Source organism: Anolis carolinensis, chromosome 5 (genome assembly GCF_035594765.1).
Source record: "Anolis carolinensis isolate JA03-04 chromosome 5, rAnoCar3.1.pri, whole genome shotgun sequence".
NCBI classification, from domain to species: Eukaryota; Metazoa; Chordata; class Lepidosauria; order Squamata; family Dactyloidae; genus Anolis; species Anolis carolinensis.
Window position 1 is genome coordinate 77408998 of NC_085845.1, and position 144179 is coordinate 77553176.

The window sequence follows — 144179 nt, forward strand, 5'->3', positions numbered from 1 at the left end:
TTCACTGAGAGGTCCAGGAGAACTAGCAGGGACACACTCCCCCTGTCTTGTTCTCTACGTATTGGGTCCGTCCCTCTCCAAGGCCCATCCCAGCTAGGTGACCCAGAAGGATACCATGGTTGATGGTATCAAAGTTCACTGACAGGTCCAGGAGAACTAGCAGGGACACACTCCCCCTGTCTAGTTCTCTGCATATTGGGTCCGTACCTGCAGGAAAGACTGGCTACTGTAGAACAGTGTCTCCAAGGCCCATCCCAGCTAGGTGACCCAGAAGGATACCATGGTTGATGGTATCAAAGTTCACTGAGAGGTCCTGGAGAACTAGCAGGGACACACTCCCCCCGTCTAGTTCTCTGCGTAGATCATCTCCCAAGGTGACCAAAGTATCCACGAAAATAATGTTATGGCTGGGGGGGGGGGGGGGTCACCGCAGCATGAGGAACTGAATGAAGGGGTTCGGGAGGTGGAGAACCACTGATTTAAGATGTATCCTAGCAGCCATAAAATACAAGTGGGTTAGCCAGCGTTGCAATGGGTGAAAGTGTCCTAGGAAAGAGTTTGCTAAGCGAAGCCCAGGAGGGTTGGTCCTGTCTGGCAATCAGAGAGAGAAAGTCAATATATAGCGATATTATATTTAAAAATAAAGGGGAGGGAGGGAGGGAGCCAAATCCTTTTCTGGAAGGAGAAGGAGGGAGGGAAGAGGCAGAAGAGGGAGAGGAGGAGGGCTTTGGGAAGAAGGGACCTGTGCTGAGTGAGGAAAGGGACGACTTGGGAGGCGAGGAAGGGACGAAGATGTAGGCTTGGTCCTTCCTTTCCGCCCTCCCTCCCTCCCTCCCTCTCTCCTCCATAGGCGCAGCAGGCGTGTGCGTGGCGGCGGGGGAGCGCGGGTGGGCGCCGGTGGCGGGGTCGCCTCCTTCTTTCCTCCCTTCCCTCTTTCCCTCCTCCCTCCTTTCCTGTCTCTTTCTCTCTCTCTTTCTTTCCCTCCCTCCTCGGGCGGCTGTCTGCTCCTGGCCCTGGACACAGCGGCGGGCGAGGGGCGAACGTGCGGCTCCCAGGCTTGAAGTATGGCAAGCAAAGATGGTCTCTGCCAAGGAGCCCGCGGTCGCGATGTCTTCGGGGCTGTCCCTTTCCTTGGTGCACTTCCTCAGCCTGGCGACCTGGTGAGTCCGGGAGGCGAGGGCGACCTCTTTCCCTCTCTACACCCCTCTCCTCCTCCTCCTCCTCCTCTTCTTCCTCTTTCCCTGCTTCTCATGCTTTGCGGGCTGTGTCTCCCCTTCTTTTCCCAGCCTGACTGTCCTCCCAGGGCAGCTCAAAAAGGAGGAGAAACTGCGCCCGGAGAATTTCACGCGCATCTTGGACCGACTCCTGGATGGTTATGACAACAGGCTCCGTCCTGGATTTGGGGGTATGCTTTACTGTCATGAGTCTGTCTTGTCTGTGAGGGGAGAGAGAAAAAACAAAAGCCGCCCCTAGGTATGCTTCTGTGCTTTTCCAAACCCCTCCAAACTCACCCTCGATGGTTGAGGATTCTTTTGGAGATGGGATACAAATCGCAGGCGGGCTGGGTCCAAAACCTCTCCCCAGCCTGCCCTGATGCTCCAGCTTGCCTAGCAAACATCTTCCAGACAGGGAGAGGGGAAAGAAGCCGAAGGAGAAGGAGCAGACAGGGATCCTGCTGTTGCTGCTTTTTCAGATCTCTCCCAAATCCCTTTCCCAGACAAGCCAGGTTTAAACGCATCCGTTGACGCAGGCATGGGCAAACTTCGGCCCTCCAGGTGTTTTGGACTCCAACTCCCACAATTCCTAACAGCCGGTAGGCTGTTAGGAATTGTGGGAGTTGGAGTCCAAAACACCTGGAGGGCCAAAGTTTGTCCATGGCTGGGTTAAATCCTGGGTTCAGCAGCAGCCATCCATCCAAATTCCGACACATGGAGGAAGTTTTGCTACCTTCTCTGGCTAGTCCAACTCTGTCAGCCACAGATGCAGGGGAAAGGTCAGGAGCAAATGCTGCTAGAACATGGCCACACAGCCTAGAAATCACACAACACTCTACAAACTCCACTCCACCACTTGACACACAGATCTCCCATGACCAACCTGATACGCCCAAATTTGAATATTGGTGGGGTTGGTGGTGGAATTGATTTTGTCATTTGGGAGTTATAGTTGCTGGGATGTATAGTTCGCCTACAATGAAAGAGCATTCGGAACTCCACCAAGGATGGAATTGAACCAAACTTGGCACACAGAACTCCAATGACCAACAGGAAATACTGAAAGGGTTTGGTGGGCTTTGGGAGTTGTAGTTCACCTACATCCCAAGAACACTGTGGACTCAAACAGTGATGGATCTGGACCAAATTTGGCACAAATATTCAACATGCCCAAATGTGAACACTGGTGGAGTTTGGGGAAAATAGACCTTGACATTTGGGAGTTATAGTTGCTATGTACTTGCTGCTAGAATACGGCCACACAGCCTAGAAACCACACAACACTCCACAAACTATCTCTCATTCTATCTTGCATACACACACTAATCATAGAATCATAGAATCATAGAGTTGGAAGAGACCTCGTGTGCCATCCAGTCCAACCTTCTGCCAACAAGCAGGAAATCGCATTCTAAGCACCCCCGACAGATGGCCATCCAGTCTCTGCTTTTTTATCATGTCAGAAGTGAATTGAATTTGCTTCTGGTGTGAGAGAAACAGCTATCTATAGAGGTGTTGCCCAGGGGACGCCCGGTTGCGATATTCATCCTGTTGGGAGGCTTCTCTCATGTCCCCGCATGGGAAACTAGGGTTGACAGACAGGTGCTCACCCTGTTTTGTGGATTTGAACTGGCAATCTTCAGGTCAGCAGTTCAGCTGGCACAAGGGTTTAACCCATTGCGCCACTGCAGCCCACAACACAGAAATAAAATAGTGTTTCCTGCATTGCTACCCAAATAGTGAATCAAGGCTTCCTGTCACAGAAAAAGTTCTTTGAGAGGGTTCTTTCCAAACCCATCCTTTTAAAATATATAAAGCCTCTGCTTAAAAGCCCTCAAAGAAGGAGCCTTCACCACACTCTGAGGCAGAGAGTTCCACAGCTGAACAGCTCTCACAGTTAGGAACATCTTCCTCATGTTCATCTCCTTTCCTGTAGTTTGAAGCCATTGTTCCACATCCTAGTCTCCAGAGCAAAACAAGCTTGCTCCCTCCTCCCTATGACTTTCCCTCACATATTTATACATGGCTATCATGTCTCCTCTCAGCCTTCTCTTCTGCAGGCTAAACATGCCCAGCTCTTTAAGCCACTCCTCATAGAGCTTGTTCTCCAGACCCTTGATCATTTTAGTCACCTTCCTCTGGACACATTCCAGCTTGTCAACTTCTCCCTTCAATTGCGGTGCCCAGAATGGGACACAGTATTCCAGGTGTGGTCTGACCAAGGCAGAACAGAGGGGTAGCATGACTTCCCTGGATCTAGACACTATACTTCTATTTATGCAGGCCAAAATCCCATTGGCTTTTTTCGCTGCTGCATGACATTGTTGGCTCATGTTTAGCTTGTTGTCCACGAGGACTCCAAGATCTTTTTCACACATACTGCTGTCGAGCCAGGCATCGCCCATTCTGTATCTTTGCCTTTCATTTTTTTTGCCTAAGTGAAGTATCTTGCATCTCTGTTGAACTTCATTTTGCTAGTTTCGGCTCAACTCTCTAATCTGTAAAAATGGTTTTGAATTGTTCTCCTGTCTTTTGGAGTATTAGCTATACTTCCCAATTTGGTGTTATAGTCTGTAAACTTTTCCTGCCCATCGAGGTAGGAAATACCGGACAGATTTCTCAGCCACTTTGTGGTCCCTTTTCCCTCTGTCACCTTTCTTTCACTAGGAGAAAATGCTGCTAGAACAGGGCCACATAGTGTAGAAACCACACAACACCCCACAAACTCTATCTCGCATACACACACTTTCCAAGCCATCAAGGTAGGAACTACCGGACAGATTTCCCTGCCACTTTGTGGTCACTTTTCTCTCTGCCGTCTTCCTTTCACCAGGAGAAAATGCTGCTAGAACAGGGCCACATAGCGTAGAAACCACACAACACCCCACAAACTCTCTATTTCGCATACACACACATCAAGGTAGGAACTACCAGACAGATTTCCCTGCCACTTTGTGGTCCCTTTTCTCTCTGCCACCTTCCTTCCACCAGGAGAAAATGCTGCTAGAACAGGGCCACACAGCATAGAAACCACACAAACTCTATGACTCTCGGTCTTTCTCTCATACACACACTTTCAAACCTATCAAAGTAGGAACTGCCGGACGAATTTCCCTGCCACTTTGTGGTCCGTTTTCCCTTTGCCACCTTCACCAAAGGAGAGGGGGAGAAGAAGGATTTTGCATCTGCCTCCTCCTCCTCCTCCTCCTCCTCCTCCTCCTCCTCCTCCTCTTGCTTCATCTGTGGATCTTGTACAACACCATGAGATAGGAGAAGTTGGGAGTCGGTTGCTTAGATCCTACGACTTTGGGGGCTGCTGCGAAGCACTTGGCATTCTGTCAAAGGAGAGCGAGTGCAGCTGCTGCTTCTTGATTAAACACACACCCGCACACTCTGACGTTGGAGCAACGAGGATGGGGAGAAAATAAATTGTGTGTGTGTGCGCGTATATATATATATATATATATATATATATATATATATATATATATTTGTGTGTGTGTAAAAATGCAACAAACACAGAGGCTTTCAGTTTTGTACTTGCATGTGCCTTGATCTTGGTTACAATGTTCGTGGTCCAAAATCCCATACAGAGTGGCAGAGAAGGCTAAATGATGTTCTTTAATAACCCTTCTTTAATAACATTCATGTGTCCCAAATCTCTTAGAGCTATGTGTATGTATGTAGTGGAAGTATTCTCTCTAATGTGCTAATATCAGTTTCTCCGAGTTTTAATGCATCCATTCATCAGCTCACTTGTCTCATTTGGTTCTTGTGGTTTAGCAGGTTGAGTGCCTGAAATCTGAGTAATCTCAAAGTCCAGATGTATATGTAGAGGTTTGGCTTGTGAGAAAAGTCTAGACTGGGCTTAAAAGTGCACAGTGATACTCTGGTGTCTCTCCCCCGTATGATAAAGTATTAAGCGTTAGCTGAGATGAGTGTATGTCGAACGGTAGGATGCGATGATGGAAAGATAATTGTGGGGCTACTATGCCATCCCAATATTGAGGAAGATTTTTGCCTAGGCTTGCTCTGCAAAAACATTGTGCGTCTTTCTTAAGTGCTTAGTATAGACATGTGATACACCTACGCTGGCATCTATGCCCATCATTTCCATATATGCCTTTCTCCAATGCAGGCATCAAACTTCAGGGAAAAGCAACTTGACGCTATATCCGTTTATGCTTATTTTAGACATCGTTTCTAGGAGGGGCTGGGCTTTCTTGGAGGACCAGGAAGTGTAAACAAAGCTAAATTCCTCAAAGTATTGGAGGCAATCCGTTACATAAATCCAGTAGTTTGAATTTCTTAGTTATTGCCATTGCATGTGTCTTTCCTTGAGTTGAATCTTTGAAGTCCGTCCACACAAATATGTTATGTTTGTCTTAAATCAGTGTGGTCCAACCTTTGGCCCAATTCATTTTTGTTGTCCTTTGCCCTTCGTACTTAAAAAATATTTTAATTAAGTAATTAAATATTAATATTTTAATTATGTAGTTCAATATTAATTATGTAATTCGTTTTCTTTCTGGAATGTCTCTGGCCCTCACATTCCTATACTAAAGTTTGATTGGCCCTCGGGTAACTAAAGGTTGGACTACATTGTCCTAGATAGTTGCAGGTTCATTAGTGAGGTGATATCATTTTACTTGGATAACTTCTGTTAGGGTAAAGTGATGAAAGCTTTGGAGTTGCAAGAAACACATTCCAAGAAGAATGAAAAAGTAGCCAGTTTCCTATATCCAGGACCTGAAGAATTGGGTTACCCATTATACATCCATACATACCTTTGGGATTGTGGGTCTTTAAAAGTGGTTCTGTTTGTCATGTGGCAAATTGCTTTTGAAGATGTTTTAAAGCATTTGATAGGGCATTGAAGGCTACTTGGAAGTCGCTCTCTGTGTTTACTCTCAAATAAGATTGGGATTGGACTCCCAAAGCAGTTCTTTTGGTCCTATCCCAGATTTCCCCAACCTGATGCCTGTGCTGGGTGCAATTCTATTGTGAACCCTCACGAGAATCCTAACCAAATGGAAATGTGATAAACCAAGACTGGCACAAACTTCACTTGTTCAGTGGCTCTAGTCTGGTTGGCACTAACAATTGAATTTTGCTCAGCAGTGGGAATTGAACAGCCTTCTAGATGTTATTGAACTGAAGTGTACCACATTCCTCACCATTAACTATGCTGGCTAAAGCTGCTGTGAGTTGCAGTTCAAAAACATCTGGAGGGCAGCAGGATTATTACGATATATCTGATTTAGCCTGCGGACTGCAACTTGCATTATCCAGAGTTATTCGAGTTCTATTTCAACATAGCTTGTCCTCCAGCACAGAAAAAGCAGGGCACCATGTTGAAAAAGAATGTCTTTGACTGTATATGCGAAAAACAGATATGTCTGCAAACTGTTTAAAGAATTATTCCAGACAAAAGGTATTGTAATCTCATTTTTTGAAAATCATTTCAAGTATATACGTTTGCTTACTGAGCAACAGTTGTGCCATGCCCAAAGGTCTTGCAACTATAGAGTCTCTTCTACTGACCTAAGATCATAAATATATTGCCTTTTGCTGCTCTTATTTTTCTTCTTCTCACATATTTTATGTTATGGGGGCTGAAAAAGTAGAATGCAAATTTAAAAATAAAACTGTGACTGCATGTGTTTGAAGTGCATTTTTATTAGGAGGTAGTTGTGGTTTTTAATGGTTGGGAATGTGGTATCAAGATGTTGAACAAATAGGTGTTTTAACTCCTGACACAGTGCAATTGGAAGCTTCCATGGTAGTGGAACAGTGTATCTGCTCCATATTTCAGTCTGAATTATGCATGGACCTGTAATGGTCAGGGCCCTCCCGGTATGAAAACCCACCCGCAACAAAAGCAAGCAGGAGCCGATCTCGGTTCCTCCTCCTCTATTGGTCATCACAGTTTAATCTTTTTGATTTTCCTTTATTTTTTATTCTTTTTATTTAGTGGGACTGAGTGGGAGTTGGGGACCTTAGAAATGGTGGGTGGCATGCACATGTGCATGTTTGGAGGCTTGGGGAGTCACCATTTAACTTTAACTTCTTTTTCTACTTCCCTTCCTCTCCTTCAGAAAATACTTCTAAAAGCTAATAATTATTAATAGTAATAGTAATCCCAACAAACAAAAAGAGAATCCTACCTCTCCTCTAGAGTAGAAAGAAAACAAAACCCCATACAGAAAGGAGATTGCAGGCAAGAGAGGGAATTTTTAAGGTAGTCCAGGAAGGATAGCTTCAGGTCTTCGCTCTTCCTTCCCTGGGCCTCCTTAAAATGTCTTGGAAAGCTGCGTGGCATGTTGCTGGTGCTGGGAGATAAAGTGTGTGTGTCTGCTTCTCCTCTAGAGTAGAACAGCTTTAAGAAGCATTAAACCTGGTCTACTCCTCTACAAACAGAAGGGAAAGGATCCAGAAAGAGTGGTAACTCTGATGCTTTCCAGGTTTTAATGAAGGATATGGAAGGAAGCCTGTGGGAAGCCCCCCCCCCCATAATGGGTTGTATAGGGTGCTTTCTTAACCCTGTTGCTGACACCCAGGCTCCCTTGAAGGGGAAAGGGGAGCCACCTAAGTTCCCTATTGCTGGCAATGGGCTGAAAAGAACCGTTTTTTTCAGATGTGGAACAAAAATGCCCATTTGGCAGTGCACCTGTTTTTGAGAGGTGCTGGAAAACAGATATGGGGGACTTCTGGTATCTGGCAAGCATTAACAGATAGTGATTCACCCAAAATGCACAAGCCTACATTCTAAGGGGTGTTGTCATCAGGTTGGGTTTGACTCATAGTGACCCTTTGAATGAAAAGCCTCGAAGGGCCTCAACTATCAACAGTGTAGGTCAGGTCTTGCACTTTATTGAACCAATCTATCTATAATCTATTCTCCCTCTTTTCCAACTGCCTTCCATTTTACCAAGCATTATTACTTTTCCTGGTGAGTCATATCATTTCATGATACAGTTGAAGTACGATAGCCTCAGTTTAGTCATGTTTGCCATCTAGTGAGAATTCAACCTGGAGTATTGAGCCTCGATTGCCTAAATTCAGATCCACCCTTTTGCTCACCACACCACAATAGCTCTAGTTCAGTAGAATTATTATTACAAAGTTCTAATTGACATAGGTCTAGAATCTGGGTCCTGGATGTGAGAGATATAGTAAAAGTAAAGGTCTCCCCTTGACATTAAGTCTAGTTGAGCCTGACTCTGAGGGGTGGTGCCTACCTCCATTTCTAAGCTGAAGAGCTGACATTGTCTGTAGACAACTCCTAGGTCATGTGGCAGGGATGACTGCATGGAGCACTGTTACCTTCCAGCCGAAGCGGTGCCTATTGATCTACTCCAATTTGCATGTTTTTGAACTGCTAGGTTGGCAGAAGCTGGGGCTAACGATGGGAGCTCATCCCGTCCTGCGTATTTGAACCACCAACCTTCTGGTCAGCAAGTTCTGTAGCTTAGTCGTTTAACCCACTGCACCAACACAGCAATATAAGATATAGTAAATACATTACATGTTTATAGCTCTTCACATATTACCAATTCATATATGCATCTGTAATGTGTGAAGAGCTATAAACATGTATCTGAAAACATTGTATTGTAAAACATATGTTCATCTGGGAGGTAGGAGTGAACAAGGGATATATGTTAGTTAATCTGTATTCGTTTACTATATAGCATCATCCATGTACAGAGCTGCCCTAGCGTATATGTCAGACATAGTTGTCCTTATTGACACTCCCCATCCCCTATTGACCTGGTTCTCTCACAATACATGATACTTGACAAAAGATAGATTGAACTGGTTTCCAAGTGCTTATAATCTTTGCAAAAGTTGACTTAAGGGAAATGGCAGATGGAGAGAAGAGAAAAGGGACATATGGACTAGGAGAAGAATATATTATTATTTCAACAGATATACATATTATATGTAAATGATATCTACTAGGGTTCCAGGAACCTCTGTGGATACCAAAATCTGTGGATGCTGAGGTCCCAATGTTTCATTACACAAAATTGTGTTTCTTACATAAAATGGGAAAACCCAGATTTGCCTTTTGGAATTTTATTATTTTTGAAAACATTTTCAAGCTGTGAATGGTTGGCTCCACAAATGCAGAATCCATGGATACAGAGAGCTGGTTGAACATGACTTTATCACCATAGGCTATTGAGTAAGAAAAGTTTTAATAAAAAAAAGAAAAAGGTGTATTTTGAGAAGTGGTTAGAAGGCAGTAAACTGGATCCATCTCATGGAGGTTTCAGAGAGCTGGTATCAAGATGAAGAATAGCAAAAAAAAAAAAAAAAATCAGGGAACATTTCAACTTTTGATGATGTCCAAGAGTAGGAATACATTTGTATGCAAAAGCAGTGATGTAAGTGTGGCAAGGGCATAGAAGTATGAAAAAATGGTACAGGATTAGGTAATGGAAAGGAAGTCAGCCTTAAGAATTTGGGAGGGTTGCCACATTGTCAAAGTCAGTAATTTTGGCAAGATTGGGCATGAACAGACCAGAGGAAGTGGAAGACTATTTTATGTGTGGAATAGGCTTGTGACTTCTTGCTGAGTGCGGACTTAGTGGCAAAACTGGTATTTTTATCTCATAATGTGCGATCCATCTGGATCCCAGCAGGCAGACTAAATCATATGGCCTGCCTCATGACCCCTACATTAATTTGCTGCTGTCAGCGTAACATTGTGCCACTGCCTTTGACAAAATAAGATCTACCTGTGAATCTAGTCAGCTTTTCTGACATGGGATGTAGTAGAATACCATGTTTTCCATTGCTTTGGAAGACTAAGGTTCATGTAATGCAATCTACATTTTGTTCCTATCTGGAACTGTTCAACTGAACTAAGAAAGCTTTGGAATTTTTTTTTAAACCAAGGCTGGGTGTTAAGCACTTTATTATTGCCCCCCATTTTACAGTGTTCCCTCACTACTTCATGGTTCACTTTTTGTGGATTCGCTGTTTTGCAGTTTTTCAATAAGTCAAAGAGCCAGCATGTGGCTGGCATGACTGTATGGAATACTGTTACCTTCCCGTTAGAGCGGTACCTATTGATCTACTCACATTTGCATGTTTTCGAACTGCTAGGTTGGCATTAGCTGGGGCTAACAGTGGGAGCTCATCCTGCTCCCTGGATTTGAACCGCCGACCTTTCAGTCAGCAAGTTCAGCAGCTCAGCGGTTTTTAACCCGCTGTGCCACTGGAGGCTCTGAATAATATACTAAGAGGGATTTACCCATGCTGCTTTTTTGGTAACAAATGTACCTTTCAGCTAGAACAGAAAGAACTCATTGTATGATTGAATTATTCAGCTGTGAGTTGAGATTTGTTTCTTTAACATCATTTATTTTATTTACAACATCTATACCCCGCCCTTCTCACCCAAGGGGACTTAGGGGGAAAGAAATAATAGCAACTGGTTAATCATTAAAGTTATTACTATTCAGATGAAGTATTACTTTCCACCTATTTTTACATATTTTCTTTGGATACTAAATTTTTATAATAAAAGATTTTTCCTTTTTTTAAAGTGGGTCATTCACCAGTGAACAGATAGTAAATACATGTCACAGAGAATGGCAGGATGCACCAAGAAAAGAGAAGTTAATGTTAAAGTTGTGTTGTGTGTTGACAAGGAGTGGAATATTTAATGTGGAGCTGATTCCTTAACTTAATGCATTCAAGCACCAGAGACGTTTTCTTCAGGTTGCAGAGATTGGGATGACATTCAGATATTGCAGAAGTAGCTTTGCATTGTGTGTAGATATTTCCATGCCTGTCAGTTTAGAATTTGATTTTCTGTTTGTATTCCATTAAATATTCTACTTTTGTTCCTTACCAACAGGGGCCTCAAGTGGCTAAGAGTTTTAAAAAAACATAGTAATATTTATTTGTTTATTTATTGACATTATATCCTGTCTCTCTGCTGCCAAGGGATTCTTGGTGGATTGCAAAATTTAAAATATAAGTTTCAGTAAAAATGTACTATTACAAAAGCTAAAAACAAATAAGCTTCAGTTCTCTTTATCAGTATATAGTTAAAAGTTTATAACATCTTTTAAAATATTTTACACATAATTTAAACATTCAAAGTAAAAACAGAATGCATCATTTTGAATGTTTTTCTGTCATATGATTAGAAGTCAGAATCCTACCAAAATACCATGAGTACCTTAAAATAGAGTCATAGAATCATCGAGTTGGAAAAGACCTCATGGGCTATCCAGTCCAACCACCTGCCAAGAAGCAGGAAATCGCATTCAAAGCACCCCCCGACAGATAGCCATCCAGCCTCTGCTTAAAAGCCTCCAAAAAAGGAGCCTCCACCACAGTCCGGGGTAGAGAGTTCAACTGCCAAACAGCTTTCACAGTTAAGAAGTTCTTCCTAATGTTCAGGTGGAATCTTCTTTCCTGTAGTTTAAAGCCATTGTTCCACATCCTAGCCTCCAGGGCAGCAGAAAACAAGCTTGCTCCCTCTTCCCTATGACTTCCCCTCACATATTTATACATAGTCATCATGTCTCCTCTCAGCTTTCTCTTCTGCAGGCTAAACATTCCCAGCTCTTTAAGCCGCTCCTCAGAGGTCTTGTTCTCCAGACCTTGATCATTTTAGTCACCCTCCTCTGGACACTTTCCAGCTTGTTGACATATCCCTTCTGTGGTGCCCAGAATTGGACACATTATTCCAGGTGAGGTCTGACCAAGGCAGAATAGAGGGGTAGCATGACTTCCCTGGATCTAGACACTATACTCCTATTGATGCAGACCAAAATCCCACTGTTTTTTTTCGCTGACGCGTCAAATTGTTGGCTCATATTTAACTTGTTGTCCATGAGGACTCCAAGATCTTTTTCGCACATACTGTTGTTGAGCCAGGCGTCCCCCGTCCTGTATCTTTGCATTCAATTTTTCTGCCGAAGTGGAGCATCTTGCATTTGTCCCTGTTGAACATCATTTTGTTAGTTTCGGCCCATCTCTCTAGTCTGTTAAGAGCCTTTTGAATTCTGCAAGACCATTTTGAATTTTGCATGACATTGTCAAGCCAGCTATATCCATTAAGGTGAAAGGAGTGTATTTCTGAATGGAAGGGAACATCTTCATGTCTTTTCAGAAGTAAGTCCCACTGTTTTCAGTAGAACTGAGTGGGAATAGAAATGCAATTCAGATATTTTCAGTGATGAAAACTTACTCCTATATAAGTAGTAGTATTCTAAATATCCCAAAGGCAACATATTTTGAAAGCTAAAATGAGTCAGCACTGGAAAGTACTTCCTGTTAGGATTTTCTGTTAGTAGAAAATTACCCAAAAATATCAGAGCATCCAAAATATGCAAAAGCAGGATACTTATAGTTGAGCATTCAGCTCACAGCAAGCAGAGCATGAAGTGTCATGTGGCTGTAAATAATTTAGATCTTAGGAGGCAAACATGCAGAGTTCTGTCTTTAAAATCACAAAAGGTTTATTTACAAAAAATAAATACATTTCTTAATAGTAAAGAACTGGGTCCTAGCTACTCTAACTAACCCCATCAATTTAGACTCAATCAAGTAAATTACTTGCACCATGGTCGTGTTGTAAACATTGGAATAAAATAAGTGCCAGAGAGGGCATGGGATAAAGTGCAGGCTATATGATTACTACATAGGACAACTAGGGGCTAAATATTATCAAAAGCTTGATTGAAGATTGATCTAAACCTGACTAACTCTTCCTCATTGAGGACTGCAGACATGGGCAATGTGGGGTTGAACTCCAACACTTCCATGGGAGACTACCAATGAATACTATGTGCTGTAGGCTATAATTCAGAAGAAGGAACTGATCTAAGTATTCTTTGCTTAAGAAAACCCCATGAAATTCATGGGGTATAAGTTGAGAACTGAAGGCATGTGCACACATTCTAAAAGTTTTGGTAGCCAATATTTCAGATCTTTAACAATACTACTGGTAGAGCATCACCAGAAGATTTTATAATGGGATATGACATTTTAGCTGATTATGTATTGTGTGTGGATGTATTTGTATGAGTTTTATATTTTGTACGCCGCTTTGAGTCCCACCCATGGGAGAAAAGCGGGATAGAAATGAAATAATAATAATAATAATAATAATAATAATAATAATAATAATAATAATAATAATGAGGCATTAAAGAAAGGCAGTGATAGAGATGGGCCTTTAGCTAGTCAAAAAGTGATTTGCTCAAAGGTCCAACCAAATGTTAGTCAGGTCCTCTTCAAGGAGTGGTCAAGTGAATTACAGTAGAGTCTCACTTAACCAAGCCTCGCTTATCCAAGTTTCTGGATTATCCAAGCCATTTTTGTAGTCAATGTTTTCAATATATTGTGATATTTTGGTGCTAAATTCATAAATACAGTAAGTACAACATAACATTACTGCGTATTGAACTGCTTTTTCTGTCAAATTTGTTGTATAACATGATGTTTTGGTGCTTAATTTGTAAAATCATAACTTAATTTGATATTTAATAGGCTTTTCCTTAATCCCCCCTTATTATCCAAGATATTCACTTATCCAAGCTCCTGCCGTCTCGTTTAGCTTGGATAAGTGAGACTCTACTGTAATTACTTTGTTACAACAATATAAAATATATATTGCTCATATCCTCTGTGATCCACCCCTGTCCTTATCTATCTTCAAACTTTTGAAACTTCTTTGATTCTTACTAAATTCCTCCAAGAATGGTTATTTTGTGCAAAATAAAGAAAAACTGCTATTGTGCAAAATCAAATTCCTGCAGACATTTTTTTTTTTAAAAGAACCCAAAATGTGAAAAATGTCATATCAATGTTTAATTTTCTTAGTGCGATGTCTTGATATATTGATACATAATTCCTAGTAAAAAAACAAGAAAAATTACAGGTGTTCTTTGCATCTGTCTGTTCCTACATTAAATGTTATTGTCCATATATTCAGAACTGGGTTTGAACTATATCTCAGAGGAGAAGATCTCTCTCACACACACAAATCTTCAGGAGAAAGAGGGACCTTTTCAACCAGCATTATTGGAGAGAGACTGTTAGTTGTTCATGACTTAAGAAGATTTAATTTTTTCCAGATTGCAAGACTGTTTATTGTGTTTAAAGACCCAGAAGTATACTTCAAAAGTTAAAAGGGAACAAACAGCAAGAAAAAAATTGCCATTTATACAATTTATACAAGTTTAATACAATTATTATTATTATTGTTCTTATTATATTTATTTATACCCTGATTTATCTCCCAAAGTGGGACTCAAACGTTAGCAGGCTTTGCTTTTCCCATTCCTAACCCTTGTTGAATTTTTTTAAAAGCCCTGACCAGTCTTTCAGAAATAAATAATCTCATAGCCAATAGAAAATTATATTTGCAGACTTGTTTCCAGAAAAGGTTGTTAACTGACAAGAGATTGACTGTTCTCTCCAATCTTTATATAGAGCACAGTGCAAAAGAACACTAGTTTTGGTCATAAATATGGTTTCTAGCTTGAAATATATGTTGCATGAACATAATGCTTTATGCAAAAAAACTATATGCCTGCATAAAAGTTTTGCAAACATTCCAAAATGTAAAACCATATTTTAAAATGCACAAAAACACAATTTTGACCAGCAGGAAGAATGTTGAATGTTTTCACTTTCTGGCCATCTGTACTTTGATTGAGCATTTCCTGTATGGCAGGGGGTTGGACTAGGCGACCTGTGTGGTCTCTTCCAACGCTATTATTCTATGATTCTTGGATGAGCATGAAATAAATGGACACATACCGTACTAATTCTCACAATGGTTAAAGCCTATCCCCCCCCCCCCCAAGGATGTCTTTGGAGAAAGAATTTTGCTTTGGGCATCGTGGTCATTTGGGCCTAAATCAGCCCTAAATAGGGTTTTGCCATTACTTACAGATTTGTGACCATTGAGTGTAGCAGTTAGCATTGAAGTCGGTCCTTTCCAATATATTGTAAAGAGTCAAATGAGACGGGAAAAGATCAACTGTTTCCCAGGATGTCCATACTCTTTGCCATCCACACTTAACTGTAAATTTATTCATCTGTCAGGAAGTGTTTGCAATTTAACCAAAGGGGTAATGGTCATATCAGAGTATTCTTAAAACACAATTGTGTTCTAGAATGTGACCTGTGTTTTCCAAAGGATATCTTGGAGACAGCTTTTAATTTATAAATAGCAAAGATCTCAAAACGGAAGCAAACATGGAGTTGCCCATGGAAGAAAGAGGGATGAATTTTCCTATCATTTTTACAGCTGAGCGGGGGGAGTAGGAAAAGTAATGTTGATGGACTGCAAGTGAGAGGAATTTTCATATTGTGGAGCAATCACAATTCCACTATTGTTAGTAGGCTTGTCCATTTCGGCTGAACCTCGATCCATTTCTGCTGGATAAATTCTGGGAGACCCATGGATCTGTTTTTGCAACCTCCCAAAAACGGGTGCATTGACGAATTGCTGTTTCTGGTCCACAACCAAAGGATCAGGGAAGGCCAGGCACATTGGCAGGAATGGAGAACTTACGAGACTCCCCTTTCCGTTCCTAGGATCCTTTCCTTTCTTCCTTTCAAGGAAGTCTGGGTTTGAAGAACGGGGTTAAGGAAGCAGCCCACCTGGGACCCTTTCCTTAGCTTGTGTAAGAATGTCACAGCATTCTTGTATTCTGATTGGCCCAACATGCAGGGCTCACAGGAACATCCTGTGCGAGGAGCACGTGGCAGCCTCTCTGTGCCACGTGGTGCTAAATAGGGAAGGAGGAGCCATGATTGGTTGCCACGTAGTCCTGCAATGGATGAAAAACCGTGATGGCTGAGCCCTTACCATTACGCCCATCTGGCCAAGCTGAACAAGCCAGATTGGTTGAAGGGAACCGACCACTCCAAATCCATTACCAAGCCTTATTGTTAGTGAGTACCTGGGTTAGTGGGGTCAATAATATGGCTATTCAAGAATTTGCATTCTGAGGTATGCATTTTGGCATAACTTTATTTGACAAAGAAAACACATGTGTTTGATTTGCAGCAAGTGCTGTTATTAAAACAGTGGGATTTGAACCTGCCAATTTCTTGGTGAAGAGTACTTAGGTCTGTGTCTCCATATCTGCTGTTGACTTAGGGCAACCTCATGAATTCTTTAGGATTTTCTCAAGAATACTCAGAGGTGGTTTGCAACAGCAGTAAAAGAAAAGAAGACTGAGCCAGGACAGCCTGGTTTACAAAAACTACTATTATAGTTCAGGGGAAAAAGTTGGATCAACAGATTGTTGGAATAAATATTTGATAATATTGCCAATGCCAATCTTTCTTTAATTCGATGTGCTTACCTATGTGCAGAGATAAGTTTCAAGCAGCATTTGAGCTTGCGTTGACTTAGAAGAGGAAACCATGGAGAACTGTAAATTTTTTGTCATGTGTGGTTTACTTATCTCCATCTGACTGCAGTTTGCTGACAAGCATCAGATCTATAAGGAGAAGGAGGTATCTCAAGATGCCTTATAGCTTTCCACTGACTTTCCATAGTCTTCCCCATCTCTCCCTGCTTTTGCCTTTTCTCAGACTACATGTGAACATGTGTTTTAGGGTTGTGCGTGGATTTCACTTCCCCCATTTCATCCGTTTCCTTCAGTATCTTCAGTACTTCGGGAGCATGTAATGGGAAGGGTCCTCCCGGTATGAAAACTTGTCTAACACAAAAGCAAGCAGGAGCTGATCTCAGCTCCTTCTTCCCTATTTGGTGGGTGGAGTGCACGTGCCTGTGTTAGGATGCTTGGAGAGTCACTGTTTTATCTTCTTTTTTTCTTTCCTTTCTCCTTCAGAAAATATTTCTAAAAGATAATAGTTAATAATAATAGTAATCCCATCAAACAAAAAGTGAAGCCTACCTCTCTTCTAGAGTAGATGTAGAAACAACTTTAAGGAAGTAAAACCAGCAAGCTCTACTGAGATACCTTCTTAAAATGCCTCTTGGAAAGCTGCTTGGTGTGCTGGTGCTGTTGAGAGAAAGCACATGTGCCTTCTCTCCTGCAACCAAGCACCTCTCCTTTAGAGTAGAAAAAAAGCTTCAAGAACAAGAAGCATCCTTAAAGCACATGCCTGGCTGCAGCTGAGCACCTCTCCTCTAGAGTTGAAACAGGTAAGAAGCCACCTTAAAGTGTATGCCTGCCTGCCTGCCTGCAGCCAAGCTCCTGTCCTCTAGAGCTGAAACAAACATTTTAAATGCCTAAAATGACAGGAAGGGGAGCCTGGAAAGCCCCCCACCATAATGAGATGATAGAAAATGGGTCTTTTGACACCCCCAGAACGGAAACCGATATCTGCCCTCTCGTATTTGGGAGGCTCCCATAAACAGATGGGGGGGCCACCGAAAGCCGGGAAATGAAATGGCTCGCAATTTACCCGGATTACACAACTCTAATGTATGTACATGTATGTGTGCATTTTTATACATGAACATACAAACATGCATGTATTAGCCCTATTCCTGAGTTGAAGTGGGGTGGTCTCTCCCAACCACTAACTCCTTTTGAGCCTGCAACCAAGGGGCCATGCTAGGTTATCCCTAACAAAGGATGATTGCTCACTTATAACCTTGGGAAGCCTCAGAAAACATAGGTGTATTATTTTAATAAAAGGCACCAAGCAATTCAAATAATGAATGAGTACTGACACAATAGATATGAGGAATTAATTGGGAGCATTATATAACCTGTTGGCTGCAGCAATATAAAATTCTCACCTTGTTTTTTAAAGAATTATTGTTTATTTAAAGTTTTTTTTAAAGTATCTCAGTGTGTAAGTATATATACAATATATCCTACTTTTTAAGCTCATGTGTTTTTAATTTAAGTATCAACATTATTATTGTACTGGGATATGAGTTGTTAGCATCCTTTTTTGCTACTATACTGCAATAGTGAAATTCCGGCATTATTGTTGTTGTTATTTGCTTTCCAGTCATTTATGTATTATTGTGACCCTAAGACAAACCTATCATATGAGTTTCTTGGCAAGATTTGTTTGGAGGGGGGTTTACCTTTGCTTTTTTAGAGGGGTGAGGTTGAGAGAGTATGACATGCTGAAAATCAACCAATGGCTTTCCTATGACTGCATGAGGATTTGAACCCTGGTCCAATGCTCAAACCACCACATCCTTATAATCACCATATAAATCCTAGTGAATTATCCTGAACAAAACGTCCAGATTCAAATTTCTCATCAGAAACCAAATCACTAGGCAACGACTGTTCTTTCAGTTACAATCTTTGTTCTGTGATATGAAGATAGTAACATAGGCCAGCCTTCTGGGCTTGTTGTGAGAAAGAATGAAATATAGTAACTGCATGTTAAGCACTACTCTGACCACTTGATATTAGATATTCAAATACTCAATGTTCCTAGCTTGGATCTGTGAGCTGTTCTTCACTGATAGTGCTTAAAGAATGTAGTCCTGACATGACTTACAAGTTTGCTTTCTTTTCAATGAGATTTGCAAGCTTGGAAGTATTACCCAGATGGTTGCCTTAATCTTTAACATGCCATTTTAATTGTTACTAATTTAATGCAACAGCATAGCATATCCACTCCCACTTATTGCTGGAGTTTGCTGTTCTTTCAGTCTGTAAAAGAAAATAATCCGTGGGACTGCAAGAATGCACGCACACACAATCCTCTGTAATTTCTGAGTGAAGAACTTGGGCCCAAAAAATGCGGGGTGGAGTTGACTCATTAAAACCAACTTTACAGAAAACTCATTTTTTATTCTTAGGTCCTGGGTTGTATCTGGCAGGCAGTGTAATCACATGGCTGCAGAGACATTAAGACAAAAACATAGGCTTTGTTTGACATTTGACTGCTTGAAGCAGCAGTATCATTAAGGACCATATCACACCAGAGCAGGCATGGGCAAACTGCGGCCCCCTGGGTGCTTACCTTAGGCCCTCCCCATTTTTCCTGTCCTTTTGGCATCAGGATGCAGTGGTCCTCTGTATCCTTATGCAGAAAGGACAGGGGAGGAAGACACGTAGCAGCAGAGAGCCCTCTGGAGCGTTCTCAGACACTGTGTGTCTCATCGTCCTCCCGGCATAAGGATGGTACAAGCACCCATCCTTATGCCGGGAGGATGGCTTGAAGAAGGCATGTGGTGGGTGAGAGCCCTCCGGAGCACATTCAGCTGCCATCTGCCTCGCCCTTCTCTCAACACAATGCCAAGAGGTCAGCCTGAGAATTGGTGGAGCAGGATGGGAAGGAGAATTGGGGCAGTTGCTGCCTGTCCCACCTTCCTCCCAGCATATGGATGAGATGAGCAGCCCTGTCCACATGCTGGGAGGACAACCTGAGGATGGCCCGGGCCCTGCTTTGCCCCCTTCTGTCCCAGTACTTTTCCGAGCCCACCCCACCCAATGTTTTCCTGGCCCTCCTCCCTCCTGACCTGGTCCTACAATATGGTCCCAAGGCATACCTGGGCTTTAAATCTACTTTAGGGAGGGGGCTTTAAACAGCTCAGCCAGACAGGTCCTGGGCCTCACCAAACTACAAACCCCAGAATTCAGCAGGAGGCAGAAACCAGATTTAAAGTGGATCTAGATCCAGGGAAGTCATGCTCCCCCTCTATTCTGCCTTGGTCAGGCCACACCTGGAATACTGTGTCCAGTTTTGGGCACCACAATTGAAGGGAGATGTTGACAAGCTGGAATGTGTCCAGAGGAGGGCAACTAAAATGATAAAAGGTCTGGAGAACAAGCCCTATGAGGAGAGGCTTAAAGAACTGGGCATGTTTAGCCTGCAGAAGAGAAGGCTGAGAGGAGACATGATAGCCATGTACAAATATGTGAGGGGAAGTCATAGGGAGGAGGGAGCAAGCTTGTTTTCTGCTGCCCTGCAGACTAGGACACGGAACAATGGCTTCAAACTACAGGAAAGGAGATTCCACCTGAACATCAGGAAGAACTTCCTCACTGTGAGAGCTGTTGGACAGTGGAACTATCTCCCCCGCACTCTGGTGGAGGCTCCTTCTTTGGAAGCTTTAAACAGAGGCTGGATGGCCATCTGTCAGGGGTGCTTTGAATGCGATTTCCTGCTTCTTGGCAGGGGGTTGGACTGGATGGCCCATGAGGTCTCTTCCAACTCTACTATTCTGGTGGCTAGTGGTGAAATGACCCTGGCCTCTGGGAAATCAATCCCACTCACCCCGTGAATCCCAACCATCAGCCTGCTACCTTCTTTCCCCCAGAGCAGTCCCACTATGAGTCGTGTATTGCACGATTAGGAGGAAAAACTAAGAACTTGTCCCAGAAGGAAGTCCTCTTCCTCACTCACTGTTATCACAGTGCTCCTCTCCCCACCATCCCAGCTTATGGTCTTTATCTGAAAAAAAAACCACAGCATTGGACCAGAGCCTGGTTCAGCTCCAGGGGCATTGGGAGGAAAGGAGATCACAGCTGAGAGAGTCTTGGCTTATTATGGGGAGGGAAGATAGGGGAGAGGAAGAGATGCCACCACCATCAACTCTTGTCATCTGGAGCCAGTGGAGATCTAAAGAGAGCATGCTTTCTGGATGTGATAGTCATTTTGTTGCTACCCCCCAAACTAGGGGGACAGTATGCATCCCCTGCAACCCCCGTGATAGCATTGGCTTGAGGCAAAAGCCAACCAGACCGTGCTTGTTTCCCTGTGAAGGCATAAAACAATTACTAGATTGGCTGTTGAATCATGCCTCAGTGCTACTGGTGGCATCATGTTATTATACCACAGGCTATTTTGGGGGGCGGGGGGGGGGAGGCAGAGAAGTGGTCGATTTTATAATGTACACAAGTTGGCAAGAATAGTAGGGGAATATAGGAGAAATAGCCCGAAGCTGTCTGTTAACCTAGTATTTGTGCCCTTAGGCAGTCATCTCATTCGGTTTAGTGCTATGGTTGCTCTTGATTCAGCCTGCTTACCTGCTTACCTCCAGTCACAAAATCTTTAAAACAAATGAAAAATAAAGCTGGTCTCACTGTATTTGGTGGGAAGTGTACATGTAGTGTGCCATAATCCTAGTTGTGCTTGTGTGTATGTTCCTTCAAGTCACTTGATTTATGGTGAACCCATGAATTTCATAGGTTTTCTTGAGGTAAGGAATAGTCAGAGATGGTTTCCTCTGATCTGTAGCCTATAGTACTTGGTGTTCCTTGATAGCCCCTCATCTAAGTACTAATCAGGCCTGATCCTGTTTAGCTTCCAAGATCAGACGGAATTGCTGCTGAGGCTATTTAGGCTTTCTGGCATATACTTGAAGTAATCCCATTTAACTCAGTGGCACTTACATCTGAATAGATATGTTTAGGATTGTACTTTGTGCTTCCAAATGTCTCATCACAACTATGGTTGTCTCATACCTAGAGCCAGAATTTTTTATGTGTGTAAAGGGTATCATAATATGGCTTGAAACAATAAAATAAATGTCAAACCTCCTCCATTTGTTTGATGGAGACAATAACTAAGGCGATAGGAATGCAATATAAAAATATAATTCATTATATTAAATAAATGTTACTTTTTAACTCATGCCCACACTTTTCAGGGCTTTTATTCTGTTTGACTAGATTTGCTGCAGCTATGATGTTTTTATTTATTACTGAACATTTGAGAAGAACTCTGCCTTTATATCCCCCAACATTTCATAGGTGAAAACCAAGGTGTGGCTACAATGGCAATAGTTATTAATAAGGAAGTCCATACAAACTAGGGGAGGGTGCACCAGTTTGTCTTTGCCTGGACCCACTGGAAAGGGCAAGATTTTGCTCCCCAATCTTCTCCCTCTTCTTGAGTTAACTGATTAAAATTGCTTTTGCACTTTGAACTCACTTTGCAGCAATTGAAATAATTTGAGGACAAAGGGAAACCTGGTAGGAGGATTGAGACATTTTAAAAGCAGGTGCAAACTGGGACAACTGAGAATTAATTGGGATTGTCAAATTGGGGCAGTTGGAGGGATATGTGCCTCCATGTTTCCTCATGCCTATAGTTAAAGAAGAAGTAGACAACCACTTCTAAAACCCCCAGATTTTTACACACGCCTGGAGTATCCTCAAGGGGACCAATCATACCCCATTAGGACACTCAATCCTTAATGTTTATATTCTTCAAGGAAATGAAGCAGAATTGTGTCCTTTCTGCTTCTGTAAAGCAGAAATGCCTTTATCAGAATCTCAATTTAAGTATAAACTCTAGGCGTTGCCTTGGGCAAGATTATATCTCAGGAGAACAGCCTACTTGTTACACAGAAATGTATGTAAGGCCCCTTCTACACTGCCATATAATCCAGACTATTAAATCAGATAATCCACATTACCTGCTTTGAACTGGATTATATGAGTCTGCAATCTCATATAATCCAGTTCAAAGCAGATGATCCAGATTTTATATGGCAGTGTAGAAGGGACCTAAGGCCCTTTCCACACAGCTGTATAAAATCCACATTGAACTTTGATTATATGGCAGTGTGGACTCAAATAATCCAGTTCAAAGCTGATATTGTGGATTATCTTCCTTTATATTCTGGGTTATATGGCTGTGTGGAAGGGCCTAAGAAAGCTGCAGTGAACTTTGATTATCCAAGGGGAAACAGTTCAAGAAGAATGCAAGTTTGAATGGAGTGGATATGTGTGTGATTCCCCACCTGGACTAATTGCCTTTCTGTACTAATTATGCCACTCATGGCTTTTCCACACAGCCCTATATCCCAGAATTTCAAGGCAGAAAATCCCACATTATCTGAGTGTGGACTCAGATAACCCAGTTCAAAGCAGATATTGTGGGATTTTCTGCCTTGATATTCTGGGATATAGGGCTGTGTGGAAGGGCCTTTACAGGCACCACTTTTCTTTTCTAGATAAAGCTGTATCCTTGCAAAGAAAACAGACTCCTATAACATATTTGTGTGTGAAAGAGAATGTGTGGAAAAACTTAAAATGAGATATGATGTTCAATAGGAAAAGGGGTTAATCACATTTTGTAAACTTTCTGTGCCTATGCTAAAAATAGCCATTTCTAATATTTCTTTTTTATTTCTTCCATTAAAAAAACAAAACTATTATACTTTCCCATGTGTAAATAGAAGGCTTGGCCTTCAGGTCACTGTGGTGTATATTAGGCTTGCTCAAATAATTCGATTTCCCCGTTACCCGTTATTAATTTGTTATTTTCGTTTGTTTTGAAGCAATATACGGCCTTTATTGTCCACACGTCTGGATATCGCGGTTTCGAATCGCGAGAGGCCGTTTTTTCTTATTTCTTCGTTTTTTTCGTTAGGAAAAAAAAGCTTTTGCAAATCACCCAAACTCCCACCATTCAGGCCCTTTTCTTTTGCCCCTCAGCAAAAGGGGCGTCACGGGCTCAGCCAATGGGAGGGGGCGAGGGGGAAGGAGGCCGAGGAGGAGGAGGAAGACGGAGGGGGGAAATGGCCGCCGCCGCCGCCTCGCCTCAGCTCAGGCCTGGAGAGACCGAGAGAGACAGAGAGGGGCCTGGCGGTGAGGAGGAAGAGGCCCGGGATGCGAGGGGGTGTGGGCCAGGCCCGTCCTCGGCTGCTCCCGGGGAGGGAGGGAGGGAGGACTACGATTCCCAGGGGCCCAGATTCGCACCCTCCCTCCCCCCAATACAGGTCTCTCCATACCATGCTACATGAACTTGAATGGATACTGTGGTTGTGTTGTCGAAAGCTTTCATGGCCGGGATCACACTGTTGTGGTATGTATTCCGGGCTCTATGGCCATGTGCCAGAAGCATTCTCTCCTGACGTTTCACCCACATCTGTGGCAGACATAGAGGTTTTGACGTCTGTGCGAAGCTAGGCAAGTGGGGTTTATATATCTGTGGAAGGTCCAGGGTGGGAGAAAGAACTCTTGTCTGTGGGAGGCAAGTGTGAATGTTGCAATTGGTCACCTTGATTAGCATTGAATAGCCTTGCAGCTTCAAAGCCTGGCTGCTTCCTACCTGGGGGAATCCTTTGTTGGGAGGTATTAGCTGGCCCTGATTGTTTCCTGTCTGGAATTCCCATTTTCTGGGTGTTTCTGGGAAGGTAATGGCACTCCATGTAGTCATTTTGGTGAGCTATCAGTGTTAAATGTGTTCTACCACTGTACCAAGTTTGAAGAAGATCACTCAAAAAATGAGGGTGGGAGAGTCCTGTAAAGTCCTCTCCCTCTGTGCTGTTTTTGGGAATTGCGCATGCGCGTCCGCCATTAACAAATTAATTTTGAAAATAACGAATTTTCGTTAATTTCGAATTTTTTGGGGGGCAAAATTCGGAAATACCTTCAGAAACGAAACGCTGCCCCCCTCTAGTTTTGAAACGAGTTTAGAATCAAATTTTTCGTGGATCGATCAAGCCTAGTGTATATATGTTGACCTTCCTATCAGGCTTATTTTGACAATGACCAAAATAATCCACTTTGTGCTGTGACTCCTTTTGGAAAAACACTACATTATGTCTGTGTCTTTCTATATTGCACGGGGTAGTGGCTGACGTAGCATAATGGCTTGAGTGTTGGACAAGGACTCTGGAAGACCAGGGTCTAAATCCCTTTTCAGCTGCCAAAAGCTTCTGAACTCTGGACAAGTTATGCTCTCTCAGCCTTAGAGGAAGGTAAATTTCCTCGGAACAAATCTTGCTATGAAAGCCTTGTCATAAATCAGCAGGAGTCAGAAGTGACTTGAAGACACACAATAATAGCAAGAATGCTTGCATCATCCTCCCCTTCCCCTTCCCCTTCCTCTCCTCCTTAACATTATGAGAATTTCTTTCTTTAAAAACTCTAAATCATAAGTCTTTTCTCTTCCAAGTGGTCTAACCAATTATGTTTTATACAGTTGTACGTTTCTTTGCTGATACACAAAGAAAGGGCATGTCGTGTGTATGTGTGTACAAGTATGATAATAGCTATCTTCAGATGTAATAATTGGTCAAGCTTTAGTGCAGGGTCTTAGCTGTGGTCCATAGATTCAAGGAGCTCAATGGATCTGTAAACAGAGGCAGAAATTGACTTTTTTCTTTTGCTTTCCTTCTCGATATTTTCAAAATAGTATTTAAGCTCAGTGTTCTGGGAAGGGGATCTATAGTTTTCAGCAGATTATCAAAGGAGTGCAGAACTCCCAAAGTTTAAGAACCCTGACAGTACCATTATGAAACCAATTTTTATGAAAACTGACACACCTTTTCCTAATTTCCAGCAAAATTGGGAGAAAAATCACAATCCCTTGCTTCTGGTCTTTGATTAATCATAGTTTAGCATGCTATTGAAACCCAAAACTATGGTTAGCCTTAACTGAAACAATCCACGATCTTAAACCATGCTTACTTCAAATGACCAGTATCCACTGTTTACCTGCATTCCACCTAAAACACTCCTTCTTAAACTGTGGGTCCTGACCTCAAATGGGGTTCCCTTAGATCACAAAAAATGGCAACAATAAAAGCTTTTTGAATGCCACCTATTTACACAAATATATTAGCAACAAAATGTAGTGTTTACAGTGGATTCTGCAGACAATGCTTCAGCTTTACTCCACCAAAAGGAAAATCAACCTTTATTTTCAGTAAATGTTTTATTTTTAACCTATTTTATATACTTACATACCAGGGGTCGCATAAAAACTTCTTGGGCTGATAAGGGTCTCAAATGGAAACAATTTAAGCAACTATGATCTAAAACACAAGCAAACAATTCTGGAACCTTCTTCATGGCTGTACTCCCAAGAAGGACACAGCATGGAAGGCAGGAGCTATTTGTGGATCATCCTTACAGTTCTAAATTATTCTTTGGCATCATATTTGATCTAGCCAACTAAATCCACCAGGAAGCTAATACCTCCCAGCCCTTTTCTATCTACAATTCAGTCATAATAATGCTGGTGTGTTTTATAAGACTGCTGCTGGAGTTAATGGTAGAATATGTCATTGTCACAAGGTTGGTCACTCTCTGTCAGGCTGACCTAATTTGCATAGTTGTTGTGAGAATAAAATAGAAAGAGGAGTGAACCTCACGTGGTGCCAAGTTGTATGCCTCAAAAGATAGGCAACACCTAATGAAAACAAACACATGTGAAGGGCTTTGGACACTCAAAAAGACCCCATTCAGATGTTAATTTCAGCTGTATGAATGGAAGAGCAGCTTCTGTTATATTCCAAAAAGCTCATCTCCAATCGTGGTATATAAATGAGTTATTCAGAAGGTCATCCTGCCCCACTGTCCTTGAATGCCAGCTTAGCATAATATTCTGCTTCTTTATAATGAGTTCATGGATCTTACAATGTTTGCTCATACATGCACAGAGATGTTACTTCTGAAAATACACACATGGACAACTTTTGGTTCTTCTGAGGCAAGTGAGGAAATATCACATAGCTTTTCTTTGATGCCTTCATAAAAACAGAAGAAGAAATTTACGAAGTCACTACCCAAGGCTATCTAGTCCAGCATATCTCTGAGAATTCCCCAGGCAGGATGGACAATGATGCAATAGCTTTGGATCAGAACACTAGAAAAATGGGAAATGCGAAGAATATGATGATCTCTTCTTCTGATGGATCAGTCCAATAGTCCAGCTATTACACCAGACTGGTTATAAATAGTTTATCTGTACCATCACTTTTGTACTTTTATAATTATTAGATTTGTATTGAAAAACAAAATTATGAGCAGTATGTGGGCCATGAAGTGAGGCTGATCATTTTCCCAGGCAAGTGTCCAGACAGCCAAAAGGAATGACTCAGGGGACTGCTAAGAGGATATGGGACTGTGTTTACCTGCAAGTTGTCTTTCTTGATTCCATTCCCAGGTTGGTGGTGACTGAAGTTATTACCATCTGTCTACTGTTCAGTGACCTTGGCCAAATTAGATAGTATTCTTAGCACTGTCCCCAGTGGACAGGTGTCCTGATCACGAAATTGGCCCCAGCTATCAACCTTGTTGGCATCCTCAGCTAGAAGCTTGGATGCTAAATGAAAGTGAAAAACAAATTACCTCATCATTTCTACAAATGACCTTTCTGAATGCAGGGTGTTGAAGATGTCAGCGATACGGTTGTTTTCAAACTTTTTTGTCAGAGGATATTTTGCATTTTATATAGATTATGTTTCTTTACTGATCTGTCACTGAGACCCCTGTATGTGATAGACAATTCTGGATGGCTTCAATGGCACAGCTGGTGTGCATAGATGGTGGTGATGGCTGGGAATGAAAGACATCTAAAGGTCTCGATATGTCATCTGACATAATACTTAGAGACAGCATCTAGTTTGGGGGTTCTGGACATGATTTGTGCCACTCACTGATCTGTCTTTCAAAAGATGCTAGGTCTAGAGAAGTTCAATAAGATCTATACTTCTGTGCCTGGGATAAAATTATATCTCTAGGAATTCACTAGATCATCCAAGTGATTCTATGGTATACTTCCCCTGGAGGTTACTATAGAATTGTGCTGGAGGATTTAGCAAATTCCTAGAGAGAATAACTCTTAAGGTCCTTCAGTGCAACTCTATGATATGCTGGACTTAGAAGTTGGGTAAATTAATGGTGTTTGGTTATATGCACAGGTAACTGTGGTCTGGATGGGAATGTATCCCCTGTGAATATGGTAAGGGGGTCTTATAGTAATCACTATGGAGCTGACAGTGCTATTCCTATAATCTGCTAACTTCAGCGATTTACTGATTCTCCCTAATGGCATTCATTTTGTAGAGCTAGTAGTGTGAAGATCTGGAGAAAAACAATTTTTAAAAACATGCATAGTTTTTCTCAAAAGACTTTTTTCCCCTAGAGAAATTGAAAAAAAAAGACAAATTAATTATGTAATATTTTATTAAATGTTGAAAATAAGGGGTTCATATATTCACTGCCTTAAAATCATTTGTGCAAACTGTATAAGAGGAATACTTTTATTTTAAGATTATGTGCAATATCAGAACATTGCAATTTTTGGATTTGTTTTCTTAGTTCTTTTTGCGGGAATGAATGTTTTATGTTTGTTTGACATTATGGAGTACTGGAGGAAGTAAAACATTTCTCACCCTCTTCAGTTAATATGATTTTCTTTTCTGTTTTGATTGTATTGCTTCTGTTCTTAGTAAACTGGTTTCTCAGAGTTCAGGTATTCCTTAAAGTTTAAACTCTTATAGCTCCTTTTGTCAAAAATAAACAAAAATCTGTATAATTTTTTCTCAATAAGCTGTATGATTAATATACCCAGCATGATACTCTTATGCCAAGCAGAATCATACATATTTTATATAGCTAAAGTAATAAAGTGACTTTCAATATATAAAAGAGGTTACTATTATTTGTTTCAATTTCTTTTTTAAAAGCCTGGTTTTCTCATTTAAAAACAAATCCAGAAAACCTTCTCCCGGCTTCAATATAGTTTTAAAAAGTTACAGCTGTACGTAGAGTGTGTTTTTTGGCTCATTGGTTTTGTTTTTAAATTGATAATGGTGGAGATTTTTCTTACAAAACTCCAGAATATCTTTGGGGGGGGGGGGCTGCTACAGCTACTCCACCATAACTTCCTAGTGCAGCCATGGTACAATGGCATGAAAATGCAGCCTACAGATTGCATCCATTGCCTGGATCCTACATGAAACCACTAAAGCCCACCCCTAATCTCCCCAGGTTTTAAAAAATAGTATGATTTTAAACATATTTTCTCAAAAGGTGAAAATATGTTAAAATACCCAATCCCACAAGCACTACAGAATTCATATTAACCCAAACAATCTCTGTTTTTTTCTGTAGTCCATGTCTAAATGACAACAGTAAGTGATGTAATGTCATTGAATCCCCACCGTGAAAAAAAGAGACCAGACAAAAAGATATTTTGGGGGACCTCTTAAGCCCCCAAACCTATAGATGTTGACCCAAAAGTCCCCCTTCACCCCAAAAGGGAGGGGTGCCAAGGTGCACCTTGATCCATGTTCTTCCCCCACTTCCTGCCAGTGACACCTAGTTATGACAGCCCCGCCCATCAAGTTTCTTACTCCCAGCAGTTACAATATGGGGTAAGCAAAAAAAAAAAAAAAATCCTTATAAGGAGGGAAGAAAATTCCTACCTGGCCCTAATGCGACCAGTATTGACTCATATTGAATGTGGCGGGGTGGGGATAACACCTAAAAAGGCTTCCTCAAGCCTCTCCCCTCCATAGACTGGTGGCAACGCCAATCTCAAGAGACCACTGGGATCCCCTTTGGCCATATGGCAGGCCTTTCTGTCCAGCGGTGAGTGTTGAATCCCCATTGCGAAATAAGGAGACCTGACACAAAGATATGGAGAAATAATGGGCCATTTATTGACCTATTTTAAAACAGGTAAATATATCTAAGTAACTAGTTGTGGGGGGAGCCCTGTGGCATGGGCAATAGCGTGAGGCCAGGTATCATTCTCTGACTACCTGCCAAGCCAACCTCTGAGCACTGGACCCCCGGGGAACTCCACAGTGATGGTTTGCTCTCCTGGCCGGTCATTATTGGAAGGCCATCCCTAGGGTCCTCTCTCCCAAGCTCCAGAACCCAATAAGAGAGAGATAAGCCCCCCAGGTAAGCCCCAAAGGAGATATTTTGGGGGACACCTTAATGCGATGGGGAGGGGCTAATACTCAAGGAGGCTTCCTCAAGCCCCTCCTGGCTGCAGACTGGCGGAGATGCCAGTCTCAAGAGACCACTTGAGACCATTTATGGGGGCATGCAAAGGCTCCCGTCCAGCCATTCGGCAGACCTTTTTGGCCAGAAATGAGTTTCCAGTAGTAATTTTGAGAAGGACTGTGGAATAAAATGGAGACATTTGAATTTGTGTTCATGGTGTTTAGTGGGTGGGGGCATATTTCTTAGAAGTGGCTGGTTGTACTAAACAATATTGTACTGATCAAATAATGTAATCAAATCTTTTCTTTAATCAGACAGGCTGAAAACTCATTTTTTTTTCTACGAGGAGTCTGAGTCTGATTTCTTGGAGCCAGCAAGTATATTTACACTGTGCTTTCTGTATGATTTGCTTCTCTCATGACTTTTTCTCCCATGGCTTGAAGGAGCTGAATCCATTATGAAAGTATTTGCCTATTCATTAAGTATGTGCTTATTTAAATCAGTCGTTTCCACATGAGAGAACAAATAATTTAATCAATTTTTCTTCCCATTGTGAAGTAGCTTTGAAAACCCAGCTCACCTTGTTTGGAAAGGTACAAAGCTGACTTCAATAAATATATATTTCACTAGTTGCAAACAGCCCTTCCAGAGAAAAGGGATATCCATATCCTAACACAGAGAAGGTCTTATTCTATATCAGTCAAACAGACGACAATGATGGCTCAAAACACCCCAGGAACAGTATGGACTAACATTTTTTTTAAAACAGTGGTTTTAAAAAAATTGGTTTCTTAATGTTTAATAGTGCATGGATCTATAGGAGCCCTAAATATTGCCAATGAGGTAGTGTAAATGAAGGCTGAGAGTGACAAATCTCTCTGTGGTTTATTGTAATCTAGCTTGTTCTGAAATGAAATATGCCTTTGCTAACAAAGCATGGTATTTGTTAACTCATGGCAAACTATGGTTGTTTTTAGCTTATGGATGCTAGCTTGTTTAAAACATGGTTTCTTGTGTTGCACAAACCTAACCTGCAAACATGACTTGATTCTTCAGTTGAGTATCCTGAAATTGAAGTTAACAAAAGTGGTTGAAGAGACTCTGACTTATCCCTGGGAAAGCAAATTCTGATTGTTTAATTATCTGTTGAAGAATTCACTGTTTAAGCAACAAACCATAGCCTTATATAAATTGTTGCTTATCATGGTGTAGAATGTGCCCAATAACTCTCTTTAGTTTAGTAGGCTAACACTTGTCAAAATGAAGACACCCTTATTGTATCTCACCCATTACTTCATCACTATGCAAGAATGGAAAGAACAAGAAGAATTGGAAAAAGTGTAAGGCATGCAGGTTTTCAATACACTGATAACCACGAGTGACACTTTATTGGGCCTATAAATTAATAGGGCTCTAAAACTGAGGGAAAAATTGGACTACTACTTAGAGTGCCTAACCCTATGGTTAGGATATCCAGATAGAAGAGACAAGTGCAGCTACTCTTAAGTTAGCTCATATGTTGCCATGCTGAACAGTATCTTTGGCTGATGTGAAACTGACTAATTATTGCATTTTTGCTGGTCTGCTTTTCTTTCTTGGGAATATTTATTCCTGTATGTTGTGATTCATACTTGACAGTGCCCACTGCAGTGTGCAAAGCTCCCCTACTATTTAGCTGACATTAAGAATGATCACAGAATCTATAAATAGGTCCAAGAACATTGAATGTAAACTAGGAATTTTCGAAGGAACAGTTGTTAATTTTATTAAAATGAACTTTGACTGATCCTATCAAACAACTCTGTCCTAAGTATAACTTAACATCCTGTGTTTCTGCAGTAGCATTTAAAAAAAGAATGCAACAACAAACATGTTGTAATTCATTAGCAGATCGCAGCATTTGCACTGGATATGCCAAGTTACAAGCCAGGGTAATACAGAAGAGTAGGTTCTGACTGGCATTTTATGTTTGTGTCTTCTCACACCTGAACATGTACGTTAACACCCAAGGATGTCTGAGCTCATTGCCTGAAATGGTGTTAAAGAGGCATTTTAAAGCTTTAAAATGTCTTCACTACTTATATTATCACACTCCAGAGAATGCATGTGTTATACTAGATAGATTTTTAGATAATAGCTCATATTATGGTTGTTTCCCACTACTGACCATGTTGTGTAATTATGGCATCTATAGATTGCGTGTTATTTTACTTTGCCCACATAGTCCATGAAGTTTCTGAGACTAAAGCCCCTTCCACGCTGCTGAATAAAATCCCACACTTTCTGCTTTGAACTGGAATATATGGCAGTGTGGATTCAGATATCCCATCTCAAAGCTGATATTGCGGGATTTTCTGCCTTGAAATTCTTGGTTATATGACTGTGTGGAAGGGCCCTCAGTTAAAAGCCAAACAGGTGGTTAGTACTAGGTTGGGAAGTTCCAAAAGATATATAAAATGAGGTTCCTACTTTCCAGAATATGGTCAACTCTGCCTAAGAAATAATGCCCTGGGTTAGCTGTGACCATTTACATAACTGAATCTTACACATTTTACTCAAGGCCCATCCAGACAGCCCCTTTAACATGGGATTTCCCACAATTAAAAGGACACCATCCAGATGATGTCCCAGAGAAACATGAATTAATTTGTGTTTGTGGTGAATTAATTTGTTAGTGGATTTATTCTGTGCCTTCTTGGTAGGCGCGGGATAAACCCACTACTGCTGGGCTTTTGAGTGGGGCAGTCCAGACAGTAGTCCCATGGTTTTCCAGGCTAAATTAGCCTGGAAAACCATGAGGACACCTCCAACCCCCCCTTTAAAAGTAAAAAAAAAACATACCTGGCCTCCATTAGAGTTGTGCTGGAGCTCTCCTGGCATGTAGGAATGACATGCCAGGAAAGCGTGTCATTCCTCCTCCCCCCTTTCTCCTGCCGTGCCATTCCTACATGCCAGGAGAGCTCTGGCATCACTCTAATGGAGGCTGGGTAAGTTCTTTTATTTTTAATAGGCTGTTTGGGGGATTTTGGGGAGAGGTTTAGAGTGTCTGGGTGTTCTTCCAGAAAGTTTCGGGAGCACATCAGGACACCTACCCCAGAAAGAATGCACTTTTTGTGGCATGTGTGGATGAGGATCCGGGAACATTCACATTTTAAAAATGTGAATGTTCCCAGCTTAAAAGGCTATCTAGAGGTTCCCTCAGAACCATAGAATCTTAGGGCCCTTCCACACAACCATATAACCCAGAATATCAAGGCAGAAAATCCCACAATATCTGCTTTGAAGTGGGCTATCAGAGTCCTTTCTTCTTCTTCATTTGCACCCACAGTTCCTTCAAGTTCATGCCAGTCACTTCAAGGAGACCGTCCATCCATTTTGTCCTTGGTTGGCCTCTCTTCCTTTTTCCTTCCATTTTCCCCAGCATCATGATCTTTTCCAAGCTTTCTTGTCTTCTCATGATGTGGTCAAAATACTTCATCTTTGCCTCTAGTATCCTTCCCTCCAGTGAGCATCCTGGAGGATGGACTGGCTGGATCTTCTTGCAGTCCAAGGCACTCTCAGGATTTTCCTCCAGCACCAGAGTTCAAAAGTGTCTATCTTCCTTCGCTCAGCCTTCCTTATGGTCCAGCTCTCGCATCCATAGGTTACTATGGGGAATACCATTGCTTTGACTATGCGGACTTTCGTTGCCAGTGTGATGTCTCTGCTCTTCACTATTTTATCGAGATTGGCCATTGCTCTCCTCCCAAGAAGTAAACGTCTTCTGATTTCCTGGCTGCAGTCTGCATCTGCAGTAATCTTCGCGCCTAGAAATATAAAGTCTGTCACTGCCTCCACGTTTTCTCCCTCTATTTGCCAGTTGTCTATCAGAGTCCACACTGCCATATATCCCAGTTCAAAGCAGAAAATGTGGAATTTTATTCAGTTGTGTGGAAGGGGCCTTAGAGTGGGAAAAGACATCAAATATCATGTAGTTCTGCTGTTAATACCAGTAAATATGTTACAGCCACTCCCCAATAGATGGGCCCTCCAACCTTTACTCCGAAATGTCTCACAAGGGCAAATACACCATCTCTGAAGATAGCTCCTTCCAACATGAATGGATCATATCATCAGGAAGTTTTTCCTAATGTTTAGCTGAAATCCCACTTCTTGTCATTTAGATGCATTGGTTGGGGGTCCTCCTGGACTCAGCATTGAACCTGGAGGTATCTGCAGTGGCCAAGAGGGCCTTTGCACAGTTAAAACTTTGTGCCAACTGAGCCCATTCCTTGAGAAGCCAGATCTAGTCATAGTTGTACATGCCTTAGTTACATCCCATCTGGAGTACTGTAATGCACTCTATGTGGATCTGTCTTTTAGTAGTGCTTAGAAACTTCAGCTGGCCCAAAGAGTTGCTGCCAGGTTGCTAACTGGGGATGGCTACAGGGAGTGGACAACCCCCTGTTGAAGCAGCTCCATTGGCTGCCAGTTTGTTTGTGGGCACAATTCAAAGTTCTAATTATGACCTTTAAAGCCCTAGATGGCTCAGGTCCAGGATATTTGGCTGACTGCATCTTCTTATATGAACCTCCCTGGACCCTAAGATCTTCAAGAGAAACCTTTCTCTCCATCCCACCTCCATCTCAAGCTCAGTTGGTGGGAATGAGAGAGAGGGCCTTCTTTCTCAGTGGCTGCCCCTCAACTCTGAAATTCCCTGCCCAGAGAAGCCAGAATGGTCCTCTTCCTGCTGTCTTTTCTGCAGCAGGCTAAAACCTTTTTATTTTTAGAGAAGAAGGTTGTTGAGATCAAGTCAGGGTTGCTATGATTTGTAGTTCTGAATATGTTTTTATGGATTTTAACTGAATTTTTTAGTGGCAATGATATTTAATTTTGTTTTATTTTTTTGTTTATATGTAGATTTTAAATTGTGTAGAAATGCTTTTAAAGTAAGTCACTTTGAGTCTCCTTGTGGAGAGAAAAAGGTATAAGCATAATAATAATAATAATAATAATAATAATAATAATAATAATAATGAATTATCTGAAACAAAAGAAAACAAATATGTTCTATTATCTATGTGACAGTAATGAAGTTAGTTGACGATGTAAATCTTGTCACCTTGTAATCAAGTCATCTAAACATCCAACTCCTTTAAGCTTTACTAAATAGAATTTGGCCCAGGTCTGACAAAAATATCACTAAATTATGAAAATTAGGATTTTATTGAATGAAAACTCTATCCTATAGCATTTGCAACATCAGAGACAGCATCAGGTATGGAGGGTGACCATAGCTATCACATTCATTGTGTAACTCTCCATTCATCATGCAGTTATGACACTTTGGTAATATATGGTCCTGGGACCTTATCCCTGGTTAGAGCTATGACTTTGCTCTCCCACAGTTCCAGATATTTCTTTAAAAAATAATGTTGTCAAATAACTTTGCAATTCTGGTGAAGTTTAGGTTTACAAAATTAAAAACCTTTACATTCTGAACTAGTGCAAGGGTGAGTGGGGAAAAGTGGGAGAACAAGACAATCCTGCCCCCTGACTTCATTTCTTAGAATCCTAGCCCAACATTCAAACCATTAGAAGAGGATCCCTTTTACACAGCCATATAACTCAGAATATCAAGGCAGATAATCCACAATATCTTTTTTGAACTGGGTTATCTGAGTCCACACTGCCATATAATCCAGTTCAATATAGATTTTATACAGTTGCATGCAGAGAACCTAGGAGTAGGGTGGGCAGGCACCTGCAGTGGAGCTGGGAGTCACAAAGGTCATACTTTAAAAAAACAATATAATCATCTATTATATTTTCAAAAAAAGAACTGGAATTGCGTAGAGGTACTGACAAGATTTCTGTCAAAGCAGGTTGAACAAAGAATATTTAAAACAGGGATTCAAGCAAGAGGTGATGGAAAAGGTGGTGGGAGTATTTTGAAGTGATCATCAGGATTTTTGCTGAAGAGGACTGAGCAATGAGAATTCTAAGCAGGGAGTTGAAGCAGTTTGAATAAAGAGGATTTAAAGCAAGTTGGAAGTTGGAGTGAAAATATTTGGAGGGGTCACCAACATTGCAGACAGTGAGGAAGTTCATTAGGAACTATAGTGAGGGGTGGGAAGGTGTGGGAGCATCTTGCTTGTCATAGGAATTGTTTCTTATCAGGCACAGCATGCAATGCTAGCTGTTTCAAGAAGCAGGGTTTCTCAGTTTATGCAATGGGGCTACAGAGGCTTGGAAGGAGGGACACTTTTGCATCTTGATGGGCTGAGTGAGCCCCATAGGCTTCACTTTACCCACTCGTGTACTGACTGTGCTGACTCTGTGTGACTCAAAAGCACTGTAAAACCCCACACAAATAATATCCTTAAGTTAACATAGCATTGTTTGGGAAAATCTTTACTTTAGCAGGAAAATGTGAGCTTTTTCAGTGTTGTACCATTACGAGGACTGATTAATCTAAATGGAAGAGAAAGTAGAGGTGGGAGTGATCTGAAGTGAACCTGCATATTTCTGTTGTGTTGGGAAAAAGTGATAGTGATTACTGCATTCATTTTCTTCCTTGGTTGATCTTTTAACCATAATTGATAAGCTGGATCAGAGCAATTTTTCAAGCCTTTACTTTGTGTTCTGTTAGCAGCTTGAAACCTGCATATTGGGCTGATGAGAAATAATAATTCCACTTTGCTTTCTGCCTTTTGACACTGGGCAAACGTGCCTTATCTTTTGAGTCTTGTTGCACTCCCTGCTAGGAATCAATAATTGTTTTCAAAAAGTCCACTAAAGTCAGCAACAGGGAACTTTGAAGCTCTTTTGGGACAGAGGTGGGGGTAATGGATTTCCTTCATTATTTTGTAGCCTAGTGTAATAGCAATCCTATTATTGTCATATAAACATTTGTAGGGAATATGAGGGGTGTTGTAGTAAGCCCATGTTGTTATCCCATGATTATGCTTCAGGGGTTGTCGCACCTCAGTGTTGGTTCACTTTGCTCCAACACACAAACTCCACCACAGCAGGCTTGAGATTTTTCAGTTTATTGAAGAAAGATAGCAAAACTTACCAAAAAGCAGAAAAATAAGTAAAAACCAATTGCAAGTGCAATCCTTAAACACAGTTCAATAATTTCCTAGATATTAGTCCAAAATCCAAAAATAGCACAGTAAATCCAAGGTAACAAGAATACATGAGCTTCAAAAGTAATCCAAAAACAGATTCAAGGCTTGAACAAGGCAAGAGTTGATTCTCCAAAAGCGAGGTTGCTCTGACTAAAATCTCTCCCCAGAAACATCTACTTTAAAACCTCTCTGCAACTGAAAAACATATTCCTTTGAGCTCTAGCTCCCCCACGTTTGCCTCCGATTCTCACAGAGCGTCTGAGTCCTGGTTTTAATTTCAACCTGGAATACCTATCTAACACAAACTCATCCTCTTCGTTCCCATCTGCATTATGTTGACAATTCTCATATTCAAGTGAAAGGTCATCCTTATCACAAACTTTGGCAGCATCTCTGCTAGACTCAGAGGCATCTACACTTTCCGAATCCACCTGCACTTCAGAAACAACAACGTTCCCAGGGACAGACTGCTGTTCAAACTGTATTTCAGAAACGTCCACATTCCCAGGGACAAACTGCTGTTCCCCAAATCCCCTTTCTTCATCATCAGGCTGAACCACAACAGGGGTGTTCACTATCCAAATTTTGATAGATAGCAACCAGAGGCAAGGCTTTTTTTTTTTTTTTTAGCAACAGTGCCCACACTGGAATCTAAAGCTATATTTCAGATCAGAATAATGTAGATGAGCCATGCTGGATGGATCAGACCCAAAAACTATTGAATCTAGCATCCTGTTCTCCTCAGTAGCCAATCAAATTTCTGACTTTACCCGTGTGCTCATGTTTCCTGGGACCTCTTCACACTAACCTTCATTTTGATCTATTTTGCCTCACGGCGCCCCATGCACCCTCCCTTCTTACTCCATCACATCTGGGAAATGGGACAAGGTGCATTGGCACTCTGTCCCCATAAGATGAGGAAAAGGGCAGCAACATGCATTGCCTTGGGGGAAAATGGGGAAGAGGGGAGAAAAGGGATGAAAAACACAGGTAGCTCCATTGTAGCTATCCAAAACAAAACTTACATTGTGATGCTTCCTTGCCACTTCGGGGATCAATGTGGCAGGTCCAAGCCAATGTCATCTAATGGTGCTCGGCAGGCCTCATCCCTGAAGAGGAGAAGGGGGCCAAAAGTCACAAATGTGATAAGGTCCCTAGTAATGGTATTGAGAAGAATTCTGATACTAGCAGTAACATATGGCTCTCATGACTATAGCAACCTGTGAAATTGTTGTCCTTTTTATGATTATGTGTATTCCAGCTGACTTTGATTTAAGGCAGGGGTATTCAAATGTTTTAAGCAGATTGCCAGTTCATGATCCTTCAGACTGTTGGGGGGCTGGATTATATGTGTAGATTGGAAAAAAAAACCCATGAGCAAATTCTTTTTTTAAAAAAATATTTTTATTGAAAATTTTATATTTGAGGTTAGAAAGAAAATATAGGTTAGCAAGTAGTAAAATTTTCACATAGACAGTGGGAGAACACGATTGTTTATAGGAAAGTAGGAAATAAGATATAAAGAAAGAAGAGAAAATAAAATAAAATAAAATAGATAAGAAAAAATAAAATAAAAATTTGTTGCCTTCCATCTAACTTTAACTGGTTCATCATAGAAAATTTATTTTTATATATATATATATATATATATATATATATATATATATATATATATATATATATTTTCATAAAAATTGGTAAATTACCACATCCCCTTCGTCCTCAACAGTCTTTAAGATTGTATCTGACTCAGCAGATAGGGTCCATTTTCATTTATTTTAAATAGTCCTTTACCAGGTCCCAGTTGGTTTCTTTCTTTGGTAAACCTTGATTTGGAGATAGCCAATATGTAAGTTTATCCATATTCATCACCTCCATGACTTTATTTAACCATTCCTCCTTATTTGGAATCTCCTTTCGTCTCCAGAGCCTGGCATATGTTATTCTCCCTGTGGCCGTGAGAACCATGAGCAAATTCTTATGCACACTGTACATATCTTATTTGTAGTGGAATAAAACCATGAAAGAACAATACAATATTTCAAATGGAAAATAATTTTAACAAACCTACACTTACCAGTATTTCAGTGGAAAGTGTGAGCCTGCTTTTAGATGTTTAGATAGTGAAGTTAATTATGATTGTTGTTGTTGTGTGCCTTCAAGTGATTTCAGACATAGGGTGACCCTAAGTGTAACGTTTTGAGTGGGGGTTCAGGTAGATGAACTTGGAGAACTGCATCTGACCCCTAATTTAAGGCAATCTGCTTTAGGATTTAATTGGCAAAATATATTCAGAAGAGTTGATGTAGTCAGAATAGAAGCCCTCATGTAAGAGAGCAATCTGTCCAGGATCACCAAGTGGATTTCCATGAGTGAGTGGGGATTTATACCTTGCTTTCCCAGAGTCCTAGTCCAATATTCAAACCACTGTACCAGGCCAGCTCTTTATCTCATTCATGAATTTGTCCAACTTTCCTTTTTAAAGACAACTAGATTTCGAGCAGATCCTTTAGTTTAACTCTAAAAACTGAATGAAGAAATATTTTTATCACTTCTGTATCTCCCATCATTCGTCTGCAGTGAATGGCTCTGGATTTTCCTACCAGGCTATGACTCTGGAGGCTAAAGTTTGATTCTCCGATAAACAATGGAAGTCCACTTGGGTGAGTCACACATTCTCAGCTCCAGAAAACTCTGTGACTTGAAGGCACATAACATCTTTTCTAGATACTCTGAGCCTAATGGGAGGTTTACTGGAGATACGGTGGTAAAATCCAGAGTGTATTTGCCATCCATGCGGTGGGCATCTATTTGTACAACATGTATAATTTTATATCCCTCTACAGGCCCGTAGCCAGGATTTTGATGGGGGGGAGGGCAGTCTGAGTGAGAGAGGATCTATCCTAGCAAACCTTTTGTATCGTGCATCTTTTCCATGAAATTCTTTTTAAGTGGAGCAACCAGACCATACACAGTATCCCAAGCATTTGGAACACCAATTTCTATAAAGGCATTGTGATAATATTTTTGGAAACTTTGTTCATTATGTAACCATTTTTTGCTGGGTGGATGCCCTTTTCTTCTTATGAAATCAATTTTAAATTATTTCATTTTACTTGGTCAAGCATTTTTTTTTACTTGGTCAAGCATTTGAGCTGCAAGGAACACAAAGACTTGTTGGTCACCTCTTTGTTGCTGCTTTAATCAAACAATTTCACTTGATATGTTAATCATTTAATCATGCCATTATATATTGTAATTATTTGGAGTTATTTCTATTAGCTAGCTTAGACAATTATAGTAAAAAGTTAAGGTATAATTTTTTTTTAAAAAAGTTTATATATATTATTAATTTGGTTCCATATGAATCAAAGCAAATAAGAAATATAATGTACATTTTAAAATAGATTTTATAAAGAAAAACAATAAAACCCTTAGAAATAGCTTCCCTTACAAAATTTAATAGCTTAATTCAGGTATATATGGCCTTCCATATATTGTTGCACGATCTAGTTTTTCTCAGCCCTAGCCATCAGGATAGTTAATGGTGAAGAATAATTGGAATTGCAACCCAATAATGTCAGGATTCCAAGTTCCTGATTTCTGTGTTTGAGAGCGATCCTTATTGAAAAAGATGACCCAGAAGTGACTGAGCCAGTACTAGGCTACCGTAAATTGTATCATTTATTTATTGGATTTATATGCTGCTTTTCTCACCCCTGGGGGGGATTCAAGCCGTTCACATCAAAAATGGCAAAAATTCAATGCCTCACATACAATAAAAACAGTATATCACACATCTAAAACAATAACATATAACTATAAATTAAACCAATAAAAACTATAAACCATCAAACATAAACATATAATATTTTAACATTTCACTGATCCATCTGATACATTATTGTTGTCACTCGCCGCATGCTTGTTTGCATAACAAGTTTTCAGTTGTTTTCTAAACATCAGGAGGGAGGGGGCTGATTTAATCTTGCTGGGAAGGGAGTTCCACAGCTGAGGGGCCACCACTGAGATGGCCCTGTCTCTCGTCCCCACCAAGCGCACCTGTGCTGGCGGTGGGATCAAGAGCAGGACCTCCCCAGCTGATCTTAATGCTCTAACTGGCTCATAAACGGAGGTGCATTTGGATAGGTAAGCTGGACCAGAAATGTTTAGGGATTTATAGGCTAAAGCCAGCACTTTGAATTGTGCTCAATAGCAGACTGGCAGCCAGTGGGGCTGACACAACAGGGGGGTTGTGTGCTACCTGTATGCTGCTGCAGTGAGCAAGGTATGGGTGCAACTGGTGCACAAATTTTAATTGTCTGAATGTTTCCCTGGGTACTGCCAAAACCTGGGGTTCCAGGCTCAGCGATGAGTCCAAGAGAACTTCCAAGCTGCAAACCTGTGTCTTCAGAGAGTGTAACTCCGTCCAACACAGGCTGTAACCCTATACCCTATTCGGCTTTACAATGGACCAGGAGTACCTCTGACTTATCTGGATTCAGTTTCAATTTGTTCACCCTCATCCTGTCACAATGCTGGTACGCAGACAGAGGTGAACTCAAGCAAACACCCAGCTTGTGTTAAACTGTTTAATTAAAGCAGCACTTACTCTGGCTGTTTTCGTAGTCCAAATGTAAAACATAAAGAGAACACTCAGTCACAGAAAATAAAACAAAACTGATAGTAAATGCTGGTGCAGGTTTGAAAAAAACCCCCACTGTATTCAAAAAGGTCCAATCCAATAGTCAAACACCAAGAGTACAATGAGTAAAGTCCAAAGATCAAGAGTTTTTACCGTAGTCAATAGCCAGTTCAGAGATTCAAGGTTCCAGAATTCCAAGATTCAGGAAACAGATCAAGATACCGAAAATCCACAAACCTGGGGGGAAACCATCTCTTATTACATTTTTGCCAACAGAACAGTTCTGTCAGCAGAGCTCTATGATCAGCAGACAGAAATGAGATAGGAAAAGGGCATTTCTGTTAGCAAAAGAAACTAGTACAATAATCCAAACTTCTTGTACAGTGAGCACATCTTTTACTTAGAATTGTACTGTCTACTTCTGAGTATTAGATCATTGACTTCCATAGCAATTGGGCAATTAATTTGCTGTGCTTTTTAGTCTAAACTTTAAAGGAAAAAGGTACTGAACCCTTTTCTCACAGAAGTTTAAGCACCTTGGATAGCTCCTTCAAAAGTTAGAGCAAATTATATAATGACTTCACTGCATCTCTAAAAAGGAAGCCACCAGCTGGTTTAGACCCAGGTGCTTCTGGTATATGCTCCATTCATCTAATTAAAGAGCTTCTTCCAAGTTCAGATGGCTAAAAGCAATTATGAGTACATGCAAGAAAGGTTGATGCATACGATTTGTCAATTTGTTCAAATGTCAATAAGATTGTATACTTAAGATTCAATGTATCCTACTTTCATTTTCAAATCTACCTGTTGAAGCCAAAAAAAACGTTTGAAGTCTGCAAAAGCCATTAGTATTATTTTTTAAAAAAAACAATATAAGGATGTTACTATGTAGAAATAGCATGGGAATAGAATGAGAAAGAGAGGTGTTAAGAGTGGGATTAAAATGCTCACCAGTGTCTTTCCAAGTCCATATATTAGATCAGGGGTCCCCAAACTAAGGCCCGGGGGCCGGATGCGGCGCTCCAAGGTCATTTACCTGGCCCCTGTCCTAAACTTCAGTCTACCTGGTCTTTTGGGGTCTCTTTGCTTACTTATGGCCTTATGAGATTGTCTAGATGGTCTTTGAAGATCTCTTTGCTTAGCTACGGCCTTATGAGACCATCTAGATGGCTTTTGGAGATCACTTTCCTTACTTATGGTCATATGAGACCATCTAGATGACCTTTGAGGGTACCTTTCCTTACCTATGGTTTTATGAGATCATCTAGATGGCCTTTGAGGGTCCCTTTCCTTACCTATGGTTTTATGCGATTGTCTAGATGGCCTGTGGGGACTCCTTTCCTTACCTATGGTCTTATGAAACCATCTGCATGGTCTTTGAGGGTCTCTTTTCTTATCTATGGTCTTCTGATGGCCTGATGAGATCATCTAGATGGCCTTTGAGGGTCCCTTTCCTTACCGATGATCTAATGAGACCATCTAGATGGTCTTTGGAGGTCTCTTTGCTTACCTATGCTCTTATGAGATCGTCCAGATCAGAGGTCACCAAACTAAGGCCCGTGGGCCGGATGTGGCCCTCCAAGGCCACTTACCTGGCCTCTGTCCTAAACTTTAGACTTAGGGTTGACCTAAGTCTGAAATGACTTGAAGGCACACAAAAACAATCCTAATTTTGGACTATTTCATCATAGTCCGGCCCCACAACAGTCTGTGGGACTGTGAATCGGCCCTCCACTTAAAAGTTTGAGGACCCCTGTATTAGATTTTCAAAGTAATAACCCAGCCATTTAAACAGGCTACACTGATCAGAATTTGCCCAATTAAAAGTAACATCCTTGCAGTGAATTGTGTAATATTTGCTGTCATTAAATCAGCTTAACTAAAATTTGCACAGCCAATTCCCACAAATCTAAAGAAAAGAACTGAGATTGTAATTCATTGACTGTGTTCTTGCCATCAGCAATATGGTAGACATAGCTTTCTGGTGAAATGGGCCATCCTGGTTTGTACAGAACCATTTAGTGAAGGGATGAGGGAAAATGTGAATATTTTCTAGATTCCTTCAGATTTGTTTTTCTAACCTTGAACCCATGAACCTGGAAAAAACACTGTTATCATAAAGTGCATTGGACAGAGAGGGGTTGTTTAAGGGCTAATGTGTTAGGAGAAACAGTAGTAACTCAATGAGCTAAATTATAGTTTGGTACTTTTATGAAGTGAACCCTAGAAGATACTCAGATTCTGCATTTCAAAGTGCAGTGTGATTTTTGACAATTAATAATTCATAGTCTACATTTCTTTAATGGAGAGAAATGTAAAGTGGCTTGCAATTAAACAAAAAGATATGCTGGAACTAAGCAGGTTTTGCTGAGTAAAATCCTTGGATGAGAAATATGTGAAAGCTGTTGCAGGAATGGGAAGAATATTTGTCATTATTTGTTTTCACTGAAAAACAAGTGACCTAAAGAAACACAGTTGGGATGAAAATATACAGTAGAGGGAATCTTGTGATGTTTTTGCCAAGTATTTATATATCTTAAAGTGTTTTAGAAAATTATTCTGCAGAGCAGTATGGGTATTTTTTTTTATAAAAAAAATGAGAACTGTAGGCTTTTGCACACAAAACACTTGCTGAAGTCTTCGATTGGTTTCTGGTTGCATAGAAGAGAAGGTTGAGAGGAGACGATAGCTGTGTTTATATATGTACAAGAATATCACAAGGAAAGGGGAGCAGGCTTGTTTTCTGCTGGCCTGGACATTAGGACGTGGAGGAATGGGTTCAAATAACAGGGAAGGAGATTCCCACCAAAAATTAGGAAGAACTTCCTGACCAGAAGAGCTGTTCAACAGTGGAACTCTCTGCCTTGGAGTGTGGTGGAGGCTCAATCTATGGAAGCTTTTTAACAAAGGCTGGGCAGCCATCTGTTGGGAGTCCTTTGATTGCGCTTTTCCTGCTTCTTGGCAGGGGGTTGGACTGGATGGCCCATGTGGTCTCTTCCAACTCTATGATTCTATTATTCTAACTTAATAACATCTCCTGATCCAACTGTCCCCACTTCCAGCACCACTGCCCAGCTTAAGAGCCAGTCACCAGATCAGACAAAGGAAGTCCACGAAGATTCTGATTGGGGCGCAGTGAAGATGACAAACCCTGCCAATGAGTGAACCTGAAATGAAGATTTGAGACAGGAGTCCTGGTTCTGATTGTCACAGACTTACTTATTGGAGGAAAGGAGGGTAGAAATGTTATCCTCAATGAGACAAATGTACCCTGACACTCTTCTAAAAAATTAAAAAGCAATCTTGAACAAAAAATAGCCACATGGTTTTTGTTGTACATGATTGCTGCTTTCTGCTGAAGATGTTGTTGTCCAAAATTGCTGGCTTTTGTAAAGAAAACACGTTCTGTACAAAAGCACCTGGCTGTTTGAAAATTCTCTGGCCAAAAGAAAAGTATTTTTCTGTACAAAATACTTTCCAGAACACCTTGGTGTATGTGAATATCAAGTGATATTTCCTAGAGTTGTGCACGAAATTAGTTCCTGCAATTTCTAGTTTCTTCTGTGCATTCCATTTCCTCGGGAGAATGAAATGGGAAGCCTCCTCCCCACATGAAAATCTTCACAACACAAATGCAGCTGAATTTGCCTTCTTGCCTTGGAAAGAGTGTGTATGTGGTGGGGCATGCAGGCAGGACTAGAGCACACCTGCAGCGGAGCTCTGGGCCTATCTGCACACCCCTCCACAAAAGTGTGTGTGTTGTGGTGTGCAGGCAGGCCTGGGGCTCAGCTGCAGGTGTGCCGAGCACCTCTTACCCTAGAGTAGAAACTGCAGGTGCCAGGTAAGAAGAACAGAAGCCTGCGTGCTGGGAAGGGGAGCTAGTGGGTGGGAATTTCTCTCATAATGGTCCAATTTTGGGGCCCCAAACTGATAACACCCTTCTGATTTCAGGAGGGTCCCAAAAATGGATTGGAGCCCCCAACAAAAGTTGGGACGTGAAATGGGGCAATGTTTTCCCTGAATGCACAACCCTAATATTTCCATATACCAAATAAATATTCATTTCCGCCCTCAGAGTGGAGATACCTGGAAATTATTAGTTTCTGAGGTTGAAATAGTCGAATGTTAACACCACCATGTTGTTGTGAAATGTTCATTTGTTGTGAAATGTTATAAAAGTTCATTTACCAAGGAATATGTTTTAGGAATGTCAAACTCAAATAAAGCACGATGCCTTACCTGTATCAATGGGAAGCAGTGACTTACAAAACCATATATGAGTTCCACCAGTGTACTTATGTAAGCAAAGAGGACTGTATGAAAATCAACATTATGCAAGAATCTCCAAGTACAGCAGACTTGGTTAGAAGAACATGCTGTCTGCGCATTTTCCTCCCGATTAGTCCAATGAATCGTCAAAGTGACAATTGCATAAGATGTGGCGTTACTTGCCGGTACAGTTTTCTCTGCCTTTTACCCTGAAACATTTTGATTTTCCTTGCTCACTTCCTTTTTACACATTAGGTCCTGTTACTGAAGTCAAAACAGATATCTATGTCACCAGTTTTGGGCCGGTTTCTGATGTAGAAATGGTATGTATTTCCTTATTTTCTTTATTTTGTGGGTCTGGGGAGGGGATATGAGCCCCTGTAATAAGTGAATGACTAATTCATATATCTTTGAGCATGACTGTCAATCAGGCAAAGTAGGGAAGATTAACAGCAGCTTAATTTTCAGGCTATTATTAGATGTGTTAACCCTGATTCTGGGCCTCTTGTGCATACTGGATTTAGACCAAGGATAAAAAGAACCCCAAGAACCTGTTTTGGAAAGGATACAGCCATTTCTTTGGATAGTGAGCAACCCAACACCAAATAATTCACGACCCCACTGAATAAACTTTTTAATGACAGAAATAGATATTGTGAATTATTGGAATCAAGACTACAGTATGTGTTCTAAAAATAAAATTCTGAACAGAGAAAAGCTGAATACAGTGAACTGTATAAATTATGTAAATTAAGCACATTTGACTGATGTCTTTTCTTTTGTATAATTTATACTGCTTCCTTAAGTCTTTGGAAGGGTCAAGGGACTATACAGGACTTGAAAATTGTGCTTACATTGCAAGTCTCACCTAGGAACCTCTTAGGGACTCAGAGGTCCCCTTCACACAGCTGTATAAAATCTCATGTTATCTGCTTTATATATGGCAGTGTGGACTCAGATAACCCAATTCAAAGCAGATATTGTGGATTATCTCTCTTGATATTCTAGGTTATATGGCTATGCAGAAGGGCCCTGAGATTTACAGAGTTTGGATAAGTTCCCTTTTTGGGGACACAACTCAGTCCTCTAGTTAGCATAGCGTCTGGCCATGTTGGTTAAGGGATTCTGTTGAAAATGAGAAAACTATTCATTGGTCTTGTTTTCTCCAAGTATTGTCCATATACAGTATGACCCCCTTATCCATGGATCTGATATCTGGTTTCATTTAACAATGCATCAAATTACAACTCATCTAATTCCATAACACTGCCCTAGCTCAGTGTTATGGAATCAGATGAGTTGTAATTTGGTGAGACACCAACATTATTTGGTAGAGAAGACCAAAGGCCATGTAAAATGACAACTTCCACATTTTCATAGCATTGAGCCATGACAGATGAGCTGGGCTCCCATGGTGGCGGCTCTGTGCTCTTGGGGGCTGACCGCCTCTGCTGCAAAGGGGGGCTATGACCTATGGCCCCAGTGCCTCTGGGCCTTCTTGACATGCTTCCCCACGTGAACGAGCAAGCTGCCATGAGCTGGAACCAGCCTTGTGCCCACCTTTAGCCCCGTGATTCAGAGGCAAACAATGGTAAAAAGCCATGGCAGTTAAAGTGCTGTGAAGCTGCATTATTATTTATTTATTTACAGTATTTATATTCCGCCCTTCTCAACCCGAAGGGGACTCAGGGCGGATTACAATGAACACATATATGGCAGACATTCAATGCCAACAGACAAACAACATACATTAGACAGACTCAGAGGCATTTTTAACATTTTTCCAGCTTCACGATTCCGGCCACAGGGGGAGCTGTTGCTTCACTGTCTAGTAGTGGCTGTACTTCCTCATTCCTTTCCTCGTGTTTTGCTGGCAGTTTTATGGTGTTGTAAATTAGCCTCCCGCATAAAGCGTCCCTAAATTTCCCTAATTGACAGATGCAACTGTCTTTCGGGGCTGCATAGGTCAACAGCAAGCCGGGGCTATTAATGGTTGGAGGCTTAACCCGACCCGGGCTTTGAACTCATGACCTCTCAGTCAGTAGTGATTTATAGCAGCTGGTTACAAGCCAGCTGCGCCACAGCCCGGCCCCATTACATTTCAGTGTAAACGCAATGCCCTTGGTTGTCCAATGAAATTCTACAATATGCTTCCAGCCTAAGTATAGTTAAATATACAACTCGTTTTATCATCCTTGTGGGAGGTTTCTCTCATGTCACTGCATGGGGAGCTGGGATTGACAGAGGGAGCTCACCCGCTCTCCCTGGATTCTAACCGATGACTAGTCGATCAGCAGTCCTGAAGGCACAAGGGTTTAACCCATTGTTCCACTGGGGGTTCCACTCTAAGGGCTAAAAAGATTTAATTTTTTTTGGCGGTGGGCAAGGTGATGATGGTGACAACAATGACATATGAGCAGAAAATCTCAGGAAAACAAATTCTCTAAGGGTTTCTTCCTTTTGCAGTTTTTTTCCTGCCTAACTCATATGTAGTCACAGCAAATGCAGGTACAGTAGAGTCTCACTTATCCAATACTCACTTATCCAACGTTCTGGATTATCCAACGCATTTTTGTAGTCAATGTTTTCAATGCATCGTGATATTTTGGTGCTAAATTCGTAAATACAGTAATTACTACATAGCATTACTGTGTATTGAAGTACTTTTTCTGTCAAATTTGTTATATAACATGATGTTTTGGTGCTTAATTTGTAAAATCATAACCTAATTTGATGTTTAATAGGCTTTTCCTTAATCCCTCCTTATTATCCAACATATTCGCTTATCCAACATTCTGCCGGCCCGTTTATGTTAGATAAGTGAGACTCTACTGTACCTATAAATCCTTCTTTGCTTTGCCACGAACTGTTCATTGACTGTTTTTGAAGTGCTCAGTCATTTTACGATTTGTTTGCTGAGAAGTCATTCTCAGTCCTACACACATTTCCTTGAGAACCTTGTGGAATCAAGATTGTTAAGTGCCTTTAAGATATAATTTCAGTAGAAAGTGGAGCTCCATCTATATTTCTGAAATGCTGTTCGTTTGCACTGGTTTGTTGGTTTGTTTGCACTAGTGCTCCATGCTCTCTTCATGTGCATACATAGAGCTTCACAAAGGACTATGCATTTCAGAAACAATATACACATTTTCCATCATGTGACGACTTCTACAAAGACTCTTGTACATGTCACAGTCGAATCCGAGATTAGAAAATTGGCTTTTAATAACTCTATTCCTGTATCCCGCCACCATCTCCCCAAAGGGACCTGGGGCGGCCCATACATGGCACAAAAGTGCCTAAAAACTGAGCATAATATAAAACACAATATAAAATGCAATTAAATAAAACAAATAATCATATAAAACAACAATTTAAAACTCAATTAAAACGGTGCTCATCTGGCAGTAAGCTACTGTAAACAATGGGCAAGGGAATGGGATAAATGCAAAGGTGCATAAAAATTGTGCAGACCTACTAGGAACTAGGTGTCCTCAAAAGCTTGCTTGAATATCCAGGTCTTCAGGTCCTTATGAAAGGTGGACAGTGTGGGGACTTGCCTAATCTGTTATCATTTTGGGTTACCCATTTGTGTTTTGTTTGTTGAAATCAGATGATATGTCTTTGATTTTTTATTAATAGAAGGATCTATGCCTTCCTAGCACATAATGTAATCTGCCCATCTGTTAAAAAACAACATGGACATAAAAATCATTAACATATATTAGCAAATTAATTATTTTATTTCCAATATTATGCTAGAGTACAAGTTTAATTGTGCGCTACTTGCTATTCTATTAGATTATAGGCATTATTTTTGATTGCTTTAATATGTATAGCAATGTATTTATATGACTAATGTGGAAAATTAAAGCATTAAGGAGTAGAGATACTTCAATTTAATTGACAGAAATATGTTTAGGGAGTGTACAGTTAGCAATGACTAATTTGTCCTTGAGGGATTTTCATTGAAGGGCTATGCATTTAAAATATACTTAGTTTGTGTTTATTTCGATTTACTGTAGGAATACACAATGGATGTTTTCTTCCGCCAGACATGGGTAGATAAGAGATTAAGATATGATGGTCCAATTGAAATTCTGAGACTAAACAACTTAATGGTTACCAAAGTCTGGACACCAGACACTTTCTTCCGAAATGGGAAAAAATCTGTTGCACATAATATGACAGCTCCAAATAAACTGTTTCGAATAATGAGAAATGGCACCATCTTGTACACAATGAGGTAGGTGATTTATCAATTAATGTTTCTGTATTTTTTTAAATATGAGATATCTACTAGGCATGTGCGATCGATAAAAAAATGTTTCAAAAGTCATTACAAAATTAGAGGGTGCCGGTGTTTTTTGTTTTTTTTTCTAAAATGTTTCTAAGCTATAGTGAAAAATTTGTTACCATAACAAGAGGAATGAAATTTTGTTACTTTTTGTTATACTAATTGAGCATAATTACTATAATTGGAGAAACTTCAGGGGCTCCTTTCTCCCTCATTTTTACAGCTATTGGCGTGAAACTTGCTACAATGGTAGAACGCATTTACGTTTGTTAACCCATCAAGGTTCAGAATGTTTCACTTATCCATGGATTTTGGGAGAATTTTCAAAGTTTTTATAAACAACATTTTAAAAACAAAACTACAAGAGCTATCTCCTTTAATTTTCTGTACAATGACACAAGATAACAGGGACTCATTCCCCTAACATTTAGAAATATTCATAAATCTACTGACTTTAGGAAATTTTTAAAAGTTTTATCAAAAACATTTTTAAAAAGTCACAACAGCTATCTCATTGAATGTCTTTCTCTCTCATATTAACCAATAGAATTTCCATTTAAGAATTGCTTCCCAACCCAGCATTGAGATTTATTTAATAGAAGTATCAGTCAGTCCTCCTCTTTGTGGACTCAACAATTTATTGGAACTCTGGATGGCTGCTTCTATGAAAGGAGAAAACTTTCCCCTATCCTGGTTGGGGCTTTCTGATGCTGAGCAGAATTCTGGGAAATGTAGTTTAGGGCAGGGTTTTTTAAATTCTCTGGCACAGGGCTCCTTGCTTTCCCAAACTACATTTCCCAGAATTCTGTGCTTTCTTTCCCAGCGAATTCTGCTTTCTCTGTGTTGCTTTCCTCTCCAAATGGCAAGAGGCCATTAATTTAAAGAGCAAAGGCAGCCTTTTTGACTTTGCTTTTCTTCCTTGCACTGAAAATGAAACTGACTTTGGGAGGCTTCCAAAATTTACAAAATGCAAACGAAAAAATATTGGGTAAGTTTTGATTCTTAAGCTTTTGGTGTGGGCCATGCCCACATGTTGGATATCACCTTATAGGTACAAATGTAATGAATTTGATCCACCTTACGAGGACTATAAAATAATTGCACACCACTAATATCTACTGCTGAAAAAAAAATCCCACTAGAACTAATTGTATCTTATTCTTTGTAGGCTCACCATAAGTGCCGAATGCCCCATGAGATTGGTGGATTTCCCAATGGACGGCCATGCCTGTCCTCTCAAATTTGGGAGTTGTAAGTATCTGTTATTGCACTTTACATTGTGACAGAGAAGGGATTGGCAATGTCAAATGATAAAAGACACAGTATTTCAGCCCATAGGATCAACTGTGGATGGCACCAGACCTAGGTTCTTTTGTGGAGGGGGAGGGGGCTCAAAGCAAAATTCAATTTTCATAGACATATTGCTGTCATCACAGCAGGTAGTGAACCAAAACATAGCTTATCAGGGCATATTTTGCACATTGTGTGGTAGAGACCTAATACTTCTGTTTGATGGAAGAAACACATCAGAGAATAATTAGAAATATATATTATCATTGAATGCGTAGGTCATTTGAAATCAATAGGAATGTTTTCATTGACCTTAAGAAAGATAAGATCAGGGTTGTTGTATGTCTTTCGGGTTGTGTGGCCATGTTCCAGAAGTATTCTCTCCTGACGTTTCGCCCACATCTATGACAGGCATAGATGTGGGCGAAACGTCAGGAGAGAATACTTCTGGAACATGGCCACACAGCCCGAAAGGCATACAACAGCCCTGTGATCCCGGCCATGAAAGCCTTCGATAACACAAAGATAAGATCAATTCTTAAGCCTAGTCTCTCTCATGTCTGTGTCTGTGTTCTATATATATGTTATTCAGATGCATATCCAAAGAGTGAAATGATTTACACCTGGACAAAAGGACCTCAGCATTCAGTGGAAGTCCCTGAAGAGTCTTCCAGTTTAGTTCAGTATGATCTCCTTGGGCATACAGCATCGACTGACACTGTTAAATCCATTACAGGTAAGAATCTGGTTGCTGATAATGAATTTGAAGTGTGGAATTAGTGGTGTAATTTTCTTTCCAGCAAAGATATTTAGAAGATCTTAGTGTAGGCAGTCTGTGAAGCATAAGGAGCTGACAGATCTCAGACAGTTTATCTTTAGGCTTACACTAAAGCTGCAATGCTGTCTCCCGTCAGAAAGTGAAGTGAAAATGGATGAAGATGCACTCCATACAACTTCAGTTTGCTGCTACTGACAATTTTTTGTAGCTATACAGTTGTAAATCTTGAACTGCAGTTGTGACTTGTACTACAAACAGCATGCAGATTGTCCAAATACATCTATATTAAAAATGGAGCTGGAACAGACGCAGGAAAATATAACAGTCCTTACTGCTGAGTTTTTTTAAGCACATAGTGTGAGAAAATAGCAACAGGCAGTGACGGCAAGAGAAATGCTGGTGCTTAAGATCTGTGGGTGTCGCTTTTCTCCCTTTCATTCCTTCTTTCTCTTTTTAATGGTTTGTTACAAAATGCAATTATTAAAAATTCTCTTATTGGTGTGGTTAAAATTGTTGCAGCAGAGATCATGACAGAATTAAGCAACAGTGGGAACAGATGTAACCGACAGATTTTTGAGTGACATTATTGATAGCAAAATGAGGCAATATTTTCCTAATATATTGGATATTATGAGTAAGTGAGATATCATTGATCTATCACGAAACATCTATCCAAGATCTTTTTCTGCTCCCAAGGAAACAGGCTCCCCAATATCGGTCAAATCTCAGCAGGTTCCTCTAATCTGTGTCGCACTTTTTGACCACATTGTGCAGTGAAGAATCGGTTTCCCACCTAGGTGCCTTTACAGTAGCTCCCCTTTGTTCGAATGTCAAGTTTGCAAAGCAGCCAACATGGGGGATGATTTGTTCATACCATAATTGTTCACCAGAAGGCCACAAGTTGTATATAGCTTTCCTTTAAGTGGGTGGAAAGGGAAGATGGATTGAAGCATGACAATTAATCAAGCAGTTCTGTCATGCTTTGTTTTTGAAGAAGGAAGGGGATTGTTATGAAGACAAAGTACGGCAGTAAGATAAGATTGTGTGCCATCCAGACTTGGGTCCCACCAAATCAAATGCTTCTCTTCAATCTCCAAGGGCTTAGAAAACAAACAAACCTAAATACTCCCAGTTTTAGTTCCTTTCAGTGATGGGGCGGGAAACCATGAGCTTCTCATCTATTTAATACAACTTATTAACTACCTGTGAAGCTCATGTTTTCTTTTATATTCCTTTTCTAGGTAGATCTGATTAACAAAAGAAAGCAGAAATGTGTTGTGGTGTGCTATGTGATCAACAGTCCCTCTTCATGTCTATTTCAAATAAGCTTGGGTTCTTGACTTTGAAATCCATTTTCTCGTGTGTGAAGGATTTGGAAGGAGCTGATCAGTGTGCAAAGGAGAATAGAATGAGATGCTATCCAGTTACTTTCCAAGTGGACCTATATCCATCCTACTTTTTTTCAGTGGAGAGAAGTGAACATTTCTGAAGCATCTTAATCTCCATGTTTTTTCCTCACTGGACTGGAAATATATCTTGGCTTGTGTAAAGTGGACTTGTAGTATTGGTGGTTCTTCTTGATTTAAGTTCCCGTCTTGTCATTGTATAGCTTTCTTGTGTAAAGATGGTTCTACTTTCCTACATAAAGATGTTCAGTATGCTTCTGTCACCTATGCGTAATACATACAAAAATTAGAGCCAGTGTATCTATCTTTGTTGGTCTACATACTCCAGGCCTGAGGGTCTTTGCATCATTAAGAGAACTGGGAAAACCCCAGTGGACATGTTGTATTAAAAGGAAACTTTCTGTTGCTCAGTGTGTTCTATTTTTTATTAAGGCATCCTGGAGTTATTGTTCCAAATAACTCTTGATGGGTGAAATAGACACGTTTTTAATTTCTCACAGTGCTTGAGAGCAAAGCTACAGTGAGAAATGTTGAAGAAATTTCAAGGATAGCCTTAATTTAGACATCTGGTCCAGCTTGGAAATCCAGAAATGCATCTACACTCTCGAATTGATGCAGTTTGACATATGTGAGGGGAAATCATAGGGAGGAGGGAGCAAGCTTGTTTTCTGCTGCCCTGGAGACTAGGACACGGAACAACGGCTTCAAACTTCAGGAAAGGATATTCCACTTGAACATTAGGAGGAACTTCCTGACTGTGAGAGCTGTTCGGCAGTGGAACTCTCTTCCTTGGAGTGTGGTGGAGGCTCCATCGTTGGAGGCTTTAAAGCAGAGTCTGGATGGCCATCTGTTTTGAATTTCCTGCTTCTTGCAGCGGGTTGGACTGGATGGCCCGTGAGGTCTCTTCCAACTCTATGATTCTATGATTCTATGACACTACTGTTACTTTGGTGAGGCACCAGTACTCTTTGGCAGAGAAGGTTAAAATGTGAAAAAAATACAACTCCTATGATTCTATAGCATTAAACCATGGCAGTTAAAGTGGTCTCAAACTACATTAATTCTATAGTGTAGATGCATCTTTGGGTAGGAAAAAAACTAAAGTGATGTTGGACAGGGAGGATGCTAAGTACTGATTCACAATTTGAAAAGTTAATTTTTGAATTACAACTCCCAAAATCCTGCAGCCAGTATGTTACTTGGTGAATTCCCTCAGTGGGAGGATTTGTAGAATTGTAGCCTAGCCCCACATTCTTGCTCAGGTGCTAACCATTAGTGAAAATAACATCCTGCTGTTCTAATTGGTGTTCTTGTTTCTCTTTGAGAAAATTGTTGGACTGTTTCTGCATGCCTTGAGGGTCAGATGAGTGTTTTTATCAGATCCTTCCAAAAAGTGATGCTAGCAGTAATTCAGGAATTGCTCTCTAGGGAGCTTTTCTTTCTCAGAGAGGATCAGTGACTTTTTCCTTTATTTTTTAAGCACACAGGTATTTTTTTTCTTTTTCTAGCAGTTTCACAGATTGCTGTGAGCAAGGATATAAAGGAAACATAATCACCACCATACTTGGATGGTGGACAGTCAACAAATATCAGGTGCTATAGGCTATATTACAGATGAAGGAACTGGAAAAAAAAACCCCTCTGAATATTTCTTGACTTAGAAAATCTTATGATGTACACACACATATCACTGCCACCACAACAGCTATCCCAAATTCTTCAAAAGATGTCAGTGCCTCTGGAATTGTTTCTAGTGTGCAGGTCTTGAAAGTGTTATTTGAAATCTCAAACAAATTACACAACTCTAATGTGTTGATCAGTCCTGAGTTCCTCTAAATGGAATATTTGCCTGTCACCATATCTGTCACTCTCAAGTTTGCAGATAAGACATAACTGGGTGGGAGTCGGGGCTAACACGTTAGAAAATAGGAACAGAATACAAATGTACCCAGAGAAACTTGAAAATTGAGCAGAAATAAATAAATGAAATTTGATAAGGCAAATGCACACTTTTACATTTAGACCACATAAATGCATAGGTATAGGATTGTGAATAATACATGGCTCAGCAGTACTCCATGTAAAAAGGTCCTTAGGATTTTTGCTCATCATCAGTTGAACATGAGCCAACTGCTGCAAAGAAAGAAACCCATTATAGCCTTCATTAATACAAGTATAGTTTCCAACTGAAATGAAATAGTAGGAGTACTTATGTATTGTTTGCTGGTCAGGCCTTATCTGGACCACTATGTTCCGTTCTTGTTACCTCACTTTAAGAAGGATATAGAGAAGTTGGAGCACATTCAGAGAAGGACAACAAGGAGAATGAAACATGTGAGGAAAGAAAAGACTTGAGGAATAACATGATTTTGTTCTTTAAATACTCCAAGGGTTGTCCCAGAGAGGAAGGGGGCAGCCTGTTACATATTGCCTCATATGGTAGGACCAGGACAAGTGATTTGACATAACAGATAGTAGATTTCAATTGGGCGTTATAATAGACCTCTTGGCAGTTAAAGCAGTTTCACAATGAAACCAATTATATATGGAAGTGGCGGAGAATCCTCGCTCTAGACATGTTCAAAAAGAGGCTAGACACTACCTGCTGGGGATGTTTTAACTGGAGATCTTGCATTGCACAGGGGATGGGACTTGGTGACCCATGAGGCCCCTTTCAACTTTATTATTTTGTGAGTCAGAGCCTTTTCGCACTGCCCCTATATCCCAGGATCTGATCCCAGAATATCTTCTTACCTCAGATTATCTGGTAGTGGAGACATATATATTCCTGTTTAAAGCATATAATCTGAGATCGGATCCTGGGATATAGGAGGCCGGGCTGTGGCGCAGCTGGCTAGTAACCAGCTGCAATAAATCACTACTGACCGAGAGGTCATGAGTTCGAAGCCCGGGTTGGGTTAAGCCCCAGACCATTAAATAGCCCAGCTTGCTGTTGACCTATGCAGCCCCGAAAGACAATTGCATCTGTCAAGTAGGGAAATTTAGGTAAGCTTTATGCGGGAGGCTAATTTAACTAATTTACAACATCATAAAAACTGCCAGCAAAACATGAGGAAAGGAATGAGGAAGTACAGCCACTAGTGGACAGCTCCCCCTGTGGCCGGAATTGTGAAGCTGGAAAAAAAAGTTAAATGCCTCTGTGTCTGTCTATATATGTTGTTTGTCTGTTGGCATTGAATGTTTGCCATATATGTGTTCATTGTAATCTGCCCTGAGTCCCCTTCGGGGTGAGAAGGGTGGAATATAAATACTGTAAATAAATAAATAAATAAATATAGGATAGTGTGGAATGGCCCTCAATAAAGAATGAAGATGTCTCACATATTTGTGATTCTTGAAGTGTCAGCAATCCAATAGGCTCAGGAAGTTTCAGCTGATTTCTCTGGCAGATATTCTTCTCCTTCTAAGTACAGTAGACTCTCAGTTAACTGGAACATATGCAATTGGAACTCTCAAGAAACCAGCTAATTTTTTAAAACTAAAATTGCATACTGTATCCTGAAAGCTGTTTTTATAATAAAGTAAAATTGTGAGAGCTGGACCACAAGGGAGGTTGAGAAAAGGAAGATATTCGTTTTGGAGGAAAATCCTGAGAGTACCTTTGACTGCAAGAAGATCCAACCAGTCCATCCTCCAGGAAATAATGCCTGGCTGCTCACTGGAGGGAAGGATATTAGAGGCAAAGGTGAAGTACTTTGGCCACATCATGAGAGGACAGGAAAGCTTGGAGAAGAGAATGATGCTGGGGAAAATGGAAGGAAAAAGGAAGATGAGTCGCCCAAGGGCAAGATGGATGGATGGTGTCCTTGAAGTGAATGGCTTGACCTTGAAGGAGCTGGTGGCCACGGCCGACAGGGAGCTCTGGTGTGGGCTGGTCCATGAGGTCACAAAGAGTCAGAAGTGACTGAACGAATAAACAACAACAAAATTGTGGTACATTAAGTTAAGTTTGTTTTGATTTCTCTTGATTTTCTAAACATAAAGTATTATTATTCTTTTTTTAATTATGGTACTTCATTTCAATATTAATATCACATAAATACAGAGTTTCTAGCATGATATAATATATGGTATAGTTAGGCCTATTTTAATAGTAACGCCTAAGCAACCAGAAATTATATTTATCTGGCATCTATCAATCTCTATGGGTGCCAGGTAACGGAGAGTCTTCTGTACTGAGATCTAAAATTAATGAACGCTCCTTTCACTGACAACTTTCAGTTAGAAACCAAAAAACTACTGCTTTCAACAACAAAACTTTCAGCCCATTCCATATCAATATTCCCTGCATTTCTAGGACTTGAAAAAGTTACTTCTTTGGACTGTAGCTCTGAAAATTGTAGCCAGCAGGACACATTTTGAATTAAAAATATATTTTATTTCTTCTGATTGCTCCTGTTGATTTAACTTCTTCATCAAGTTGATTTTGAACCATTTCAACTTTAAAAATCTTTCTGGATATATTTCAATACATGTTGCATGTATATTTCAATACATGTTGCATCTTCCATTTAGAGTAGGGGGTCCCCAAACTAAGGCCCGCAGGCCAGATGGGGCTCTCATTTACCCGACTCCTACCCTAAACTTTAGACTTAAGGCTGCCGTAAGTCTGAAACCACTTCAAGGCATACAACAACAACAATCCTAATTAACTTGACTATCTCATCAGCCAAAAGCAGGTCCACACTTCCTATTTAAATACTGGTTGGTTAAAATTGTTCTTCATCTGTCAATATTACATTGTTCTTTTTTTGCACTACAAATAAAATATGTGCAGTGTGCATAGGAATTTGATCTTTTTTTTCCAAACTATAGTCTGGCCCCTCAACAATCTGAGGGATAATGAACCGGCCCTCTGCTTAAAAAATTTGAGGACCCCTGATTTAGAGAGTGGAAACTTTTTCCAACATAATACAAGTTAGAACCCAGACCTGATCTCAGCAATATAATTCCTTCCAAACATTATTTCTGAAAAAAATGGTGGCAGAAATAGCAATGAGATTGTAAAGGTAAATGAAAAAAAATGCATTTGTATTCTAAAATGGCTTGTTTGATATTCTTTTAAATGATTATTATTCTTATTACATGTCTTATTATGGGTACAATATAGTTAAAATGCTTAGTTACAGTAGAAGACCATTACAATACACATATTAGAGACATAGAACACAGATTAAAACACCAAAACAAATAAACTGTAATTTTAAGGGATGGAATTGTTGGTATGCAAAACATATGTTGGGCAATGTAGACTAAATGGTTAATCATTAGAAAGAAATACATTAAATCTCTGCTGTTTCTAGTGTGGATGGGAAAGAGTACTTGAAAATCCAGGGTAGCAGATAATATTGAGCAAGATGTACTAGCAATCTAACACAGTGTTTCCCAACCTGTGGTCCATGGACCACCAGTGGTCCCCAAGAACTAAAATATGGTCCATGGCCTCAACATTACAACATGGTTGCAACGAGAGAGACTGGTCTTGTGAAATCCTCTTCTAGTGCCAAGGCAACGGGGATGTTGGGAGGGGAGAGGCTGACTACTCATGAAAAGCGTGACAACAAGCCTCCTGGCTGTTGCTTCTCCTCCTCTCTCCTCCTGAGCAGAGCCATTCCATGTGGTGCCTGGAAGCAAGGATGCCTTGGTATCTTTGTTTTTAGGCCTGTTCCTGGGGTTATTTGGAGTGCTGATTCAGAAAATTGCATTGGACAGACCACACCAGCTCTAGATTATTAAATATGGTTTTCTGTAGGCGAGCAGAAGGTGACTACTGGATGGCATATGTTCTGTATCAGAAACTAGAGCAGAGGTGGTCTATCCAATACGGTTTTCTGAATCAGTGCTTCAAATAACCAAACCAAATATAAAGTTAACCAACAACTGATTTATAACCCTTTTGGTACTAATGTTGAGAGTGGTCCCTGGTCAAAGTGGTTCCTGGTCAAAAAAGGTTGGGAACCATTGATCTAACATGATATGATGCAATATCTGACTTGATATAAGTAATGTAGCTTACAACTTTCCATACTTTTAAAGAGTGGCTTCAGAGCAATGCCAGGAAACATACAGTTTGCCATCTAGAAGATATGCTTATCTCTGTTGCTGCTTGTTTTCAGGTTGGACTTTGATATCTTTCATTTCAGCAGGTTTCACAGATCCACATTTTTAAGGTAGAATTTATTTTTGTGTTTGCATTGTTATATCTGTTTACTTACTTCAGAATCATTGTGGTTTTCATGTAATGTTATATGTATTCTGCTATTCAGGGAACTTAGAGTGGTGCACTGAGACTTTCCAGACAGTCTCCTTTCAAGGCCCTAACCAGAGTGCGACCTCTCATTTTTGCAATGGAATAGCACCATATGCCTTTAAAATTAAACTAGTTGAATCCAACTGAAATAATGCTTTTAGGATGTCAATTATTTTTTCTCATTTTTTTAAAGGTGAATATATTGTAATGACCGTACACTTCCACCTCCGGCGAAAAATGGGTTACTTTATGATACAAACATACATTCCATGCATCATGACTGTGATCCTTTCCCAAGTTTCATTTTGGATCAACAAGGAATCCGTTCCTGCCAGAACAGTTTTTGGTAAGTACAATTGTTTCCTTTGAAGGTATTATTAAAATCATATGTTCTGTTCCCAGATTACAATACAATCATTATAATCTAAGTTCAATATGAAGGAAGTCTAGCCTCAAATGTCTACTCCACCATGGTTCCCAGGATTGCCTTGTGCAAGGTGATACCTCTCAACCTCAGCATTTTATCCTCCTGCTGTGAGGATCAAATGGGAGCAGAGGAGAATTACATGTCAATTTGTGCTACTGGGAGGAAGTGTTGAACCTTTAAAATAAATAAATAATGACAGTCATAGAAGTAGGGTCTATATTGGGGGAAAACAGTTATTTCTTATGCCTTAATGGCATAATGCAATGTCATGCTTACCTCCATAGACTGAATGATAGCTTTACATTGCATTTATTTAACATTAAGGCAAAGGTGTCAAACTGATTTTTCATTGAGTGCCTCATTAGTCTTATGGCTGTCTTTAAAGGATTGTTGAATCCATAAATGAAGAATCAATTGATCAGAGGGCCAAGTATAGTTTTTTTTTTTTAACATAGTGGTTGGTACCTTTTAGTTTTTATCCAATCTGGGTCCCCCAGATATTACTGAATGATAACTCCCATCACTCCTGATTATCTTCCATTTGGACTGGGAATAGTGGGAATTGCAACCTGACAGCACTTGTGGCTCTCAGGTTGGGATAAGGCTGGAGGACATTTTAAAGTCCAGCTTATTATTATTATTATTATTATTATTATTATTATTATTATTATTATTATTATTATTATCAACACAACGACGTTGTATGGCACAGCAAACAAGATAGATATGCTGGATTTCGTTTCGCAAAACCACAAGTCGAACACTTCCCAAGTGTCTAGGACTGTGTGATGTATTTTCTGATGATGTGTGCAGATCCCAGTAGGGTGGCCTTTTGCAGTTGGCAGATGGTGATTTTGTCAATGTCTATTGTTTCCAAATGCCGGCTGAGATCTTTTGGCACGGCACCCAGTGTGCCCATCACCACCGGGACCACCTGCACTGGTTTCTGCCAGAGTCTTTGAAGTTCAATCTTGAGGTCCTGATAGCGGCTGAGTTTTTCCTGTTGTTTTTAATCTATGCGACTGTCACCTGGGATGGCAACATCAATGATCCAAACCTTGTTCTTTTCCACAACTGTGATGTCTGGTGTGTTGTGTTCCAGAACTTTGTCAGTCTGGATTCGGAAGTCCCACAGTATCTTTGCATGCTCATTTTCCAAGACTTTTGCAGGTTTGTGTTCCCACCAGTTCTTTACTGCAGGGAGGTGGTACTTGAGGCATAAGTTCCAATGAATCATTTGGGCCACATAGTTGTGCCTCTGTTTGTAGTCTGTCTGTGCAATTTTCTTACAGCAGCTGAGGATATGATCAATGTTTTCGTCAGTTTCCTTGCACAGTCTGCATTTTGGGTCATCAGCTGATTTTTCAATCTTGGCCTTAATTGCATTTGTTCTGATGGCTTGTTCCTGGGCTGCAAGGATCAGGCCTTCTGTCTCCTTCTTCAGGGTCCCATTCGTGAGCCAGAGCCAGGTCTTCTCCTTATCAGCTTTTCCTTCAATTTTGTCAAGGAACTTTCCATGCAGTGTTTTGTTGTGCCAGCTGTCAGCTCTAGTTTGTAGTGCGGTTTTCTTGTACTGGTTTTTTGTCTGCTGTGTTTTGAGGAGTTTCTGATTTTTGACTTCAATCAAAGCAGGTTCTTCACTTTGCTTGACATATTCTGCCAGGGCATGTTCTTCTTCTTTGACTGCTTGTTTTACTTGTAAGAGTCCTCTGCCCCCTGATCTTCTAGGCAGATATAGCCGGTCAACATCACTGCGAGGGTGCAGGGAATGATGAATGGTCATGAGTTTTCTTGTTTTTCTGTCCAAATTGTCCAGTTCCACCTGTGTCCAGTTTATGATGCCAGCAGCATATCTTATGACAGGTATGGCCCAGGTGTTTATGGCCTTGATGGTGTTGCCTCCATTGAGCTTGCTTTTAAGAATTTTTCTGACCCTTTGTGTGTATTCTTTGCTGACCACAGTTTTCACATGTTCATGCTTGATGTTGTCCAGCTGTAGTATGCCCAGATATTTATAGGCCTCTGGCTGGTGACACTTTATTGTTTGGCCATTGGGCATATTTATGCCCTCACTTTCAATGATTTTTCCCTTCTTCAATGCCACTGTCGAACATTTGTCCAAACCAAACTCCATGTTGATATCAGTGCTAAAAATTCGGACAGTGTTGGTCAGAGACTGGATTTCAGTTTCCGTTTTCCCATATAGCTTCAGGTCATCCATGTACATCAAATGTGAAATTTTGTGAGAATTCTTAGATGTTTGATAGCCGAGATTTGTTTTTTGTAAGATTGTTGACAGAGGGATCATGGCGATAATGAAAAGCAGAGGGGACAATGAATCTCCCTGGAAAATTCCTCTCCTGATGTTGATTATTATTATTATTATTATTATTATTATTATTATTATTATTATTATTATTATCCTGATTATTATTATTATTATTATTATTATTATTATTATTATTATTATTATTATTATCTACAAGCCTTGTATCTACATTCCAACCCTAATATCCTGACTAAACAGAACAAACTGTAGCCTTCCAGCTCTGGCTATGATGTCTAATGATCAGGAATACAGGAGTTGTAGTCCAGCATCTGAAGTCACACATAAAATGACATGGAGGGCCAGATTCGGCCTGTGGGTATTGAGTTTATCACATGTGCCTCAAGGGTTAATTTGGGGTAGCATTGAGAAGCTGGAGAAGGGAAATAAAATAAATGTTTTTCACTAGGGAGAAGAGGGAGAAAATTTTGCTTTTTTATCAGCATTGCAATCCTCTTTTGTTTTAAAATAAAGTGGATGTAATACAGAGTTCTGGGTGAATGTGTGCATAGGGGGTATTTGTTCATACTTCTATGCATGAGGGGCTTTCCACATTGGTTTGCAGCCAAAGTTGCGTGGAAAGTGTGCTAAAGTTTTTTTAAAATGGAGGTTGAGCAATTTTTGGGGACTCATGGGGGACTTCATGGCCACAAAACTAGGGTCCAGATGTTATATGCAGCCTATGCGTGACATTTTATCTATCCTTATCTCAGTGGTTGCAATTAGGCTTGCTCAAATAATTCGATTTTCCCGTTACCCGTTATTAATTCGTTATTTTCATTTGTTTTGAAGCAATATAGAACCTTGGTTGTCCACACGTCTGGATATCGCGGTTTCGAATCGCGAGAGGCCGTTTTTTCTTATTTCTTCGTTTTTTTCGTTAAGAAAAAAAAGCTTTTGCAAATCACCCAAACTCCTTTCCTTTTGCCCCTCAGCCAATGGGAGGCTCAGCCAATGGGAGGGGCGAGGGGGAAGGAGGCCGAGGAGGAGGAGGAAGACGGAGGGGGGAAATGGCCGCCGCCGCCGCCTCGCTTCAGCTCAGGCCTGGAGAGACCGAGAGGGGCCCGGCGGTGAGGAGGAAGAGGCCCGGGATGTGAGGGGGTGTGGGCCAGGCCCGTCCTCGGCTGCTCCCAGGGGCCCAGATTCGCACCCTCCCTCCCCCCAATACAGGTCTCCAGTCCATACCACGCTACATGAACTTGAATGGATACTGTGGTTGTGTTGTCGAAAGCTTTCATGGCCGGGATCACACTGTTGTGGTATGTATTCTGGGCTCTATGGCCATGTGCCAGAAGCATTCTCTCCTGACGTTTCATCCACATCTGTGGCAGACATAGAGGTTTTGACGTCTGTGCGAAGCTAGGCAAGTGGGGTTTATATATCTGTGGAAGGTCCAGGGTGGGAGAAAGAACTCTTGTCTGTGGGAGGCAAGTGTGAATGTTGCAATTGGTCACCTTGATTAGCATTGAATAGCCTTGCAGCTTCAAAGCCTGGCTGCTTCCTACCTGGGGGAATCCTTTGTTGGGAGGTATTAGCTGGCCCTGATTGTTTCCTGTCTGGAATTCCCATTTTCTGGGTGTTTCTGGGAAGGTAATGGCACTCCATGTAGTCATGCCGGCCACATGACCTTGGAGGTGTCTATGGACAACACTGGCTCTTGGGCTTAGAAATGGAGATGAGCACCAACCCCCAGAGTCAGACATGACTGAACTTAACGTCAAGGGATACCTTTACCTTTACCTACACACACACACACACACACACACACACACACACACACACAAGCAGGGACTATATATATATATATATATATATATATATATATATATATATACACACACAATATATATCACACACACACCAATTTAACAAAGTTTCAGCCACAAAAACAAAGTTTCTGAAGTAGAACAATGACTTTCACAGTAAAGACAACCCAATTTAACAGGAAATAAGACTTTCAAACCAGGAACAGATTTCTGCAATTATTAAAAAATGGTTTATTATAAAAGCTATGAAAATTTGCCAAAAATCAGAGGATAAGGGAAACGTTCCACATTTTGGTGAGCTATCAGTGTTAAATGTGTTCTACCACTGTACCAAGTTTGAAGAAGATCACTCAAAAAATGAGGGCGGGAGAGCCCCCTAAGTCCCCCCCCCCTCGGGCTGTTTTTGGGCCACCGCGCATGCGCGTCCGCCATTAACGAATTAATTTAGAAAATAACGAATTTTCGTTAATTTCGAAAAATTTTGGGGGCCAAATTCGTTATTAGCAACAAAAACGAAAAACTGCCCCCTCTAGTTTTGAAACGAGTTTAGAATCAAATTTTTCATGGATCGATCAAGCCTAGTTGCAATACATCATTGGCTTTCAGAGTTTCTGTGTTTATCCATCTTGGTCTCTCTTATGCTTCTTCTACTAGAGGAGAAAGAAAGGAAGACAGACAAGATTATCTAGAATGCCAACAAACAAACATAATAAACTAGAAAGCTGACTATGATGCATGGCAGTTGGAGAATAATTCAGTATTTTCATGGCCTGGGGACAGATGATAAGGCCAGAGGAGGCTTCAGCTTTCCATATTATTATGCTGTGCATAGTGAAAGGGTAATACAGTCACAGATCCTGGGATGCAACTTAGCCTTTGCAAGTAGCATTTTCTTGTATTTGGGACAATCCCACACAAAATACATATTAATAAGTTCAGCATTACACTCTGACTAAACTTCCAGTGGCAAGATTTCCTAGAGTGCTAGCTCACATGTGTGGTGGCCAAAGAGGGCAACGCTCCTACCACTTTCATAGCTACACCTGCTGAAATTGTGTCTTTTACACAATATTTTATTATTCAGAAATTCGAATACCTTCTAGATATGTATGTTTACCTTATTCATGTGTATGTTCTAGTTCAGTACAAAGTTGTCTGGCTCAATGATACAATGTCTGGTTCATATATATATAAGTACATGTCTATACAGCACCATCTTGTGTACAGCTAATCTTGGGGAACACCCAATGATTGCACTGGGACTTATTCCAAGGTAAATTTCTATAGATCTGAACCCTTACAGCACTGTTGTTGATCATTAGGTACTGAATTATGGCATGTTCAGGGAATTCTTGACTGAGGGAGGATTGTCTTTCAATACTGCTTCTTTTTGTTTTCCTATTTCTTCCTAGAGATCTGCTATATATATTGAAGGTATGGGAACTTTGTGGTAAAAGTAGGTAGGATTGTAGGACTAGCCACAAGACAAAGCCTAAATATTTTTCTGCCTAAGGTAGAAAACATATGATACCCCTCTCTGAGGCAAAAGTGCATTGAACTCAAAGCTGGCCAAGTTATTTTAGTTTGGGGTAGAAGATCCAAAAGCACCTCTTTTGGCACCAATTATAAACACAATCCAGAGCAGAAGAGAAAACTGGCAAAAGAAGGCTCTTCATGGGCAGTTCCTGGGAAAAATTGAGAACCAATTTGACAAAGAAAAAACATGGCTGTTGCTCACAAATGGAACTTTGAAAAAGGAGACGGAGGGCCTGATTCTGGCAGCCCAAGAACAAGCCATTAGAACCAATGCCATCAAAGCCAAAATTGAAAAGTCGACGACAGATCCCAAATACAGACTCTGCAAGGAAGCAGATGAAACAATAGATCACATCCTCAGCTGCTGCAAGAAGATTGCACAGACTGAATACAAGCAGAGGCATAACACCGTTGCTTAAATGGTTCATTGGAACTTGTGCCACAAATACAATCTGCCTGCGACAAAGAACTGGTGGGATCACAAGCTGGAAAAAGTTACAGAGAATAAACATGTCAAGCTACTCTGGGACTTCCAAATTCAGACAGACAGGGTTTTGGACCACAATACTCCTGACCTCACGATCGTGTTAAAAAACAAAGTATGGATTGTTGATGTTGCATTCCCAGAGGACAGCAGGATTGAAGAAAAACAACTGGAAAAGCTGATACGATATGAGGACTCAAAGATCTAATTGCAAAGACTCTGGCACAAACCAGTTAAGATGGTCCCAGTGGTGATCGGCACCCTGGGTGCAGTGCCTAAAGACCTTGGCCTGCACTTAAACACAATCAGCGCTGACAAAATTAACATCTGCCAGCTGCAGAAAGCCACCTCACTGGGATCTGCTCGCATTATTCGCCGATACATCACACAGCCCTAGACACTTGGGAAGTGTCCGACGTGTGATCCAATACAACAGCCAGCAGAGTGTTTGCTGTGGACTCAACTTGTTGTGTTTCAAATAATAATAATAATAATAATAATAATAATAATAATAATAATAATACAAACAGAGGCACAAATATGTGGCCCAAATGATTCCTTGGAACTTATGCCTCAAGTACCACCTCCCAGCAGTAAAGAACTGGTGGGATCACAAACCTGCAAAAGTATTGGAAAATGAGCACGCACGTGAGACTTCTGAATCCAGACTGACAAAGTTCTGGAACACAACACACCAGACATCACAGTTGTGGAAAAGAAAAAGGTTTGGATCATTGATGTTGCCATCCCAGGTGACAGTTGCATTGATGAAAAACAACAGGAAAAACTCAGCCGCTATCAGGACCTCAAGATTGAACTTCAAAGACTCTGGCAGAAACCAGTGCAGGTGGTCCCAGTGGTGATTGGCACATTGGGTGCCATGCCAAAAGATCTCAGCCGGCATTTGGAAACAATAGACATTGACAAAATTACGATCTGCCAACTGAAAAAGGCCACCCTGCTGGGATCTGCGCGCATCATCCGAAAATACATCACACAGTCCTAGACACTTGGGAAGTGTTCGACTTGTGATTTTGTGATACGAAATCCAGCATATCTATCTTGTTTGCTGTGTCATAATAATAATAATAATCTTTATTTTTATACCCCACCTCCATCTCCCCAAGGGGACTCAGGGCAGCTTACATGGGGACAAGCCCGGATAGTTACAGTCATCAGAAAAATAAAAAACATCACATAAGATACAATTATATGCATTAAACATTAAAAACACAGCAATCAACTAAAACATAATCTGAAACCTGAGTAAAAATTATAAAAACGAACTGGGCCAAAGTGCGCAGAGTGGGTGATGTAAACTGGAGAGTGAAGGAGGAAGCCAAGGTGCTGCAATTGATGGGAAACTTGGGATGAGGTAGACGTTGGGATTGTTTCTGACTGTAGGAATAAGATAAGGTGAATCAAATATGGTAATGGTCACTGGAACAAAAACCTGACATGGGTGAGTGTTCACTCTCCAAATGCCTGCTGGAAAAGCCAGGTTTTTAAACTTTTCCTAAAAACTAAGTAGTTGCTTGCCTAATCTCCCTGGGAAGCGAGTTCCACAGCTGGGGGGCCACCACGGAGAAGGCCCTCTCCCTCGTCCCCAAAAGCTGTGCTTGAGACAGAGGCAGGAGTAAGTGGAGGGCCTCTCTCGAAGATCGAAGAGATTGTGCAGGTTCATAGGGGAAAATGCGGTCACAAAGGTAGGCGTGTCCCGAACTCATAATGAATTAACTAACTAACAATGTGTGGGTTGCTGTGGGTTTTCCAGGCTGTATGGCCATGTTCCAGAACAATGTGTTGTTGTTTCAATGACACCCCAAATGGTAGGGCTGGTCTTTGTGAAACCTTCAGGTGTAAGAGGAAAAACCGAAGGAGACATCTTATTCTTGTGCCATTTAGATATGATTAAAACCCATCCTCCCTTTTAATGTCTCAGGAGTTCACCTGATTAGGAATTCATCTTTTGTGTGAATGTTTAAAAAGGAGCCCAACCAATGTGAATGGGAGATTTGCCCATGTAAAAGAACATGCCTCCAGGCCCTGAATCTGTAACGTCAGCTTTGCTGATGCTATCTTCTATTGCTTTGCTGATAGTGAATAGAAAAAGCAATTAGGAAAATCGATTACTGGATATTAGAGTGAAACACATTAAAATGCAATTTGAAAGCGGATGCTACAATGGACATAGAAAAACGAAGGAGATAACCACATGCAGGCAACATGCAGAGAGAAAGGGGGGGGGATGTCTGGATTTCTGACAAAGGAGCAGAGAATACAGATGTGATGAAAGCAATTTTCTAAAGAAGACACCTTTCTGAACCTCTGCTTTATCGTGCATTGGATAAGGATTAATCAAGTGGAGACCATTGAGCTGAATGACCTATTAAATGGAATAGTTTTAAGAAACTAATGAACGAGGTTAAAATTAAACCTGGATAAGAATGGAAGGGGCAGAGTTTTCATTGGAATGAGAAAACTGAATATGTATGCATTACACAGTGCTTTGCTCCCTCCATTTCATTCTAATGCAATATTGTTGAAGAAAACATTTGAGTCTCAAGGGTGTCCTTTCATGTTAGGCTCGAAATGAGATAATAGGTTTTTTAAAAAGTTCCTCCTCCCCTCCTCACTTTGAGATAACTAAATGTGTTTGTTGTTGTTTGGGGTGTACAGCTTCAGCAGAAACATACCCCAGATTTAAGATGAATTTTTTGGGCATTATACCTAGAGAAGGGGTGGGATTGTAGCCCTGTTCTCTCCCACGTCTCTACCCTACTGTTATTTCAATAAGGGTCTTTTTTTTTGTTTTTTTCTCCCTAAAACCTGCACCAACTCACCAAAAATGGTTGTGGGACAAAATTTATGTCTCTACTACAGGCAACTGATGTAGTGGTTTCTTATTATGGATGAAGAGTGGCACTACAGTTGTAGAGATTTGAGTGGACTACAGCTGGACTTGGACTCTAGGAGGTTTAAATTCTTGCTTGGCCATGGAAAACCACTGGGTGATCCTAGGAAAGTAATATTATCTGAGCCTCAGCAAAAGACCCACCTGTAAATGAATCTTGCCAAGAAAACATGTGATGGGATTATCTTAGGGTTGTCATAAGTGAGAAACTATTTAAAGGAAACAGTGGAAGGTGTAGTACCAATAGGCTAGAACTAGGTGATAAACCTACCCCAAGATATGGTGAGATGGCAGGTCTAATTATCCTGGTCAGGGATGGTGTAAGATATTTTGCTTCTTGAGTCAAAACAGCAAATACTGTCCCCTCCTTCTCTCTTTCCTAGGTACATACCTCCCAAGAGCAACCAAGTTACTTGGGCATGTGAGGCTGAAAATCCAGAAAATATCTATTACCAGATTATTATTATTATCACCATCATCTTCTACTTCTTCTTTATTTATACCCACACTAGGCAAGTTTGAAAGGTGCAATGCAAACATTAACAAAGCAATTAAAAAGGAATTATAAAGTAACAATGTGGTAAAAACAAAACTAAAATACAGTAAATATACTGAAATGGCATTTAAAACTCATATTAATGTTTGCATATTTGTATATTTTAAATTGTATGCTAATTCTTTTATGTCAAGCGACTTTGAGTCTCCTTCGGGAGAGAATTTTTTATCGTATCAGAAGCAAACATACTGCAAGTTGCTTCTGGTGTGAGAGAATTGGCTATCTACAGAGTTGTTGCCCAGGGGATGCCCGGATGTGTTACCATTCTTCTGGGAGGCTTCCCGCATGTTCCCGTATGGGAAGCTATGGCTGACAGATGGGAGCTTACCCTGTCTCACAGATTCAAACCGCCAACCTTCAGGTTAGCAGTTCAGCTGGCACAAAGGTTTAACCCATTGCGCCACCGCGACCCCTCTTCAGGAGAGATAAAGAAGGGTATAAATATTAATGGGGCCCCTGGTGGTGGTGCAGTGTGTTAAAGCGCTGAGCTTGTGAATTTGCAGACCGAAAGGTCCCAGGTTCAAATCCCGGGAGTGGAATGAGCACCCGCTGTTAGCCCCAGCTCCTGCCAACCTAGCAGTTCAAAAACATGCAAATGTGAGTAGATAAATAGGTACCGCTCCGGCGGGAAGGTAACAGCGCTCCATTCAGTCATGCCGGCCACAGGACCTTGGAGGTGTCTACGGACAACGCCGGCTCTTCGGCCTAGAAATAGAGATGAGCACCAACCCCCAGAGTCGGTAACAACGGGACTTAACGTCAGGGGAAACCTTTATCTACCTATAAATGATGATGATGATGATGATGATGTTCCCCCAAATTCCTCCCAAAGCACTGCCTGAGTTAAAAACCATAGCATCTCCAGAATTGATCTTAATAAAGGCACAAAAGGTTTTAGTCAGCTGCCAGAAGGACAGCGGGAGGATGGGGACAGGGAAAGGGATGGGACACTGTTACCTTTAAAAATGCATTAATAACAACGTAAGTAGCAAAATAAAATTGCTGCCCCATTAAAGATACCTCAAATCTGTTTCCTGGGGTGACTACTTGACCAAGATTAGGGAGCTGACTTTAAGCCTAGGTACAGTGATAGAAAGGAAATACAGTGGGCCCTCGGTAACTGCTGAGTTCTGGTCACCGAACACCCATGTAGATAACAAAATCTATGGGTGCTGAAATCCCATTATATACAATGGCACATTAAAATGGCCAGCATCTCATACAAGTTCAGAAGAGAGCCTGAGGATCCATGAAAGTGTAGGAGAGTACAGCAGAGCATGCCTGCACATCAGTGTAGTGCTTGTTATGTGATAAAAACAAAAATTTTATCAGCCCGAAAGACATACAACACAGCCTGAAAGACATACAACACCTCTGTGATCCCGGCCATGAAAGCCTTCGACAACACATAAAACAAATTTTGCTTTTTGGATTTTATTCCAATATTTTCAAGTTGTGAGTGACTGAATCCATAGATCCAGAACCAGTTGATACAGAAGGATGATTATACTTTTTAGTCTGCTTTTCTGTATAAATGCTATGAAAATGGTCTAGTTTCTATGGAAATTATCCAGTCAGCAGCCTTTAGCTAAATTTGGAAAATCCTATCATTTACAGGCATATACTGGAGTGCTTGCTTGCTTGTTGCTACAGCTTCTGCTGCCTTTCTGCTCTCCCATGGAGCATCCTCCATGGGTCGAGTGCTCCATGCTGGTTATAAAGAAGCAAGACACAGTTTGCCTATTACATTTCTTCATGTTCAGGCAGCCAGGAAGTGTTTCCTATCTCTTATTTTTCCTAGAAGGATTTCTTATAGAAATCCTTCTAGCCCCAACTCTTCAAGCTTTCTGTACAGAATTGAAGACATGTTTTTTTTTACCAGCCTTCAACCATATTTAGATTCCTTTAATGAATATACGTAAGGATCCATAGATTCTCTAAGCACTTTACATGAATGAGATTGATTATTGTTGTCTTACACCTGCAGCTATTGCTGTATTTTACTGATTTTAACCTGGGGGTTTTGTGAGGTGAGATATTTATGTTGGCTGTAATTGTTTTATGTTATTGTATTTGCAATTTTTGTATTTTGTTGTTTGCACCGTTGATTGTTTTGTAAGCCACTCCGAGTCCCTCTGGGAGATGGTGGCGGGATATAAATAAAGTTTTATTATTATTTCATATACATCTTTTGTATATATGGAAGGCACAGTGACAGTTGGTGGTTCCTAAGTTTATCCAGGCTTAATCTACTCTTCAAGGTACTATCCAAGGTGTTCAACTTGTATAGGGGGAAGGACCTGGCATATTCAATAACTCAGATAAAGTATAGACAAAAATCTGGAGCAGATTCCTCACCCATTGATATGGAAGCCATCAGTTGTTGCAAACAGATGCTCAAAGGTGCAGATACCCAATCTGGGTCAGTTTCGGTCAACATCAGTATTTGTTATGGTCATTAGGTTATCTTTTCCCCTTTTAAAAACACAGGATACAGTGATTTTTTTTCTAGAACCAGTTCCAAACATATCTGTGCGAAGCAGGATTCCTGTTCTTAATTATACTCATATACACACTTCTTATTTGCTTTATTCACAGGCTCAAAATAATCCCGGGAAAGTTGAATTTTTGTACTACAACTAGAATCCCCTAGTTGTCATAGTCTGTAGCACTTACGGTTCTGGTGATCCTGATAGAGTAGCATCTAATTTTGTTAGTTAATTATTCTTCCGCCTTCATGTCCTTTCTCAGTGCTCTTCTGATTTGTGTAAAAGGACTTGCAGAATTCATTTGTGAGAACACCACAAATTTGTGTATTCATCACAAATTGGGCAATATCCTACATTCCTTCAGTGCAGCATAATGATTTGCCATCAGAGTTACATTCTCTTTGCCCTAAACTGGCAAAAGGTATGCATGTTGGAGGCCAGGAGGAAATTTGTTTCTAGTATGTGCCAGTTCTAATAACTTTAATAATAATAACTTCATTTTTTTTTTTATCCTGCCACCATCTCCCCGAAGATACTCAGGGCAGCTTACATGGGGACAATCCCAGTTAGTCATAGTTAAACTATAGCACAGTAAAATTTATAAGAACAACATCATAGAACAACATAAAACAACCATTCACCTGGCATAGTAATCAATATTAAACTCGGGCGGTCAGGGGCTGGTGCAATATAATTGCAAGGACAGGGGTTTTGCTTTTTTTCATTCTTTTTTTCCTTTTTTTCGTGTTAGGAGCAACTTGAGAAATTGCAGCAATTACCCTTGTTTGTTTGATTCCTTATGTTCCCCTCCCTTTTTTCTCTCCCCCCTTTTTTCCTCTTCTCTCTATGCTTTTATTCCTACTATTCTAAAATTGAATTGTTTCACCACTTTCAATGTAAAAGGAAAAAAGCACTTATTTCTGTTTTCTTTTCTTTTTTTCTTTGTTTTTTTTGTTTTCCTTTCTTTCCTATTATCTTATTCTAAATACAATGATTTTAAAAAAGAAATTGCTTCTGGTGTGAGAGAATTGGCTGTCTGCAAGGACATTGCCCAAAGAATGCCCGGATGTTTTTGATGTTTTATCATCTTTGTGGGCGGCTTCTCTCATGCCCCCGCATGGAGCTGGAGCTGACAGAGAGAGCTCATCTGCGCTCTCCTTGAGTTGGATTCGAACTGACAACCTTCAGGTCAGCAACCCAACCTTAAAGTCATCAGTCCTGCTGGCACAAGGGTTTAACCTATTGCGCCACTGGGTGCTCCATTTTTCATTCATGACATCTTTCTATGTAAATCTGTAATAAAAAAAGAAAGTAAAGGAAATGTGAATTATTTTTGGTTGCATTTGTATATGCACACTGGCAAGTTTTTGAGCTGAAAATCTTATTGCTATTTTTTATAAAATGAAAATATTCTGATGCAGATATTAGATCAGGAAATGTGAATCAGCTTGGTTAAAAATGTGGCCCTGTCTTGAGGATCTCTAGCTGTGGCCTAAGATACTGTTAGCTGTGATAGTTTTCCAGCTGTAGTGAGTTTAAAAAAATAAACAGAACAAGTTTAAAAATATCATTTTGGTCCTGGGGTGCTGTACAATATAGTCCATTCATTGCCACTTGGACCTCAGGCATCCTTAGCTCACTCTGGATCAGTGGCTCGCAAACTTTGGTCCTTCAAATGTTTAAGGACTTCATCTGCCAAGATTCCTGTTGATGGGTTAATCTAGCTAGGGCTTCTGGGAATTGAAGTCTAAAATAACTGGAGGATCAAAGTTTGGGAAATACTGTTGTAGAGAATCAGACAGAATGCTAGGATCATATTTATAAGTGACTAGCTGTGCCCTGCCATGTGTTGCTGTGGCTTATGGGAATCATTTGTTGACCAGGTGGAATAGAAGTGAATAGCCTTGCAGCCTCAAAGCTTAGCCGTTTTCTTCTTATGCGAATGCTTGTTTGGTGAGCTGGAATACAATGGAATAGGCTTGCTGCTTGGGCTGCAAGGCTGGGTACTTGCGTTCCAGGGGAATGGTTTTTTGGCCAATTTGAATTGCACTGAATAGCCTTGCTGCTTCAAAGCCTGGCCGCTTTCTATATACGGGCATCCTTACTTGGGCAGGTTGAATGGGACAGAGTAGCCTCCTGGCTTCATAACTTGAAGGTTTTCTATCTAGGGGAAATCTTGTTTGGCCAAGTTGAACAGCACTGAATAGCCTTGCTGCTTGTAAGCCTGGCTGCTTTCTACCTAGTGGAATCCTTGGTTGGCCAGGTTGAATAACAATGAATAGTCTCAGTGCAGCAAGTATGAATGCTGCAATTAGTCACCTTGATTAGCATTTAATTGCCTTGTAGCTTCAAAGCCTGGTTCCTTCCTACCTGGCGAATCCTTTGTTGGGAGGTCTTAGCTGGTCCTGGTTGTTTCCTTTCTGGATTTCCCCTGTTTTCAGAGTGTTGCTCTTTATTACTGTCCTGATTTTAGAGATTATATTGTTCTGTATTATTATACCACAGTAATTTTAGATATTACATTTGTAATCTTATGTTATCTGCTTAGAACTGGATTATATGAGGCCCCTTCTACACAACTGTATAAAATCCACATTGAACTGGATTATATGGCAGTGTGGACTCAAGATAATCCAGTTTGAAGCAGATTCTGTGGATTATCCTGGCTTGGCATTCTGGATTATATAGCTGTGTGGTAGAGCCTTGAGTCTACAATGCCATATAATCCAGTTCAAATCAGATAATCTGTATTTTATAGACAGCATGGAAGAGGCCTAACTGAACTCTGCCTTTTCCCTGGGTGCCATTGTAGCTGAGTGGGTTGCTAGGAGATGAAGTGGGCAGAGCCTACCCTTCTAACTGGCTGCAAGGGGGGGGGGGAAACAGTTCTTCCTCTTCCTCTAATTTGGACTTTATTTTTCTAGTTTTTGTTTTGTTTGAAATACATATTTTGGATGACTATGTCTTTTGTGGCCAAATTTGGTGTGATTTGGTTCAGTGGTTTTGTTGTTTACTCCATAATAAAACACACATTACATTTTTTATATATAGATTGTCAGTAATCCTGTTAGTGTTATGTACATTTATACACATGGTTGTTTTTTTTTAACTATTGCACCATGGATATATTCTGGACATGGTTCCATATCTAAAGTTGAACAAAGTGTAAGTGCTCTTGTGCAGCTACACGGTCTTGGATGGTACTTACAACACCACTTAATTCACTGTAATAGCAGAAAGTGCTGTTGCATATTCTTCATTCTGCAACAGGACAATGAGTAATTCCATTGGTAGAAGCCTGGCAAAGTGAAAATACTATGTAGCTACAGGAGGGGACACTTACACTGTGCAAGCATAATATAAAATGTTGGGCACTGTTTCAGTTGAAACCTTTGTGAATATATGCTTGCTGCCAAATTGTCTTCTTTGTACAATACTCCCTGTTGAATATCATCTCTAGCAGACTTCCAGCAGAAAGGTTTTGACAGATAAAATAGCTGCCTTTTAAAGTGCCCAGTGATAATCCTGCCGTTTTTCATAAGCAGCAAAAGTGAATTGTTTCCTTTAATACAGATGTCACCAGTTCTTCTGTTTGGATTATATGGGGAATAAGAAAAAAAATCACAGTTCAAGCTATGACATAATATATTAGCACTTGCATGCTGGTTAGAGCATCTGATACTCGCTTTGAAAAGACTTGAGTTTTTAATAGCATACATTATAGGATAATGCACACAATGAAGTATCTGAGGGGCACTGCTCAGCTGTGCATCTCTGTGTATACTCAGAGAGAGTCAGAGGAATTAATGGCAACGTATTGTGATGTACTTGGAATTACTACATTAATCTGAAAGGTTTCTTTAAAACTGAAATGCGCAGAGCCCCAAATAAAACAATTGCCTTGCAGCAGGGTGCAGTTCTTGCCTACACTGCAGCATTATTCATATTGCTATAAAAAGATGCCCTGTTCCATTCTACTGAGCCAGAAAATAAGCTTCTTACTGTGGGCCAGGTATTGTGTGACCCTTCAGATATTATTGGACAACAAATCTAAACATCTCTCATCATTAGCTGTGTTGCTTAGAACCAATGGGATTTAGTGAAGGATGTTCAACAATATCTGAGGGTGCTACAGTTTTTCCATAGCCCAGCACTATCTACCCTGGCTAGGAATGACTTCCCCAGGCCTTTTGTATCCTCTCCCTACCAGAAATACATTGATTTTAGGAGATGCAAGGCATGTGTATTCTCCTATTAAGCTATGACCACTCCGCAGTCTCATGTAATAATGCCATAAACCAGGATCAACCAATGGACCTTAATGATGGGAAATACCCAATAGATAATAGGAGGTCCTAGTTTTCACAGTACATGGTTAAATTCTGTAGTTCTAGTCACAGTGATGCATGCCAATATGGATAGCTCAAATAAAAGATTGGGCAAATTCTAATGCGTTATATGTTACTTTCAGTTGTGGTAAGCACATACTTTGATAAGGAAAGATGAAAGACACCAACTCTTAGAACCAAAATTCTGAATTCTGAATCATGTAATACCATTTCTGTCTTTATGAGAAGCTTGTTCAGTCTGTAACAATACTATTTTTGTGTCCTGGATGATCAAATTAGAGCTTGAACAGTCCTGCTGATATTTTAATCCATTTCCTGGTTTTTCTAAACCGTATTAATTTTTGACAGTATCTGAATGGGAAAACTCTGATCTGTGCCATCTTGAATTGCCCCATGGTTTGCAAGTCCTCTTCATATAATAATTTAAAGTTATGTTTTGGGGGCATACCTGGTTATTAGCAATCACTGCTTCCACAATTTTAATATAATAATGCAAAATAGTTAGGTTAAAACAGGGGTGGATAGAAAGTAGACATCAGTCTATTTGTAGAAATTTGAGTACTCCTTAGTAGGTCAACAAATATTTATCTCAACTGTGTAACAATTCTCAATAGGCCCACTTTTTGGTTCTGTGATGTTGACTGATGTATTTTATGATGTTTTTATTTCCTGGATATTTTTTTTAAATATATTGTTATTTTTATGTGTTTTAATTTGTATTTTGAACCCTCTGTTTTTTCTGGGCTTGGTCCCCATGATAATAAAATAATAATAGTATTAATAATAATAATAATAATAATAATAATAATAATAATAATAATAATAATAATAATATCAACAAAATTACAATTCCCTTGTCCCTGAATCACGTTCAGAACATGCATAAAATCATGGATAATTCGGAATGGAACTCTCTGCCTCGGAGTGTGGTGGAGGCGCCTTCTTTGGAGGCTTTTAAACAGAAGCTGGATGGCCATCTGTCGGGGATACTTTGAATGTGATTTTCCTGCTTCTTGGCAGGGGTTGGACTGGAGGCCCGTGAGGTCTCTTCCAACTCTATGATTCTATGATTCTATGAGTATATTTTTTTGTGGAAGTACTGGGAGCTCCATTCTGTTCTACTGCTCACAATAGATTTTAGGATTGATGATGCTTAAATGTATGGTTAGGAAACTTGTTATCTGTCTAGATATTGATGAACTAGCATTACCATCATCCCTAACCTTAGACTGCAACAACATCTGGGAAACTTTAAGTTCTCTAGGCTCATTTTGCACCAGGCTCTGCTTGGTAGATTTTGTGGGTTCTTGTTTAAAAAAGTAGATTTCAAGAACGTAATGACTGCCAGCAAAGAATGTAAAAAATAGTCACAAATATTCTGGTTCTCAACCAGCAGATGTGTATGACGACCTAGTGAAATAAATGAGAAATCATAGACATCTCCCCTATATATTGATACTTTTTCTAAAAAATTATAAAACTCCCAAAATACATGAATTGGAAAATGTACAGTAACTTACAATCTTGCTCAGCAGGGTGAAAGAACTGAAATTCTTTGTTTTTGCATGCCAGAAAGAAACAAGCAAAGCTTTGCATCCTAACTGGTTTTGTCTGGGCTAACCCAGAAAAGGAAACAGTCGACATACAAGAGCGGCAAAAGAATGTAGAGGAAGGAAAATTCTGTCCATGTATTTCCTGAATCATGGGACCTAGCATAGTGCTATTCAAAGTCCTTGATCCTTTGAAAGAAATAACTACAGCCAATAGAAACAAATATGCTACTGGTCCCTGGCATATTGGGAAAAATGGCCAGTTTCCCTTAAGGTAGTTTAAGTTGTAGTTGTCTAACATATGTTGAATAAACCTCCACTGTGAATTTTCCCAGATTTTTGATGGTCCTCTGCATTCCTTCTCTGTTCCTTCTTCACTGGAAGAGTGATTGCAATATGTGTTCTATACCCATCGTATGTTAGATTATTTCGAATCCCTTTTAATGTGTTTTTGCATCAAATCTATTTCAAACATTGGTTTCCTTGTTGGATAGAGTTATATCTACATGGCCATGTTCATGTGCTTGTGTTCACATGTATGCGTGCACATGTGCACAGAACTGCGGAACACTGAGAGCTTTTCCCCCCTGAGGTTATACACAGCACTAATTCAAGCAGCAGTATTAGCCCTGGAGCTGTAAGTTGCGTATTCCATAATATTCGAGCTACACTAAGAGCCTGTTAGGAGAACCACTGTGTTGCTGCATTTCGTCACAGGCTACTTATTAAAACGCATAGCCTCCAATTATTCTGAAGCAATATTGAGTTCATTCTTTCTTATTATCATCTCTGTAAGGCTGTAAACAAAATTCGTAGTATGCTCACTATCCTATAGAATAATAATAATTAATAATAATAATTATTAGTTTATTTATATCCCGCCTCCATCTCCCCCGAAGGGGACTCGGGGCAGCTTACAGCAAAATCAAAATACAGGCGATGATAAAATATGAAACATCAAAGGACAACAACAAAAACCAATAATAAAATATACACAATAGGCGAAAAAACACAACACAGAATTAAAACATCAAATTAAAAACAATGAGGTTGCAATAGTGGATAAGCAAAGTGCACATTATGAGTAACAAATTCGTAAATAGATAAAGTGCATTAGAATCAATTAAGTTCAAATTAGGTAGGGAGGAGTCCTGAATGATATCAAGTAATCAGGAATCAGGGGAAGAGCGACCAGTACAAAAGGTTGAGGAGCATAATAATTGTGATGGAGAAAGGCGATCTTAACCAAAGGCCTGGGTGAAAAGCCAAGTTTTCAGGCTCTTCCGAAATGCCATCAAGGTGGGGGCTTGCCTGATCTCCCCAGGCAGCGAATTCCATAACCGAGGGGCCACTACAGAGAAGGCCCTCTCTCTCATCCCCACCAACCGCACTTGTGATGCTGGCGGAAGCAAGAGGAGGGCCTCCCCTGATGACCAAAGAGACCGTACAGGTTCATGGGGGGAGAGACAATTCTGAAGGTAGATGGGCCCCAAACCTAGTTTCAAAAATTGTTTGAATTTGCAAGTGCGAAACTGTCAAGAAGCATGTTGGGTGGTATTTTTGCCTACATGACTTTTTAACCCAAAACCTTTCACTTAAAAAAAATAAGTTGGCAGACCGCAGTTAAGCGGATTCAACAACAAAATATGATACTGTTCACAATCCAGTGCAATGTTAAACATTCCTCAATCAATGCACTACCCGTAGTGCAGTGGTTCCCAACCTTTGGACCTTCAGGTGTTTTGGACTTCAGCTCCTACAGTTCCTAACAGCTGGTAAGCTGGCTGGGATTTCTGGGAATTGAAGTCCAAAACATCTGGAGGCCCAAAAGTTGGGAACCACTGCTGTAGCAGAATGTAAAAATATTTATTAGGTATGAAGATTGTTGTGTACAGCTGAGTTGATCAAATTCTGGCACTTTGGTTGATTTGGACTTCAGTTTCCTATTCATTTGCCATTGTACATATTGGATGATGCTTATGTAGGCTGAAGCCCAAACAACTGGCTGGTCAAAGTTTTGTTGTTGCATATCTTCAAGTCATTTTGGACTTATGCTGATTCTGAGGCAAACATATCATTGAGTCAGGAGAAAATGCTGCTAGAACATGGTCATACATCACACAAATCATACAACACTCCATCATTGAGTTTACTTGGCAATATTTCCTTAGAACGGATTTGCCTTCCTCTGTAGTTGAGAAAGTGAAAATGAAAAATGAAGAAGGTGGGGCCAGGAAGACATCTTTCTACCATGTCTCCTGTATCAATTTAATGATTTAATAATATATAATAATATTATACTATACTAATATTATAATATATTGTATATACATGTAATATTAATAATATTATGATGTAATACAATGTAATAATAATTATAATTCACTATTATAATTGTATATTTATATTACATGCAATATTACTAATAATATTGCAATATAGTCATATAATATATTGTATGTATATATACTTGTAAACCGCTCTGAGTCCCCTTCGGGTTGAGAAGGGTGGGATATAAATGTCACAAATAAATAAATAAATAAATAAAGTGTGACTTCCCCAAGGTCACCCAGTGGGTTTCCATGGCTAAGGAGGGATTGAAACCATGGTTTCTAGGGTCATTATTCAATGATCATAGCACTGTACCATGCTCATTTTAATTTTACTCATTTTTATTCTATTTTTTGTTTGATTTACATCTGCCTTTGCTGAGATACAAATCCTAAGGCATAACATACTTAAGCAGATAGAAATAAAAGCACCAATAATTCCAACCTAGAACTCAATAAATAAACAAGGCTCCCCACCCCAATTTATAGTGATGATAATTTTGGGATTTGTAATGATTTTTCATTAATAATATCCATGGGAACATGTGATCCCTCACAATTGCCTAAATTCAAAACATGGATTGCTTTTATTTAAAAAATAAATAAATACAGTAGAGTCTCACTTATCCAACACTCGCTTATCCAATGTTCTGGATTATCCAACGCATTTTTGTAATCAATGTTTTCAATACATCGTGATATTTTGGTGCTAAATTCGTAAATACAGTAATTACTACATAGCATTACTGTGTATTGAACTACTTTTTCTGTCAAATTTGTTGTATGACATAATGTTTTGGTGCTTAATTTGTAAAATCATAACCTTTTTTGATGTTTAATAGGCTTTTCCTTAATCTCTCATTATTATCCAGCATAATAGCTTATCCAACGTTCTGCCAGCCCGTTTACGTTGGATAAGCGAGACTCTACTGTAAGTGGCTATAGTTTCACCCAGTTTAAGTGATCAAGTTAAACTATTTTTTTACAACACTGGAGTAATTTACATTGAAATCCTATATATGTAAATTTAGAAATAAGGTCCACCAAGTTACTGCCTGGTATATATACATAGAATAGTGGTTCTCAACCTGTGGGTCCCCAGATGCTTTAGCCTACAACTCCCAGAAAACCCAACCAGTGTACCAGCTGTTAGGATTTCTGGGAGCTGAAGGCCAAAACATCTGGGGACCCACAGGTTAAGAACCACTGATATAGAACAACAGCCTTAGACAATGATAACTTTCACCAGTATTGGCCAGCACCATCTATGTCAGTGGCCCTTTAAGGAAGTTGTCCACAGTGCTGAATTTTTTCACCACACATGCAGTTTCCACACCTCGGATAGCTCCTTTAAAATGTATAGATGATTGACTTCAGCACTCTTATGATCGCTACCAAAATCATTTCCTTGCACTTTGAATGTTTCATCTCCTACGTTTAAACCATTGTCTAATAAATCCCAATTACTCAGTCTAAAACTGCTTCAAGGAAGTACACGATGCATCAACTGGCAAATTTTACATTATATTTTTGGTGTCATTTGAGGGTCATTGATGTCTAGTGGTATTGTGGTATATTTTAAAGTTCAAGACATCATCAAAACAACTCACACACAGCCACAATCATACTCCAAATTCATTTTTTTAAAATTCAGGCAGGTGTGTTGAGTCATATCAGTAATCCAATTCTAACAGTCTTTCAGTTCTCCCTGAAGCCGAACTTTTAAAAAAACCTAATGTTAATTACAGATTCAAGACCATGACATCTCAAAATGCTTTGTACTGTAACAAGGATTGCTGAGAAGAGCCACCCCCACTACTGTGAGGACTACATAAGGAAGAAGGATACCTCAGGGGATGGCAGATGACACCATTGTTCCTTCTAAACAAAAAGCTCAGCACTTTAACCCCAGGAACAGTAGCTGGAATTCTATTCATGACATGTTCTGCGATAATCTACGTTTGTCCTAGCATGTGAAATTTTGGAAACATTGTGAAAGGAGGCATTTGGTTTCTCCTCACACAGTGAGTCCTTCCCCAAAGAAGACAGCTTGAAAGTATCAAAGTGTTCTTCCACAGTCATTAGATTGTAGATCTAGGGGACTGTGGCGGGCATCTAGATATTATCAGGCTGCAGCAAACAGCCACCATTCTTCCAAATCTCTAGTAAGGACAGCAGATATCTTTTGCTGGATATCTTGATGGGCAACGTCTGCTCTTTCGTCTTGCAGGATGTAGTTGAACATTAACTGGGGGCTCCACAGCTTTTACAGACATCCCTCTACATTTTCGGTTTTGACATTTGCAAATTTGATTATTCACAGCTTTGATTAAAATGTCGCTATGAATCCCTAACTCCTCAGTTTGATTTTATGGTCAGCTTTGTCCAATCATACTGTTCTATGGTCAGCTTGCAGTGGAAAAGATTTTGGCATCTTTGTGGACAACAAGTTGAAAATGAGACAACAGCAGCTTAAAAAGCCAATGGGATTTTGGGCTGCATCAAAACGAGCATAGTGATCGAGGGAAGTCCAGAGGAGGACAATTGAAACTATCAACGCTCTGTCCTATGAGTAGTGTCTTAAAGAGCTATGTTTAGCCTGTAGAAGGGAAGGTTGAGAGATGATAGCCATGTATAAATATGTGAAAGGATGTCCTAAGGAAGAGGGAGCAGGCTTGTTTTCTGCTGTCCTGGAAACTAGGACTTGGACCAATGGGTTCCAATCACAGGAAAAGAGATTCCACCTGAACATTAGGGAGAACTTCCTGTCTGGTAAAGCTGTTCAATAGTGGAGTGTGGTGGAAGCTTCTTCCTTGGAAGCATTTAAGCAGAGGCTGGATGGCCATCTGTCAGAGGTAGTTTGACTGTGCTTTTCCTGCATGGCAGGGTGTTGGACTAGATGGCCCAAGTGGTCTCTTCCAACTCTGTTATTCTATGATTTTATGAGTCATGCTGGAAGACCAAGACATATGTAGAGAAGTTTTCTCTCAGGTAAAAAAATATAATTTTTGCTCATAGGTTTTCGCTTTCATTGGGATCCTACATACCTAACCTATTTACAGGTTGACTGTAAATAGTCGTGGGGATATGCCTGGCGCTTGCAAACTACCTTCCGTAGAAAATGGAATGGGGTACCCTCACCAAATAGTGCTGGCGAGAATCACCCCCCCCTCCATGTGATATAGGTTTGTGTCTATTGTCTTTTCATGAACACTGGTTATACCTTCTGGACGTATAGGAAAGATAAAATTAATCTGATCTGATTCTGAATTACAAATATACAGTAACCATTTGTTTTTTTTCTGTTTCCAAGGAATCACCACCGTCTTGACCATGACAACACTGAGCATCAGCGCTAGGCATTCCTTGCCCAAAGTCTCCTATGCCACTGCCATGGACTGGTTCATCGCTGTGTGCTTTGCCTTTGTATTCTCTGCGCTCATTGAATTTGCTGCTGTCAACTATTTTACTAACATTCAAACGGAAAAAGCAAAAAAGAAAGCTGTGAAAGCTGTCACTGATCTTCCAGCATCTCCCAACCAGAAGGAAAATTGTGCAGAGGAAGCACCCACGGTATTTATTTAATACACTTTTTGAAGGTCAATAGCAAAATGTCTAAGGAGTATATATTGAAAAAATGGCCATACATATGGGTCAAATTTGAGTTGGATAACCAGGTCTTAATCCTTTTGTTATTTCCAACTAGAGTGGATCAATTAAATAAATGGGATAATTATTTTACCATTCAGCTACTGATTTAAAAAATCTAGTATAGGCAGATTAAGACACCAAAATCCCATTTCGATTTATTTATTCCATCCTGCTTTTGTCTGACATGTGGTTTCCCTTGGGGCTTTCCTTGAACTCCGAGAACTAGTCCTGTTGGATTGGAATAGAGGTCTTTCTAATGCAATATCATTTTTCCCACTAGACAACCAGACCATAATAGAAAGCTGAAGGTTGGGTGTGAGGGCATTAGTCTTGTTTGCTGCCTGAACTACACCTTAGCTAAGATGTCTTTTTTTGTGTGTTTTTCCTTCCATCTTCCTCTGCTGTGGCTATTCCCTCTGTCCATGTATGCAGGGGAGAAGTACTGTATATGGAGCCCTGCCAATCATTTTCACACACACACACCCTCCTAGAAGTGCCAATTTCTAGGCAAACAAAGAGGTCTCAGTTTAAGTATGGGGATTACTGAACTGCATTTGTTATTATTAAAAACTAGCTGTGCCCGTCCATGCATTGCTGTGGCATCGTCCTAAAAGGGTTTTTCTTCATGGAATTTTTAGGATTTTGTCCAGTAGGGTGATTGCGCTGTAAGAGAATAGGAAGGTATGATGATGTTGTACATGTTAGGAAAGAGGCAGTTTAGGTTTTTTATATGTGTGTTTTCACATTGGTTGTGGTTTTGCAATATTTTCTGTTCTTCTACTGTCTGTGTAGATGTGCACCCTCCTGGGATATCCCAGGTTTTTGTTCAGGCATGGGGACTGAAACCTGCACCTAAGCAGGTTATTTAAACCCACTTCTGTGTGGATTTTAGTCCTGTGTGGGTCGTCAATAACCGTTCTGTAAGTAGGGTGGGGGATGGGGGCCTGGCAGGGTTGCTAGCCTGCATCCCTCCCTCTTAGGAGGTTTCTCCCTCCATTACCATTGCTCTGGGGGTGGCAGGGGCAGCAGATGTGGGGGGGGGGGGAAAGGTTTTTCTTGGTCTTGGGGCAGCAGAGGCCATGAGATGAGCCTGTGTGGGTTCCCCTCATGGGGCATCCACTGTCCCCCCATTCGGGCCCTGGTTTGGGCGGGGGGTTTTGAGCCGCATGGCTCCTGGTTGAGTGGAGCCATTGGGGCTCCATTCCCCCTTCCTGTCTGCTGTTATCCAGGGTGGGGGGAGGTCTTTGGGCCAGGTTGGATGGGGGGGGGGTTTGCGGAGCTGTTTGGTTCCATTTCCCCCTGCCCACTTTCTTCTCCTGTGTTGCTCCAGATTTGGGGGGAGGGCATCTGCGGAGCTGCTTGGGCTCCATTCTCCCCTCTGTCACCTGTCCGCTGCCTCCCCAAGTGATGAGAGCTCTTTTCAGGCCTCAAGTAAAAAAATACACTGAAGCCAGAATGCAACTGTGATACTGAATAGGGGAGGAGGAGCCGTGATCGGCTGCCATGTGGTCCTGTTATGGATGGGAAAACATAACAGCTAGGCCCTTGCCGTTATGGCCATTCAGCCAAGCCAAACAAGCCAGATTGGCTGAAGGGTACTGACCATTCATAATTTGTGCACAAGTCTATTTCTAACTACACCATGATAGGAAATACACCTGGCTTTTCCCACATTTTTTTCAAATGAGGCTTAAAAACTTGGATTTTCTGCCAGCTTCTGTTTGATCCTGGTATACATTTCCGTACGCTAAATTGTATAGCTACATACAATTAGTTTCACTTTCCCCTCATGTTTCCCAGGAATTTAAAAAGAAAGCAGACAGAATTTGCCAAGTGTAAGTAACCTGTTCCAATACCTTTCTTTTTTTCATTGCTGCTAACCCATTGCCTGTTTCCTTTTGGCACCCACTGGTATATTTATATCAACACACTTTACCAATGAGATCCCTGGCTTATGTGTTGTCAAAGGCTTTCATGGCCGGGATCACAGGGTTGTTGTATGTATTTTGGGCTGTGTGGCCATGTTCCAGAAGTATTATCTCCTGACGTTTCGCCCACATCTATGGCAGGCATCCTCATAGGTTGTGAGGTATGGACATACAACATCCCTGGCTTATGCTTTTAACCATTATGATATTATTATTATTATTATTATTATTATTATTATTATTATTATTATTATTATTATTGGTTTGGTATGGAATGGTATCTAAAAACTGTCCATGCTGTTAATTATAGGCACACAGACATGTATGTATATGTCTCTGTGTGTAGACTCAATGGGCAGTTTGTTAAAAGCAGATACATGCTCTCAAGACTGGAACAATACAGAAAAGGTAACGTGGAGGCTACCTTTAATTCTGTGAAGAATTCTTGTTTGCTTTGAGCTTGCTTTTTGGTGCTTCGTGTGTCTCTGACAAGCAGGTATATATTAGGATGTAAATCATTGTTTAAGGATACTCAAGGATATTTTTGAATATTTTTCTTAAGAACAAGACTACAATTATTTTCTTTCTACTTATACAAAGGCAAGGTGTTTTCTACTATCTCAGGAGACTTTCTATATTTTGGGGAAAGATCTTTGTGCAGATTTCATATCCTGACTTGAAACAGATGCTACCTTCAAAAAAACTAGTTGTTTGTGTCTTTTTGATCAATCAGCCAGTCCTTTTTTTGCGCTCTCTCTTTCTCTCTCTGTGCAAGACAATAATTTGGTGCAGAAACATTTTGTGTAAACTGTGGCAATGTCAAATAAAAAGTACTTATCTCATTCTTGCACTGCAGTCAAGAAATCACATAGGAGTTAATAAAGATGATTCAATATGCCAAATGAGGAATTTACCAATACTTCTCCCTACTTTTCAACAAGAGTGGGAATTCTGGGCAATGTTGCTGGAGTAGAACTCCCATCATTATTCTCCATGCTGGCAGGGGGCAGTGGAAGCTCAAGTTCAACAGAATCTTCAGGGCCACCGATTACCTGTTTTTTGTTTTATGTTTCTGAGTAAGCGCATTCAAAGCTAGAAACAAGCTTTCTACATTGAACATCTCAAAGTGGTGAACAGTGTATGTTAATAACATATTGGAAAAACCTTTTAGAAACTATTCTTCAGGTTGCTTCATTGTAAGATAATTTACTTCTTAAATGAGTCCAACCTACAGAAAGTGTATTGGATACTACAGGAAGGCATGGGTTGATTCTACAGTGCAACAGGTTCTAAGAGTCTGGTGAAATTCAGTAGGTTTTGTTTTCTCCTGATTTGTCAACAGAAAATTACATTCATTTAAACTGTTGTTGGAAAAAGATGTCCAAGTGGGAAGGTATGCTAGAAAAGGGCACTCGTGTTCATTCAGGCTGACTTTGATATTAATCCACATCATCAATATGGAGTCATTCCATGAGGCTATATTTTTCATAATTGGACATTGGATGTTGCTTGAAAAGAAGCCATTAACAGCTTTGTTATATGCAGCATGTCCTTCTTTTTAAATTAAAAGAAGTTTGGCGAATGGCACTGAATGACAAGCTAACATCAAATTTAAAAGTAAAGAAGGGATTATGGAAAAAAATGATTTTGAAAGTATTTGGAGAAAATTTCTAGAAAAATTATTGGAAAAAGAAGATGGGAATTTACCTCCAAATGAAGAATTGAACTTTTGGTGGGACTACAGAAGAAGAGATGGCTCTGGGGAAGGGGAGCACAGGGGTGAATGTAAATAAATGTATAGAATATGTTTATATAATTGTAACTTTTTCTCAATAATAACAATAAAAAATATTTTTTTAAAAAATAAATAAATTAGATGGCTTATATTTATCATAGTGTCCAGACATTTATTCATTTACCTGAATAAAACAGGCATGATATACACAAATAAAGGTTTTCTTTGAAGATAAACATTTTAGTGCTTTTCTAGACAGGAGGTAAAGAGTAATAAGCTAGTGCTTTCTTCCTTGCCAGTCTGTTCAATGTTGTTTTTATCACATAGTGGTAGCTTAAAACAAATTTCATATAATTTATTCAACTGTGACATCTTTACTAGCCTATATATGTGCATATTGATAACTTGTTACACAGTCATAGTAATGGGAATGTAGCCTGGGTTTTGTCACTGTGGATGACAGTGCCTTCATATGTGACAAAATAGAGTGGGATGGTCAGGATGGATGAACAACGAGCACACTTCATTTGTAGTAGGGAGGTGTGTAAGCTTCAGCTATGATGAGAACATCTTTTTGTGGTAAAGGTCTTGCTTTATGTATTAAATGAGATCCATGGCTAGGTATGGGCATGGATTTAATTTCAATTATTTTAATATAAATATTTGTCAACATTCCTGATCTTACAGATGGAAAGAACTTTTAAGAATGTATGAGAAACTCAAAGTAATAGATTCATTTGTACAGACCTAAGGCCTAAATTATTTTAAAATAATGACTCATAATCCAATGTATTTAGCCCTGTTAATACAGAAGTAAATTTGCTATTCATGTTAAATATTGGTAAGATAGGCAAGCATATCATGGGCCTCCCCAGGCTGAAAATCATAGTGCCTGTTGAATTTGGCCAGTATAGACATGGAGTGGAGGTGTAAAGCTTGCCTTTACTTTATTTTTGCATGCAAGGACATAATTTTAAAATGTTTCTCTGTACCAGGTGAGATTAGATGAGATTTTAGGCACTTTTCAAGTTTTTGTACTTAGGATTTATTTTCATGGAAAAAATCGTTTTCCCATTTTTTTTGGAAGAAAAATGTGTTTTGCACAAAACAGATGTTTGCATGAAGTAATTTTTCAGAAGAAAAATCTTCCCACAGTTGTCCATTTTCCTGATAGTTCTTCTTAAAGTACAATTGTGTGAATTCATTGGTTATGTTCGTTAGGATACTATATGAGATTGACAATATATTGATTCATTTTCTTGATTGCCCTATCATGGACCACTGTGCATTCAACTAAATATGAGAATGAGTTTGAATGTGTCTCTATGCATATTAGATTTGTGCTATAGCTCAGGGACATTACTTTTTTGTAGTTTGACTCCTAAAATCCATGCATGATGCTCAGAGTTGTGGTCTAGCTGAGAAAGTTTCCCAATTCTAGCTTATAGTCATATCATGGAAACCAGGTTGTGCCAGTTGTCTGCATGTAGAACTAGTTCCTGCCTTTTGTCAATCTTTATTATTATGTTTATTTATATCCTGCTTTTTCTTTCCATAAGGAGACTCTAAGTGGCTAATATTAAAAGCATTACAATACAATTTAAAACATACAAATATACAAACCTTACATTAAAAGAGTATTAAACATCATTAATATTAAAAACAATTCAGATAAAAACAGTGGGGAGGTAAAATCATGACATACCACACATGTTGTCTCCCCGTGCAGATGTGTATGCAGCAAGGCTTAGAGACACTGCAGCTGTCTGAGCCAAAGGGTTATGAACAGAAAGAGAATGATTTCTAATTTAGATAGTCTTGATTTCCCATATTTAACTCCTTTTGTGCACATGCCTGCATTTTAGCAGAGCACATGCAAAAGGATGCAGGACAGGAGCCAACAACTTCAGACACCTGCAAGGCTAATGTTGCATCATTTTGACTTCAATTGAAATTCCCTAGCTTCAGCCTCAATGATGATAAGATATCAAAATGATTATGATTTGTATTCATTATTTATTTAGAAATGTGGATGCCACTATATTCAACATGGCTTACGACACTGCAGAGATAAAACACCAGAAAATTAGTAAAACTAACAATAACGAACTCTAGAATATTAACATAATGGGATCATAAAAACTTAGGATGCTAACATTCAATTATTTCATCCTCACAAGTGAAGAGAAATAATTTTCACATTTTTCTGCCCCACAGAGAAAACCAATATTTCTGCACAATTCTCACCAAGTGCTCAGACATTCTATTGTGTACAGAAATACATGTGACTATTTGTGTTATATTTGTGCATTTTTTCAGTTTCCTGACAGCCACAAGTGTTTTTGTGCAATATTTCACTTCTCACACAGAAAACACCAGAATTGCATAAAAATCATATTAGTTTGTGGAAACATTGGTTTGTGCATGAATCTCCATAATTCTCATGCAAAAAGTAAGAGTATCTTTGCACATTATTTTCTGAAACATTTTGGGATGTGGAAAAACTAGGTAGAAATTACACAATTTCCCACTGCATTATTCTTCCAGAAAATCAAGAAATTGCTGTTTTCAGGCAAGATGTGAATAACATGCCTATGAAGCCTATATCCTAAATTCTATTTTTAGGCCAAACTGGACTAGAGTTATTGAATCCATTGCCTTTACCTATATGTTGCCTGACCATTCAATAGTTCACTCAGTGGGTCTACTCAGCACACATCAAAGGTGCAATTAAAATGCCACTGAAATTAAATTCTCAGAAATCTACCCATGTTGATGAAGACAACTTTGATTCTGTGGATGCTGTAGCATAGAGTTCCAATCAGCCCCTGTCGCAAGGCTGGAAATCCCTTTGACTGTAACAGGACACCTAATTGGTAAAATCAGCAAGTTTATTGTAGAATATATAAAGCAAAGCAATAAAAACAGTAAAAGGTACAACTCAAAATTAGTCAGTAGTTAAGAATGTCTTTAGGATTTCAGCAAAAATCCAAAGCATCAAACTGTAGTACTTCCATGGAGCAAGGCATGAAGAAATCAGGAAATATAGCAACACAAAACCATAGGCAAAACTTGAACAAAGCAATTCAAAAGCAAACAGTAAAATCCCAAACCAGAGCTTGAACTAGAAAATTCCCTGGATACACGGAGCACTTGGAGACAGGACAAAGAAAGTAAAGCAAAGCTGTCTCAACTAAAATCCGAAAGCTTTATCAATCAATAAAAGCCTTCTCCAAAATCCCAGACTGTTAAAAACACATTCTTGTTGCCTTTCCCAGCAGCTAACTGATTACTATCTCTCTTCTGTTGTAAACGAGCAGAGCACCTGACTTTCTGAGAGTCTTCCCTAAATTTGTTGTAAAACTGCCTATGGTTCAAGGTTGTGTAATAACTGCCAGCTGGCAAAACAAACTCTGAATCGCTACCAGGCTGTGGCTCTGCAGAACTGGTGAAAAGTCTTTCCCTGACACCCCCCTCCCCCAGTTTAAGCCTCTTATCTGAACCTTGCTCATCTACACTTAATTTCAGCTGCTCAGGCCTCTCATCAACACTTAATTCATCAGACTCAGGAACAGGGGGAACAGACACAGACTGAACAGGCTGACATACAACAGGCTCTGTCAACATGGCCAATAGTAAAAAATATGTAGGTATTATAATCCATAACAATTCTAAAATAATCTGAATGTGCCATTCTCAGTTTGGAAGATGATCCACAATCAGAATGTTTCATTCATATCCCACTTTCCTCCCAATAAGGTACCAGAGTTTCCACTGTGTCCATTTCTACTTGATACATTGTTATTTGATTTCACCCTATTGCTAAATAGTAACTTTCAATAAATTTTCTAGAATTAAATTCTAATATTTTATTCACAAAGCCTCAGCTGATTCTAGACTAGTCTAGAAGGCCAGTACTTCATAGTATAGAGCGGGGTAAAAATGTAATAGAAAACAATTGTCTTCTCCACAAATGTCTTGAACATAAGAACTCCAACAATCAAGGCTAAGAGTCAGGAATCCTGGGAATTCTAATCCAAACCATCTAGTGAGCACTGCTCTAGGAAGTTACTCCAGGTTGACCTCTCTTTGTAGTTACCAGATGCAGATATTGTCAGTGACCTGGAAAGCTATGTTTAGGTTTGAACCATCTGTGGCCACTCTCATGGGATATTAAGGCACTTTTAGCACAAACACATAGTAGGTCTTTGTTTCTAAAGTTTCTGTAATTTTCTTACTGCTTTTGATATGTACTTTTAATTGAACATATGCATCCTTCCTTTATCTCCCATGCAAATACCAACATGTTGCTAGAGGCATAAACAGTTTAAACCTTTTCATAGTCAGCCAGTATAATAACTTTTTCTAACAGGCCTCCAAAGGCTACAGTTTTCACATATCCTTGTAAGTTAATTTAAATCTGGTAACATTATTATGCCGTACTACTGATGCTATCTCTAGACAAGCTTTATTAGCTTCTTCTTTACGGTCACCACCACTGAACACAATAACCTTCTCTTGCACTTTTTCTTTCATGTTCTCTCTTTTTAAAACTTGTCCCCAGCTTCCCATAAAATCATGGCATCAAAACACTGCTGTGCTTAGAGGGCTAAGCTCGTCCCCAATGTCCTTCTGCCAGCATGCCAAGGCATTATTAATCAGGCAGATATCTGGCAGTTGGAGCTCCCTTATTGTGGAGGTGGTTTTTAACTGGTTGTTCCTTCTATTACCAAGACACTTTGCATGTGTTTCAGCCTTAAATTGTTTTTCACTCATTTGACTTCATTATTCAGTATGCCAGCAATCTTGAGTGCCATTCTTTCAAAGACATCAATAAAATCCAGGCTCTCAATTATATGAGGTCTCAACAACAATTTTCAGAAAGTGGTAGTTTTCACTATGCATATTTTATGTCTGTCTTTGCATGCACTTCCACACAGCTTCCCTTTCTCCCTTTATCTCTTACACAACACACTTTTCTTTTTTTCACATTCAAGTTGTTTCCGAGTTATGGCAATCCTAAGGTGAATATATCACAAGGTTTTCTTGGCAAGATTTTTTCAGAGCAGAATGCCTTTGCCTTCCTCTAAGGCTGAGAGTGTGTGTTTGCTCATGATCACCCAGTGGGTTTCAATGGATGTGCAGGGATTCAAACTCTGATCTCCAGTGTCATAGCCCAATGCCCAAAGCACACCATCATTTTGGTTCATTTCCTGTTTACATTTATGGTATAAAGTAACCTAATGATGCAGAGGATAAAAGTGGAAAACATGATTGCAAGGCAGTTCTTGAGAAAAGAATATTTGGCAGAAAAAGAGAAATCCTAGATTGTAGGAACTTGAATGCCCTTTGTTGTGAAAGGTTTTATCTGGAGATAATAAGATTTATAGTCCAACACATCTGAAGGTCACCTGGGGGTGAATTCCGATGTGATATTTGAATGGCTTTGTACTATATGTGTGACAGACCTAAATAATCCAAGAAAGTGAGGCAATCTGAATCATATAACTTTTGGGTTTAATTTAATTCAAAGCACACACGGAATGAGAGAAGAGAGCTTGCTTGAAGTTGACCTAGTTTCTTAAGCCATTACTCTCCCATGGGTGTGTGACAAGGGTTAAATGTTGTGCTAATAAAGATTAGGAGATTATCAGAAAAGGAACGTTTTGCTGTGACCCTGATTCTCAATGAAACTCTTCATCATTAGATTCTGATTTAATGTACATATTTAAAATAGAATTTATTGGTATAAAAATAAGTAGAACCAAACCCAGGAGTGTGAAGAATAGAATCATGGTTTTGATTGCAGCCACTCATGAGACTAAAGTGGATGCTTAGAGAGGTGTGTGAATCTCTATCCAGCTTCCTGGATCATGCCTAGTAAAAGAAGCAGGTGCCATCATGCCTTTGAATCAAGCATCTCACTTGTATACTACTTGTGATGACTGAATGTAAGCTCATTTCTATTATTGTGATTAGAGCTTGAAGTAATCTGTTATTTATAATTACTGGTTGACTACCCCTTATACTGAAATGCTCCAAAATTCAAAATCGTTCACATAGCTCCACTGGCTGCCGATAAGTTTCCATTATTCAAGGTGCCGGTTATCACCTATAAAGCCCTAAATGGTTTGGGACCTGCCTATCTTCGTGATTGCATATTCCCTTATGAACCTTCACAATCTCTAAGATTTTTTGGAGAGGTTCTTCTCTTGCTCCCACCCCTGCCACAGGTGAAGTTGGTGGGGATGAGAGAGAGGGTTTTCTTGCTGAGATTTGTTCAAAGGGAGTTTGCCCCTCAGATTGAGTGTGAGAGTTGCTCAAAGTCACTCAGTGAGGTTCCACTTGGCCATGGTTTCTACAGATAGCTCAATGTTAAACTATTATTATTATTATTATTATTATTATTATTATTATTATTATTATTATTGCTATCATTATTATTATCCCGCTTTATCTCCCTAAAGGAGACCCAAAGCAGCTTGACATAAAAGCATTCATACAGAATTTAAAATATACAAATACAGTGTTCCCTCACTACTTCGCAGTTTGCTTTTCGCTGATTCGCTGTTTCGCAGTTTTTCAATGAACTCTAAAAGAATATTATAAATCATAAAAAATTACAATGTACAGCCTAAGGAAGGGAGGAAGGAAAAGCTGGAGGGAGAGAAAAGGAGCCCAAGTGGCAACGGGAGGAGAAGGAGGCGATTTATCAACACACGATTAGTTGATAAAAACTTAAAATAGTATATAACTACTAAAATAATGTATAAATATTAAAATAAATATAGCGTCCCTTCTTCACAGATTTTCACTTATTGCGGGTGGTCCTGGAACGTAACCCCTGCAATAAGTGAGGGAACACTGTATACAAAGATTAAAACATAATTAAACACAAACAGCAGTAAAAATTCAGTTAAAATCCATCAAAACATATTTAAAGTTAAAAACCACTACACCATGCTGGCTCTTAACTCTCCCTATTCTTTTCTCTCTCTGAGGCTATGCCAGTGACATTTGGAATAGAGGGAAGGGCCCTTCATGTGCTACTGGTGTTGAGGCAGCTATAGCGGTTTCTCTTTTTCTCTTTCCCTTGTTGGCCATATCCATCAAAGCAGATTGGGAAAGCCCTAGAATAGAGTCATGGGTCCTGTCTGAGCTTGCTTGAGTTACTTTTTGGATCTTGAACTCCCAGTATCCTTACAACCAAAATGGTTAGTGTCCACCTTTTCCTTACTTATGTAGACTTAACAAGAATACTCATGAATACGAGATGTTTGAGGAACTATCACCATGACCTATTTATGAGCATTCATGGCTGGCTGCTGTGGGAAAAGGAATGCCCTAAATGATCAGTGGGTACCGAAATAGGATTTCTGTCCACAGGGAAGTGTGATGAATGAAAACCCAGCTCTCAAGGATTCCCTCTCATCTCAGAGCCATTGGCATATGCTCCTCTTCTCTTTAATTTGCATATTCACATATTACGCTTATGTGCAAGGTTATGTGGGGATAGCAGATGCTGCCCGACTTGCTCCAGATTATGTTCTATTGGAAGATGATGGTGATGTTACAGAGATGGCTGGGCTGGAATGTCAGGCATTGGCAGTGAATTTGGTGTGTGGAAGCTACTGAATAAATACTATGGAAGAGTCCATGTTGGGTCCATGTTGTAAAGAGCGATGAGGACCAAGATAAGCTTTCTTTCTTAGGTTTAGGGAATGATCAAAAGAACTTTGCTAGTCCAAATGCAGTCTCAGCCTTGTGTGCCTCTGAGGAGCAAGGGATGTTATCATTAGGTTTGGAAATACTATCTCTACTACACAGTTACTATACTACATTTTAATTTCTATGGCTCCATGCTTTGGATTCTGGAATCTGTAATTTGGTTGAGATATTTATCTCTGTTTCAGTGGAGTCCACCTAAAGATACTCTCAAAGACTTTGAACAGGGTTGTCTTATTGTTTGAGTGTAGGGTTTAGTTTTAAAATGCTAAATCATCAACATCATTTCCAAAACAATAAGGATCAGAGATTTAGTCATCATTTAAAAACCACTTTATGCCATTTTACTCAAAATAATTTCAAGAAAAGCACATAGTACAGTGCCCCCAGACTGTTGTGTGTTTTGGTGCTAGCCTGTAAAAGGTTCTCTGCTCTTTGAAAGGAAAGGTTTCAGACTAGCCATTTTCATGGCATGCTGCCTCCCTGTCATCTGTCGATCTATACTGTAACATAAAGTACAATTTTGCTTGTTTGCTTCTTCCCATTGTTATATAATTATATGACTCACATTTGTCTTTTTCATGCTGCTGATTAATATGCTGGTGAATTCACTGCTGTAAATCTCAACTTCTACAAGGCTGCCCAGTATCAACCCATACTAAATGTGCTAGCCGACTTCACTGTAGTGCAAAATTGGCTTGATTGTCATAAGCCAGTAATACATGCAAAACAATCTGATATTTCCTTTTTGGCTCAAGTGGAGGATTATGAAAGCTCAGTGGGCTTTTTTTCTTCTTTGAAATTTGCACTGCACATGAACAGCTGTTCCTAATGGGCAAGCCTTGTGAAAAATTGAACAGCTAGGATTGACTTGTACTTGAGCATCGTTTTGTATTGTGGCAATTGTACCTGGAGAGTTTGGATGGTGGGTTCGGAACAGGAGATGGATCTGTCACTGGTTGTTTTTAATAGAGGGATTAGTAATGCCTCTTTTCTCTCTCCTTCTTGTATCATGTTTGACTTTTCAGCATGAGGTAAGACACGCAGTCTTATTGAACAGAACTGCCATAATGTGTAACAATACTTTAGACAGGTTTGCAGTAAATTATGCCAAAGGCATACTCCATTGCATTACACACGGTCAATTTAATGTGCTTCCATTTGGAAAGACTTGACTGTGGAATTAATTACAATATTTATGCATTCCTGTAAGGAAGTTTGTCTGGTTAGCCTATCTTTGAGCCAAATGCAGCTGATATAATTTTTTTAGTTGGAACACAAGAAAACAATATATTCTCTGAGTCCTTGAGATGAATTAAGAAGTAAAACAACAACGACAGCAACAACACTGATCATTTTTGGCTGTCAAAACCAGCACCCCCGCCCCAAGCTCAATAGACAATATCTAATAAATATTTAATTATCATTTCGAACATAGGAATGCTCAGTTCTCTTTTGCAGGTGAATGTGCTAGAGGATTTAAGTAGCACATTGCCTTTCATGATACAAGTTCCAGTCTCTCTGAAACCAATTCCAAGCTGAGTCCATGACTGGCCCTACCATTAAGTAGTATCAAAGCTGCTTCAGGGTACCAGCATTGTGGTTTCAAGAAATGACAGAGAATTGTTTCTTTTGAATTTATTATAATTTTATTTTTTCTATCAGTGAAGATAATGTGTGTGCACGTATGTGTGTTTCTGCCTGAGGTGTCAAAACTTGGTTTGCTTAGGAAGTCTGGATCATTCTTGTAGAGAGAAGGTCTCCCATTTCCTGTTCCACTTCAGGCATTGACATAATATATCTGATGTAAGGCCCTTCCTCCATCACTACAACAGCACAGTAGACTTGTGCATTTCAGCTGAATCTCGATCTGTTTCTGCTGGCCAGATACTGGTAGACCCACATATCTGTTTTTGTGTGCCTCCCGAAAACAGGTGCACAGTCTGATGGAGTTTTTGGACCGCAGCCAAAAATATGGCTACATCCAGCCCATTGGTGGCAATGGGGGGCGGGGTGCTCCCCAGTCTTCCTGGTCTCCCCTTCCTGTCATTTTAGGCAATGGCATCATTTGCCCTTATATCCTTCATTAAGTCCTGGATTAAAAAGCATCAGATTTAAGATACCACACTTTTTTCTATCCCTTCCCTTTGGTCCGTAGTGGAGACCTGGATTTGATGCTTTGTTAAAGCTGTTTCTACTCTAGAGGAGACAGGCAGCAGTGCGCGTTCTCTCTCTCCCTGCATGCAGCTTTCCATTATGGCATTTTAAGGAGGCTACCCACTTCTCACTGAGAATGAAGAGCTATGACCTGGAGCTATCCTCTGGGCTTCCTTTAAAATCCCCCTCTTTTTTCTTGATTTGCACTGCAGGCGCTGCCTGCACTTTCCCCCCTCACACCTTTCTGCTTTAGGTTTAATGCTTCCTTAAAGCTGTTTCTACTTTTTGCTCTAGAGGAGAGGTAACTAGGTGGTAGTAGTTTTCTGAGAATGAGGCTTTTCTTTTTGTTTGCTGGGATTACTATTATTAATCATAATTATTATCTTTTAGAAGTATTTTCTGAAGGAGAGGAGAGGAGGTTAAGAAGAAGCTAAAAAAGTGACTCTCCAAGATCCCAAATGCTCTTGTGCACCCCACTCAGCCATCTCGCACGTTCCCAGTCAGTCCCATTAAATAAAAATAATCAAGAAAATAAAGGAAAATTAAAATGATTCAAGAGAGAGGCCAAGCCAGAAGCCTAGCCAAAAAAATACACCAAACCCAGGATGCAACTGTGATGCCAAATAGGGGAGGAGGAGCCATGATCAGCTGCCACGTGGTCCCGTTACGGATGGGAAAACATGATGGTTGGGCCCTTGCTGTTATGGCCACCCAGTAGAGCCGAAGAAGTAATTTTGGCTGAAGTAAAACGGCTAAAACAGATCTGTGCACAAGTTTTCAGCACAGTAGTGTCACCCGGGCAGGGCTTTGGGAAACAGGGCACCATCCCCACTCAGCCTCAGTTAGTGATATGTTTTGGTTTACTCTTGCTGACATACTATAAGAGAGAACATATCTATGAAAAATCATACTGTTTTCAATGGAATAGAACGTTTTGTGTTTATTTCACAAGGAAAACATCCACTTTTAAACTGTTTTTCTGATGTATATTGTAAGCCGCCCTGAGTCCCCTGATGGGTGAGAAGGGCGGAGTAGAAGTGATGTAATAAATAAATAAATATATTTTATTGTAGCTTTTCAAATGCATTTTTATGAAGGATATCACACTTTTACTAGATTTGCTCATTAACACAACAACCCCCAAATTCTATCATTTCAAATAAACCATAACAACGTGTTAGGAAGAGTTACTAGAAAACAAGTCTTTATCTTCTAATCCGCCTGTTCTGTTTATTCACAAAGTACATTCAAAAGTGACATCAGAAATAATTGGTAGTGCATTAAATGGCAGTAGCATTCAAAAGCTACATGAGAAAAGCCATTCCTATTTGTTATACAGCAGTGAGGATACACAAACTCATGTTTCTTCCTTGGGATCCTTCTTCAAATATAAATGAGTCTTTCTGGAAACAAATCATATTTATTTCCTCATTTTACAGTGTTAAACATTAAGTGTATTCATTGAATTTTCTTGCCATTTAATTTCAACCATGTAAAGTGGCATTGAAAAAGGGTACCACAGAGTGTGCATAAAAGATCTTGAGTCATATAGGTTATTTAAGAAGAGCAATTCTAAGTGTAATGGCATTCAATACCTACCAGCTAAGAGTAAGTCATTGTGTTTTATTCCTGACTAGATGTTTTATAGACATTGCTATGCCCAAAGCCCCACACGCATGAATGCATACTACTTTGCACATTAGTGCAATGTAGTTAAGATGCTAAATTTGTACTTGCCTGTCCAGAGGTTATAAGCAGTAACTTAAATTCAAGATCAGCTACCCTGTTTTCCCTGAAAATAAGACATCCCCTAAAAATAAGACCTAGTAAAGGTTTTGCTGAATTGCTAAATATAAGGCTTCCCCTGAAAGTAAGACCTAGCAAAGTTTTTATTTGGAAGCATGCCCACCAAACAGAACACCAGAGCATGCAGGATCGGTAAATGTATGTATTATAGATTGTTGTACATGGAAATAATGTTAGTAACAAGAAATTCTTGATAGGATTTCACAGTTTGTCTGGTTATGCTGGTTTGTGATGACAACTACAGTACAGTATATAATAAATGTTCATTTTTTGTTCAACAACAAATGTGAATTCTTCTTCATGGAAAAATAAGACATCCCCTGAAAATAAGACCTAGTACATCTTCAGGAGCAAAAATTAATATAAAACACAGTCTTGTTTTCGAGGAAACACAGTACTTAATTAAGTACAGTTGGCACACCATATTTATGGGTTTCACTTCTGTGGATATGATTTTTAGCAGAATTGATTAATTTTTTTCTAGATCCTCCAGCACAATTCTGTAGTCAGCTTTTGATAGAAGTTGACCAAAGAGTTACAATTCAAGCATTTTCATCTATACAGTGGTCCCTGGTATCCAATGGGGTTTGGTTCCAAGACCTCCAGTGGATGCTCTTCAGATATGGTTGGCCTGCAGCTCTCATCAGCTGTAGCTAACACAGCATTGATGGAGGCTGATGGGAATTTCAATCCAGCAATGACTGATAGGGTGTATGTACTCTATCCCTATGTATCTGGTAAAATGCACTCTAATTCACAAAACCTTGTTATTGTGTGCCTTCAAGTCATTTCTGACTTATGGCATCCCTAAAGAAAAACAATCACAAGGTTTTCTTGGCAAGATTTGTTCAGAACATGTTTGCTTTTGCCTTCCTTGGAAGCTGAGAGCATTTGCCTTGTCCAAAGTCGCAAAGTGGGTTTTCATGGCTGGGCAGAGATTGGAACCCTGCTCTTCAGAGTTGTAGTCCAAAGGATTGTAGTCAAAATCTTAAACCACTACACCACACTGCCTCTACATAATCCTATACGTAGTAAATATATTAGTACAGAAATTGTCATAGGACTCATTATTTTTGCTACCATCGGTCTGAAATGGAAACAATAAAGATATTAACCATCAGTGTAAAATAGCATGACAAACAATTCTTAATAGCATTGACTGAATAAGTCAAGTATATCTTTGTGTTGTGTGCCATCAGCTTCATATGTCACTTGGTACTGCGTGAGAGAGACGGTTTTCTTAGATCAACATTTATTTTATCAGGCAGAAGAAACACTCAAATGATCTATTTTGTTGGTATTTATTCAATTAAGTGGGGGAGTTTGTTCATTCCCCTGTTCCTCCAAAAAACTGATCACTGACATTCAAATTTGAACCGTTTAGCCATCACTGAGAATATTAAGGTCAGTCACTCTGTATCATTTCACACTGGGATAAGCATTTAGCCACTGACAGAGTGAGGGATCTTCATGAGACAATTTTTATGAACCAGGCCTTTTGTCCAGTTTTGAAATGTAGTCTATATGAACTATATGAGGTACAACATGCCAAAAACTTCTTTTTTGTCATAAAAAAACTGACAAGGATTGTGTTTGATAGCTCCTGAGTATCAGGGTTATTTCCAGGTGTGATAATGTGGCTTATGCAGAAGGAGATTACAATGGGTATTAAGGACTAAAACAATCAAGGGTTTTGAGAATAAGCTCTATGAGGAGACAAGACATGATGGTTATGTATGTATGGTGAGGGGAAGTCATAGGGATGAGGGAGCAAGCTTGTTTTCTGCTGCCCTGGAGACTAGGACATGGAATAATGTCTTCAAATTACAGGAAAGGAGATTCCATCTGAACATTAGGAAGAACTTCCTAACTGTGAGCTGTTCAGCAGTGGAACTCTCTTCTCCGGAGTGTGGTGGAGGCTCCTTTGGAGGCTTTTCAGCAGAGGCTGGATGGCCAACTGTCAGGGTGCTTTGAATGTGATTTTCCTTCTTCTTGGCAGGGTATTGGACTGGATGGCCAGTAGGGTCACTTCCAACACTATGATTCTATGAATTCTATGACACAAGAAGAGCTATTTGGGGTCAAATCAAAAGTCTATCTAAACCTGCATTCTTTTCCCATAGTGGCCAACCAGTTGCTCATAGAAAACCCAACAGCAGGAGATGAGTAAAACTTCACCTTTTATCTTGTGGTCAATAGGAACAGAAGCCCAGAAGCATGTTGTCTTTGCTATTAAGAGGAATACGTAGCAATCATAACTAATACTGTAGCTATTGATAGCTCCATCCATCTTACTCATGCATATTACTCTTGTCTCCTGAGCTGTTAAATACATTTCACAACATGTTAAGTATATTGAAGTTGTAGAATATTGGATTGTACTATTTTTATTTGCATATACAGTAGAGTCTCGCTTATTCAACCTTTGCTTATCCAACATTCTGTGTTATCCAATACAGTCTGTCTCCTGCCCAGATCCACAACTGGTTCTCTAGGCAGCAACGCACAGCAGGCCAACACACGCCTGACAACAACACAAGTACAGTCACACTCCCAAACAAGTGGACATGTTTTGAACTGGTTTTTCTGTGGATTTGTTATAAAACATGATGTTTCGGTGCTTGATTTGTGAAATCATAATGTAATCTGACATTTAATAGACTTTTCTTTAATCCCTCCTTATTATCCAACCTTTTTGCTTATCCAACATCCTGCTGGCCCGTTTATGTTGGATAAGTGAGAGTCTACTGTATAGGAGCCATATTTTGGCATGTTTCAAAGCATTAAAACAAAGCATCATGTATGCTGTAGATTGTTCCATTGGTTAGAAAAGTTTTGGCATACACATGTCTTTAATATGCTGATTATGTGAAACAAAGTCTTACGTAGGGAAGCATTTTCTTAAAAGAAAAAAACTCCTCCACTTCACTAAGTGCTTTATTCAAGAATTCTACAACCTTACAAATGTCTAGATAAGTGATACTTGATTTGTACTCTTTTCTCTGTACCGTGCAGATAACTTTCAATCATTAGTATCTCTCTTAGTTAATACAGCAGGCAGATGTCAACATTGTCACCAAAATCCGTAGACATTGAATCTCTTAAAGGCTATAAAAGATAACAGTCTATTCCTACCTTGCCATTTGATTCTTTCTTCCCATGAATGAGGAGAATAAAAGATATAGTGTCATCCAATGAGTATGCATTTAACACATTAACCACATCCCACAGGCTGGTTAGCAGCCAGCTGCAACAAATCACTCTGACCAAGAGATCATGAGTTCGAGGCCAGCCCGTGTCTCTGTCTCTGTATCTGTTCTATGTTATGGCATTGAATATTTGCCTTATATGTGTGCAATGTGATCTGTCCTGAGTCCCCTTCGGGGTGAGAAGGGCAGAATATAAATACTGTAAATAAATAAATAAATTTCAGGATAGTGCTGGGTTTTGCCTTTAAGGGATGCTGTCTTTTGCCCTTAGTTGAAGATGAGAGCATTTCTTTTTTTAAAAAAACTGATGTTCTTCTTTCAATATTGCAGAGTACAGACTCGAATTCCAACGTGAGGAAAAGAATCAATGCCACGCTACAACCGGAATCTGAGAGTGTGAAGAAAATTGACACCAGAAACAGTTCAGTGCCACCTTCTACAGTAACTCAGGGGCTTTCAGACATTACGCCCCGATCTCCTTCGGCATCAAGCCCAAACCCATTCAGTCGTATAAGCCTATCAGAAACATTGGCTTCAGCGAGAGCGACTCCTTCCGCACCTCCCTCTACTCCCGTTTTAACGGGATACGTAGCCCAACAAGCCACGTCTGGTTCTCCCTCCATTCACCATTTACTTGGATCTAGACTGGAGCAGATTCAAACTACAGCAAATACTTTGGGAACAGCGGCAAAGCCTTCTGCTGTTAGTCCTCCTCCTGCTCCACTCCCATTAAGCTCTGGCACCAGTAAGATAGACAAATATGCACGCATTTTGTTTCCTGTCACTTTTGGAGCATTTAACATGGTCTACTGGGTGGTATATCTATCCAAGGACACCATGGAGAAATCAAAAAGTCTAATGTAGTCTTGCTGCTATGTAGTAGTTTTTTCTGCAGTTTATTCTAAACATGTTTGGATGCAGAGTTTCTTCTTTTAAAACTATTTTTTAAAAAAGAAACCTTTAAGGATTATTTTTTAAACAAAGGTCTGTGCTCGTTTTCCCATGGTAAAGGGCAGATATTATTAGATAAAATAATTAAGCAAAGTAGGCTGGGGAGGAGAGGGGAGACTACAACCTCTTTGGACCTTCCCAAAATGGTGTTCTATGAAATAATAATACTCTGTGTTATTGGGAAGAATAGGGATGGGATGCAAATAAACTGCAGTGGCATACAGATGTGCAACACCACAACCTGGCTTTTCCAGATGAGCACACGGATATGTGGAAATCTGCATTTTTGCTGCCTGTTTCAGCATTGTTATGCTCCAATATAAGCACAGTGGCAGTTATGTGGTAATAACTTAAGCCTTGCTGGTAAATGACTTTTTTAAAAAAAGAAAAGAAAGAAAAACAGATTGGTAATGCAATCCTATACATGTCTACTCAGAAATAGTTCCCCTGGAGTTCGCACCTCAGGGCTTGCTTCAAGGTAAGTGAGTATAGGATTGCAGCAGTGGGGATGGGGTGAGGGAGGAATGTACTATCTGATGGGAAGCCTTAGAAAAAAGATTGTTCTCAAGGAATGTGTAAGTCTGAATTGTGTGAAGAGAATCATGTAAAGAGAAATTGTAAAGGAGTGTGATTGTTCTGCCTTTCTAGGCTGTGAAGGATGAGTGGTTCTTAAGAAATGTTTACATCACTTGGACAGACTCATTTTTCTGGTATATTTGGGATGCAACCTACCTAAAATGAAGCTCTCCAAATCTATCCCATTCATAGAAATGGGACAGAAAAGCACTTCACTTAGGCTGGATTTATTGTCTGTCTGTGACCAGACCTCCTTTTACTGAAACCAACCTGCTAGGAATATCATCCTGAATTTCATGTATGAATTCTGTAAACATTTTAAAAATTGTTGTCCATATGTTTTTGCCATGTTAGTTTTAAGGTTGCTAAATATTTACCCTTTAACGATTACGTTATAATCAACAAGTGCCAAAACAATGGAATTTATTTTGCTTCTTCACCATACATATAGTTTGCATAAGATGTCCATTCCAATTCATTCCAGTGCATCTTGGTTGGAATATATAAAAATTGAAACAGTATTGGGCTCATATTTCTGATTAGGTGAGAATTAGCCATAGGAGTTTAGTGCCCGTTAATACAATACTACAGTGCCATTGGAATTCCTTCCTGTGGTCTTCGGTAATACTATAGTAATACACATAGTGAGAAACCATATATTTTCCATGCCACCATGTGTGCATGGGACCAGATCAAAGCAAATTGGCTCCCATACAATGTATTTTACAACAAATAAAATCCACATTTTGTGGGAGTTCCATTTTTAACATGTTTATAGGCAATGGTCCACAGGAAATATTATTGGACAACTATTCTTGGACTACTGTAGTTTGAAATCTGTGTTTTCCATTATTTCCATTTTTGAAAAGGAAATGAAAATAATACTGCAACACTATGGACTGACATGCCTCCTCTGAATTTCCAAGCTTTTGATATGGATTGCATTAGAGATTCTCTACTTTCAAAAAAAAAATCAAATCTCTATCACATTGATCTTCTATTTGGACACATTATATTATTATTATTATTATTATACTTATGTATACTTGCTTTTATCTCAGGAAATGATACCCCAAAGTGGTTCATAACCTTAAAAACTACAATTTAAAAATATACAAAACATAAATATTAAACCAGAATTAAATATTATCATTATTAAAACATCTCGGTGTAGGGAAGACTTAGAGGGACCTACACCATGAGTAATCAACCAAGCTGTAGAAAGCCCACAAGGCATCAGGAGTATGATAGGTTACCAATGTTTGCTGTCTGCCTTGGACTGCATGAAGATGTGAGTTATCTAGTAGGCCACAATATACAGCTAGTTAGCTAGATTTGTTCGTCGCGTCTTGTGCTTGGAAAGGGGCAGACACAAGCATGGAAATGATCACCTTTGTGTAACCAGCCAATTCACACCAAAGTTTCTCCATATGTCCTAGAGTACATTATGATATTTGTATGTATGTTGGTGGTAGGTGTTCATGTAAAATATTTTATAGCCCTATTTAAGTTGGGAGATTTCTGCCTCCTACTTAGAAACATTGTTGTGTATGTGTATTTGGCCTCCATGCCTGATTTACCCACCATGTGTCTCCTTCTCATTCTTCGTCCTGAACTATTTGGCATTGCAGCCAAGGAGCCTGGCCCAAAAATGTTACACGTTTACCATGCCATTTCCTTCTTTCACTTTCTTTCAGCTATGCAGTTGGTGTCTCAACCCTCAACAATCAATACCATTTATAGGGTTATTACCCAATAAGCATTGCTTCTCCTGTGTTTAGCAAGAATGGGGTTACTTCAAAGTCATACTCCAAGGAGACATTGATTTGGTGAGCACTTGGGATATCAATGGCAGCTATGACTATACTGTTCTGAAGCCTCTCACACTAAGCAATTATAGTTTTATATTCCACTTGAATTGCTGTAGCAACATCTTGTGGACTCCTAGAATTTGTGGTTTAGGAAGGGGTATTCAGAATTCTCAGCCAATGAACTCTAGTGCCTCACCAGCCTGCAAATACCATGATCCCATAGGATGTTGCTATGCAAGTTTAAGGGAACATATAGCACTATAATTATGTAGTGTGAGAAGGCACCTGTTTAAGTTGCCTTGATCACTAATCTATGTTTGTCGCCAAATAATTTCCTTTTCCCTGTACTTCCTGCTTCATTTAAATGTCATTTGTCATTTCATGTGGGATGAGGATAAGCAAAAGTTGTCTATTCCACTCTAACCCCTTGGGTCCAGCAGAGTGATGGTTAGGAGGTTAAGTTAGAAATGAGACAACTATTAGCTCTCATGGCACTGGACTGCTTCAGAGTACAAGAGGGAGCCCATATACTGCTCTATATATTGAAACTATTGTCATCTTGCAGGTGAGTTTCTGAGCCTACTTTCATTTCTTTCCCCCGTCCTTTTTTTAAAAAAAGCCTATTATTTACAATAAATATGTTTGTCAGGTTTGTGGACTGTATGCTCTTAAGATGGTACTGGATTACAACAGCCCTTCATAGTAAAAGCTAATGGTGAGGAATGATGGGAGTTGAAGTACGGCAACATTTGGAGGATCAAATATTCCCCATCCCTGGGTCCAGAATTGCACAACGTTTTGTTGAACATCCTGTTTGCATATATCCAAAAATATAAATAAACGTTAATTGTATTCTAAGTTAAGAAGTAATGGTAATACATATCATTTTTATATAGTGCTTTTGGAATATTCAAAGTTGAACTCTCTGAGAAGTTAAATGCCATTTTTGTCAAGGTCCAAACACTACCAGCAGAGCATGTTTGGTTTCCATTCCTGAATCACCCAGTTGCAACAAATATCCTTTAAGAATAATTTTCTATTGTGTTGTTTTGTATTATGTGATTTGATTTATTTTTACTCATATTTCTGTACTCTTGCATCACCAAGATTTTCAAAGCAAATCACTCTATCATGAAATAAAACACATTACCGTGCTCTGCTTTTGAAGTCCAATTGCATCCTCAATCCTTTTGAAGACGGTAGTGAGAGAAGCCTGTCACTTTGTTTTTATTGGTGAATTAGCAAATGCATCAGGAATCTTGGAAACAGAAACCGTTCTGTGAAATCCCATGAAAATGGGCCACGTCTAGTGAAGAAACCTTCAAAGAGTAGAAGGCATTTATTTTATTTTAAAATGTAGCTCCACACTGCTGGTTCCCAATAACCTGCAGAGTCCACTAATGAAAAAGTATTATTTGTGAAAACTGGTACTTCCATTGTATGAAAGCATTGTGTATGGCCACTCTTTTTGAAGTTTTTAAATCACAGCTACACAGATGGGCCACCTCTTTGTGCTGAATGTCACAATTCTCAGGTTGGATTTTTTTCCCCACAATGTGCCTCAGTCATGATTGAATCTGATGAAACAAGTTGATATTATTTTCAATGGGACTTAGTTGCGACTAGTTTAAATTAAATTAGAGCCATAGGCTTTGGTGCAAGAATAAATTAATTTAAGGAAGAATACACACTAGGCTCCAGCTAACTTTGAAGAAACTATCTTAAGGTGCTGAATATATTATGGAGCTAGGGTCAGGCCCTTTGGATAACTCTTTTAAAGCCTAGAAGAACACATGGACTGGATTCAGTGATTCTCTCACATGGGAGCCAAAAACGACCACTTGGGCCCCTTCCACACAGCTGAATAAAATCCCACATTTTCTGCTTTGAACTAGAATACATGGCAGCGTGGACTTAGATAACCCAGTTCAAAGCAGATGCTGTGGGATTTTCTGCTTTGATATTCTGGGTTATATGGCTGTGTGGAAGGCGCCTTTATCTCTGGAGTGTTTCGGGTCCCTTGCTGAATAATGTTCAGTGCTAGGAGAAACTCCTCAAAGTGGGCTTATATCTTAAAACAAATAAATGCAAGGAAGGACAATAAATTATGGAAAGAAAATGTCATATCTTTAACCTATTTTAGGAACTACACCAACATTCTCGAGGTCTTGAGCCAGAGAAAGTTAGTCATTTATGAAATTTTAATGACTCTAGTCACTTATTTACAAGATGTACGGGATCAATATGCCAAAAGGAGATCATGGTAGCCCTGCCTCTTCTATCTCCAGCTCCATTACTCCTCATATGGAGGGCAACATTTCTGAAACAGAAAAACCTTCCATATATGACTGTCCATCACACAATAGGAAACCCAGAATATTTAGGATTCCTTAACATTCCTTGTGACATGCCAGCAGATGGCATGGGGAGCATACCAGCCCTGGTGCTGCTATATTTATTTTCCAGTCCACTGGGACCAATTAATATTGTGTGCCCATGTTTAGGGGAGTTCTCCTAATCAAATCAATAGCTTGTTTACCATGTGAATAAAAGCAATGGAACTGGGAACGAATGGCTGTTTTCGTTGAGCATTGATTCAATCTGCTTTGTAAGAGATTAGAACTAGTGAGTACCCATGAACTATGTACAGGTTGAGTATCCTTTATCCAAAATTGGAACAAATTTGTTTTGGAATTCAGACCCCCCCCCCCTAATTTGGGATTATCTGTATTTACCTATCTACATTATGAGACATTATTAGATGGAACCCAAGTCTAAATATGCAATCCATTCATGTTTCATATGCACCATATATATAGCCTGAAGGTAATTTTGAATAATACTATTAATAATTTTGTGAATGAAACACATCTATGTCTATTGAATCATTAGAAAGCAAAGCATCATTATCTCAGTAATTAATGTGGACAATTTTGGATTTTGTATTACTTTGGAATTCTGGATGAGAGATGCCTAACCTCTATTACTAACTTTCTCTAGAAATGTAAGGTTACAAGGCATATGTGTGGCAACAAGGGGTACATCTAAGCAATACAAATACATTTGGAATGAACTTTCTCTCCTTCTCCCCCCACCCAGATATATCACATTGGATGTGACATTAAATATTTCCAGTTAGGTTGAAGAGAATGAGACAAAGATACTTCTGTACTGCAATAATTGCCTCTGACTAGTTTTATTTTCAGGTTTAAAAAACCTATTGCTGACTATTGCTTTAGCATGCTCCTGGACAGAATTTTCTATTTCATTTGACTTCTGAAGTGAATATCACAAGCAACTATGTTATTCTGCAAAAGTACAAAAGGTGTTTCTTTTACAATGTGTTGTCGAAGACTTTCACTCCCAGAATCACAGAGTTGTCGTGTGTTTTCCGGGCTGTATGGCCATGTTCCTCGCAACCTCTGAGGATGCCTGCCATAGATGTGGGCAAAACATCAGGAGAGAATGCTTTTGGAACATGGCCATACAGCCTGGAAAACACACAACAACCCTGTTTCTTTTACAGTTACCCTTCATTATAAGCATATTTCTACATTTCCAAAAAAGTGAATTGGACTAAGGATTAATGGAGGAAGCAGAAATCCGCATGAACTGCTCAATATGGGATATGTCATTTAGTAATTTTTACATGTTTCAAGATATTGTAACTCAGCTTGTCTTGACTCTTTAACAATGACAGTGTGTTGTTCTGTTATGAGAGAACTGAAGAAAACAGGGAGTTGGAAATGATGAATATTTTGCTTGTATCCACATTTCAGCTGAAGGGCTTGTGAACCTCATCACTACACCAATTAATGTCAAAGCTTGCCTCACTGGCAGCTGTGAGCTTATTCCTTTTCATTGCAAGGGACTTCATCAGAGGAGTAATGAATAATGTATTTTTAGAAGACCAAAAAAAACAAAAAAACAAAGGGGGGGGGAAATCAAACCAAAATGACTGTATATGTGCTTCACACATTGTTTAGGATAGGCTGGATTTATATTACATTTTTTGGCATCATTTTGAATCTAGGGTACAGAGCTGAAAGCAGTATGATAGGATCATTGTGATGACCTATAATGAACACATGGATTTCTTTTACGTCATGCTTGCCCCTAGTGAAAAAGATTTGGCAGGTCTATGAAGCACTACCAAAATAAATTTTAAAAAATCAAAAAAATCTGAAAAACCTATTTAGTAGAAGCCGTCTTGAGATGAGTGCAAACTATATGGACAGCAATGACATTCCAGGTACCTTCTACAATCTGATATAAGTATAGTCTTTCCCAGAGAGCATTTGTTTGGGAAACAAGTGATATGGGGTACTTGTATGGAAGAGAATTTTCTATCTTGAGGCTGTTGTGTCCCTGCTGCTTTGCACCACAGAAGATGGAAGAAAATGAATGATTTTAGCTGAACTTCATGGCATTCAACAGGGTATGCATTTGATAAATGTTTTTTCTTTTCTATCTTTGGTTTCTATTCAGCCTTTTTCCTTATGTACTGGACTCAAGGTGATTACGCATAAAATGAATAAAAGAACGGTAGGTTTAAAACACAGGGCTGTATTTAATTGTGACGCAAATAAGCAAAATATGCTCAATGAATCGATAGCACTTGCATAAACCCTGCTTTTACACAACTGCATCATTCAAAATGTCTTGTGCAATCTGAGTAAACTGCGGACTTTCAGTGTTCCAGATTTCGGTGTCCTGGATTTGGGGGTGTGTGCATCCCAATCCATTTTTCGGGAGCCTTCTGGATTTGGGAGGACAGAAATCCATTTTTGATCAGGGAAACCAAAAGATTCATTTTCTATCCAGCCCATTATGGAGGCGGGGGGGGGGGGTCTTCCCAGGCTATTTTCCCCTCATTTTAGGCATTGTTTGTTCTTATATCCTTCACTAAGACCTGGATTAAATGCATCAGAGTTAAGATTCCGCTCTTTCTGTGACCCTTTCCATTCTGTCTGTAGAGGAGACCAGGTTTAATGCTTAGTTAAAACTGTTTCTACTCTAGAGGAGACAGGCACATGTGGCCCTCCCTTCCCTCCCTCCAGCATGCAGCTTTCAAAAGCATTTTAAGGAAGCTTGAATTTCCACTTCTCATGGCAGGGAAGAAAGAGCAATGGGTATTAAGCTATCCTATGCTGAGCTTCCTTTCAAAAGCCCACTTGATTTGCAGGCCCTGGAGTGGTGCCTTGCCTTTACCCCCTTGTGTTTTTCTTTCTAGTGTCTGCCTCCCTCCTGCACTCCACTTGTAACCAAAGGCAGACAGTTTTTCAACAGCTCTGGTTCTGTTGCGGCAGAAAAAACATGGAGGCTGGGCCTTTGCCGTTACGGCCATCTGAACAAACTCAACAAGTCAGATTAGCCAAAGGGAACCAGCCACTCCGAATCTGTGCACAAGCCTAGTTGAAAGTAACAATTGCACTTAGTCCATAGATTCCAGATTACTAATAAAAGGGCTGGAAGATGAAGCAGATGTTTGTCAAACTGGATGATTAACCAGATAGTCTTTAGTGGTCTAAATTTGTTACATGCTGGTAGAAGCACATAAAGTCAGAGAGGTACATAAGTTGAAGGTCTGGTACAAAGGGTCCACTTGTTGCTTTGCCAGCCTTTTCATTATCTTGTATGAAACATAGAAGAGTTAATATGATGTTGAGCATTTTTGTCATGCATCACCTTGCCAACCTGAGTTTTGATTCAATTTGAGACTTTTCTTGTGTTAACTGGTCATTCCAGGAACAAATCAAAGGCAGACAACCATAATTTCTGCTCCCTTTGAAAATCTATGACACTTTACTGTTTAGTATTTATAGTAGGAGCTTAAAATATAATTTAGGTGCAGATTTTCAAAAACTTAATTTCCTGATAAAATCAGCTGTGTGTTCAGATTTGAATTTTAAGCCATTTTCTTTATCTGGCTATTCTGGTTTCCTGACAAAACCATCTTCCCAAGCTGGTATTGTCCCAAAGGTACTATTTACTCCAAATAGCACTAGAAGGGGAGGACAGTTTGACAAATAGTAGCTATTTTGTCCATAATAATGTATAGGAGGATTAAATCATTCCTTTCTGGATGTTAAACTGGGTTGTGCATAGCTGATTTTTCTTTTTAAAGTGTTAGTCTCTGAGGTCTCTTTAAATAATATTTGTTTTGCATTGATTATAGTACATTGTCACTTAAAACTTTTGGGCCATTTATGTTCCTTTATACATTTCATTTCTAAAATCAATAGTATTGTTTCTGGATTTCATAGGGAACTGTAACTGCCTCAATCTGTTTCTCCAAATCACATCTGCATTATTCTCTCATTCTTGTTTTTGTATTGGGTTGTTTTTTGGTTTTTTTTTTCATGTCAGGAGCAACCAGAGTTGCTTCTGGAGTGAAAGAATTGGCCGTCTGCAAGGACATTGCCCAGGGGACACCCGGATGTTTTGATGTTTTACCATCCTTGTGGGAGGCTTCTCTCATGTCCCCGCATGGAGCTGGAGCTGATAGAGGGAGCTCATCCATGCTCTCCCCGGGTGGGATTCGAACCTGGCAGCTTTCAGGTCAGCAACCCAACCTTCAAGTCACAAGGCTTTTATCCCCTAGGCCACCGGAGGCTCCTGGTGGATACAACTGTATTGGGTTGTGAGACTTTGTGTTTTCCTCTCACATTGAAATAAGTGTCAAATATTAATACAATTCCCATTTTTGTACTTGGGCAATGAACAAAATATTGAAAATTATTTCCAATACTTGACATTTCCCTGCTGGACTGTGTGTTTGCTTATGTTTTTCCTATTTTCCCACATCTTAGTCATTCACATTTTTAATCTGGTTTTAATCCCAGAAGCACCCTGTAAGTGAATAATCAAGATGAGAGGTCTGTTATCTTGCATTAAGCCTCATGAAATGTGAAAATGGTACACAATTTCTCTGATTCTAGATCTGATATCCAACTTATAGTTTAAATGCTTAGTAATAAATGGGAAATAATATCTAGCAGTTGATAAAAAGCTTTGACAAAATGAATGTATCAACCATGAAATTTTTTAACAATGATTTTTTAAAAAGTATTATTATTTCCAAAGTATATTCATAATAACACAATTATTGATATACAGACCCACAAACAAACAGTAATAATTTTACACTTTCCAATAACAGGAAAACCTGTGTCTCATTTGAAGAAAAACTTCCCGACCCTACACCAAGATAGCGTCTTACAATTATTTGTCCTATCAAGCAATCTATATATATAAAAGAGTGATGGAATCCCGGCGACTGACAAAACAACAAAACTAAACACCCCACAACCTCAAAAATTGACAACACAACCCATCATCCACACCTCTAGGTTGATACAACAAAAAGAAAAGAAAAATAAAGTCCTAATTAGAGGGAGAGGAATAATTGTTTTTATCCAATTGCTGCAACTGAACTTAATGTCAGGGGAAAACCCTTACCCTTTACCTTAACTACCACCAGTTCCTCAATACTTTATTTCCCATACCACCATACTTTGCCACAGCAACGCGTGGCTGGGCACAGCTAATATATTTATATATATGTAATTTTTACAAAAATTTCAATGCAGGCATCATACCACATCCTGAGCATTTTCCTTAGGTTTGTTTGAATTCAAGTTCACCAATTTTAAGTGAACTTGCATTTTCCCCCAGCAAATCAACATCTTTCTTCCAATAACATTTATGGTAAAATACAGACAGACCTATTAGGCTTTTTCTCCCAATATGATTTTTTTAATGTGAGGTCATCCCCCCCCAACAATTTCTTGTATTCCTAAGTAGGAAAACAACACCTCATCCAAAATCATTCAAGAAGGGAATGAATGATACATTAAGGAAGCAGAAAGAGTTAAAAACAATACATGAAATTGAGATTCTGTTTATCCAGATTTTGTGCAGTGCAGTTTGACGCACTTTAACATAGAAGTAAGTCACATCGTGTTCCTGTTGGAGTGGAAGGATTCCATGTGAAGCCATTGTAAATCGAAATCTTTTGCTGGCACAAAAGAAAGGGGATTTTCCCTTCCTTGGGAGTGTGGTTTCCTCCTTCTTTCTGTCTCAGTAATATTAATTGGTCCCAGTGGAATGGAAAATAAATATAGCAGGACAAGGGCTGGCATGCTCCCTGTGCCATCTGCTAGAATGTCACAAGAGATCTGGTGGATTCGAAGTGTCTCCCAATTCACAGCCAGGGTGCACCTTTTTTGCTCTTCCCACTCTCAGAACGCAGATGGTGGAACAGCATGGGAGGCTGATATTTCTGTGCCTGCAAGGTAGGTCTTATAAGAATGGGCTTTCCATCGGCAAAGAGGAAGGGCTATTCCTATCTTAAGGAATAGATATCCTTCTAAATGTAGCTTTCTTAGGTCCCACTGTGGAGGTAAATATTAACAATATTCTTCATTCTAGGAAATCCTGCACCAAAAAAGGTTGTTGTTGTTATTATCACTGACCAACATGCATTTTGGTGCCTCAGAAACCTTCCACATATAACCCAGAATATCAAGGCAAAAACCCCCACAATTTCTGCTTTGAGCTGGGATATCTGAGTCCACGCTGCCATATATTCCAGTTCAATGCAGATAATGCGGGATTTTATTCAGCTGTGGGGAAGGGGCCTCAAATGTTAGCCCTGTTTCTGGGTACATTTGACCTACTGATTCCAAAAATGGCACAACCCTTCCTCTATCAGCTCTTATTTTTAAGATACAGAACATATTCCATATACTAGTCTTCATCTAACCACCATAGACAACCATGATAACCATATCTAAGAGGCTAGAGCTGATGTGGTCTAACCTGTGCGATTTTCTGAAGTGCCCCAAATGACTGCAGGAACAGGCCTAAAAACCAAGACACCAAGAAAAAGAATATTTTGTTGGACTGTGTTATTATTTTTCACTTTATCATGCACCCAGAGGAAAGAAATTACTAAAAAGTAGGCTGTCTTTGATGTAAGATACTGTGAAAAAAGATAAGATATAGGAGACCGAGAGATAAAATTATATTTTCCAAAGCTGTATCTGATCTTGTGCCATTATTTTATTGATTGATTGGAGTGTTTTATTTATATTATGCCTTTCCCCTAGGATAGGATTCCAGATGGCCATCAGCCTCCGTTTAGTACAAACATGCAAGATATCTGAGAATAGGCTTCTCAAATAACTCCAAAACTGTATAATTCGATGCATGCACATTTTTATAAATATACTCTTGTGGAGGGATGTGGAAGGTGCTGCCTATAGACCCCATTTTTGCAGTTTGTTTCCAAAAGGTTCCAAATCCATCTGGATATATTTTATATGAAGGATGTGCTCAGGATGTACATTCTTTTGCTATAAAATGCAATTTTCCAAGCCCAGTACTGAAGTGAGTTGATACATGTTGATAGTTTAGATTTGTATATAATATTTGACTTCTAGCCAACAATGTTCTTCCATCTATCACTCAGTTTTCAATTTTTTTTTGGATTTGGTACCTTTTGGAAACAAGCTGCACATTTGTGGGAGAGAGAGCCACCTCTTTTTGCATCCCCTTGTAATTCTCAAAACTGCTGTATCCCATTTTTAAAAAATGGGTTTTGTGAAAACATGCCTCCAAAAAGCCCGAATTTGCACAAGACCTCCAATTGTATTTGCTCCTTCCCATAAAGCCTGAAAAATAGGTTGTAAATAAAAGCAAAATAAAACTTCAGTCAATGTGGGCCTGCTGGGGAAAGAGAAAATTGTTCTCTTCCGCGGTTTAATTGCCTGCTCCTACTTTAAGGCTTTATTTCTACAATTTACACAGGCATCTACATCTCTTGTATTAAAATGGGATTCCTCCAGCATATGCATTTTGGCTATAGGCATTGCAGTGCCTACATTCCAAAATTATTGTTTATTATTCAGTCCATTTACATATTAGGATTAACCACATACAGTGTTTTTATTTCGTACATTTGCTTTTACTGTTTTCTCATTTCTAACCAAGCCGTTTATACAGGAAAGCATAGAAGATAAAAAAAATATTGTTATGCCAAACTTCCAAGAGGATTTAAAAGCAGTGTAATTGGAAAAAAAGATTTATACACCAAGTTTAAAAAAACAATAAGAGAAAGCCTTTTCCTTCTCGTGAAATGCAATCCTGGCAATATTACATTCTATAGCATGCCTATTTATACATTTTGAACTACATTTTTGTGTTTCCCTCAGGATACTGTTTCAACACATGGCAAATTATGTCTGTGAAAAAAGAGAAAGAGGCAGGAAGAAAGAATTTATTCGATGAGTAGGGACTTCAACCCCATTTGATCCTGATATTTGAATTTCCTTAGAATGAGAATCGTGACCCATTTTGCTGTATATAGAAAACCTTTGCAATAAGAATAGCATCTCATATCTGATGTCTATTACACATTAACCAAGAGGGTATGATATAAAGACTCCTGAAAAGCTGATCAGAACAGTTGAAAGACTGTCACAGCAGGCAAGCGAGGAGGGCAGGAAATTAGCATTTTAATGGATGAATGTTCACAAGAGGGGCAGGCAGACAGTACGGATCCAGGAAAGCAACCTATCCAGGACTAAAGGTGAGATGTACCAGGATCACACAGGGGAAATTTAGGCTGCACACATACCCACATAAGTTTCACTGAAATCAATGGGACTTGCTTCTTAGTAGACAAGACTGAGGCAGCATCTTTACATATTTTGCTCCGTCAAGCTGATTTTTCAAGTTAAGGGGATTCATAAAGAGGAGTTGGGGCTTTTTAAAATGCGGGCAGTAAAGTCATCATTCTAAGTCATTATATCCACTACATGTTCCATTTATCAAATATATTTGAAACACTTAACAACTGTACAACAGGAGGATAAGGATGAGAATGGTAATAATACTAATACTAATACGAATGATGATGATAATAATAATAACAACAATAATAACAATAATAACAATAATAATAATAACAATTTTAGAAGAGGCTAGAGGTACAGAATATCCCACAAAAGTGGAAAATCCTTAATTTCTTTCTTTTAAAAAAATTAACCTGAGAGAATGCTTGCTTAGGAATCTCTTTTTGTTGTTCATTTGTTCAGTTACTTCTGACTCTTCATAACCTCATGGGGCAGCCCATGCCAGAGCTCCCTGTTGGCCATGGCCACCCCCAGTTCCTTTAAGGTCAAGCCTGTCACTTCAAGGATAACACCCATCCATCTCGCCCTTAGTCAGCCCCTCTTCTTTTTTCCTTCCTTTTTCCCCAGCATCATGATCTTCTCCAAGTTTTCCTGTCTTCTCATGATGTGGCCAAAGTACTTCATCTTTGCCTCTACTATCCTTCCCTCCAGTGAGCAGTCGGGCAGTATTTCTTGGAGTATGGACTGATTTGATCTTCTTGCGTTCCAAGGCACTCTCAGAATTTTCCTCCAACACCACAGTTCAATAGCATCTATCTTCCTTCGCTCAGCCTTTCTTATGGTCCAGCTCTCGCATCCATGGTTACTATGGGGAATACCATTGCTTTAATTATGCGGACCTTCGTTGCCAGTGTGATGTCTCCACTCTTCACTATTTTATCAAGATTGGTCATTGATCTCTGCCCAAGAAGCAAGCATCTTCTGATTTCTAGGAATCTCTATATCCTTCAATACAACTCTATTGCCAACTGTAACTTGACATTGACCATAGAATCATGCTGGAGGATCTACAAATGCCTAGAGAAGTGTTCTCTCTAGAAATCTCTAGGGTGCGATCTACACTGCCATATAATGAAATTTAACAGCATTGAACTGCATTATATGGGTCTACACTGACTGTATTATGAACAGATCTTCTGTGGGATACAGATCTTCTGTGGGAGAAAAAACAAAAAACAAATGAAATCCATCTCCAAGGGGAAAGGTTGTGAAAAATTGTTCCTACAATATTCCAAATGTATGCTACAGATTTCAATAAAATACTATATTGTGAGAGTTCTTAAATATTTTCATGTGCCTTGGCATACTTTCAATTCCATCCCACTGCACATAACATCTATCTTAGTAATGGTAACACAATGTGATCTAGACTTATCGTGTTTTTAAAAAGTTACATTTTTGTTTAGCCAAAAATAGAGTCCATGATGAAGATGGGTCTTTACAAAATGGAGTAGATTTGATTCTGAATCCAAGAAGTACATCAGGAGTAGGCAGCATCTGAGTGCCATTTTCTCAAATATAAATGAGAGTTTGCTATCCATCTGCACAGGAAATAAAGCAATAATTGTAATGTAGGTGACATCATCCCCCAGCTATAGTGAGGACTGCAACTAAAGTTATAATGCAGCAAAGTCTGAGAAGCTGCAAATGCTGAAATCCTATGTAAAGATCTATTCAAGCGAAGCTATGGTTCCTTCAAAACTCACATGCCTTCTTCCCCCTCCATGGCCATTTTGTGTTTAATGGCAAGCAGGAGGCATCAGTAAAAGTGTTGGACTAAGTGCACATAGCCAAATGTACAATAATAATGTCATCATCCAGGTCTTAGGAACCCAAGAAGGATGCCTTTGCTAGTCTGCATCTGGCTATAGTAATATAAACAGGTATTTCCCCAGTTCCTCTTGTTCTCCACTATGAAAGCACAACATAGGAATAAACTGAGGAGTGAGTTTTACAGAAGGTTTGCAACCTCACCAGACAGAGTGAAATCACCGTCCTGGGATGCTTTCACCCCATCTGGGGGGCTGAGACCAAAGCCGGACACTTTCACCCTAACACAGGAGGCTTCCCATGTTGTGCTGGCTCCAATAGAGTCAGCATGGGGCCTCCCCATGAGGGTGACGCTTTCCTCGTATGATGGGTAAAGCGTTGCGATAGGAGCTGCAAGTACAGTGACAAATTAGTCCCGCTATTCCCTCCTTCTTTACCAGAAGCCAGGTGAAGCGGGATGCTTCTCCTGGCCTTTCTGAGAAGAGTGAATTTCTCCCTATGAAATGGTCAAAAGGTTCAATGCACAGGGGTAACTGTCAGTCACTAGCCACTATCTCTAGTGATCAGAATGTCCCAGCATTTCAAGCTTGAAAATTTTGCCTCTACTGGCCTGCACCCATGCTAGACAATGCCTCCCAGAAAGCTTGTGACATACAAATACTCCTTTTCTGTAAACATTTTGTTTTTGAGATGTATCTTGTCACATTCTAGGCCAACAATAGGCTCTATATTGATGTGCTTTTTCAATTGATCATTGTTTAAGTTAATTAAGTTAATATCAAGCATTTCTATCCAGTTGTGTTTAAGGACCTCTTCACATGGTCCAAAATAGCCAGCAACAGGGAATGTGCATGGGACGGCTCGTGGCAGCCCGCATGCCCTCCCTCCTTCCCCCATCACATGCTGGGGATGGGACAGGGTGTGTGTTGTGTGATGGCACACAGCAGGCCCCATCCGTGCCATGAAACAAAGTGGCAAAACAGGGCAAAAATGCCCTGTATGAAGAGGTGGTAAGACACCTAACAGTAAAATACTGTGAAAAATATAAGACGGCAATCAAAGTAAAAAAGCACCCATAAAATCAGTAGCTAATTGGACAAGGGGAAAATGGTATTCATTTCAGTAGTTTTCATGGAGTTCTGCAAAACAAAATGAGGTGGATTGAATCATCCTTGTGTTCCCCTTCTCCAAAAAAAAGGTGGAGGGATCAGCACCTTTTGAATGCTCAGGTGGTATACTCAAATACTGCAAAGGGGATTTTATGCTTTAAGTCACTATCAACAGATGTGTAAGCCAGTTTCTAATTTGCTATTTCTGCCTCCCTTCACCAGGGTCCAAACTCCCTGAGAGTTGGAGAGGTTGTGGTAGAAATTGGCCACTGACGTCAGCAAAAACTGATGCTTGGTGCATTACAATCCCCATGCTGCCTGGGAGGGAATGATTTCATTCAATTACTGGCCATCTGGGCAGACAATCAGATTGTTTGAGCTGGAGTTCCTAGATCTCAGGGCCAGGCTTCTCTCCTGTAGTCCTCAAGGCAAGTGGAAGGAAACTCGGGTTTAGAACTTTCTTTGAAAGCTATGTGATCATCAGTATTCCTTATTCATTGGATCTGCTGTCGTTTATTGGAATGGTACACACTGTGCAAATATGGTTGATACTTAAGTTAGTATGACATCAAGTTGCTTATAACTTCCTACTGATGACAGGAAAACACAAGATAGACACACATTTTAAATAACAGTCAAAGAGACCACAGCTTGGCTAAATTCATTTGGAAGCGTCTTTTCCCTATACTCTGTTGCTACATTTAACTTCACCTGCAGTGTATCTGAGTCAGGTCTGTATAATTTCTTGGCCACCCAGCCAAATGCTGCCTACTCTCCATATGCTGTGGGCCCACTGCAGTTTTGACAAGCCCCTGATTTGCTTTTTGATGTCCCGGCAAATAAAAAGAGTTTAATGGAACCATGTTGAGTTTCCGTACGTATCAGGTGCATGCCTGAGTTTGGCTTGGAAATAAATACACTCTGGGCTCATTTCCTTTTTCCAGTCCAAAAATGATCACCATTTCCTCCATAGGGGGGAAAAAGAGAATGTAGTACTGCAGAGAACACATAACTTCTAACATTTCACAGATGAAAACTGGGACACATATGGTCCATCAGAATGTTGGGAAAGGTTAAAAAATTTGATAGGATAAGAGAAGCTATGACCACTTCCTCTTGCTTGAACCCTCCTTTACTGAGTAAATTTATTTATTTATTTACAGTATTCATATTCCGCCCTTCTCACACCAAAGGGGATTCAGGAAGGATCACAATGCACATATACATTTAATGGTCGGGAGCTTCCTCTGATCCGGGCTGGCTTCGAACTCATGACCTCTCGGTCAGTAATGATTTTTTGCAGCTGGCTACTAACCCACTGCACCACAGCTAGTTTGCCATGCAAACCACCTTTACAATCTGAACTCAGCTTGCAGCAATTGAACTAAGCAGAGTACAAATGGGGAAAGAGGATAGAGAGAGAAACTGGGACTGGATCTACACTGCCATATAATGCATTTTATATGGGCATTTTAAAAGTAGATGAAAAATGGGATGATGAAGCCTTCTTTGGAGGCTTTTAAGCAGAGGCTGGACAGCCATCTGTCGGGGATGCTTTGGATGCAATTTTCCTGCTTCTTGGCAGGGCGTTGGACTGGATTGCCCATGAGGTCTCTTCCAACTCTATTTCTATAATTCTATGAAGGATTAATTGGGACTATCTTGTCAAACTGGGACAGTTGGAAGGTATGAGAACATATTCCTGACAGAGGTAAACCTTCCCCTCAAACTATTTCCTACCCCTATGGCTAGCACCACCTCCCTCCCCCTTAGACCCATTTGTTTCCCCTTAATATATGATTGTTTTCTTTCCCCTTCAATGTCTGGTGTATTTGCAATTCTGTAATTATTTCTTTTTTTTTCAGGCACATTAAACCTACAGTCCATGGATTCATCAATAGGATGTTACATGTGAGCAGATAAGAGAATGGGCTTCATCAGTGTGATGATAAATGTTGAAGTGCTTTATAATTTATTGAAGTTGCATAGGAGCATCCTAATATTATTGTCAAGTTGCAATGTGGCACATTAATCAGCAAAGAGGGAAACAAATTAGGCTGATTCTCTGCTTACAAATGAAAGCAATAAATGTAGATTTTTGCCAGGGAGTGACTGTTGTGGGATGGGGTGGGGAGTGCTTCTTGTATTTTCCCACTTTAGATTGTATTCATGCCTAAAAATCAATTGACAATGAAAATAATGCTTTCTACTTGCAGGTTACAATGCTTTATGCCATATTCAATACCATGTTGCCAATGAATTTAGCAACTACACCTACGCAATTACAGTGTGTCTTCTAATGTATGTGTACCTTCACCTATAATAATAATGATGATGATGATGATGATGATGATGATGTATATCCCACTATCTACCCAAAGGGAACTCAAAGCGACTTGACATAAACGCATTAGTATATAATTTAAAATATATAAAAATGCAAACATTAAAATAGAATTACACACATACAGCACTAAAAATTCACAGTTAAAAACCATCAAAACAGGGAGTTCCAGAGTAGAGGGGTAGCCACCAAGAAAGCCCTCTCTCTCATATGATATGTTTCAATTTGCTTAAAGAACGCAACTGTGGTGAGACAACAAGCTGTTGTGATGAAGTCCTGAAGCATTCAGTAGTCCATTGTCAAGTTGGTTTCGTAATTCCTAAGAAATATAAAACAGTTCAGGTTCTAGAATATACCTATTCCCAAAGATACTTCCTCCTCCTTCCTTCCTTCCTTCCTTCCTCCCTCCCTCCCTCCCTCCCTCCCTTCCTTCCTTCCTTCCTTCCTTCCTTCCTTCCTTCCTTCCTTCCTTCCTCCCTCCCTTCCTTCCTTCCTTGACTTGAAAATCTGTAATGAGGTGAAATTCTGAAAGAAGATATACGTGTGCTGTAGGACATCCAGAACAAATCACCGATACAAGTGGACAGAGAAAAGCCAGTTCCCTACTATCGGCTGAATTGGTCTGAGTACACCAGCAGTGATCAAATGAGACAGAAAAGGAGAGGAAAGGCTCCTATTTTTGTTAATTAGATGTTCTCTAACATCCATTTTAACCTATCACTACTTCTTAGATTCTCACTTTTTAAAATTCAAGTTCATGTATGAATACGATTAAATCCAATAATATAAAGACTGGATGTGAGGGCTTAGAATATCATTATTAGCACCTGAAATGTCTTTTCTGATGTAAAATGTACCTGAAAACAAAGAATGCTCCAACATTTTTTGGAAAAAAGGGAATCACATTTCAATTCCTCTTCCACTGTCCCCCTCATTTGTTGCATGTCTGATAACACAAGCTAACAAGTATTTTTCATCAGATATAATTTTAAGTCATTCTTATAGAGTTTTTTGCCCTGAATTCAGATCTGTGTTTATTTTTTTTCTATCACGTGTAGTTTTTGTGATGAGGCGAACCGAATAATTAATGCATTTACACACTGATAGATAGATTCTATTGATATCACTGTGTAAATGCATTATTTATTCAATTAACCTCATTGCAAAAACTACACATGATAGAGAAAAAATAAACACAGATCTGAATTTAGTGCAAAACTTCTAGAAGAATGACCTAAAATTATATCTGATGAAAAATACTTGTTGCCTTGTGGCTAATTACATTCTATTGATATCAGTGCATGAATGCATTAATTATTCGATTAGCCTCATCGCAAAAACTGCATGTGATAGAAAAAAATTAACAAAGATCTGAATTCAGCACAAAAATCTCTGTAAGAATGACCTAAAATTACATCTGATGAAAAATACTTGTTGGCTTGTGTCACACGAATGTGATGTGCAATTTGCAGACTTTACAATAGTCCACGGTAATGTACCATTCCTCATATTTTAAGAAGTTGACGTAATGGGAACAAAAAGACATATTTAAAATCAGCATAAAATTTATTTAAACTGTGCTACTCTCATTTCTGATTATTGCAAAAATTTGAATTTGTTAGCTTGTGTAATTTGCAGCAAGGTCAAACATACATACATCAACATAATCAATGAAAATGTTCCGAGTTCAATAATATATGTGCTTTGCAAAATTTTGGGCTGTGGGTGGTGCAAAATTGTCACAACTGTACCAGTTCTTCACCAAAACCATGACAACCTGACATGGAATTGAAAGGGTTACATTGTGGTATGTAGAATAGACAGAGCTGGATTCTTCCCCATTGAAGTACTCCAATACGAAGATGAGCTCCCAGCTAAATGTGCTTGAATTTTATGAGACTGTTCATTCCTTGCCCCATTTCCACATCATCAGAGAGAAGTGGAATGAATAGCTCTTGTTGAGCTATTCTGGCAGCTTCTAGGAGGCAAAGAGATGCTTAAAAGCTCCAGCTGCATAACCCAGCGTTGGCTGTTGCCCAGGGGAAGGCACAAGCTTAATGTGCTTGTGGAACTTGGGAACTTGGGAGCATGAGAAAGGGTAAGCCAAACAATTAGAAATGCTCCTGAACATCAGTCTCTGTAGCTTCTTTTTGGATCAATATGCTCTCTTTCATCCTCACATCAATTAGTGTTCACTATAGATGGCAGCCGGGCCTTCTTGATGGATTTGTGGCTGTAGACGTTGTTTGCCTTCTCAGCTCCTATGTCTCTTTCAGCACCAGGCTCCATCCTTTAGATAACACAATGCCATGTACAGCAAATACTTTAAGGCTATTGTCTGGATAAAAGATAGACGCTCAACAGGACTTTCCAACAACTGCTTCTTGGAAAAGTCAAACTTCTAAATGTATGTTTATTTTTCCTTTAAATAAAAAAGAAAATCCCTTCCCTTTAAAATTAAATACTGGTTTGACTGATTCATAGTAAACCTGGCATTGTAGACAACATTAATTTAGGACAGCTTTTCTCAACCTGGGAGTTGGGACCCCTGGGGGGGTCATGAGGGGGATGTCAGATGGGTCTCCGAAGACCATCAGAAAACACATATTTCTGATGGTCTTAGAAACCCCTTTGGCAGAGAAGGCTGAAGATCTTTCTGCCTGTCCTTCGGCCCAGTTATATCATTGGTAGGGCTCAAGGGGCTCTTTGATTGTAGGTGAACTATAAATCCTAGCAACTACAACTCCCAAATGTCAAGGTCTATTTTCCTCAAACTCCATCAGTATTCATATTTGGGCATATTGAGTATTCATGCCAAGTTTGGTCCAGATCCATCATTGTTTGAGTTCACAGTGCTCTCTGGGTGCAGGTGAACTACAACTCCAAAACTCAAGGTCAATGCCCACCAAACTCTTCCAGTATTTTCTGTTGGTCATGGGAGTTCTGTGTGCCAAGTTTGGTTCAATTCCATCATTGGTGGAGTTCAGAAGGCTCTTTGATTGTAGGTAAACTATAAATGCCAGCAACTACAATTCCCAAATGACAAAATCAATCCCCCACCAACCTCACTAATATTCAAATTTGGGTGTATCGGGTATTTGGTCCAGTGAATGAAAATGCATCCTTCATATCTGATATTTACATTACGATTCATAACAGTAGCAAAATTACAGTTATGAAGTAGCAACAAAAATAGTTTTATGGTTGGGGTCACCACAACATGAGGAACTGTATTAAGGTGTTGAAGCATTAGAAAGGCTTAGAACCACTGATTTAGGAGAAGTCTCTAAATGAAAGGCACTTTTTGTTTTCTCCCCTTTCCCCTTCCCAAAATTAGTTTTGGAAACTCCTTCCTTTTCGCAGCTTTTAAGGGCAGTGTGATAGCCATCTCTTTAAAATGTGTGCTTTCCTCTTCATGAAGGTTAATTAGGAGAATTTTAATGTCCTTGTCAAGGTGCATGTTAAATTTTAAAGTGTCTCCCTCAGGTAATTTCATTGTCTCACTTCCTGACAGCTTGAAAGCAGGGCTTGTATTTGAACAGAAGTGGGATTCGCCTTTTCTGATTACACAGTCACGACATTCTGTGAAGCTTTAAAAGAATGAAACAAGGCAGAGATTATACATTTGGGGTTCTCTTTCCCCTATTCCTGTGCTCCATCATCTTCTTCTGCCTACAAATTGGACACTCATCCATATTGGCCAAATGTGTCAAGATCCAAACAGTGTTTATCTTATCTCAATGCATTTGTGGTCATTCTTATCAGTTGCTAGTAAAAGTCTAAGTGGGTGGATTTACTTGGAGTTTGATTTTTAAAAACCTGGGTAGATGGTACGTTTTAAAATGAGCGGGGCTGGCAGTTTTTGCATGGGTTTAATCTCACTTCCCACAATGCAATCTGCATGTCCTATGGCTCTCACCGGATCCTCTCGAACACCCGCCCCCCCTTAAGGGGAAGGTGGTCTTTGAGGTCATCGGTTGAAGCCTATTGGATGTTGCAACTCTCCCAGACTCAATCCGTGGGGAGAGGGGAGCTAAAAGCTTAACCTGATCATGATAGTGGTAGGGTTGTTGAGAGCCAACCACTTCCGTCACTCACCAGAAGTCCGGAGGGGTTTTTTTTTGGATGACTGAGATTGATTGCACATGTGATATTATCTAAATCAGGCATGGGCAACCTAAGACCCGGCGTCTGGATGCGCCCCCTTGAGAACTTACCTTAGGTTCTCCTCATTTTCCACGTCCTCTTGGCATAAGAACACAGTGGCTCTCTGGCACGCTCTCAGCCACCATTTGTCTCGTCCTCCTCTTCCTCCAGGCATTAGGATGCTGCAAGCAGCCCCTTCCTTATGCTGGGAGGAAGGCATGTGGGGGCTAAGAGCCCCCGGAGCACTCTCAACCACCACTTGTCTCACCTTCCTCCCAGCATAATGCCAAGGACTGGAGGAGGAGGATGGGGAGGAGGACTGGGTAGGGAGGAGGATCAGAGCAGTCACTGGACATGGCGGCTTTCTGGTACGCTCTCAGCCACCATTTGTCTCGCCCTCCTCTTCCTCCTGGCATAAGGATGGAACAAGCAGCCCTGTCCTTATGCTGGGAGGACAACCTGAGGATGACCCGGGCTCTGCCCTGCCCCCTCCTGACCCTGCCTTTCCCCAGCATGTGCCTGACCCTCTTTCTTCTAGCCTGGCCCTCCTGGCCGGGCCCACAATGCGGCCCCAAGGCAAATAAAGGTTTCCCCATGCCTGCTCTAAATGGTACAGAATATATAGGCATCCATGTTTACCATCAAACAAAATCAGTTCCCACATTCAAGTAATTATTTAGACAAATACCAAGCCTTCCAAAAGTGCAAACACCTAGTGTGAAGTTTTGAGATTTCCAGATCATTTCATCAGGCAAGGTATTTTGAATGAATAAGGAGTGGATGAAATAGCAGTGCTTTAAAAATTATGTTATGCTTTAAAACGTTATGTGCTATTTTTTCATTGTGAAGGATTATGTTTTCAGTGTCCCATTAGTCTTGTGATCGAGGTGACCACCCTCCCTCCCCCAGGACTTTGTAAAAGATAGTTCAAGACTTTATGTTCTATATTCCATATATTTATAGTAGAAGGTGATTGAGACTTTTTACTGGAGTTTACTGTGGATTATCCCTGCACTCTGAGGCAAGAGATAACAACTTCATGAATTGTAAAATCATGCTGCTAAAACTCCACTTTTATGAATTTCCATATTGGGTTCCCCAGATGTTGTGAACTTCGTTCTTATCAAATGTTTTCAATTGTTTATATCATTCATGATTCCCCTTTATGCAATGTAACCCACCTTTATGGATTCTCCCTTATTTCCTCGAAATCTATCTATCTGCCTATATGTATTTGTACTCTTTGGGATCCCCGGAAAATATGTATTCTTCCCAGCTGGGTTTATATTCCAACTTTATTTTATTTTTCATTTTATTTCATATATTTGTCAAATCATGAAATCAAATAGGAAATATTTTGAACTCAACATGAACCCCAGATCCTATGACCCAGGCTTCCCTTCCCAAAAACAAAAGGTTAATCCGCTGCCGCTTAACCCTATCAAATTCAAATTGCATGGACAATATAGGGCTTGAGTCACCAAATTCGGAGTATTGACCTAAAGGTGATTCGCCCTCAAGGCAAACATTGTCATATCTCCTCCAAAAGAAAATCCAGGACACCTCAGGAAGGCGCCCTGCTGAGCCCATCACCACCCATCCCTACTTCCACCTCTGACACCCCAAGGCATATCTGAAATCTGTATACGTGACAGGAACCCTTGATTGCTGTCATTAATCCCTTTAGAATTCGGCCGGGCAGGAATTAATCCGATCTTTCCTGCTCAGTCACTTCATTGTTTCAATAACTCCCGCCTTCTCCTTCCTGATTGGCTCGAGTGGGGACAAAAAGCAGCTCCCTATTGGGCCAGCAGAGCAAGGCGGGAAACGAAAGCCCGCCTCGTTCAACCCTCTAGCCTATCCGCGATCAGATGGGCGGGGGAGCGGGGCGGGAAATTCAAGGGGCTGTCAGACTGAAACATTGTATAAATATGGCTTTATTTTGGTTATATGGTACCCTAGTAGACTGAATGATCACTACTAGAGTCCTTTTCAGCTGAATCGCTCAATAAAGACTCCTTGGCGGATTTTCCTTCAACTTTGGCGGACCTTCTTCATTTCGGCTTCAGGTTGTATTGCGGCTCATAATTTCCTATTGGCTCCGCCAAGGTCCGTTCTCTCAGGACCGGATCGGCTCTCTCCTTAAGGGCCCGATCCCCTAAAACGCGGTCGACAACATAATTTGGCGACCACGAAGGGACTTGCTTGGAAGTTCCAAAAATCAATTTTTAGGCTAAAATTCCAAGCGGCGACCTTGGTCCAGATATTCTGGAACAGGTTGGGGAGAGAAACGGCTGCAAGGAGGGCCCTCCGACCAACAATTTGACCTCATTTCACATCCAAATTTCTCTGGCAGTCCCTTTCTCTCTCTAGATCTGATTCAGGGTACTGAACAAAGGAGCCAGATAGGAGGAAGCAGATTTTTAGCTCCTCGAAGGAAAGGCGCCAACGTGAAACAGGGGACGCCCTGAAAAGGAACCGGTTCCGTTGTTAAGACCCAGGTGGGAGGAGCTCTGGAGGTATTGCACTTCGGATCAGGGCTCGGTAACAAATTCCTGGTGAAACGCGGGAACATCTGGCACCTGAAAGCATGTGAGAACAGTCTAGCTTGCAGATTGCAGGTTCAAGGATCGTAGGGTAGGGGAACAGTGTGCTCCCGGGTCACCTATGGATTCTATGGACGCTAGCCATCCAGCCTTAGTGGAGGGGACTCTTGAAAGGACGAGCTGCATCCTGACCGGTTGGGTGAGTCGTTACTCCATTAACTGTCGGTGTGGGCAGGGGCTGAGCTAAGGATGGGTGTTTGTTCAGCATGTCTAGGGTGTCCCACCCCAGCAGACATCCCCAGGGATTCTCCATTGGGTAAGATCCTGGCCAATTGGGGTGGGCTTGCATCGAAAAACATGGTGCAGGCCAGGTTGGGCTAACTCAGTGCGCATAAGTGGCCCCTTGTGGCCCTTGAAGGGGGAACAGCTTGCCCCCCCCTCCGCTTGAGTCGCCGAATTCGGAGTGTTGTCCAAAAGGTGACTCGCCAGGGGAGGGCAGGTGGTTCCAGCTTGCTTATGCCGCGATGTTCATGGCCCTAAAGCCAGGGAGAGAATTGGAGGGGGAGGGGGTCCACGTCTTCCCATGCAGAGATTTGGGCTCCAAAAACAACCCCCCCCCAAAGATTCCTCTCTAGACCCTTTCCCCTTACCCCCTCCTCCAGAGGATTTTTCTGGACACATTTGCTTGCCTTCTCCCCCACCCCATCAGCCCAGGCCCTCAACCCCATCCCTATCCCTACTTTTTCTCTTCACCCTGAGTCCTACATTGATCCAGGACTCCCAAATTGGCCTTCCAAGGGAACCCTTACTTCAGGGATCCCCCCCCCAAGAAATTCCCCTCCCTCCAGAGAGTTCAGCCCAGTCTAACGTGGAGGAGGGCTCCCAGCCCCCTCCCCTCTCATCCCAAAAACACACTCGATCCAAAACACTGTTCCTCTTCTCAAGACACACTCTCTCAGCCACTCTTCACCTCTCCACCCCCCCAACCGAATCCCTCTAAGCCTTTTCCCAACTTCCTTAATCTTTTCTTTAACCAGTGACAGAAGCACTTCCTTTTGTTTACCCAGACAAAGGAGTTAGCAAAGGGAAAAAGCCAGTTTTAAACCACATGCTTTACAATCTTTTCCCTTGGATCCTGGATTTTCTTATGAAACTTTATGAACTCTCGAACTTTGGGCGGCTGGGAGTGGGCAATATGATTTCTGATTCTATGAATGTATTCCTATATGTCTCCCTTCCCAAAATGCCTCATATATGAAAAATCTTGCATGGACAATTATTCAGGCTGTTCCTCCTTCTGAGTTCGGAGCAGGCCATCAGAAGGAAGAATAGCCCACCCTTCATCCACACAATTATTCAGGAAACAGCTCTCCCTTTGTCAATAAACCAGATCAGCGTGTCAGACAAATATGTAGATTGGACATATTGACTCATCCATCCTTTTCATAATCTGCTTGGCTGTCCATTAATCGCTGCTCAGCCCCTTGTCCTACCTCCCCATCCGCTTCCCTGCCTATCCCTTTTTGCCCCCTCTAGCCCCCACTTCCATCACCCCCAACAAAAAAAAACCCCTATCCAGGCCCTTTCCCCCTCCTCCTCGCCCCGTCCATCTCTCTCTCAGCCCCCATCCCAGCCGTTCCTTTGAAGCCTGATGCCCCCCCCCAAATTGTATCTGCCCCTGCCACTCAACTCCTGCCACATTCTGAGTTTTCCTCAGATGGGAAGAATCACCCCACCATCCCCCCTCCTTCTCTTGCCCCCACCAGGCTCTCTCTCTCTCTCTCTCTGCGCTCATTCCTCTCTTGGAGAGAGAGGAGAAGGAGGGGCCGCGGGGAGATTGTGCAAAGAGGACATTTTTTTTCTCTTCCTGTTTTTGGAGGGGCAAAGGGGGGAGGGGGGCATTCCTTTAGCCGCTTCTGTTTCTTAATTTCCCCTTTTCTTTCTCTCCCATCTGGGAAGCATGGCCAAGGATTTGGGTGGGGGAGGGGGACTCCCAGAAAAGTGTTGGTTAAATTTTGTGTGTTTATGTAATGTGTGGGCTGTAAACTCTTCTCTACTCATCCCTTTGCCTTAAAAGCCACCAGTGATATATAGTTTTCTGGGAAGGAGGGCTGGAATGGACTAGCTTAGTGCTATGCTCTCTCTCTCCCCTTTTCTTCTGTGCCATCTCACCTCCCTATTTTCAAAGGTTCAAGCCCTAATATTTTGTGACCACCCTCCCCCCTTAGAGAAATCCTGCTGCTTCTGTGGTTTTAACTTTTTCTTCTCTCTCTCTCCTCAAACCTCCCTTATCTTAGGGAGAAAGGGGGGGGGGGTGGAAGAATGGATTTATTTTCCTATATGTGAGTTTTTTTTCTCTCTCTCTCTCTTCCACTTCATGTTTTCCTAGGCCAAAATGCACTTCAACATTCTCCTTTTTCAAAGCTCTCTCCCCCCCCCCTTCCTTCCCCTGTGAAAGGGACTCCCAGCATCCCCATTTCTCCTTATAAACATACAGTCAAAATCCTGGTTTACTTTTATAGTAAAGGCACTCTTTCACTCTCCACAGTTCCCCAACAATCTCCTTTCTTCCTTTCGGGTCCTTCTCCCTCCCTTTCCCTGAGTGCATGCGTGTGAATGTTTTAAAAATCCCTCTAACTGCCTTTAAATATGAGGAGGGCATTAGAGTCCAGGGGACCTTCCAGGCACAGCTGAAGAGATCCAGAGGACCGGACCCAACCACCTGACTGAGGACATCAGACCAGACTGCAAGACCCATAATCCATACCTGCCACCATGAACAGTTCTAAGACCTGGGTAAGGGCTCTCGGAGTGCACTGTGGATTTCATGCAGCAGCTAGAACCCAGAGGCCATTGGAGATGGTCCTGTGAGGGTAAGCCCGGACCCCCAGTCACCCAGAAGAGACAGCCCCACCTGTGGCTGATCTGAGACCCCTACGGGGGAAGCAGCCCCATCTGCCTGGCTCAGGGGCTAGAGACTAAGACACTGCTGAAAGGATTCTTGCACATGGCAGGCTTTTATGGCCAGACCACCGTATGGTGCCCTCCAGTTGGCCTGGTTCTGCCCTGGCAAAGGGCTACTGAGTGCAGGTCTGCCTTTGACGCTGCCAAGGAGGCCCTCATGACATCACCAGGGGACAGAATTGGCCGCCATGGCAGAAGATGTCCCAGAAGAAGTGAACAGGATTCTACCAGTGACCACCATGAGGGAAGGATGTTCCGCCCTCGCCAGAGCTGTGCCAAAGAAGGACCCCAGGACTGCTGGAGCCCTCACAAGGTATGAGTGACTTCCCTGACTAACCCCACCACGGGAGGGAGGGGGGGCTTATAATCTGTCCTTAGTTTCCCTAGGCACTCTCTCCTTTCCGTCTCCTCTGTTGGAGTGCTGGACCTGCCTGCAGTCACCAGGAGGCGCCGTGCTGTGAGGCGCAGAAGCTGTGCCCAGTTGCCCCCAGCTGCCAACTACAAAGGGGGGCCCAAGCTGCAGCCAAGAAAAGGCAGCCAAATGGGAGTACTGCATGACAGCCTCCATCATCCCCAGCCCTCACCACCTCCACCTTCATGCTCCATTTCCCATGACTCCAGACCAAGGGACATCTGCTTCAACACCATGGGATCACCCACCACTGACTGAACCTCAGCTTTCACCTTTTCAAGCTCCTGCCCTCCAACAAAAGTCACAATCTGATCTACCAAGGCAGAGGCCCTGCATGCAGTGAAATGTCGGGGCTTTGGGAAATGTTCATAGCCATTTCCAAGCCCCGAAGGGAGGAAAATGTGATCGAGGTGACCACCCTCCCCCCCCAGGACTTTGTAAAAGATAGTTCAAGACTTTATGTTCTATATTCCATATATTTATAGTAGAAGGTGATTGAGACTTTTTACTGGAGTTTACTGTGGATTATCCCTGCACTCTGAGGCAAGAGATAACAACTTCATGAATTGTAAAATCATGCTGCTAAAACTCCACTTTTATGAATTTCCATATTGGGTTCCCCAGATGTTGTGAACTTCGTTCTTATCAAATGTTTTCAATTGTTTATATCATTCATGATTCCCCTTTATGCAATGTAACCCACCTTTATGGATTCTCCCTTATTTCCTCGAAATCTATCTATCTGCCTATATGTATTTGTACTCTTTGGGATCCCCGGAAAATATGTATTCTTCCCAGCTGGGTTTATATTCCAACTTTATTTTATTTTTCATTTTATTTCATATATTTGTCAAATCATGAAATCAAATAGGAAATATTTTGAACTCAACATGAACCCCAGATCCTATGACCCAGGCTTCCCTTCCCAAAAACAAAAGGTTAATCCGCTGCCGCTTAACCCTATCAAATTCAAATTGCATGGACAATATAGGGCTTGAGTCACCAAATTCGGAGTATTGACCTAAAGGTGATTCGCCCTCAAGGCAAACATTGTCATATCTCCTCCAAAAGAAAATCCAGGACACCTCAGGAAGGCGCCCTGCTGAGCCCATCACCACCCATCCCTACTTCCACCTCTGACACCCCAAGGCATATCTGAAATCTGTATACGTGACAGGAACCCTTGATTGCTGTCATTAATCCCTTTAGAATTCGGCCGGGCAGGAATTAATCCGATCTTTCCTGCTCAGTCACTTCATTGTTTCAATAACTCCCGCCTTCTCCTCCCTGATTGGCTCGAGTGGGGACAAAAAGCAGCTCCCTATTGGGCCAGCAGAGCAAGGCGGGAAACGAAAGCCCGCCTCGTTCAACCCTCTAGCCTATCCGCGATCAGATGGGCGGGGGAGCGGGGCGGGAAATTCAAGGGGCTGTCAGACTGAAACATTGTATAAATATGGCTTTATTTTGGTTATATGGTACCCTAGTAGACTGAATGATCACTACTAGAGTCCTTTTCAGCTGAATCGCTCAATAAAGACTCCTTGGCGGATTTTCCTTCAACTTTGGCGGACCTTCTTCATTTCGGCTTCAGGTTGTATTGCGGCTCATAATTTCCTATTGGCTCCGCCAAGGTCCGTTCTCTCAGGACCGGATCGGCTCTCTCCTTAAGCCAATTGCCTTGGCTTGCTTCAGTTGCTGCAAACTGGGCAAAAATAGTTTGTAGACCTTTTGTTTGTAGTTTTGCTGCAAAAATAGTTTGTAGACCTTCTAACTCCAGTTTGGGGAAATGAAGGAGAGAAATCTTAACCAGGCAAGTGCAAACTAATGCAAGGCCCACACAGCCATATAACCCAGAATATCAAGGCATATAGTCCACAATATCTGCTTTGAACTGGGTTATCTGAGTCCACACTGCCTTGTAATCCAGTTCAATGTGGATTGTATACAGCTGTGTGGAGGGGGCATCAGTCTTTCTTAGCTCTCCTCATTGCTTTTATTTGGCCATACACATCAATGTTTACATCTGTGAAATGTTAAGGGATATGTAGTCTGTGAAGGGAATACTACAGGCCAGGCCAAGAGAGGCAGCATTGACTGCCTTATAGGCCGTGCTTCTTCATTTCAGCATAGCAAATCACCAAGGCAATTCTCAAAAGCTTCTTCCAAAAGAGACCTGCATCTGCAATTACAGCTGAGTCTATCATTGATTCTGAGATTGTTAACCATAACTGTTTCTCAAGATAATATAGTTCTCTTACCTCTGGGTATGCAAGTGTCTTGTTAATGCATCTTGCTTCATGTATATTGAGATAAGCAATGATTTTGTACTGTTTCATTCAATTGCATTCCCCCACTTCCAGTTAAAACTGCAAGACAGATTTGCATTGCATTGTTGCAAGCACTGTGTAGTGTAAAGTACACAGACATAAAAGCTGGCTATAGATATGAATTATTGCAGGTTAGAATTATTTGGTACTTCCATAAGATGGAAGAACAAATCCCTGAGGCAGAAAGTATTATTACACTTTGTCTTCTGTACAGGAAGGAGTCTCAGAAGAGGGAAAATAATGTACAGCAATTTAAAGATGTGTATGGGACTGAGCACTATGAGTAAACCAATATTTCGGGATGAGTTGTTTTAAGACTCTTCCACTCTGCTTAAATCTAATTCACTGGGAGCTTGCCCATGTACATTTTTCATAGTTATGCTGAATATTTGGTTGATCAATTTCAGTATCCAAAGCAACAGTTCTGATGGATATTCCTTATTTTACCATATTCTAAAGAACTCAAAAAAAGCTTGGAGAAACTTGGAGTAGATAATGATGCTGTGGAAAAATGGAAGGAAAAAGGAAGATGGGCCAACAAAGGGCAAGATGGATGGGCTGTATCCTTGAAGTAACTGGCTTGACCTTGAAGGAACTGGGAACTGGGAGTGGTGGTCCATGAGGTCACGAAGAGTCAGAAGCGACTGAACAAATAAACAACAACAAACAAGGAACTTAAAGCTATTTTAAATTCCATTTCTAATTTGATGCCTTTTATCTTTCATCTGGCTCTTTTTTCTTTATCCAAAAAGTGAGAGCTTTTCTGTATTTTACATCTACTTAGCTGGGGCTGTATAAACAATTTAATGTCCCATAGCCTGATCCCCTCCTCAATTTTTGCCAGACAGCAATCCCACCAAGAAATGGAGTTCTTGAACTGGATATAGGGTACAAGATAATGATGTTCCATAATCCTGTTAAAATTATACTCCCCACTGTTGGTAAGATATGAATCAAACTCAATCAATTGGATTGTCTCAACCTTTTAATGAGATACTAGCTGTGCTCGGCCACGCGTTGCTGTGGCTTATGAGAATGCTTTGTTGGCCAGGTGGAATAGCAATTAATAGCCTTGCAGCCTTAAAGCCTGGCTGTTTTCTTCTTATGGGAATCCTTGTTTGGTGAGCTGGAATACAAAGGAATAGGCTTGCTGCTTGGAAGGCTGGGTATTTGCGTTGTAGGGGAATAGTTTTTTGGGCTGCTAGAATTGCAATGAATAGCCTCACTACTTCAAAGCCTGTTTGCTTGCTACCTAGGGGAACCTTTGGTTGATCAGCTTCAATAGTACAGAGTAGTATTGCTGCTTCAAAGCCTGGCCACCTTCTACCAAGGTTAGTCTTTTGTTGGTCTGGTTGAATTATGTAGTAAATGAATGTTCTCGGGGATAAATAAACAAACAGAGGAATTGGCCAGTAGCACCTATTGACAACTCAGCAAGGTATATGGGGGTGTGTTTTCTGTAGAACAGAGGAGGGTGACTGAAATGATCAAGGGTCTGGAGAACAAGTTCTAGGAGAACAAACCCTATGAGGAACAGCTTAAAGAGCTGGGCATGTTTAGTCTGAGAATTCTGAGAGGAGACATGATGGCCATGTATAAATATGTGAGGGGAAGTCATAGGAAGGAGAGTTGTTGTGGTTTATTCGTTCACTCGCTTCCGACTCTTCATGACCTCATGGAACAGCCCATGCCAGAGTTCTCTGTTGGCCGTGGCCACCCCCAGCTCCTTCAAGGTCAAGCCAGTCACTTCTTCCTTTTTCCTTTCATTTTCCCCAGTATCATTGTCTTCTCCAAGCTTTTCTGTCTTCTCATTACATGGTCAAAGTACTTCATCTTTGCCGCTACTATCCTTCCCTCCAGTGAGCAGTCGAGCATTATTTCCTGGAGTATGGACTGGTTTGAACTTCTTGCAGTCCAAGGCACTCTCAGAATTTTCCTCCAACACCATAGTTCCAAAGCGTCTATCTTCCTTCACTCAACCTTCCTTATGGTCCAGCTCTCACATCCATAGGTTACTATGGGGAATACCATTGCTTTACCTATGCTGACCTTCATTGCCACTATTTTATCAAGAGGAATGAGGGAGCAATCTTGTTTTCTACTGCTTTGGAGACTAGGATGTGGAACAATGGCTTCAAACTTCAGGAAAGGAGATTTCACCTGAACATTAGGAAGAACTCCTAACTGGGAGAGCTGTTCAGCAGCTATGGTGTTTTTAAATAGAGGCTGGATGGCCATCTGTCAGGGGTGCTTTGAATGTGATTTTCCTCCTTCTTGGCAGGGGGTTGGACTGGATGGCCCACAAGGTATCTTCCAATCTGTGATTCTATGATTCTAAATTAAAAACAACTTTAGATGGTTCATGTAGAGGGCTCCCTACATGGTTGGGCCAGTTGGGTGATTATGGATGGAAAGAGTTTTTGGGCAGAGGCTAAGAATTTAGGAGAGAAACGGGTGGTTTAACAATGCCAGTGCAACTTACTAATATACTTGGGCCTAGGAGGAATAAAATCGAAGATACATTTTCCTGAAGTGTGAGAATAGCTTTGAAACATGTTATATAAGATTCATCCATCCCTAACCCAATTGTTAGGATACTTGGCTAATGATCCCTGTCCTCTTGATTATGGCTGGTTTGTAATTGTTATTTAATGTCTATTTTAAAGTTGTATCTGTTTTAATATTGTCTCTCAATTGCTGACTATGCAATGTATGTTGTTATTTTGATTGGAAACTGCCCTGAGTCCCCTCGGGGAGATAGGGAGGTACATAAATAAAGTTGTTGTTGTTGTTGTTGTTGTTGTTGTTATTATTATTATTATTATTATTATTATTATTATTATTATTATTATTTTATTAAAAGCTGAGGAAACTTATTTCTGGTTGGAAATATACAAATACTATATTTGTGATTCCTGAAAACCACTCAGTAGTCTACTGTTCCTTCTGGTTGCAAGCTATCCTGCAGATGTCAAATATTCATCTCAGTTATTGTATAAATTATTAGAAAAAGTCACTGGCATAATTCTAACTCTACTCCTGAAAATCTTTTTGGAAGCCTGTAGCAGAGGAAAGGGGGAAAAGAACAAAAGGATCACTATGAAGGATTGAAACAAGATGATCAAAGGGACACTCCTCAATTTTCTAAGTTGTTATTGTGGCAACAGCAGCTAAAACAGGTCAAGAAGCCAAATAATAATGCATGAAATAAAAATTGAAAAACTAAAACATCAAAATAATAACAACAATATCGGGTGCTGTAAGCAAGCTGTCTCCAGTCTTGTCTGCATTCGTCTGAATGATATCATCCCAGACAATACAAAGAGATCAGAAGAGACATATTTGGTTTGCTCAGATTTAGAGCTTTTAACCTTTGCTTCAGATAGACATTAAGAGGCGATGTTGAAACTTTCATTTTTTGATGGCTAAAGGAATTCCAGACTGCATCAACAGAAGGGTAACATTCAGATCAAGAGAGTAACTATGTTGTTGTTGTTGTTACTGCTGCTGCATGTAGTATGCCTTTCCCCCAGCTTGGGTCTCAAAGTGGCTCAACAAATGAGAAAGCATATCATTAAATATTCAAAAGGTATAAAAACAAAACTAGATTAAACAACCAACATTTGAAACAAGATTAAAGCATAAATCACACATCAGCACAATTAACAAGATCCAGCACACTATTTTGGTTGAACAGATCTTAAACTGTTAATTATCAAATGTCTGTCTAAATAGAAAAGTCTTTATTGATGTGAAAAAGGGTAGGGGAGGGGTTCTAGTCAAATTTCTCTGGGAAGGGAATTCCATCGAGTGGTAATATAATACTGCTGTGTTCTGCCCATGTAGAGCGCATTACAGTAATCCAGACAGGATGTAACTAAGGCATGTACCACTGTAGCCAGATTTGGTTTCTCAAGGAATGAGCGCAGTTGGCGCACAAGTTTGAATTGTGCAGAGGCCCTCCTAGACACTGCAGATAGCTGGGTCTCCAGGTTCAGTGCTGAGTCCAGGAGGACCCCCAAACTGCGGACCTGTATCTTTGGGGGAGTATGACCCCATACAGCACAGGCTGGATCCCTATTCCCTAATCTGCCTTTCAACTGACTACAACTGTCTTGTCTGGATTAAGTTTCAATTTGTTTACCCTCATCCAGTCCATTACTGATTATATGCACTGGTTTAAGGTCAGGACAGCTTCCTTGTCATTAGGTGGAAAGGAGTAGTATAGCTGGGTGTCATCCGCATATAGGTGGCACCATACTCCAAAACTCCAGATGATCTCTCCCAGTGGAAGTAGAGGGCTATTCTTTACTAGGAAATCTGAGGGCCCTCCTATACATGCATTATACCCTGGGTTAAATCAGATTAAGGGGGTGGCTGAATGTTGTTTAGCCAAAATACAAGAGGAATCAGGAGGAATTGAATTAAGAGCTGGAAAACGTGTGTTGAAATGGTGCCCTTTAAACCCGATTCCTCCTAAAAAAAACCACACTTTACGACACCTGTGTTTCACTGCAGACATGGAAAACACATGTTTTCCTTTCTTCCCCAGTAAACTTCCTCCGTGCCCCCCATTTCCCTCTCCGAAGGCTCCAGTTCAGACCTGCAGCCTTTTCCTTTTCCTTCTCCCTGGAAGAACTTTATGTGTGTGTGTGTGGGGGGGGGGGGGGCTTTTCCAACGGAGAGAGAAGGGAGGGAAGAAGACTGCATACCTCAAATGGAGCCTTCCTCTAGTAAGTGGAGGGGAAAATGGAGGGCAGGAAGGGGGAGGCTGCCCACCCATGCTGATTTTGGATCAGCAGGGGTAAGTATCTGGTCACCACCCCTGCAAAAGCACAGGGTTTAGACCAGTGGTATGACCTCCATCCTGATAGGAACTGGGATTTAAAATCACAATTCCTCTTGGAGTTTTTGGGCTGTATGGAAGGGTCCTGAGTGGCCATATATCAGAGATGTGTTAGTTATTGATTTCCTTCATCAATAGACAGATTAGATTAGATGGCCCTTGAGAATCAATTCCAGTTGTATAATTATGTGATTCTATAATTATGTGATTCTATAATTATGTGATTCTATGGTCAGTACACAACATTTTGCTGAGGTATGAAATATCTATCTTATCTACATGAGTGCTTAGCTTGACAATGAACTCTAGTGTAGCCTTTCTGAAGTGTTTACAGATTCTCCAGTTCACACATTTTTTTTCAAAAAGTAGCATTTTTAAACTTGGATCTATTTTAGGGACCAGTACTTTGGTACCTGATAGTTCTCCTGTCATATAGCTGTGGATGCCAAGAGCATGAGAGTCAAAGTAAGCCATTGTCCCCCAAATAATAATTCTTCTTTTCCCCATGAAATCTTCCTTCAGTCTTCAAATTTCTAGCATTGCAGTAGCTTGAACCTTCAGTCAAGAATTTAGAAATACAGTTCAGGCATCCAAGAAAAAGGGGTAGACAAAGCTATGAAGGAAAAATGAGCATGGCAAATGTAAGAGTTCTAGGTGTGAACAATTTCAGTCCATAGTATATTAAAAATCCATGGACTTAAGGAAAGATCAATTGGAGATAATATTTGAGGATACAAGTCCCCCATTTCCCCCTGCTCTCTAGCAACAGCCTGTCTCCATCATTTGGGAAGGTTGGACTCCTATATTTATAAAAGTAACAAAAAGTTACAATGCCAAAGAAGTTATATTTAGGTCCCAGCTACACTGATCATTTATTTAATGCAATTCAAAGCTAGCTTCAAACTGTGGTGGCCACAAAACAGACATCCACAAAAGCATGCCAAAGAAAGCCTTTAACACACACCAGTGTTCTGTGGGTTGCGTAATCATCACAATCCAGACCTCCATCTAGCTCCAGGATTTCCTATGCAATTATCTGCACAGCAAAACCACTTTCTTCAAAACCGGTTTGAAACTACATTATGTGGTCAGTATAGATGGCCCTTTACAGATGCTATAGAGAGTGTTGGCGATGATGTCATGGGATGGTGAGAAGGAGAGATTGGGAACAAGAGAAATTCAAACTAGGACAAAGCCACCAGGAAGGACAAGGAGCAAATTGGCCATCTATCCACAGGTAAGCTTGATGACAGATATGACCACATTTCCACTCTTAAGTGAGTATCTGCCCAATTAAAAAAGATCTATGGCTTTAAAAATAAAGACTTTTCACATGTGAAAAAAACTATTTACAACCTTAATTATTAGCCATTATTCTTTGTGTGCCTCTTGAGAAATTAGCACTTGGTCTTAATCCATCTGCCACTGCCACACTGCTTCCTTTAATAAGATTAATTTGGCTACTGTCTGTACACTAAGCTCTTCACTTTCCCACTGATATTTGCCATCTCATCAAGTGTTATGCCCTTTATCCAACTAGTGTAACCAATTAATTAACTTTTACATTGCAACATTTTAGTTGAAATAAGCAGTTACAGTGCTTTTTTTTGGTTTTGTAGAGGTAGTAAGTTGAATTAGGTCAAGTTAGAAGCAATTGAATATTTTTGCACAGGGCAGACTCATTGGTGCCAACATCGTCCAGTTTTTCTTTCACCTTTTCTTTCACGGTGTAATTAATATATAATATAATTTAAATAATATAATTAATATAATACATAATATTCTCTTTTACATCAGAGTTGAGCATGTACCAAAAGTCAGAGGGCTCATCATCAAAGGTGATCACTCATGGCCGAGTATGATTGTCTACCAAAGTAGAGTCTTGGCAGTGGGTTAGAATAACTGAATTCACATACATTGCTCATGAGCCAGTTGGTAGCTAGGAGTGTCCAGATTTCATAATCCTGCCTTGTTATCACTCTCCTCAATGGCAGAATGGGTGGATGATAACATGGTGTATGTTTAAATAGCTGTGAAGGCAGATGAAGGCTGCAACAGATAGGAGTGGGTTTTAAAATGCATTTTAATTGTGTTTATTATATTTTAATTGTATTTTAACCTAACCTACTCACTACTATTTAATTTTTTTTTTATTTGTGTATTCACTTTGTTTTAAATGGTGACCAAAATCTGTGGTTGTTAGCTGCCATGGGGGGAAAGGGGGTGTATAAATAAATAAGTAATAATAAAATAAATAAGAGGCAAGCAATCATCATAGTATCCATACCACTGGATTGAAACACTTTCTGTGAAGATTATATGTTGGTCGCTGTGCACCGATCCCACACATAAAACAAATTCACACTCAGGCGTTTTCCAAGCAAATCAGAGGGCTATTTGTGATACATTCGAACCCCCAGTGGGCCAAACCAGTAGAGTCAATTGAAGAAGAGATTACATTACCTATTTTTGGAGTGTTTCACATAGAGATTTAAATATTTCTGCATCATCTCCCAGCCACTCAAGGATTCCTACAGCGATGAACAAATAAAACCAATTAAAACAGTATCAAGGTCAAAATATTCAAAAACACATTAAAACACTGGTTCATATAAATAAGAGTTTTTATGGTTAACCTCATGGGAAATGCTTAGGTTATGAACTAGATGGACCTTCATAATAAACCTCTGCCCTTATCACTTGAAAAAGAAGATCAAGCAAAACATGGTCAGCGGAGTTACATTTAACCACTGATTTGCTCATAATGCATGAAATGCTACATGATACAACATGTGGTGTAGAGAGTGCAAGATTTACCAAATCAGATGGGCATTGCAGTGGGCTGAGGCTGTGTGATTAATCCACAGATGTCTTAAACTGCACTAGTATCTTGTAGCTATGCAAACACAGATGGCCAATTCAAGTACTATATTTATAGAGCTTTAGTTGCATGGAATGTTTGCCGAGGAATTTCAGCTCTGAATTTGTGCTTTATTTTGTAAATTGAGCTTCTAATTGACAGCATTTTCCTTCATAAGAAATGAGATATCTTTAAAACACTGCATTGTAGGATTTAAAAAATAACAACAGAACGTCACTGTCTTTTATTTGAGTAGACAGGATTCAGTGTGTAGTAGTTCTGCTTATGTAATTATTTCCATCAATGAAGCAAGGTGGATAACTCCTATATCCATACCCACTGACATACCATAGATCAGAGGTATCAAACCGAAGGCCACGTCAGCCTTTTGGTTACCTTCAAAGGGCCATCCATAATTGTAGTAAAGGTAAAGGTTTCCCCTGACATTAAGTCCAGTCATGTCTGACTCTGGGGGTTGGTGCTCATCTCCATTTCTAAGCCGAAGAGCCGGCGTTGTGCGTAGACACCTCCAAGGTCATGTGGCCAGCATGACTGCATGGAGCGCCGTTACCTTCCAGCCGGAGCGGTACCTATTGATCTACTCACAATGGCATGTTTTCGAACTGCTAGGTTGGAAGAAGCTGGAGCTAACAGTGGGCACTCACTCCGCTCCCGAGATTTGAACCTGGGACCTTTCGGTCTGCAAGTTCAGCAGCTCAGTGCTTTAACACACTTCGCCACCAGGGCTCCATAATTGTAAGAGTGTATAAATGTAACTACTTCTTAACATATTGTTAAATAAAAGGTTTGAGCCCAGACCCGTTTTTAGCCATTTTCTTCAGCCAATCTGGCTTCTTCAGTTTGTTCAGGTGCCCATAACAGCAAGGGGGCCAGCCGTCACTGATTCCCGTCCAAAACGGAATGATATGGCAGCCGATCTCGGCTCCTCCTCCCCTATTTGACAACACAGTTTAATCTTTTTGATTTTCTTTTAATGTCCTTTATTTTCTTGATTCTTTTTATTTAGTGGGACTGACTAGGAGTTGGGGATGTGTGGGGACATGTGGGTGGGGTGCGTGCGTGCATTTGGGGGCTTGGGAGTGTCACGCTTTGAACATTTTTTCCTCCTTCCCTTCCTCCCCTTCAAATATTTCTAAAAGATAATATTATTATTAATCCCAGCAAACAAAAAGAAAACTCTCATTCTCTGAAAACTACTAGTTACCTAGTTACCTCTCCTCTAGAATAAAAAGTAGAAACAGCTTTAAGGAAGCATTAAACCCAGAGATGGCCACTCCAGGCAGGGCCTGCAGTAGAGAAAAGGAAGCCCAGGGAGATAGCTTTGCCCAGTTGTTTCTATTACTTTTATCTTGGTGCCTAAATCATGTTTTATTATGATCACCTTTTTAATTTTATTATGTGTGTAAATTTTCATATTTGTGTCTGTATTTTTTCCTTTTTTGATGTGTTATATTTTGTTCATTATAATTTGGGGAGATGGAGGTGGGGTACAAAAATAAAGTTGTTGTTGTTGTTGTTGTTGTTGTTGTTGTTGCTGTTGTTATTATTGCTTCAAGACAATTGCTCTCTCTTTCCTGAGAAGTGTGAAGCCTCCTTAAATGCCTTGGAAAGCTGTGTGCAGCAAAAGAGCATGTGCACATGCAGCCTGTCTCCTCTAGAGTAGAAAGAAACAGCTTTAACAAAGCATTAAACCTGCTCTCCTCCACCGACAGAAGGGAAAAGATCACAGAAAGGGTAACTCTGATGCCATTAATCCAGGTCTTAATGAAGGATATGGAAGGGGAGCCTGTGGGAAGTCCCACTCATAATAGGTTGGATAGGGTGCTTTCTTAACCTCGTTGCTGATGCCCAGACTTCCTTGAAGGAAAAAAAGGAAAAGGTCTCAGAAAGGGTGTTTTCTTAACCTCATTACTGACACTCAAGCTGCCCTTGA

The 144179-nt window shown here is 40.3% G+C and overlaps 1 protein-coding gene across 3 annotated transcripts; it reads left to right on the forward strand.

Moving 5' to 3' along the window:
* Nucleotides 1-720: 720 nt before the first annotated feature.
* Nucleotides 721-107355, forward strand: LOC100563035 (gamma-aminobutyric acid type A receptor subunit alpha4). Of its 3 annotated transcripts, XM_062981625.1 has the most exons (9): nt 733-1160; nt 1287-1405; nt 46139-46206; nt 49909-50129; nt 51349-51431; nt 52063-52206; nt 60119-60271; nt 83966-84225; nt 103194-107355. In XM_062981625.1, exons 1-9 carry the CDS (start codon nt 1078-1080, stop codon nt 103725-103727), a joined length of 1665 nt encoding a protein of 554 aa, XP_062837695.1. In that variant the 5' UTR covers nt 733-1077; the 3' UTR covers nt 103728-107355. The 3 variants fall into 3 exon arrangements, with proteins under 3 accessions (XP_062837697.1, XP_062837695.1, XP_062837696.1); XM_062981626.1 differs by lacking the exon at nt 1287-1405 and having other exon boundaries at nt 865-1160; XM_062981627.1 differs by lacking the exons at nt 60119-60271; nt 83966-84225; nt 103194-107355 and adding an exon at nt 53490-60109 and having other exon boundaries at nt 721-1160.
* Nucleotides 107356-144179: the final 36824 nt, after the last annotated feature.

Coding starts and splice junctions, on each gene's coding strand:
- LOC100563035 (XM_062981625.1), top strand. CDS start 1,078: ATGGTCTCTGCCAAGGAGCCCGCGGTCGCGATGTCTTCGGGGCTGTCC. Junction 46,207..49,908: donor CGGTTTCTGATGTAGAAATG/GTATGTATTTCC, acceptor GATTTACTGTAG/GAATACACAATGGATGTTTT. Junction 84,226..103,193: donor GTGCAGAGGAAGCACCCACG/GTATTTATTTAA, acceptor TCAATATTGCAG/AGTACAGACTCGAATTCCAA.